The sequence below is a fragment of the Oryctolagus cuniculus genome, chromosome 7, assembly GCF_964237555.1.
Source record: "Oryctolagus cuniculus chromosome 7, mOryCun1.1, whole genome shotgun sequence".
Lineage (NCBI taxonomy): Eukaryota > Metazoa > Chordata > Mammalia > Lagomorpha > Leporidae > Oryctolagus > Oryctolagus cuniculus.
In genome coordinates this window covers 38,849,150-38,981,148 of record NC_091438.1, presented here as the reverse complement: position 1 = coordinate 38,981,148, position 131,999 = coordinate 38,849,150, and the positions used below count along the sequence as shown (strand labels likewise).

Here is a 131,999-nt window from a genome sequence, read left to right as displayed (position 1 = left end):
TGGGCTCTGCAGAACAGAAGAGGGGCTGCTGGGGTTTTGAATCCATTCTCCTGGGAGCTCTGAAGAGCAGGCTCAGGCACTGCTGCAGGGAGGCAGGTGGAAGACCAGGGAGCTTCACCTGACACCTTCTGCTTTAATCCCTTTCCAAACGGAGCTTCTGAAGCACAGCTTGTTTTAAGAGGATGCCATTGCTAAAAGGAAAAGAAAGTTTAGAATCTATACCAGTTATTTAAAAAAAAGATTTATTGATCTATTTGAGAGGTGGAGTTATAGACAGATGAGTGAGAGACAGAGTGAGAGGTCTTTCATCCACTGGTTCACTCCCCAAATGGCCACAACAACTAGAGCTGGGCCAGACCAAAGCCAGGAGCCAGGAGCTTCTTCCCACATGGGTGCAAGAGTTCAAGGGCTTGGGCGATCTTTCACTGCTTTCCTAGGCTGTAAGCAGAGAGCTGGATTGGAAGAGGAGCAGCCAGGACACAAACTGGCGCCCATATGGGATGCAGGCACTGCAGGCAGAGGCTTAGCCTACTACTCCATAGCACCAGCCTGGGAACCTACTGATTTTATTCAATCCCTTATTTTATAAGTTAAAAACAAAAGCAAAGAAAAAACCAGGTGATAGAAGGACTTCTTCAGAGCCTCAGAGTTTCATAGCAAATCTGAAGTCAAAACTCAAGGCTCCTAATGCCATGGTTAGATCCAGGTTTGTTCCCCTAAGGTCCTTGGGTCAGAGGCTGGGTTCTTAATGTGGCAGTGCTGAGAAGCGGTGGCAACTATAAGAGGTGGGGCCCTGTGGGCGGTCACTGGGGGCCCTGCCCAAGGAAGAGGTTAAGGTGGTCTTCCTGCAGCCCCCAGGAAGTTCTCAAAAGAGGTTTGTTGTGAGCACCTGAGCCTGGCCTCACACAGCTCTCCCTGGCTTCCTGTTTGGGATGTGATCCTTAGCTCCACACCTGCACCTGCACTGCCCTCTCTTCTGCTACAGTGTGACACTGTCAGGGCAGCCTTCCCCAGAGCTGAGCTGATGCCAGCACCATGCCCTCAAATCTCCACAAGTGTGGACTAAGTTAACTTGACAAAGTCAGCTTTCCAGGTGTCTTGTTTTTGTTCATTCTTTTTCCATCCTCACCTTTTTTTTCCTTAATTTTATTTAAGATATACAAATTTAATGCATTTCATATATACAGATTTAGGAACATAGTCATTCTTCCCACCGTACCCTCCCTCCTACCCACCCATGCTCCCACTCTCCTTACTCCTCTCTCTTCTATTCCCACTCTTAATTTTTACAAAAATCTACTTCCAGTTTTTAAATGTTTTTTTTTAACATTTATTCATTTATTCGAGAGATAGAGTTACAGACAGATAGAGGGAGAAACAGAAAGAGGGAGAGGGAGAGAGAGAGAGAGAGAGAGAGAGAGAGAGAGAGATCTTTCATCCACTGGGTCATTCTGCAAATAGCTGCAACGGCCAGAGCTGAGCTTCTGCTGGGTCTCCTGCACAGGTACAAGGCCCAAGCACTTGGGCCATTTTCCACTGCTTTCCCAGGCCATAACAGAGAGCTGGATTGGAAGAGGAGCAGCCGGGATAGAAATCGGTGTCCACATGGGATGCTGGCGCCACAGGCGGAGGCTTAGCCCACCATGCCATAGCGCTGGCCCCTTCAGTTTACTAATACTCATAAAATTAACCGTACACTAAGAGGCCATCTTGTTAAAGTGATGAAAAACTAACAGTACCAGTACACCTCGTAGCTTGATGGCAGGATTTTACTGATGAAACAAATCTGGGATATAATAGAATGGTATCTGGCAATGTCCTGGCACATAGAAAATGCTCAGGAGGTGTTGTGTGTGGTGTCATTACTAATATGTATTCGTATTTATTTCTTGTTATTAATTTGCATTTGAGACCAGAGACTCACAAAGCAATCATGAAAGAAATCGAGGGGCGTGGCCTGAGCAAAGCCAGCTGGCCACCCAGACAGGTCTGCACGTGATGAATGTTTTCTCAATGAATTTAGTGTTGTTCAGGGTTTGATTCTGCAGTATGGGCTCAAATACTATCTCCTCGATGTCTCAGCACTGATCAGAATCTAGGGTGCTGCCTCAGCATTATCAGAGCTGTCACCGCCAACTGACAGATAAAGTTAGCCATTAATCACATAAATAGTTACTAAGCTTCAGTTCAATGCCAGGCACTGTTCTAGGTGTGGAACACAGCGGTGAACATGAAAATATGGAGCTTACATTATCACTGGGATAGCTATGAGCAATATGCAACAAACATATATATAATATCAAGTAATAAAGTCCTGGGAAGAAAACCAAGCAGGACAAAGGAATGAAGAAGGGTGGATGCAAAGAGTCTCCTCTGGGTAGGGTGCTCAGATCCAATGGACCATTGCAACAGCATTGCCATGATATTTCTGCCCTGTACATAGTCCAAGTGGGGAGTTTTCAATGGCAGGCTGCCTGGGGAGCATGGTGTAGAGGCCAGGCAGTTGATTTAAGATCCAACAATGTATTGGCACTCGATTATGTTTATCTGCAGTGTGGCTCTTCTGCCAGGCCCCCGAACACTGCATCCTGCCTGACAGAGTTCCCAGACAGAACTTGCATGGGCACAGTCCTGTCATCACTTCGGTGACTCTCCTTTTGCAATGTGCCCACATCACTCCCATCCCATCTCACTTTTCTAATGGAGTGCGGACTTTTATCCTTTGTTGCTCTATGTGTGTGTGTATGTTTCCTTTTTTTTAAAGATTTATTTAGGGGCCAGCACTGTGGTGTAGTGGGTAAGGCAATGCCAGCATCCCATGTGGGTGCCGGTTGGAGTCCCAGCTGCTCCACATCTGATCCAGCTTTCTGCTATGGCCTGGGGGAGCAATGAAAGATGGCCCAAGTCATTGGGCCCCTGCACCCATGTGGGAGACCTGGAAGAAGCTCTTGGCTCCTGGCTTCGGATCAGCCCAGCTACAGCTGTTGCAGCCATTTGGGGAGTGAACCAGCAGATGGAAGACCTCTCTCTTTTTCTGCTTCTGCCTCTCTGTCACTCTGCCTTTCAAATCAATCAATCAATCAATCTACAGGAAGCCCAAAATTCCTGGGAAAGCAATGGAAGATGGTCCAAATGCTTGGGGCTTTGCATTCATGTGGGGGACTGGAAGAAGCTCTTGGCTCCTGGGCTTCAACTTGGCCCAGTTCTGGCCATTGTGGCCATTTAGGGAATGACCCAGCGGATGGAAGACCTGTGTGTATGTGTGTGTGTGTTTGTGTCTCCCTCTCTCTCTGTAACTCTGCCTTTCAAATAAATAAAATAAATCTTTTTCAAAAATTACCTTCCATTTCAATAATTTGCTAGAAATACAAAGCACACTGAAAGCTGTTATATACAGTTTATGATTGGGAAGCACTGTGGTTATGTTGGTCCAGGGAAGAAGCACCTAGGAGTCCAGAGAAGCAGCAAGCTTGTCCTCTCCCATGGAGTTGGGCAGTATTGCTCTGCTGCCATCCTTGTGTGGCAATACACAGAGGGCTGCCAACCAGGAAGATGGGATTTGGAAAGGATGAAGGTTTGAGGTGGTGGAGGATATGCCAGTTATCCTGGTTTGGTCATTGTATGATATATACATGTACCAAAGTGCCACACTGTACCCCATAAACATGTGCAATTATTGATTATGTGTCTATAAAAAAGAGTTCACCCAAGCCTTGAAGCTGTTATTGAGGCTGGATCACACACTGCCTGCATGGCTGAACTTTAGTAACCAGCTCTTCCAAAGGCTAGCCTGATACCTCTGTGTCCTGTCCCTCTGGAGGTAGAACTGATCATCATAAAGGATGACACATCTCCATCATAAATAATACTGTCGGGCTGTCTGGTGGCCAAGGCCACTGGGCAAACAACAACACTCTTATCTGTCAAGTTCAAGCCCCCCACCTCAGCCCTCTCCAGTCACCTCCCAATAGCTGTGGGCAAAGGCTAGACCTCTCCTTGGCAATGGTTAATTCTTCACCACACAGAATGTAAAGTCCATCTTTAAACAAGGTGAAAAGGAAGGAACAAATGACCCAGCCAAATAAAATCAGTGCAGGTATGACCAGACTCCTGACCACTGCCTTTCATTGGCTTATGCTGCTAGGGAGATAGGCTCCTGGAGGAGAAATCGAGACTGTGAGGCTCTACATTCCCATGGATGTGCAGCCCCTTTGTGAGCTGGTTGTACTGGAGTTGGTTGTATTGCTCGTGGTACCCAGGGTTGGAGGAGGGGAGCTGGATGAGAGCAGCAAAGGGAGGAGTGATCTCGCACTGCCCTCAGAGATTGTGGAGGGCTCTGAGATACAGATGCAGATGCAGATGGAGGCTGACTCAGGACCACTCTGTCCTCTCACTTTATTGGGAGAGAGCGTTCCAGGCATAGAGGCTTAGGACGGGCACCTGTGCGGTAGACGGTGGGAGTGCTGTGGTTTGGAAAGTCTGGTTGGGAAGGACGCTGAGTCAAGGCTCCAGAGGCTCAAAGCTACTCTCACGAGTTTTCAGGCAGCACCTGGGCAGAACAGATGTCATCCCTTCCCTGGCACTCTGAGGAGTCCTGGGACAGAGGACATCTGCAGTTCCTGAAATATCCCATTCGTGAGGCCATGGAGTCCCCTCTGGAGAAAGGCACACAGCCCTGTGTCAACGGTGCACCCAGCAACAAAGAGCAGGAACTGTAGCCAGCTCTGAGGAAAGGCTGAGGTCTCCCAAGCCCACCTGCACGAGGATTCCAATAACTTCTGCCTCTCTGCCCATGTCCTGTGCAGGTCACTGTCTCCCTGCCTCTACTGACATCCCCCAGGCCCCTCAGCCTAGCCTCAGGAGAGAAACTGCTCATGTCTCAGGTGTCTTGATGGCTCAGAGTTAAGCAAGATCTCAGGAAACTGGTTGTCTGGGAGGATCTAGAACTTTTGTGGTTATAAAGGAAGCATATCTTATTGCTTGGGCTCTGTTGCCCTTTCTTATTCACCTGAGACTTGAGATTCCTCTTCCTCTACATGTCTACCTCTTTCATGCTCCCCACACTCAGCAGGCTGGTGAGGGTACCAAGAAGATGAGCTCTTATCCCAGTCCCCTTGGCTCCTGGCCCAACTGGGGACAAGGTGCACCCTTCAGGGAGATCTTCCTGGGCTCACTCCTCTCTCTGGAAACACTGTTTCAGCCTCGCAGGAGGAGTTCCCAGTGTCCTGCTCTGACTTCACTGGGACGAGGAGGGAGGCAGCTCCACCATGAGGAGCTGAATGGTTCCCCAGGAGCTTCTATCAAGGTAGAAGGAGTACAGGATTGGAGCGGAGCCTCTCTGGACCTCACAGAAGAGCTCCACCAGGTCCCCCACGGCAGGGCTAATGATCCTGTGTGGCAGAGTGAGCAGAGGACGGGACACAGGAGCTGGGAAGACACATGGGTGGAAGGGTCAGCCTGGCCACCCGGGACTCAGGATCCCTCCTCCCCCAGAAACCTTGCCCCCCATTCCTAGGGGGTCCCGTTGCCTGGTGCCCAGACCCCCAGGGAGTATCTCCCCTCACTTGCCCACTCACCTTGTACCATGATCTCCAGCTGGGGGCTCCGTTTCTGGACTCTACCACCCTCAGGGGCTGCCTCACACCAGTAAAGCCCAGAGTCTCCTTCCTCCATGGCCAGGATGTGGAGTTCTGGGTGCTGGCCCCTGCCCTGCACGGTGCGGCCATCCTTGTAGAAGGAGAAGAGGAGCCTCAAGGCCGGCCTCTTGGGGTGCAGCCTCGTCTGGCATCTCAGAGTCAATGGGCTTCCCTCACAGAGCTTGGGAAAGGGGATGGCATTCAGCACAGGAGGTGAGAACAGCTCTGGGGAGATACGGGCCCAGGATCTAGGAAGGATGTCCTCGACAATGAAGCTCCAGGGGTCTGAGGACCAAGCTTCAACACATCCCAGGCTGCAGCCCCTGACCCAGACAGGATTTGTCCTCACCCATGAGCTTTGAAATGCCTCCCTTAGCAAGCCCCTCAAAACCAGAGGGGCTTTAGTTGTTATCTGGTCTACGAGCAGAAGGGCAATTGGCTGAGCTGGTCAAAGCCTCTTCCCAACCCCTTCCCCTCCAGACATCTCCCCTTTCCTTCTCCATGAGCCCCCTGGTTGGGGGGAGGTGACATTTGGACAACATCTTGGGAAACCTCAGGACCCTGTGCATTGACCCAACATCGATGCAGACAGAGTATGGTCCTGTCCAGAGAGCTACTGGCCTCCACAGTGTGCATCCCTTAGCAGCACCCTACTGCCCTGCCAACCTTCCTAGTGAATGACTCACCTTGGACCTGAACCGTGGTAGTCCCTGAGGTTTCTCTGCCTATGTGTGGCATAAACGTCACCAGTGACCACTGCTTTCCATTGTTGCTGTCCCTGTGAACAGAATCTTCTTGCCATCCGAGAAGCGGAGGAATGCTCCATCCTTGTAGACATACACCTGGGACTGTGCTACACTTTTCCATCCCTGGCACCTCAGCTTGAAACACAGTTTGGGCCAGGTTTGGAGGCACAGCCAGGGTGAAGTCTGAAGCTGCAGGCCCCATCAGTCCACTTTCCTCCATCTGTCCCCAGCCTAACAGACATGGAGGCTCCTGGATGGCCCATTGGCAATGGTCACTGCCTCAAGGCCTTCATGCCGGCCAGGACAGGGAAGGACCATTGCTTCTCTTTTACAACCACCCTTCCTCTTGCCTTCCTGTTCTCTACCCTTTTTCTTCTCCCTTTTCTCCCTCCCTGATCCTTCTAAACACTGGGTTTTCCCCATCATTACCATGTTTGGTTTCAGCTGGAATCATCTCATCCAGGTAGCCGTCTTATTCCTCCTGCAAAGATCACCATGATATTCTTTCTTCACATCCTACCCCAGCCCAGGCTGACCCATAGCTCCCACCTCCAGTGACCACTCAGGTTCAGACCTCATGAGCATCCCAAGATGGGGGTGCCTGGTCTGGTTCTCTCCTATCTTTCCCCAGAGGCCCTCCCAGGCCTGACTCCATCAATGCCCCCCAGCCAATGCTCATCCCTGCAAGGGCTTCTGTTTCCACCCCATCCATGCAGAGCCACGTTCTCTCTGTTCTCATCCTGAACCTGAGGCACTTGTCCTGTGAGGCAGGACAAGGGTCTCTCCCCAGCCCTTGAATCTCCCACAACTCAGATCCTGCAGGTCCCAGGTACCCTCAAGGGCCAAAGAGCAGCCGTTGTGGCCATTTGGAGAGTGAACCATCAGATGGAAGACATCTCTCTCTCTCTCTCTCTCTCTCTCTCTCTCTCTCTCTCTCTCCCTTTCTCTGTCTATAACTCTACCTGTCAAGTAAATAAGTACAATAAAACAATAAAAAAAGAGCCAAAGCCCATTGCTGGGCGTCAAGCTAAGGATTTTGATGAAGAACTGTGAAAATAGGATTCCTGGAGGAATTCCCATGTCACCTCTGTGAAGCACTTGATGAGCATAGGTATAATCAGCCTTTCTGGACCACAGGGCACCTGGCTTCACTGCCAGAACTCAGTAAACTCACAGGGTCACTCACCACAGGTCCCAGGTTCTCAAACCCAGTCCCTCTGTCAGCACTCACTCCTGAGCACTTGGGTTTCCAAGAATTGGTCTGAACTCCCTCCCTCAGCAGTAACACAGATAATCCCCCAGGAATCTAGATATCCATTTGTGTGTCAGAGTTTTCTTCTCTTGGACAAAAGCACTGATTTGATGAGAGGCAGAGAATAAGGACTCATTCAGCATTCACGCATTGAAGTATCCGTTCATCAAGCCCTTATTGAGCACCTTCTGCATGCCAGGCCCTCAGGGGTACCCTAGCTTGCAATCTAGTAGACAAGAAAAGAGACTATTACAGATGTTACAGAGGGGACCCAGAGAAGACTTGATCAGGGCTACCTGGAGAGGAGATCCACACAGATGAGGACACCTTGACCTCTTGAAAGTAACTACTCACTATAGGGGACATGTGGGGAAAGGTCACTGACGTAGCAACCTGAGTCAGGGCAGGGCCAGGGGGCTCTGGCAGAAGGTGGTACAGAGAGGTAGGCTCTAAGGAGAGTGCTCCCGAGGAGGAAGTCAGAGAGGTGAAACTCAGGGGAATTCACACTCCACCAGAGCGGTGGGAAAGGGTGGGGGATCTGAGATGGGAAGGAACACAATCCAATCTGCATTCAGGATCCTGTGGCTTTGGTGTGAAGAAGAATCAGAGGAGATAAGGGGGGAGATGCAGTTGCCTGGCAGGAGAGGAGGCTGAGCACTAAGACAACAGCAGTGAGGTGGGAAGGAGGGAGGGAACAGGAATGGGGCTGAGGCAGAAGCTATCAGGCTACTTGAAATCTGAGGTGAATGGAGAGCGTAGGAGGGGGAGAAGTCGAGGTTGATGGGCAATTGAAGAGGAGAGGAAGCGGATTTGCAAGAAATATATGATTTAAAATGTTTCCATCTTAAGGTGAGGTGCTCTTGGCTGGGTAGGTGGAGAGAGACATCAACTTAAGAGTCTGCATGTGACTTAAGGGTCTGTTCTGGGCTGCAGAGAGAGATTAGGGAGTCATTAGCAATTGGCATTCATGGAACACTCTGGAATTCAAGGAGTCAAAAGCATAGTGTGCATTGTGTGTGTATGTGTGTGTGTGCATGTGTGTGTGTGAGTTGTTTTAACTATTTGCTTACTGTACACAAACAATATCTAGATAATATAATATATCTAGTTTATAATAGCAAAAGTATAAAACCATCTGAAATATTTAAAATAAGGTATTAATTAATTAGATTATGATCCAGCCATAAAATGAAATATGATGTAGCTATAAGAATGAAAGACATAGATTCATAAATACTATATGAAATGAGACCCAAGACAAAGTGTTCATGAAAAAATTAAAAGCAACCCTGGTGGGCCAGCACTGTAGTGCAGTGGGTTAATGCCCTGACCTGAAGCTCTGGCATCCCATATGGGCACCAGTTCAAGACTCAGCTCTCTGCTATGGCCTGGAGAAACAGTAGAAGATGGCCCAAGTCCTTGGGCCCCTGCACTCATCTGGGAGACCCGGAAGAAGCTCCTGGATCCTGGCTTCAGATTGGTGCAGCTCTGGCAGTTGGTGGCCAATTGAGGAGTGAACCATCGGATGGAAGACCTCTCTCTTTCTCTTTCTCTCTCTCTCTCTCTCTCTCTCTCTCTGCCTCTCCTCTCTCTGTGTAACTCTGACTTTCAAATAAAATAAATAAGTCTTAAAGAAAACATAAAAAAAGCAACCCTGGGAACATGTGTATAGTGCTCCTCCATATATGTATGAACTTAAGTACATGGGTGGGTGAAGCTGACACCTGCAGTGCCGGCAGCCCATGTGGGTGCCAGTTTGAGTCCCGGCTGCTCCGCTTCCGATCCAGCACTCTGCTATAGCTTGGGAGAGCAGTGGAGGATGGCCCATGTCCTTGGGTCCCTGCACCTACATGGGAAGACCTGGAGGAAGCTCCTGGCTCCTGACTTCGGATCAGCCCAGCTCTGGCTGTTGCAGCCATTTGGGGGAGTGAACCAGTAGACGGAAGACTTCTCTCTCTCTCTCTCTCTCTCTCTCGATATATATACATATACATATACATATATATATATACACACACACACACACACACATACATACATACACATATACATATAGGGGCCGGTGCTGTGGCACAGCGGGTTAAAGCCCTGGCCTGAAGCACTGGCATTCCATATGGGTGCTGGTTCTAGTCCTGGCTGCTCTTCTTCCAATCCAGCTCTCTGCTGGGGCCTGGGATAGCAATAGAGGATGGCCCGAGTCCTTAGGCCCCTGCACCCACGTGGGAGACCCGGAGGAAGCTCCTGGCTCCTGGCTTTGGATCGGCATAGCTCCGATCTGCAGCCATCTGGGGAGTGAGCCAGCAGATGGAAGACCTCTCTGACTCTACATCTCTCTGTAACTCTGTCTTTCAAATAAATAAATCATAAAAAGTATACATATACCCTCATGCGCATGTGTGTTTGCATATGCATGTACACATTTTAGAATATAAGAGTATGGCCCAGGAGTGCAGTGGAGGATGGCCCAAGTCCTTGGGCCCTGCACCCACATGGGAGACCAAGAGAAGCACCTGGCTCCTGGCTTCGGATCAGCGCGATGCGCCTGCCGCAGCACACCGGCCGCGGCGGCCATTGGAGGGTGAACCAACGGCAAAGGAAGACCTTTCTCTCTGTCTCTCTCTCTCTCACTATCCACTCTGCCTGTCAAAAAAAAAAAAAAATATATATATATATATAAGAGTAGACAGGGTAACTAATTTACAGGCTTCGGTAGGGGGGTGATTTTCACAATTTCTTTATTTAAATGTTCACATTTTTTAAAAAAACTTTTAAAGCTAGATCAAATAAAATACTCTGCTCTTCTTCGATTCCCCGCGTACCATTCAGTAAACCTCCCCTACTTGAGTTAGCTGAGTGTGGAACTGAAGATCCTAGGGAACAGAGCTTCTCAAAGCACAGTGAGAGTTGTTGGGAGGAGGTAAAGAGCAGAAGACAGAATGGAGAATCCAGGAGGTGTAGCTTAAGCAGTTAGAAGACCAACAGAGTGACTACAAGCTGGCATTTTTGTTGATAGTAGAATGTAAGATGGGCAACAGGATGTGGCTGAGCCAATATCATTAGAGTTACAGGCCAAGGTCCCAAGTGGTATTAGAAGACACATCAAGTTAGTAGATAAAGTTTGCTTCTGGGGACTGGTGTCTCTCTCTCCGTCTCTCTCTATCTCTGTCTCCCTCCCCCGACCCCCCCCCCCCACACCTACCTACCTACTATAGGAAAGATGAGTCTGAGGTCCAGGCACAGAACCCTTGAACTATTGCTGGTAGGGCTAGTAGAACTTGGTGGAAAGGTCTGGTATAATTTGGAGAAAATGGCTGAGAAAGAAACACGAGATGCACTCAGGCCCAGATGTTTGTCACAGAGCACCAGTGAGGTAAGGGATGTTCAGGGCTACTCACAGGAGGGAAGAGACCTTGACACTCCCTGGCTTGGACCCAGAATACAGAGCTGTGCAGACAAGTGCCAAAGCCTGAGCTCAGCCAGAGCAGCCAGCCTTATCAATCGATCTAGAGTCAGCAATTGTAGCAACCTCACCCAGGCAGCTGTGCCCGCAGACACATTCAAACAGCCCATGTGGTCAGAGTGGACGTGAGCCCAGGCACACACACAGAGAGACACAGGAACAGAAATTAAAGGCTTCCCAAACTTCCCAAACTCCTCCAGCAGAGGACTTCCTGATGGAAAGAGTGCTTAAACATGAGAACAGTGCATGCAGGAGGGTCTGTGGGCTCCCTGACACAGAGCTCAGGAGTGCTAACCCCACCCAGCTCCTGGTAAGCTCCACAGGAAAGTCTCCATGAGGCACCTGGCCACTATGGTTGTAGGGGAGCCACAGTGCCAGCTCAGGGCATGCTCTTCCCTTCCTCTCTGCTCCAGCGGGAACAAGGCTTAATTAAGGCCAAATGGTACTTAAGTGATAAACACCATCCTCTAAGAAGCAGCAGGCAGGTCAGGGGGTGGTTCTGAAGGGTGGGACAAGGAATTTTGTAAAGGAGAACTTGACTTTGGTGTCAGTTCTAGGAGAAAGGTGAATCTGACAAGACAACAGATCTGATGAAGTGGGTCTCAGCTAAGAGGGAAGAATTCCCAAGCTCTTAGGTGTCCATGGCCCCAGTTGGAAGGAGGTAGCTGGACAATTATAGTCACCTGATGACAAATGCTAGGACGGCATCCAGATAGGCCAAGAACTAGGAGGCGGGGGGGGGGGGGGGGGGGCAGATGAAGACAAGATAAGCTAAGCAGCTGAAAAGACTGATAGGATTCTGGTTCCCCACCCCCTACTGCTTTCCCTCCTCTCTACTGAGACTTGACTAAAAGTTTCAGCCTATCTCAGCTGCATGTTAAAGGGGAAGCAGGGCTCCCCAAAGTTCAGCATGATGGACATCAGCAAGTGGTAATTAAGGCAGGATTCCAAGGAAGGTGAACTTCTAAAACAGAGAAGCTCAGGCCTAGGTGGTCCAGCTTCCCCATTCCACCCAACCTCATGAACTCTGGTTGGTAAAGAAGACAGTAGAGTTGGCTCTCTGTATCCACAGAGTCTGCATCAACAGATCCAGCCAATCATGGATGGAAGTATGCAGAAAGGAAAATTGCATCTGTACTAACAGGGACAGAATTTTTTTCCTAGTCATTTTTTTTCTAAACAATACAGTATAACAGCAATTTACATAGCATTTACATTGTATTGATATTATAACTAACCCAGAAATGATTTAAAGTATAGGGGAGGCTATGCATAGGTTATATGCAAATATTCCACCACTTTACATAAGGGACTAGAGCATCTGCAGATTTTGATGATGATGTACAGTGTTTCCTTGCAGGGATCTAGACTGAGGAGGAACCAGCTCTTTCCTCTTCAGAAACGGTGATCTCCCATTTCATACTATCTTTCCCCCAAGCTGACCCCAGAAATATCTGTGGGAAAAGACAGATTGTTTTTGGCTTGGGGGGAATAGGAGATCCTTATAAGTTTATTCATCATGAGGCACAACAGTAGCTTTGTAGGCAATTAAATGTATTTCATCAATGTGTCAATATTCTTGATCATATTCAGCTTTCTGAGTTTGTGGCTCACTTAGTGCAGCTATGAGTAGAAAATCTTGCAAAATTGGTATGGGTAGGGTGGGAGTTGTGAAACTGACTATAAGCCAAGAGGAGTAGAGGGCTTCCTAATTGGTGTGATTCTAGTTGCTCTAGAAAAGCTTCCTGCGTGCAAACCTCCCTAGGATCCACTCTCTCCATACATGAAATTCAACTGGTTTCTTTTTGGTTGTCACTACCTTCTCCAACTTCTTCTTCTGTTATGCAAATAATGCTAGGAAGATAGGAGGAAACCACATCATATCTGTGTTTAGAAACTGTTCCAAGATAAATGTTCAGAAAAATGTAAATCTCCTTGAGTAAGCAGGCTTAGATGAAGCTATGAGCTCATTTGGCAACTGTGCAAGCTTCAGCATTTAAAGCAAAGTGCTCTAAATAAATCTGGGCTTCAAAAGCCAAGAGTTAAGAGTGAAAGCCTGGTAGCCAAAAACAGTTTCTTGACTGAAATTGACCTTCATGGACCTCCTTACTGTGAGTGATCTAGGACGAATAGCATAAAGCAATCTCTTTTACTTCAATTCTACTCAACAAAGACTTACCCAATTCTTTCTACAGTATGTAAGGCACTGCACTAGGTAAAACCAGGAACAAAATGTTGCATAAAACAGTTCTGATCCCTAGAGAGCCTAACCATGCAGGACACAACACGCCTGAAGAACAAAGCAAAACATCAGAGCACTGTGAGAATCCAAAAGAGAGGTGGCTCATCCGAGTGGAGTTCTCAAGAATGGCAAGAAGAGATCTGCTTGAAGTACAGCAAGCTGTGCAGGAGGGCTGGTATGATCAAAGGCATAGAGATGCAAAATCACAGGATGTTGATCAGATGGCCAGGTCTGGGTGGAACAGGGTAGGAGCAACGAGGGAGTAGAAAACATGGGGGAGAGAAACGACTGGGCCATGGTGAACAAGACCAAGGCAGAGGAACTTTAGGGACAACCAACACCTTGTGTCTTCCATTCTTTTCCATGTTCTTCTGTTGAGAGCTCATCCCTAACCACCTGATAGCACAACGATTCTCAGGCACGCTCACAGGATGAGTCCCTGATGAGCTGGGTGCTGCAACCACTTGTATGAGGAAGTCTCACCTTCCACCCGGCTCAGCATTCTTCCTCCTCCCACCACTCTTGGCCTCTTTCCCTTTGCCCTATTTCCCTAATACCCACCAACAGCCATGGCACCTCTTAATTTTTTCCCCTTTTACCTCATATCCAACTCTGCTCTCTCTGAAAAGTGACTAGTGGCCAGCTCCATGGCTCAATAGGCTAATCCTCCATCTGCGGCACCGGCACCCTGGGTTCTAGTCAGGGTCCGGGCGCCGGATTCTGTTCTGGTTGCTCCTTTTCCAGTCCAGCTCTCTGCTGTGGCCCGGGAGTGCAGTGGAGGATGGCCCAAGTCCTTGGGCCCTGCACCCGCATGGGAGACCAGGAGAAGTACCTGGCTCCTGGCCTCGGATCAGCGCGGTGCGCCGGCTGCAGCGGCCGTTGCGGGGGTGAACCAATGGAAAAAAGGAAGACCTTTCTCTCTGTCTCTCTCTCTCACTGTCCACTCTGCCTGTCAAAAAAAAATCTTTACAAAAAAAAAGTGACTAGTGAGAGAAAGATACCAAATCTCCCTGCCCACTTCCTCCCATGATGGGCAACAAAGACTCCTAAGCAATAAGAGTGAAAAATGGGCTTGACTACATTATTGAAGAGCTCAGTCAAATTTAATATGTCTACTTCTCCCTCTGCAACTCTTTTCATGCCTTCCTCCATCACAGTCTCCATGTCTGTGTCTCTTGGACCCCTCTGATTTTCTTTTCCATGTCAGAAAAAGACCACAGGAAGGAGGACCACCATATAATCCAAAAATCGAGGGCCACTTGGTATGTGAGGAAGCTGTGGAGATAGGATAGGATGTACCTTCTGTTATGACTGAATTGTTTCTCAAAATTTGTCTTGAAGTCATAAACCCTAGTAGTTCATAACATGATTGTATTTGGAGATTGGGCCTTCAAATAAGTGATTAAGTTAAAACAAGGCTGTTGGGGTGGGTCTTAATCCATGCCGATCTGTGTCCTTACAAGCAGAGGAAATCAGGACATGGACATTCAGAGATGATTGTGTGTAGACACAGGTAGAAGGCAGCCAAGTGCAAGCCAAGGAAGGAGGTACAAAAGAAACCAATCCTGCCAGCATGTTGATCTCAGACTTACAGTCTGCACAACTAAATAAATAAGTAAATTCCTGTGTTTTAAGCCCTCCAATCTTTAGTGTTTCATATGGTGGTCCTAGCAAATGAATATAACTTCCCAAGACCATGCTAGAACAGGTAGACTGGAGAGAAGTTCTTGATATTCTAAGAGGCTGCCAAATCCCCAGTCCCCTTCAGAACAAGTCAGTTTTGTGTGGACACTGGCAAAACTGGATGTACCTTGAGTTTTGTGATCACATGACTGATTGGACCAAGGAACAGAGACTAGCTGGCCCAGTGGTTTCATAGAAGAGCTCCATTCCACGTAGGCTAGGTTTACCAATTAGATTTTCTCTTGAAAAACTCAGAGTATGAAACAGAACCAATGAGTTGGGAAGGCACATGGAGATGGCAGAAGCAAAGACAGAAGAGAGGTAAGAGAAGCAGAGAACAGAGAGGGAGCAGCTGACCAAGGGGAGCAGCTGGAACTAAAGCAGGCACCACTTCTGGAGGGACACAGCTGCCTGTGCAGCCAGCACTGCCCTTGTTTCCCAGCTCCAGGAGTGATGCCCACTCCTCCAACAGACATTGACTGTGGGGCTATTGAGAGCTCCCTTCTTTGTCCTTCTTTCCTGAACATAAACCCTCCACTCCTGAACTCTGCTGGGCCTCTCTCTTCCTTGTACTCTCCAAGAACTCACTGCACAAAATGCCACAGAACTAGGGGATTTCAACAACAGTTTTACTTTCCCACAGCTCTGGAAGCTGGAAGCCCAACACCAAGGTATCTGCAGGGCTGGTGCCTTCCAAGGGCCATGAGAGATGGACTCCAGGCCTCTCCCCTCAGCTTGTAGAGGGGCCCTTCCCCCTATGTCTTCACACAGTCTTCCCTCTATCTGTGTCCAACTCACCTCCTCTTATAAGGACACCAGTCAGGTGGGTTTAGTGCCCACTCTAATGACCTCATTCTAACTCAGTTACCTCTTAAAACATCCTCTCTCCCAATAAGGTCACATTCTGAGGCCAGGACTGCAATACACACATATGAGACGTGGGGACGAAATTTCACTTTAATCAATGGGGCCACATCTAAACCAAGACATTTTCCAGCCGGCTTTTCCCACCTGATGTTCCCCCAAATAAGCTGCCCTTCTATGCTGCTGGCCAGCGATTCATAGGCTGAGAGTTGAATATTCTTCCAGAAAAGAATACTGTTGATGGCTCCATCTCTGAGCCACTAGCACAAGCTAATCAGGGTACAGAAGGTCTGTTAACAATGATGGAAAATGATCTCAAGATTTTTTTAAAGATTTATTTACTTATAAGAGTGGGAATAAGAGAGGGAGGAGGAAGTTTGTAACTATAAACTGTATAGTTCTACATACATCCCTACAGACTTACTTCTAAGGGTACAGTTTAAAATCTTGTCATGGGACGCCAAATCCCATTAATCTAGGTGGTAAAAATGCCATCTTAAGTGTTAAAGTGATCATATTTAGTGTTAAAGTGAAAATAGAGGTAGGATTAAGCATTAAAGAATAATATAAATAGGATCAAGTACCTGGTAATGATAACAGAATTAAAAAAGGAGAGAATGTTCCAACATGGGAAGGAGTCCACATAGCAGACTCATAGAATGACAATAGATTTAAGTAACACTCTGACCTCAAAATCAGCACTTCAGGCTTCCTGGTCTGGCTGAAAAGCCTGTGAGAGCACTTCTGGCATGGAAAGCCAAGACACTGTGGCAAAAAATGTTCTACATGAAGGATCTCTGAGAAAGAGTCCCCAGTGGAAAGAAGGGGCCATCAAAGAAGGATGTACTTTTAAAGGGAGGAGAGAACTTCTATTTTTGCTTACGGCTTTGTCTAAATACTGACGGAGTTTGTAGACTCAAAAGGCTTTCATTGCCTAAGAACCTAATGTCAAGAGCCTCAGGTGACCACTGATGTCATACTTAAGAGTGTTAATTGCTAAATTAACAACAGGAGTCACTGTGCACTAACTCCCCATGCAGGACCTTTGTCCTCAATGAGTTGTTTTATGAGAGTTAACTGTAGAACTAGTTCTCAAACAGTTTTTGTGTGTGTGTGTGTGTGTGTGTGTGCAAATTGTTGAAATCTTTCCTTAGTATAGAGTTGGTCTCCTGTGTACAAAGTTAACTGAAAATGAATCTTAATGGAGAATGGGACTGGGAAGAGGAGGGAGAAGGAGGAAGGGTCGGAGGGCGGGTCTGATGGGAAGAATAACTATATTCCTAAAGTTGTACTTATGAAATTTGTATTCCTTAAAAAAATAAATAAACAGAAAAAGAGATTTATTTATTTGAAAAATGGGGAGAACAGGCTTCCATTCTCTGATTTACTTTAAATGACCTTGATAGCCAGATCTAGGTCAGGCTGAAGCCAGGAGCCAGGAAGTTCACCTTTGGTCTTCCACGGGGGTGGCAGGGGCTTGGGCCATCTTCTGCTGCCTTCCCAGGTGTATTAGAAGAAGCTGGATTGGAAGCAAAACATGTGGGACTCTAACCAGCACTCCAACGTGGGATGCCAGTGTTGCAAGCAGCGACATAACACTGGTTCCCAAAACACATTTTCTTTTCTTTTTCTTTTTAAAGATTGACTTATTTATTGGAAAGTTAGAGTTACAGAGAGAGGGAGATGGAGAGGCAGAGAGAGATCTTTAAATCCTCTGGTTTACTCCCAAGAGGGCCAGAATGGCCAGCGTTGGGTCAGATCAAAGCCAGGAATGTCACCCTGCTATCCCACATGGGTGGCAAAGACCCAAACACTTGGACCACCCTCCACTGCTTCTCCCATGAGACCATCAGGGAACTGGATAGGAAGTGAAGTGGCTGGAACACAAGCAGGCACCCATATGGGATATATGGGATGCAGGCAGTGGCTTTATCCTCTGCATCACAACACCAACTACAGAGAAAGCCTCTCAGTGATGGAGTAGCCCTGAACGCACTTGAAACAAGGTGGCGGTGGGAGGTGGCAGGGGGAGAAGCTGAAGAATTGATGGCACAGGACCCTCAGAGAAATAAAAAAGGGGTGGAATTAAAAGCAGAAGCTGATCAAGCAGTGGAAAAAAATAAAACCAGAAACTGAACATATACGAATGTCCTAGGGAAAAAGAGAGTGGAAAGCCTCTAGCGAAACCATCTCAGGCTCAGCACAGCAAGAAAGGAGATGGTTCACTGTGGAGGACTGAATCCCACGCCCCTACTCAAGCTCGTGAGTTGTAGTTGCAATCCCTGTACCCCAGAATGTGATGACATTTGGAGATAGGGTCTTTAAAGAGATCATTAAGGGGCCAGCGCTGTGGCGTAGTGGGCTGGACCTCTGCCTGCAGCGTTGGCATCCCATGTGGGCACAGGTTCAAGTCCTAGCTGCTCCTCCTCCAATCCAGCTCTGTGCTATGGCCTGGAAAGCAGTAGAAGATGGCCCAAGTGCTTGGGCTCCTGTACCTACATGGGAGACCTGGGGGAAGCTCCTGGCTCCTGGCTTCAGATCTGGCCAGTTCTGACCATTGTGACCATTTGGAGAGTAAGCCAGCAGATAGAAGACCTTTCTCTCTGTCGCTCCCCTCCCCAACTCTGCCTCTCAAATAAATAAATAAAATCTTTAAAAAGAAAGCGAGGCCAGCGCCGCGGCTCAATAGGCTAATCCTCCACCTAGCAGCGCCGGCACATCGGGTTCTAGTCCCGGTCGGGGCGCCGGATTCTGTCCCGGTTGCCCATCTTCCAGGCCAGCTCTCTGCTGTGGCCTGGGAAGGCAGTGGAGGATGGCCAAACTGCTTGGGCCCTGCACCCATGGGAGACCGGGAGAAGCACCTGGCTCCTGGCTTCGGATCAGCGTGGTGCGCCGGCCGCAGCGCGCCAGCCATGGTGGCCATTGGAGGGTGAACCAACGGCAAAAGGAAGACCTTTCTCTCTGTCTCTTTCTCTCACTGTCCACTCTGCCTGTCAAAAAAAAAAAAAAAAAAGAGAGAGAGAGAGATAATTATGTTAAAAATGAAGCCATTAAGGTGCTTCCCAAACCAATCTGACTGATGTCCTTCTAAGAGGAGGAAACGTGGACACAGAGACACCAGGGATGCACCTGCACAGAGGAGAGACCAACAGAGGACACAGGGAGGAGACAGCCATCTACAAGCAAAGTGAGAAGCCTCAGCAGAGCCCAAGCCTGCTGCCATCTGGATCTCGGACTCCACCCTCCAGAACCGTGGGAGAATGAGTCACCCAGTCTGTGCCACTTGTTACAGCAGCCTGGGCTGACTCATACATCTACCAAGCCTGTGTATGCTCAGAAAGACTGGGAGTTAGCGATGGGCAGACATGGAGTCCTCAAGTTGCCAAGAAAACTAAGGCATCTCCCCAAGGAAAGGTTTTCTGATCACACTTATTTTCTTAATTCAAATTGGTTTCTATTACTTACCAAAAAGACTTTGATGCATTAACTTGAAAGGTCGTCTCCAGGAAAGAAATTATTTGCTTGAGAAATCAAGCTTAGGGTTGACCAGAGAGTACTGCGGAGCACAGGTAATCCTGGTGACAGGGCAAGGGTGTGAGGGTGAAGCTAGGAGCCCTCTCAGGTCCCTTCAGAGAGGACAGAGGTGTCTCTTCTGGCCAGTGATTCCAGCCAGTCTCCTTCCTCCTTTCCCTCAAAATAAGAAGCAAAAATCAGGAAGAAGGACCTCTCAAAAGTCTATAGCTACCCCAGGCAAACAGACACATGTGAGTCCCAGCAGAGCCGTCTACAGCCACAGGGGACCAGAGCTGAGGAAAGACAAGACACACCAGAAGATGTCTCTTCTAAGAGCAGGTTGAGCAGAATTACACAGACAGGGTGAGGAAGAAGTTAAAAAACTGGCATGTCAGCTCAGAGCTTTTCTTACATGGTTGTGAAATAAAGCCATCTCCCATGTAGGCTGAGTAATGGCCCCCCTGAGATGTCTACATCCTAATCCCCAGACCTGTGTCTGTTATATTATACAGTAAAAGAGATTTTTGCAGATGTGATTAAGCTAAGGATCTTGTAGCAGGGAGATATCCTGGATTACCTGGGTGATCCCCATGGAATCACAAGAATCCTTCAATGATGGAGACAGAAGGCAGCCAGGAGGGGGCAGCAGCAGAGGCAAGCAGTTGAAGATAGCATGCTACCTCCCTGGCTCCTTACCGAGAGGAAGGCCCACAAGCCAAGGAGTACACTGGTACTCACTGGTAGATAACAGCTGCCTTGCAGTATTGCTGTGAGGATTAAATGATTTAATACACATAATCATAATCCTTCAATAAATCTCACTATTATAATCATCCCTAAAGCTCTTAGAGTTGCGTTGTCCAATATGGTAGCCACAAGCCACGTGTGACCCTTGAACACTTGAAGTGTGGCTTTTCTGAGCCGAGGCATGCTGTAAGCAGAAAATACACACTCAAAGACTTATCAAAAACAAGGGAAATAGCTCTACAATTTTTAATACTGGTTACATGTTAAGATGGTATTTTGGATACATCCAATTAAATAAAATATATTATTACGATTAAATTTACCCCATTCCCCTCTACCTGTTTCATGTGGCTACCAGAAAATGTGACATCTCTGTGTGTCTCAAACTGAATTCTCCAAGACAGTGCTGCGTGAACTTCTGGCCCTTGCTGAATGAAGCAACAGGGAGCAAGGCACCTGCACACTCAGAACAAGTGCAGCACCCGCTCACTTCTTCACAGTTGCCGTGGCTCTCCCCTGCTCCCTCTTCTCCATGTTTCCCTGATGCCATTTCTGGGAACTCCCTAAGTGTTGACTGACAGATACAACGAAATCAGGAGAATAAACTGTGGCATAGTGGGTAAAGCAGCCGCCTGTGGTGCCGGCATCCCACATGGGTGCCGGTTTGAGTCCCGGCTGCTCCACTTCTGATCCAGCTCTCTGCTATGGCCTGGGAAAGCAGTGGAGGATGGCCCAAGTCCTTGGCCCCTGCACTCAATGGGAGACCCAGAAGAAGCTCCTGCTCCTTGGCTTCAGATTGGCCCAGCTCTGGCTATTGTGGCCATCTGGGGAGTGAACCAGTGGATGGAAGATATCTCTCTCTCTTTCTCTCTCTCTCTCTGCCTCTGCCTTGGCTTCTGCCTCCCTGTAACTTTGCCTTTCTTTTTTTTCTTTTTCTTTTTTTTTTTACAGGCAAAGTTAGACAGTGAGAGAGAGAGACAGAGGAAAGGTCTTCCTTTTTTCCATTTGTTCACCCCCTAAATGGCCACTACGGCCGGTGCACTGCGCTGATCCAAAGCCAGGAGCCAGGTGATTCCTCCTGGTCTCCCATGCGGGTGCAGGGCCCAAGCACTTGGGCCATCCTCACTGCCTTCCCGGGCCACAGCAGAGAGCTGGACTGGAAGAGGAGCAGGGACAGAATCCGGTGCCCCAACCAGGACTAAAACCTGCGGTGCCGGCACTTCAGGAAAAGGATTAGCCAAGTGAGCCGTGGCGCCGGCCTGTAACTTTGCCTTTCAAATAAATAAATAACTTTAAAGAGAGAGAGAGAGAGACAGACAGACAGACAGACACAGACACAGAAACAGCCCCTGCACTGGGGCAGGAGAAGGTAATCTCCCCTTTCTCTCTCTCTCTCTCTCTCTCATTTAAAACTTATCTTTTCATTTCAATTTCCACATACTTTTTGTGGGTTCTTTTTTTAAGATTTCTTTATTTGAAAGGCAGTGCTTACAGAGACTGGGGAGAGACAGCAAGAAAGGTCTTCCATGCACTGGTTCACTCCCAATGGTTGCAATAGCCAGAGCTGGGCTGGTCCGAATCCAGGATCCAGGAGCTTCTTCCAGGGCTCTCACTTGGGTGCAGGGGCCCAAAGACTTGGATCATCTTCCACTGCTTTCCCAGGTGCATTAGCAGGGAGCTGAATCAGAAATGGAGCAGCTCGGTCTCCAACCGGCACACACATGGGATCACAGGCAGCCACCCAGCCCACTGTGCCACACGCCACCTCCTGCCCCCTTTCTCTTTTAAACATCCAGTGAGTGCAGAGCAGTGAGGCTCAGCAGGCACCTGTGCCCTCCACACCAGACTTTTCTTTTAATCCTTTCCCCTTGCTCCTAGGGGTTTCCTCAACATCCTGCCAGTGCTTGAAATTCCACCATTTGCGTGACTCTGGGATACGAAATTGAACTCTGGAAACTGGGCTTGGCTCTTACGGCTGTTCAGCCTCAGCAGCCATTAGGAACTCCCACTTGCTGTCCTTGCGTCTCTGGCCCTTCCCACCCTCTCCTCCTGAGAGTAGCCCTTGACCAGGAAAGGACCTCCGAGCTCTGGTCTCCTCGTTGTCCCTAAAGACCCTCTCAAGCAAGGCTCTTCTCCTGCCAGCCACTACAGTGGTGACAAAGGGCAGCACAAGTCACAAAGTCAGGCGGGCTTCAAGGGCTCCAGGGTCTTACTCAGCTTGCACAACTACAGGCCCTGGTAGATGAGCAGTGGCAGGTACTTGAGCTGTTGCTTTTATCCTTTTTTTTTTTTTTTCCAGGCAGAGTTAGACAGTGAGAGAGAGAGAGAGACAGAAAGAAAGGTCTTCCTTCCATTGGTTCACCTCCCCAAAATGGCCACTACAGCCGGCGCGCTGCACCAATCCGAAGCAAGGAGCCAGGTGCTTCCTCCTGGTCTCCCATGCGGGGCAGGGCCCAAGGACCTGGACCATCCTCTACTGCCCTCCTGGGCCACAGCAGAGAGCTGGACTGAAAAGGAGCAACTGGGACTAGAACCCGGCGCCCCGACCGGGACTAGAACCTGGAGTGCTGGCGCCACAGGTGGAGGATTAGCCTAGTGAGCCGTGGCACCAGCCTGCTTTTATCCTTGAGAGTGGAGCTCCCCACCTGCTATGGTTTGATAGGATTTGGCCCCCAGAATTCATGCAGGAGTTTAATCTCCCAAATATTATGCTGGTAGTGTTAAGAGGGTGGAAACTCAATCTGGCTTTGGTGTTTGTTTGGGTGAGAGGGCCTCTGGAAAGTGATGTTAGACTAGATCATTAGGGTGATTGGATGCTGGTGGATTCACACACACACACATACACACACACACATGCTCCATGTCTCGCTGTCTGAAGCTCTGTGCTGCCTAAGACTCCACCAGGAAAAAGGCCATTGTCAAGTGGAGCTCCTAGACCTTGTTCCTCCAGAACCCTCTCCTTTAAAGCTAGCCTGTCTCAGGTATTTTGCCACAGTAATGAAGAGCTGACTGATATACTACCCTATGCCTCCAGGTGAAGGGTACATGGGCTCCTTTCCCCCAGGAAGCCCAATCTGCACTTTGTAGATCTGAAGAAGCAGCAGGAGCAGAACAGATACCGCTCTCAGAGTCAAGTGGGCAAGCACTTGAGCCATCCTCCGCTGCTTTCCCAGACACACCATAGCAGAGGGCTGGATTGGAAGTGGAGCAGCTGGGACTCGAACTTGTGATCATATGGGATGCCGGCACCACAGGCCAGGGCTTTAACCTGCTGTGCCACAGCACCAGCCCCTATTTTTCAGCTCCTATTACTCTGACACATACTACAACATGGTCAGACTTTCGGGATATTATGCTAAGTGAAACAAGCCAGACACAAAAGGACAAATAGTATATGATTCTTTCCATAGGAGTCACAAAAAGCAGTAAAATTCATAGGGACAGAAAGTAGATTATAGGTTCTAGGGGGCTGGGTGAGGGGAGAATGTGGCCTTGTTGTTCATGGGGTATAGAGTTTAATGAACAAGAGGAAAGCGTTCTGGAAATAGATGGTGGTGATGGTTGCACAAATATGTGAATTTACAAAATGCCACTAAATTATACACTTAAAAATGATAAATTTGGGGACTAGCACTGTGGCATAGCAGGTAAAGCTGCCATCTGCAGTGCTGGCATCCCATAAGCGTGCCAGTTCAAGTCCCAGCTGCTCCACTTCTGATCCAGCTCCATGCTAATGCACGTAAGAAAGCAGTAGAAGATGGCCCAACTGCTTGGACCCCTGCACCCATGTGGGAAGCCTGGAAGAAGCTCCTGGCTCCTGGTTTCAACCTGGACCAGTCCTGGCCATTGTGGACATTTAGAGAATGTACCAACAGATGGGAGACCTTTCTCTCCTCTCTCTCTCTCCCTTTCTTTGCCTCTGCACCTCCATCTCTCAGTCTCCAGCTCTGTCCACTCCGTACTCCGAACACAATGCAAGCAGCTGTGTTCTGCGTAGGCTTGTTGGCTTCTTTTCTGCACTGGGTCAAAATGGTGGAGTTGCTCGAGGGCATCCATGGGCTGCATTGAGCTAATCCAGGCTTGTGGAAGGGTTGGGGATGTCCCTACTGGGGCACAAGGGTGTCTTTGATGGTTAGCTGTGGACTCGCCTTGCTCCCCACTGGTTTGGAGCTAGAAAAGGATTGACGTTCAGGTGGCAGATGGCTACATGTCAGGTCAGGAGGGGCTTGGTTTTATGAGTCCTGTTTGCTACCCTGTCTCACTTTCATACTGTTTTGTGATGCTGCCCCAAATCTGCAAAGCAGGATTCTCTGTGCTTGCCGTGGGGTTCTGTCAGGCCGGATGTTGGGGAGAGCTGGCAGGCAGCAGGACAGGAGGAACCTACTGCCCACTGGCTTGCTCCTCCTGGCAGGTACCCCGGCAGTGGCTCTTCAGCCCAGTGGCAGGGCCCAGTCCCAGCTTCCAACAGCCTCACAGACTTTCCCAGAATGAGCCTCAGGATGCTGTGGCACAGGCACCCTATCAGCCTTTCAGCACCCCCTTCCAGTGATCTGGGCTTTGCTGCCCACCACCATTGCCATGATCGGAATTATCAGAGATGGTCTGAACTCAGCAGTCAAGGACTTTTCCTAAGTTCATTTGTCTTGTTCCCTCAGCCATTTTAACATTTTCTGTTAACATGTTGGTTAATTTCTGGGCTTGGCCCTGACTACTCTGTGGGGGTCAAGGTCTGTGGTAGACAGACCCTTAGAGTCACCCTCATGACTCCAATCCCTGGTATACTTGCCCCCTTCAGTCCCTTCCTCTGGAGAGGGGGCAAGACCTGTAATTTACAGCTAAAGCATGGAACATAGCCAAGATGAGGGGACTTTGGGGACTTTGCAGATGCAATCAAGGTCAGTTGACTTGAAGTTCAAAATAAGGAAGATAGGGCAGGCTTTCGGCACCATGGTTGAAACGCCACCTGGTACACCTGCATTCTATACTGGGATACCTGGGTTTCAGTCATAGCTTTGATTCTGATTCTAGCTTCCTGCAAATTGCACACTGGGAAGCAGCGGTGATGGTTTTAGTAGCTGGGTCCCTGCCACCCAGGTGAGAGACCCAGACTGAGTTCCAGGCTCCTGACTTTGGACCAGCCCGACCCAGCCCTGATGGTGTGAACATTTGGGGAGTGAACCAGCGAAAGGATGATTCTCTCTCTCTCTCTCTCTCTCTCTCTCTCTCTCACACACACACACACACGCAGAGCTTCAAATAAATATATATGGAAGATGATCTGGGATGGGTTTGATGTTATCAGGCAAAAGCCCTTAAAGAGGAGCCGCTCAGGCCTTCTCTGAGAACAGATTCACTTTGCTGACTTCATGAAGTTGCAGGCATTTTGAGGAAGCCCTCCTGGCAGACCAGAGAACAGCCTCCAGCTGACACGAAGTGAACACCAGGGGCTGTCCACCGTGCAACCCTGAGGAGACGAACTTGGCAAGAACTTGAATGAGCTTGCAAGCCCATTTCCCCCAGTAGAGCATCCAGATGAAAATGAAGCCCTGGGAAACCTTGCCTGCGGTCTTGTGGGACCCTGAGCAGAGGACTCCACTAAACCATGCCGGGAGTCCTGGCCGCTGGCAGAAGCTGCAGGTTAATAAATTTGCGCATTGTTTTAGGCTGCTCAGCATGTGGTAATTTGTTACACAGGATCGAAAGCTAATACAACATCCAAAGGCTTTGCTTGAGGCACATTAAACATTGTGTTAAAATTACCGGTGAAAATCTCAGGGAAGCTGACACTGACAGTCCAACCCAGCCTGGCTTTCTCCTCTAGACTAAAACGTACAGTGCCATTTGAAGCAGGTGGCTTCCACAGAGACCAGGAAGTACAAACTACATATGTCTTTAAACATCAGAATCACACTTAGCATACATACCAAGAGATCACACCAGAAGACTGAGATTCATGAAAGTGGGAGTGTATTTGTGACTCCCTCTCACCCACGTCCTGTAGTTTGCACTCACTGAATGGAAGAGCAGGTGGAAATTTTCGTACCATTCAAATGTTCTCCCCCACTCAGTATACAGTTGGGTTTACTTATAGTAAACAAGTATATAATATCATTCTTATTTATTTGAGTTTTGTGTTTGCATTTTTAAACTAATGAGACATTTGTGATAAATTTTGGATAAGCTCCTTTCATACTTTAAGGCTAGTTTAAGCCTAAATTGGGCCTTTTGAAGGTCCATTGATAAGAGAAATGGAAATAGTCTCTCAGGAGGTAACTACAACAGAATATGAACACTTCTTTTGGTCCTCTGTGCAAAAGATAGCAACAGAACAACTAAGGACAAATCCTCTATCTCCATCCAGTCCACAAAGAATCATTTATAATATGTGCAAGCAACATACATGTGTACATCAAGGATCTGCAACTTGGAACTCAGTGAAAGAATCTCCAAGTGTTCCTTCAGTGAAGGGCTTGACTTGGTTTCTGTGGACCAGGTCATGCTATAATCCTGGAGGAACAGAAGTTAGCTGTGGCCTTTGTCCAAAAAGGTGTAAATAATTTCTGTCTAATGGAACAGTTTATTGCCCATGACAATGGCTTACAGTTTATTGTCTCTACCTCAGCAATCTTTTTTTTAAGACTTATTTATTTATTTGAAGGGCAGAGTTACAAAGAGACAGAGAGAATGAGATCTTCCATCCACTGGTTGATTCCCCAAATGGCCATATTGGCTGGAACTGGGCCAATCTGAAGCCAGGATCCAGGAGCTTCTCCTAGGTCTCCCACATGGGCACAGGGGCCCAAGCTCTTGGGCCATTATTCACTACTTTCCCAGGCCATTAGCTGGAAGCTGAATTGGAAGTGGAGAAGCTGGGACTTGAACCTGTGGCCATACTGGATGCCAGTACCACAGGCGGTGGCTTAACCCACTATGCCATGGTGCCAGTCCCTACGTCAGTGATCTTTTTTATTTATTTTATTTTATTTTATTTTATTGACAGGCAGAGTGGATAGAGAGAGAGACAGAGAGAAAGGTCTTCCTTTTGCTGTTGGTTCACTCTCCAATGGCCGCCACGGCCGGCGCACCGCGCTGATCCGATGGCAGGAGCCAGGTACTTATCCTGGTCTCCCACGGGGTGCAGGGCCCAAGGACTTGGGCCATCCTCCATTGCACTCCCTGGCCACAGGAGAGAGCTGGCCTGGAAGAGGGGCAACTGGGACAGAATCTGGCGCCCCGACCGGGACTAGAACCTGGTGTGCCGGCGCCGCAAGGCGAAGGATTAGCCTAGTGAGCCACGGCGCTGGCCGTTTATTTTATTTTTATTTATTTATTTATTTTACGTCAGTGATCTTAAATTAGAATTTCTTTATTAAATTGCATACCTATATCTACATAGTTTCAAATTCTCAAATATTCTTTGAACCAGTTTTAGCATCTTACCAGGTCCCACATTGGTTAAAGAGTTAATTGAACAGATTTTTTGACATAGTTTATTCTATATTTGCATGACAATCATGTCTTTTGCCATTTTGAAAATTACTCTTGAACCAATATCCAGAGAAGAGTGCCAACCACATACCACAAACATCAATGCAATTATACTAGAAAAAGTCCAGATGGGTATAGACTGAAGAAAGACTTCAGAGTGAAATTCACCTCCTTTCCTTAAAGAAGGATGACTTCCTGTCTTCCCCAAGCTGTGCAACAGTAGAAGAGAAAGTCTGAGACACCCCCAAGTCAAGAGGCAATGGCAGGAGGCTAAAGCAGGTCACAGGACAGTCTAGAAAGGGTCTGGATGGAATTCTTTCAGGCAGTGTAGCAGAGGAGGCTCCATGAGAAACCAGGCAGCCAGGCCCAGGGCAGGAGCGGCAGCAGCAATAAGGGGCCTGATTCCAAAGCAGCAGGAGTCACCTCTCATTTCTGTGTGGCTTCACCAACTACAAGGCTGGACTGCAACTGGCCTGCTCGAACTCGGCACTCTCAGTAGCAAATATTCTTTTTAAACATTAGCAAACAGAGACACAAACAACAATTCCCACCTTTCCCAAGTAGGTAGTTTCCCCACATCAACCACGTCCAAACCTCCTACATCAGTCAGGTGTCCTGTAATTCCATTTAATTCGGATCCTAATGACTCAGAATTAGTGGCAGGCTCCACAGTTCTAAGGACTCCACAGTTCTTCTATCTGAATTGGCTACAAAGCTGGGGGTTTCCACAGCCACCCCAACCTAAGGCTCGATAATGTGCTCACAGAACTCAGGAAGCCACTGGCATTACAAAGGACACAAAGAATAGCCAAGGACAAGGTGTGTGTCGGGTCCCATGGAGCTGGAGTGCACTGTGCAAGAATGTGTTCTCAATTGGGACGCTCCTAAAGGAACCCCACTGTTTATGGGTTTTTTGGAGGTTTCATTCCATGAGCCTGATTGAAGGAGCCACTGGCCATTGGTGATGGAGTTCGGTCTCCAGCCCCTCCTCCCTCTGAGGTGGTTAGGGGTGGCACTGTAAGTCCCAAACTTCCTATCAGGACATGGTCTTTCTGGTTAGCAGCTCCTGTAGAGATCTAGGGGCCCCTGTCAAGGTTACCTCATTAGCATAAGCTCAGGGATGGCTGAAAGGGGTGCATTGTGAATACCAAATTTCATTCCTATCACTCAGGGAATTTACGAGCTTTGTGCCAGGAATGGGAGGCAGGGAGGAAAAACAACTTATTATTATTATTATACCATGCCATTGGATTCAGTCCATCTAGAAAGCTTAACATAATAGTTACAACAATGTATCTACATATATGTTCCATATTAAATGACAAATAGTCTCATATTTGATCCAACTATCAAGTATAGTATCTACAAGAGGTACACCCTAAACAATGTGACTCAGTATGTTTAAAAATTACAAGATGGGGACTGGCCCTATGGCATAGTGGGTAAAGCCACTACCTGCAGTGCCGACAACCCGTATGAGCACCTATTCAAGTCCTGGCTGCTCCACTTCCAATCCAGCTCCCTGCTAATGCACCTAGGCAAGCAGCGGAGGATGGTCCAAGTCCTTGGGCCCCTGCACATACATGGGAGACCTGGAAGAAACTCCTGGCTCCTGGCTTTTTGGATTGGTCCAGCTCCAAACACTGCTGCCATTTGGGAAGTGAACCAGAGGATGGGAGATATTCTCTCACTCTCTCTCTCTCACTCTCTCTCTCTCTCCCTTTCTTTCTCTCTTGCCTCTGCATCTCTGTAACTCTACCCTTTCAAATAAATAAATAAATCTTTTTTAAAAAATCTTAAAAAAAAGATAAATTTGTCATCAACTTTTAGTTTCTGAATAACAAAGGAAGAATGAACAAAATTCAGTTGTGGAAACTGTCAGTTCTTAACAGATAGAGTTAACAAACACGAAAATGTAGAACGCAAGGGGAAAATTCACTGTTGGGATGCACTTAGCAAATATGAGAAAAAAAGAACATACCCTCTTTTTCAGTGTTCATGAAATAGTTTTAAAAACTGATTACATAGTCAATCACTAAATATTTTAAATGGGGGGCAGACACTGTGGCACAGCAGGTTAAAGCCCCAGCCTGCAGTCTGGCATGCTATATGGGTACTGGTTCAAGTCCTGGCTACTCCTCTTCCAATCCAGCTCTCTGCTATGGCCTGGGATAGCAGTAGAAGATGACCCAAGTCCTTGGGCCCCTGCACCCGCATGGGAGACCTGGAAGAAGTTCTTGGCTCCTGGCTTCGGATCAGCTCAGCTCTGGTTGCTACGGATATTTGTGGGGTGAACCAATGGAATGGAAGACCTCGCTCTCTCTGTCTCTACCTCTCTCTGTAACTCTTTCAAATAAGTAAAATAAATCTTTAAAAAAAAAACCTTAAATGGATTCCAGACCAGAAATTACAAATGACTGGTTTCTGTACCACAATACAGTAAAACCAGAAATTAAAAAAATATGTCAACAAAAAAATATCCAACTACTTGGTTTGAAAATACTCTTCCAAAAAAAATGCATAGAAACCAAAACTATAATTCACAGAACTTTTGGGCACTAATGATAAAATACCATATACAACATCAGCAGGAGATAGCGAAATCTGTAATTAAAGGCAACTTCACCATGTTCAATCAAAATAGCAATTAACATTTCTTGAGCACTTACTATGTGTGAGACACCTTGCTAAGTACTTTTACAAGTAGTTTCTCAGGTATTCCTTGTAAGCAACCTGAGCTGCTGTTACAGTATTATCAAACAAGAAGGAACAAATGTGTGAAGTCAGCATAAAACTCAAGAAGTTTAAAAAAGAGCAAGATTAAATTAAAGCTTTAAATGCAGAAGAAATAAATTAATAAAGCTAAGAGATGAAACTAATGAGAAATGTGTGCCGGCGCAGGACGGGTACAGCGGCCCCGGGGGAATGTGTGGGAGAGCTGTCTCGCCCCCTCATCCACCTGGAGCATCTTCACCTCCAGTCGGTCTTGTGATGTCAGCACCTGTCTTCCTTTGCACATCACGTTTGCTGAGGCTGCAGAAGGCCTCTCTGCCTGTCCCAAGACAGACTGTAAGTGCCAGGGAATCCACACCCGGACTCCCCTCACCCACGCCACCTCCCCACAGGGCACTCCCCCGCTGTGACTGTCTGGAGTTGTGTCCAATACCCCATTGCCACCCCTGGGGAGGACCCCCTCCAAGGCATGCTCTTACCCCTCAGCCATTCGCAGGCTCCCGCCCCCCCCCCCAACCGGATGAACAAGGCAAACCTTGTGTGGTCACCTTCCTCCTCCTATATCCCCTTCTGCTCCCCTCCAGCACTTCTTGCACGAATTCATTAAGGCACTTGAACTTACATCCTTGCCTCAGGGGAAACCCAAACTGCACACGGAACAAATATCAAAAGAAGAAAAATATCTATACCTGTAGAGGAGGAAAAAGAAAACAAAAAACTGCTCAGTTGGCAATGATACTTTATAGCCACGGATTAAAATGAGAAATTGGGGCTGTTGTTCGGCGTCGTGGTTAGGATGCTGCCTGGGACCTGTTCCAAATCCCATGTTGGAGTCACAGGTTCATTTCCAATTCCAACTTCCTGCTGATGCACATCCAGGGTGGCAGCAAATGATGACTCAAGTACTTGGGTCCCTGCCTTCCACATGGGAGATCTGGATTGAGTTCCAGGCTCCAGGCTTCTGCCTGCCCCAGCCCTAGCTGTTGTGGGCCTTTGAGGAGTAAACCAGTGGGTAGGAGATATCTCTCTCTCTGCATTTCAAATAAAAAATAAACTTTTTTAAAGATTATAAAATGCACATACAGAAATAGAATTATAAAAGTATTCCTATGTAAACTTTATTTGAAAAGCTTAATAAAATAGTAAATGTATGGGAAACTATAAATGACCAAAAATTGACTCAAGAAAATGTAGGGGGCCTGAAAAGACTAACATACATGGAATAAATTGGAAAAATTGCCAAAGAATCGCATCCTCCAAAGATGGTAGGTCTAGATAATGGTTCCTTAACATGACAAAAAGCATAATTTCAAACCAATAGCCAGTTGTTAATGCTAACAAAAAAGTAGACTCTACAATATTAACAGTAGAAGAAATAGATTTCAAGTCAGAAATATGACAAAAATAGCACCAAAAAGAGAAAATTACAGACCAACCTGACTTATGAATATAGATGCAAAAATCCTGAATAAAATATTAGCCAATTAAATGCAGCAGTGTGATAAAAGAATAATGCACTGTGATCAAGTAGGTTTATTTTTATAAGAACACAAGTAAGGATCAAAATTAGAATATCTATTAATATGATATTACCCACAAGGAGAAAAAGATTAACTCAATAGGCACTAAAAACATACTTTTATGAAGTTAAAATACTAAATAAACTGGAGATGAAAATATATACTTATTTAATAGAAGGAATGTCTGCCTCACACCAGTAGACAATAGTGTAACTAAAGAAAAACTTTAAAAATCTCTAATAAAGTAAAGATGCTACTGTCTATTGGATAACATATTGCGGTCATTTCAACTCTGCAGTAAGACAGAAATATCCAATGAACCAAAACTATAAGTGTACAGCTATCAGAGCAGAAAAACAGAAATGTACAGCTATCAGGAATGTGGTAGTTAAGTCACCACTCAGGGGCCGGCTCTGTGGTGCAGCAGGTTAAAGCCCCAGTCTGCAGCACATGCATCTCATATGGGCACCAGTTTGAGTCCTGGCTGCTCCACTTCCAATCCAGTTCCCTACTAATGCACCTGGGAAAGCAGCAGAGGATGGCCCAAGTCTCTGGGCCCCTGCACCCATGTGGGAGACCCAGAAGAAGCTCCTGGCTCCTGGTGTTGGATTGGCTCAGCTCTGGACGTTGGGGCGGCTTGGGGAGTGAACCAGCAGGTAGAAGACCTCTCTGTCTCTACCCTTCTCTGTAACTGTCTTTCAAACAAAGAAAATAAATCTTAAACAAACAAACAAAAAAAGACACCACTCAGCAAGTCCATATCGTCTATATTCCATATTCAAGTCATTGGGCTCAAATCCTGGCTCTGCTTCGGATGTCAGTTTCCTGCTAACGCACACCCTGAGAGAAAGCAGGTGATGGCATTTGCCACCCACATGGGAGACCTGGATGGAGTTCCAGGCTCCTGGCTTTGGCCTGGTCCAGCCCTGACCATTGCAGGCATTTGGAGAATAAACCAGCAGGTGAAACTTTCTGTCCATCTGCTTCTGTCTCTCTCTGCCTTTCAAATAAAATAAAAAATAAATAAGTAAATAAATTTCAAAGAGAAATTTATAGCTGTCAGGATAGAATTGTGACAAATATACAGTTATTAGAAAGGAGGACCATCTTGCAGCTAACATAATTGCCTATCTTTAAAACCCAAGAAACTGAAGGAGCAAGCAAAGACCACCCAAATGAAGATGTCTGAGCCTGCTATCGGTAGGATGGTCAGCTACCGACACTCACTTTTGACAGATTCAGAGGCAGGTGAGGAGTAGGGTGGGGGTGGGGGTAAGAATGCAATATGCTCTGTGAAGTGTGAAGTGTGAATGTTTGGGCCCCCTCATTCATATAGTGCAACTCTAAGTCCATTGCAATTGTATTTGGAGGTAGCATCTTTGGAACTCACCTTCAGGTCAAAATGACAGAGCCTTTATCAAAGGGATTCGTGCCTTTGTATGAGGAATCCTCTATCTGCCAAGTGAGAAAACCATAAGATGTCAGCAGCCTGCATCCTGGGAGAGGGTTCTCATGAGAACCCAACCATGCCGGCCTCCTGACCTCAGCCTTTCTGTCTCCAGAGCCACGAGAAAGAAACGCCCGCTGTCTGTAAGCCCCTGAGGACTGCGTTTGTCCCAGCAGCCTGAACTGAGACACTCTGGAGGTGGAGAGGCGTGGGTAACTAGAAGCATCCTATGTGATTGGCCTGGGAAGCATATTTTTCTTTCTCTGGATGGTCTTGGGTGGGAAGCGGGCGCAGCAATTTGAGGAGCTGACCATCACTAAGTTCTCTCTGCATCTCTGTCTCTGCCTCTGTTTTTCAAATATAATGAAAATAAATAAAAATTTACCAAGCCAAATAAAAAGGTAAATATTTCATAAAATGTTAAAAAATAAGTTACATGAAAGGCAGAGATAGAAAGAGAAAGAGAAGAGAGATAGAGACACAGATCTTCCAACTGCTGTTTTACTCCCCCAAATACCATAATATCCAGGCCTGGGCCAGACCAGAAGCCAGGAGCTGGAAACTCAGTTCCAGTCTCCCACACAGGTGGCAGGGACCATACTACTTGAGCCATCACCTGCTGCCTCCCCAGGTGCATGTTAGCAGGAAGCTGCATTGGAAGCAGAGTTGGGATTCAAACCAAGTGCTCTGGTACAGGATGTAGGTCCTGGGCAACATCTTAATCACTGTATCAGACACCCATCCCTCAAATAAAAATTTTTAATGGCTTAAATAAAATAGAATTGTAGAGGAGTAAAAATAACTTTCTATCTACCCTTCATAGCTCTTAACTAGGACCCTCATAACAAAAGGCAGATTAACAAGAGAAAAACAAATAAGAGCTTATTAGCTTGTATACTTCATGCGTACGTGGGAAAGGATTGAAACTTCAAGTCTAAATTCCATCTCTAAAACAAAGAAAAAAGGGTATATGGTCCGGTTGAGAGGTGGACGGGGAGCCACCATCACACAGGGTGAGGTTTGTCATGAAGATTAAGTTGGTGCTTTGTTGTCACAACATTGAATAAGATAACCTTATCCCCGTATTGCAGGGCCTGAGTTTGATGTTCAGCTCCACTCTTGACTCCAGCTTCCTGCTAATGCAGAGCCTGGGAGAGCAGGGAAGGCTCAAGTGATTGGGTTCCTGCCACCAGTGTGGGAGACCTGGATTGAGCTTGTAGGGCAAGGGGCATTGCAGACATTTGAGGAAACAAGCAGATAGACTTCTTTCCCCACCCCCACCCTTCACAGTCCAAGATGGCTGCCCCTCAAACGGAAATAATTTAAAAATAATAAAAGCAGCAGAGAAAGCTGTGTTATTCAACAAAGGGCACTGATATCATTGGATTAACTTTCAAATAAAAAATTAAGCTGGGGGCTGGTACTGTGGCACAGCGGGTTAATGCCCTGGCCTGAAGCACCAGCATCCCATATGGGTGCTGGTTCGAGATCCGGCTATTCCTCTTCCAATCCAGCTCTCTGCTGTGGCGTGGGAAAGCGGTAGAAGGTGGCCCAAGTTCTTGGGCCCCTGCACCAGCATGGGAGATCGGAAGAAGCTCCTGGCTTTGGATAGGTGCAGCTCCTGGCCTTTGCAGCTAATTGGGGCATGAACCATTGGATGGAAGATCTCTCTGTCTCTGCCTCTCCTCTCTCTGTGTAACTCTGACTTTCAAATAAATAAATCTTTTTAAAAAATTAAACTAAAATTCCACCACATTCCTTATATAAAAATAAATTCAAAATGGATTTAAGAGTTGAAAGTAAAAACTTATGAAATCATAAAAGAACTAGACAAAACCATAGATTCTTGGATTTGGAAAAGTATTTTAAACTATAAACCACATATAGGAAAATATAAAGGAAATTTTCCATAAAGGAAAATATAAAATATTTTATATAAAAATATAAAATATAAACAAATCGTACTGCTTAAAAATTTAAAACATTTCCAGGTCCCTCAATACTACAACTAAAATTAAAACCAAGTGACAAATTGAGAGTGGACATGGGAAGGAAATGCCTGCAATATTCTAACCAACAAAGAGTTAAAATTTTCATTATATGAGAGAATCAGAGAAATCAGCCAGGAAAAAATAAGCAACCCAACGGGAAAAATTGGCAAAGGACACACACAGATAATTCACAAAAGAACAATGCAGATGAGCAAAAATTATGCAACGTCAAAAGTAGTGATGAAGATGCAAAAAAAAAAAGCCATCTTCTATTTTTTAAACTAGAAACTGTGAAAAAAAAGATGAAGTAATGAAATTATCCAATCTTGGGAAAATATTTGGTTGAAGTAAAACTGATACAGCTTTTTAGGGAGACAATTTCTTGATAATGACAGACAAATACTCTGAATGCTTTACAAACACTTGTCGTTCCACATCCAGGATTTTAAAGGTAATAATTAGAGACTCCAGACAACACTGCAGGTTCAAGGACATTCACTGCTGTACTGTTTGTGTAACTGGAGCAGGCCTCCCTTCTATGCCACAAGGGTCTCTAGCTAGCCTCTGGGGGAGAGAAACTAGACACTATTTTACTGCATTAACAATTGTGCCATACTATAACGAGTACTCAAACAGTATATTTCACTTTGTGTTTCTATGGGGGTGCAAACGATTGAAATCTTTACTTAATGTACACTAAACTGATCTTCTGTAAAAAAAAAAAAAAAGAAATTATCAATTCCCAACTTGACTCTCACTGGGATTAAACATGACAATAGGTCTGATCTGATTTCATCATGATTTAAAAAAAAATCATCTATTATTTTTCACTTTATGTTTCTGTGTGGGAACAAACTGTTGAAATCCTTACTTAAGGTATACTAAGCTGATCTTCTGTATATTAAGATAATCGAAAATGAATCTTGATGTGAATGGAAGGGGAGAGGGAGTGGGAAAGGGGAGGGTTGTTGGTGGGAGGGACGGTATGGGGGGGAAAGCCATTGTAACCCATGAGTCGTACTTTGGAAATTTATATTCATTAAATAAAAGATAAAAAAAAATAAATAAAACCTAAAAAAAAAAAAAAACAATTGTGCCATAATTAATGCTGACTATTTAATGCTGTCTGGAGTGTTTTAACCCCTTCAGCTGTGCCACTGACACCTCCAGAATTTGAGAGTCCTGCAAACATAAGGCTGAATGCCACAGGAATGTGGAGGAGCACCTGATGACGCGAGGACCCGCTGTTGATATTTTTTTTGTTGTTAAATGAAAAAAAGGTGAATTACCCGCCATGGTATATTCTGGGTCTCCATGGAAGTATGCTCCTAGTCTCCGTCCTAGTTCTCAGAGAACTTCTCTGTTCTCTCTTTTCCTTACTAAACCAGACTTCCTTTTAACCAAAGCAACAGCACCCCAAGGTGTTGCTAATAGCAAACTCACTGAAGGGTTGAGTGGTGGGGTGTTAATTACAGCACCAGGCAGCAAGCCACTTCACACTGAACACCAGACTCTCCCTGCCACAGGGAGGGTCTCTCCCCTCGTCCATGTGGCCACAGTCTCCCTCCACCTTCCCTTTCACACTCACCTTCTCTCTACTTCCTGCTCCACTGTCTTCTCCCCGTGTCTCTTGAGCTGCAAATAACTCAAAATTCCCCCTTGTTTTCGTGGGGAATAATTTATTAGTCTTGGTTTCACTTCCTCTCCCCATGACCTGCAAAGGAGTGGAGATGACAGGTGTGCACCATTGATACAGGTTAGGAACATTAAGCATGTTCTAGTAAAAAATCGGCAACTTCTTTGAAATGAATTCTATCTTCCTCTCAGAGTCAGAAGCAGTTACCATTGTGTGAGTCTGTGTAAATAAATAGATTTCTTTTTTGCATAGCATGTTTACATGTGCATATGGTTAGAAAAAGACTGAACATGGGGCCAGTGCTGTGATGTAGCAGGTAAAGCTGCCATCTACAGTGCCGGCATCCCATATGGGTGCAGGTTCGAGTTCCACTTTTTTTTTTTTTTTTTTTTCTTTGACAGGCAGAGTGGACAGTGAGAGAGAGAGACAGAGAGAAAGGTCTTCCTTTTGCCGTTGGTTCACCCTCCAATGGCCGCCGCGGCCGGCGCACCGCGCCGATCCGATGGCAGGAGCCAGGTGCTTATCCTGGTCTCCCATGGGGTACAGGGCCCAAGCACTTGGGCCATCCTCCACTGCACTCCCTGGCCACAGCAGAGAGCTGGCCTGGAAGAGGGGCAACCGGGACAGAATCCGGCACCCCGACCGGGACTAGAACCCGGTGTGCCGGCGCCGCAAGGCGGAGGATTAGCCTAGTGAGCCACAACGCCAGCCCGAGTTCCACTTTTGATCCAGCTCTCTGCTATGGCCTGGGAAAGCAGTAGAAGATGGCCCAAGTCCTTGGGCCCCTGCATCCACATGGGAGACCCGGAAGAAACTTCCGGCTCCTGGCTTCAGATTGGCGCAGCTTCTGGCCATTGTGGCCATTTGGGAAGTGTAACAGCAGATGGAAGGCTCTCTCTCTTTGCTCTTCTCTCTGTGTGTAACTTTGACTTTTAAATAAATAAATAAATCTTTTAAAAAAATACAGAACAAGCCTGCTTCAAAATGTTAACAACAGTTATCTCTGGCTGTTGAAATGACAGGTGCATTTTCTCTTTGTACTGATGTTTCCCCCCAAATCTTCTGTGATGAATATACGTTGGCTTTCTATATTTCAAAGGTAGAGTTACAGAGAGAGAGAGAGGAAGAAGGAGAGACAGAAAGAAAGAGAGATCTTCTATCTGCTGTTTCACTCCCCAAATGGATACAACAGCCAGAGCTGGGCCAATCTGAAGCCAGGAGCCAGCAGCTTCTTCAGGGTCTCCCAAGTGGGTGGCAGATACCCAAGCATATGGGCCATCTTCTGCTACTTTACCAGGCACATTATTAGGGAGTTGGATTGGAGCTGGAGCAGCCAGGACTCGAACAAGTGTCCATATAGGCTGCCAGCACTGCAGACAGTGGCTTAACCCATTGTGCCACACAACCAGCCCCAAGATAGTGCTTTAAAGTAATCAAATGCAACAACAAATCATTCTTTTGTGCCAAAAATGTTGATTTTCAAATGTAAATACCTTTTACTTCATCTCAGCTTTCTTCACCCTCAGGGATCACTGATAAATAGATGTTAAGTGTAGCAGTTAAGATACCACTTGGGACACCTACGTCCACTGTAGAGCACGCAGGTTTGAGCCTGGCTCCCCTTCAGTTCCAGCTTCCTGCATTCTGGGAGGCAGTACATGAGGGCTCAAGTGCTTGGGTCCTTGCCACTCACATGAGAGACCCAGACTGAGTTCTAGGCTCCCGACTTTAACCTGGTCCAGCCCTGATTGTTATAGGCATCTGGGGAATGAACTAACAGATGGGAGACCTTGCTGTCTCTGTTTGTCTTTATCTCTTTCCTTGTCTTTCTGCCTTTCAAATAAAATGAAAAATAAATAATTCCTAAAGTATAAAAAAGTGTTTATAAAGAGTTACAACTAAAATCTAAAATACATTGTGTCAGCTTTTCATTACTGTAAGGAAATGCCCAAAGCAGACAACTTTATAAAGGAAAGGTGTTTGCCTTAGTTCATGATCCCAGAGTCCCAAGGTACAGGGGCCTCTTGCGATGGCCTTCTTGTTGAGAGAGCTCCAAGGAAGCACAGGGCAGGAAATGCTCAGAGTCAGGGAGCACGTCTGCCTGTGTCTCTCCTTATAAGGCCACCGGTATTCAACCAGGGGGCTCCACCCTAATAACCCAACCCAGTCCTATCACTTCCCAAAGGCCCTCACCATGTTTGGATTAAGCTTCCAATCTCAGGACCACTAACATAAGACTTTAGAGACCAAACTGAGTTAGGGGTACAGATAGTCAAGCAATTGCACATGTATTCCAAATATGTCAAAAGGCAAAGATGAAATAAAAACAGCTATTAACCAATGTGCAACACTGATTCTTGGGTTCCAAATATGGATGGAACCTGTCCTGGATTTATATCATGTATTTCCTGGATTTATACCATAGCTTACCTTTCCGTAGTATTCAATCAAACTGGTAGACATTTGGCCAGATTCATGGCCCATGAATTTTAACCAGAGATAAAATTTTATAAAATCTATCAATCTTGATGTTTAGTTTTCCAAAAATATTTATGCCAATCGTTTGTCTGTATAAAACATGTAAGGGACAATAGATTCTTAGGTTGAGATCAAATACATAGGATATGTACAAACTCTACGGGGAAAGTATGGTAGGTTGAATAGCACCCCTCCAAAATTCACATCAACCCAGAATCCCAGAACATGGCCTTATTTGGAAATAAGGTCTTTGTGTATGTAATTCAGTGTTCAATTTATGGTGAATTTAGAAGAGAACCTGTGTGAGATGAAACAGGAACTGTGGCTAATTGGCAGGAAAGACTACACTAAGTATCCACAACAGGGCAGGCGTTAGGTGCAGTTGTTAAGATGCTACTTGGAATGCCTGCATCCTGTATCAGAGTGCCTAGGTTCAAGTCCTGGCTCCACTCCCAATTCTAACATCCTGCTAGTGTGCACCCTGGGAGGCAGTGATGATGGCTCAAATACTTGAGTTGCTGCCACCCATGTGGGAGACCCAGGTTGTGTTCCAGGCTCCTACCATCAGCCTCGTCCAGCTCCAGCTATTGTAGACATTTGGGGTGTAAATCAGTGGATGGAAAATCTCTTTCTATCTCTGTCTCATTCCTTCTGCCTTTCAAATATAAACAAATAATTTTTAAAAAAAGATCCACACACAGCAGGAAATTCTCATTAGTGGGCGGACTCCTCATCGTTGAATAGCCTAGGGAGAGGGTATGGTGGGGAGGGAAGAGGATAAGAGCTAAATCAAGGTTACTATCATTGAGTTGGAGGAATTACCGGTTAGGCCTAGGTCTGGGAGCCATCTGGCCCAAATGGCTCAAAGAAGACCCAGCTGCACACCCTCAGCAGCCCTGGCCACCTGGATGGAAAGGAATCAGGACTGACAGGTGACCAGGACGAAAGCCCAAAAACAGAAACTAGATTGGAGGCGGTGTCAGTGATGGAAGAGGTGTGAGAGTATTTAATTGATCTGAGCATTGAACTCGCCAATTTCCAGGGCTAGCTAGAACATTAGCAGTGCGTGGCAAGCTGAAATACTAATCCAGGGGCACATGAACCTGACCCATCTATCTCACCACCGGCCTTGCCTGTCTCTGAGAAAAGATTGCAAATAACTCAGCCCACACTGTATGTATATTCAATACACACTGCCTAGACAGTATTCAGTTCATAAATGATGATGACGTGCAGTGGCCACAGGACCAGGCAGACAGAGGTAGGCCTAACTTTGTTGACAAAGTTCTGAATCCTGGAAGAAGTTTTTCCAACTGATAAATGTCTCAGTGAAGTTACCTGATTTAAGATTATTCCAATTAGTTCTAGTTAATCCCAATTGCTAAAGGGGATTAGTCCCTTTGTGGGTTATTCATAGCTTTTTTTTTTTAAAGATTTAATTATTTATTTGAAAGGCAGAGTTACAGAGAGGCAGAGGCAGAGAGAGAGAGAGAGATCTTTCATCTCCAGCCAACCCTCCAGCTCTGGGCTTGCTTGAGTCACTTGAGCCTTGTGGGTATAAAGGACACTGGGATGGAAACTTGCGATGGCCACCGATGATGTCAGAGAGGTGTGTGCTGGAGGAACAGGGATGGGGACAAATAAGCAGAGGGAGACTCTTCCTTCTTGCTTCCCTTTAATTCCTACGGACACAGGTGCTTTGTGGGGAAGGAAGGAAGAGCAGTCTCAGGGAGTTACTCAGGGGACTTAAAGGGTCCATTGGCCAGGGGTGACCTGTACCTTTTTGCAAAACCAATTCTGAAGCAGCTCAGGAGAGGATGCCTAACCAGCTTACTGCTCTACCCACCTTTATTTCCAGTTTCTTTAACCACGTTGTCCTTCTGACCACTGGAATTCGGGCAGCTTCAGTAAGCCAGAAGTAGCATCTGGGGCCAGAGCCTTGGGATCTCACTGCTGAGCATACTGGCAGAGCCTTGGGTGAGGAAACTGGATTTTCACAACTGCCCACACTACCTGCTCCCTGGGTGACTGGGGAATGAAGGCCTGGCCACCGCAGCCTGAATCTGCACTAAGTGGTGCCTGACATAGTGTGACGTGCCCAGGAGAGGAGCTACTAGCACCCCAGAGAAGACTAACTGTGGCCCAAGAGCTGTCTCCACAACTCAGTAGCAGAAACAGGTCCTCCAATCTCCCCTGCCCATCCACAGAAACAACCACCAAGCACAAGAAAAACCCCTAACTGTGACTGGCTTTCACAAACGTGAATGCATTTGTTCCTCACAGCTATTGAATAGGCCAGCAGTGGCAGAAAATGGAGGGAAGGAGAAACACAAGCCAGCATTCAATAAGCAGCGCGACGTGTCACACTTCATGGCTGGTGCTGGGAACATGCAACAGGAAACCCCACCCTGAATCCAGGCAGCTTTAGCCCCCACTGCTCCTCACCCTATACTCAGTCCATCACCAGGCCCTGCAACATTTTCCTCCAAATGTTGCTCAAATCCACCTGCTTCTCAGCAATGCAGCACCCAGTCCAACTAGCATCAGCCATCACCATGACGACAGAAAGAGACCGGACGTCAACTTGACTGTGCTAGTGGACACCCAGATGGCTGGTAAAACATGATTTCTGAGTTGGACTGTGAGGGTGTTTCCAGGGGAGGTCAGCGTTTGACTTAGTGGACTGAGTAAGGAAGATCCACCCGCACCACTGTAGTGGCACTGCCCAATTCACTGAGGGCCTGAATACAATGAACAGGTAGACAAAGGGAAAAGTCACTCACAAACACTCATGAACATATGTACACGCCCACATACATTCACACACACACACACACACGGGAGCTCCAAACCTCATGGGAAAGTGTGTATTGTATGTTTATTTTATTTATGTGAAAGCCTAAAAGACAGACTGACAGAGATCTCCCAACTACTGATTCACTCTCTCCAAAGCTGCAATAGTCGGGGCTGGGCCAAAAAGAAGCCAGGAGTCGGCCGGCGCTGCGGCTCACTAGGCTAATCCTCCACCTGTGGCACTGGCACCCCGGGTTCTAGTCCCGGTTGGGGCGCCGGATTCTGTCCCAGTTGCTCCTCTTCAGTCCAGCTCTCTGCTGTGGCCCAGGAAGGCAGTGGAGGATGGCCCAAGTGCTTGGGCCCTGCACCCGCATGGGAGACCAGGAGGAAGCACCTGGCTCCTGGCTTCGGATTGGCACAGAGCGCTGGCCGTAGCAGCCACTGGGGGACAAACCAACGGAAGGAAGACCTTTCTTTCTGTCTCTCTCTCTCTCACTGTCTAACTCTGCCTATCAAAAAAAAAAAAAAAAAAAAAAAAGCCAGGAGCCTAGAATTCAATCCAGGTCTCCCACATGGATGGCATGGACGCAAGTCCTTGAGCCATCAGTTGCTGCTTCTCAGGGTGTGCCCTGCGAGGAATCAGGAGCTGGAGGCTGGACTCAAACCCAGGTATTCTGATATGGGATGTGAGCATCCCAAGCTCCATCTCGACCACTGCACCAAATGGCCATCTGAGACACAAGCATGGGTTTCAAAATTTTTGTACCAATATGAGCTTAACTTGTAGTTCCATTTCCCACTAGCCTTTTGAAGTTCCTGCCTGTGTAAACAAATACACATATATGCACACACACACACACACACACATCCTGGTTCTGTCTCTGGAGAACTTTAATTCAGGTGCCTACTAGGAACTCTTGTAATGTTGTGTACCTCCTACCAGAGCTGGATTCTCAGATTGAAATCAACCATAGGTCCCTTGAGTGCATGGCCAGTGCCCTTATCGTTATATACCAAGTGCTGAGCTCTATCCGTGGCTTGCCAAGTAGGCTTGTGGTAAATGGGTATTTAATCTATAATGAATAAGGACAGACCTTATGCTCATGGAGCTCACTGTAGTGAGAAAAGATGACAAGTAATTAGGCAATTTTAATGCACTGTGACAAAGGCATTTACTGCACACACCAAGTGCCACAACAATGTGGCTCCTAATTCAAGGGACAGGTCACAGAACTCTCTGAAGAAGGTGACCCCTGAGCTGACCATGAGAGGCAGAGAAGGCAAAAGCGCTGGGGAAAAGCAATTGCATGTGTGAAGGTGAGGGGTGTGAGAGTGCCCAGGGCACATGGGAAACCCAAGGTCTGCAATGGGAAATTTTCCAATCCATGTTGTGAGGGCTTTGCATCTTATACTAGGAGTGAAAGGAACTGTTGCATTCAGGGTGATCAGTTCACTTTGCACTTGAGAAATATGGTGCAGAAAATGGATCACACTGGGGAGAGGCTGGAGTCTGGGAAGCTCCATAACCAAGCTGTGCCCCAGTCCAGAGGAGAAATCATCTGCATCCTTGGGATTGAAATAGCATTGAAAAGGTGGTGGTGCTAAAGCTGAGCCTGGGCTGATCTGAGAACTGGAAGAGATTGGACAGGACTAGGAACTGAGAGGATTCAAGGAAGGAGAGAATGACCCTGCTTTCTGGACTGGACAGGCATCCTACACCAATAAAGAGAGTGCAGGAGGAGGAGCGAGGCTGAAGTCCTGAGGGAGCTTGTACAGGGAAGTTGGGAAGTTGGGGATGCGTTGTGTTTGAAACTGGAGATGTCCAGAAGGGAATTAACGTTTCTTAGGCATCTGCTATGTCTCAGACTCCATGCTGCATATGTATGGCTTATATCCCAGGGAGTGCTCCTAACTGGCTATCCAGGAGTTGACTTGTGGTTTTGGAGCAAGGTCTCATTTTTATCTCACAACTGCACATAGGTCATATCTCCATTTCACAAAAGAAAAACCCCAAAAGGTTTTCCCCAAGGTCATGCATCTAGGATATGAAGAGTCAGCACTAGGACAGAGGTCTCCATCTCTCAGGAGAGTGCTCACCTCATCTGAGGAAGCTTGCCCCAACAGCTGACACTGCACTGCTGGTTCTGAGGTGTGCCCTTGCAGCAAGTGCAATGCCTGTGGGACAACCCAATCTACCCCTTTCACTCCACCCCACAGGGCAGCCTCCCTTGCTGCCCAGGGATCACTCCTCTACTTCCTAACCTCTTTTCAGCCTCAGCCCTCGGGGTTCTGGGGCAAAAGCCAATAGGAATATTCCTCTGAAGATCCATGATGACATCTGACACTCAGCTTACAGGGATCCCAAGGAATTGGAATCTTATCCTCTCTTTCTCTTTTTTGAGTTTTATGCATTTGAAAGGCAGAGTTACAGAAAGAGGGAGAGAAAGAGAGAGAGAGAGAGAGAGAGAGAGAGAGAGAGAGAGAGAATCTTCCATCTAATGATTCACTCTCCAAACGGCCACCATGGTTGGGGTAAGTCAGGCCAAAGCCAGAAGCCAGGACCTTCATCTGGGTCTCTCATGTGAGTGCATAAGCCCAAGCACTTGGGTCATCCTCCATTGCTTTCCCAGATACATTAGCAGGGAACTGGATCGGAAGTGGAGCAGCCAGGACTTTTGCTGGGATGCCAGCATCATAGGTGGCCTAACCTACACCACAATGCTAGCCCTGGAATCTTATTCTTTATTGAATGATTTCAGACAACATCTGCAGGAAGCAGTCAGGAAGATCCATTGGTTTGATCTTAGTTCATAGAAAAATGAAAAGAGAGGACGTTTCTCCTGGGGTAGTATTGAAAATCAACTGTCTTAGGGCTTTAACAGCTAACACCAGATATAATACTCCTTCATCTGCTCTTCTTAACCTCTGGATTCAAATTCCCAGAGCCCTGGTGGTATGAGGAAGAGCGGCCCCTTCTCCAAGGAAATTGCTTTCAGTGGTCTCAGCCTGGAATAGATAGGGGGAAGGAGAAATCTCTTGTGCATAGGAAAACCAAATAAGGAGTCAGTGGAAAAGGGGAGGTAGGGGAAGGAGCCTAAGGAATGAAGAACAGACACATCCTGAGAACACACCTGCTACTTCATAGAACACAGGTGTTTGTAGGAGCTGTAGGGTTCTGTGTTTTGCCCAACTCTCTCACTGTATAGAGAAGAAAGCAATTCCTAGAGAAGGGAAGGGACTTATCCAAGGCCACCCAACTGAGTACAAAGGCAGGATCAAGTCCCAACCTCCCAAGTCTAGGGTTCTGTTCACTAACTGAGATGGATCCTTTCCTTCCACCCAAAAGCTGCCCTGGCCCCCTCCTCTCTTGATCCTGCTTGCTTGAGATACCACCTGTGAGATCAGCACAGGGAAAGCACAGGTGTTCCTCTGGAGCCATCTGGGGTACAGTGGGCAACGGTGAAGTGCAGACCCAAGGGACCACAGTCCTCCCCGGGGACAGAGTCCTCTCTGGGCACCAGGTGGTGAGTGTGGTAATGGTCTCTGGCAAAACACCCAAGACTGGGCAATTTATAAAGAAAAAAGGCCTATTTAACTCACAACCCTGGAGGCTGGTCCAGGACCGGGCAGCCGCATCCTCTCAACTTCTGGCAAGGGCTTCATGCTGCTCCCTGCTCAGTGAAAAAACAGAAGGGCAAGTGGGCCCATGCAGGAGAGAAGGCAGGATGGGTAAACCTGTGTTATGACAGCCTGATCTCAATGCTGTCCTGTGAATTGAGAATGGTTGATTGATTGAGAGAGAGAGAGAGAGAGAGAGAGAGATGGAGGGAGGCAAATCCACTTGGGAGGGCTTCTCCCCTGTGATCCAAACGCCTCTCACTCGGATCCACATCCCAACACTGCCCCATGGAAGAATAAGCCTCAACACGAATTTTGGTGGGGACAAACCTAATGCAAAGTATAGCAGTAATTAAACCTCTAGCCAAACTGCAAACTGAATAAGGGGGCGCTCGGGCATTTGGGCGCCTCACTGCCCACTCGACCCAGGAGGGTTCGCATGGCTGCGTTCCATCACCCTGAGGTCTGCTGCTCTCTGCTGTCTTCGGCAGAATGTGCTGATGCCACCGGCTCCAGCCCCTCCTGGGTGCTTTTGTCCACCCGGCACTGGCTTAGTACAAGAGGCCTGCAAAGGGGCTCCCTAACCGCCATCCACCCGGCTCCACTTGACCTTCCAAGCCCACCTGGGGGGTGAGGGGTCAGTGATCACACTTTACTAAGGAGGAGCAGGAGCAATTTGAGGAGCAGCAATGGGTCCAAGAGCTTATGGGCCAAACTCCAGCAGTTGTGGGAAAATCACTCAGAACAGGAAGAGAAAGGTCTGCTGAGGGGGCGTCGATCCAGACTGGAGAGGAGAGGGAGCCCAGGGGTGGCTCAACCCAAGACACCAGCCGTTCTGAATTATGAGAGCCTTTTTTTTTTTTTTTTGACAGGTAGAGTTAGACAGTGAAAGAGACAGAGAGAAAGGTCTTCCTTCCATTGGTTCACTCCCCAAATGACCACCATGGCCGGTGCTGTGCCGATCCAAAGCCAGGAGCCTCTTCCGGGTCTCCCATGTGGGTGCAGGGGCCCAAGCACTTGGGCCATCCTTCACTGCCCTCCTGGGCCACAGCAGAGAGCTGGACTGGAAGAGGAGCAACCGGGACTAGAACCCGGCCTCATATGGGATGCTGGATTAACCAAGTGAGCCGCGGCTCTGGCCCCTATGAGAGCCTTTTAACCCTTCTGATGCACTGTGTCTTCTTATCCACAGACTCTACTTTGTGGGAATAAGGAGGGAGAGAGGAACAGAGTCTAAATGGGATTCGAATGTTTTTTTGTCCCTAACTGCCTTTAAAAAGGAGACAGAAGAAGTTCCATAAAACATGTTAAATGGGGGCTGGCACTGTGGCGTAGTGGGTAAAGCTGCCACCTGCAGTACCAGCATCCCATATGGGCACCAGTTCGAGTCCTGGGCTCCTGGCTTCGGATTGGCTCAGTACTGGTTGTTGCGGCCATTTGAGGAGTGAACCAAAGGATGCAAGACCTCTCTCTCTCTCTCTCTGCCTCTCTGTAACTCTGCCTTTCTCTGTTAAGTGAAAGATGCTGGGCCGGCGCCGCGGCTCACTAGGCTAATCCTCTGCCTTGCGGCGCCGGCACACTGGGTTCTAGTCTCGGTCGGGGCGCCGGATTCTGTCCCAGTTGCCCCACTTCCAGGCCAGCTCTCTGCTGTGGCCAGGGAGTGCAGTGGAGGATGGCCCAAGTGGTTGGGCCCTGCACCCCATGAGAGACCAGAAGCACCTAGCTCCTGCCATCGGATCAGCGCAGTGTGCCGGCCACAGCGGCCATTGGAGGGTGAACCAACGGCAAAGGAAGACCTTTCTCTCCGTCTCTCTCTCTCTCTCTCACTGTCCACTCTGCCTGTTCAAAAATAAATAAATTAATTAATTAAATAAATAAAACAAAAAAAAGATGCTGTGGTGTGGCTCACACATTCTCACCCATCCCTTAGGATTGCGCTCTCACCTTCCCACTGCGTCACTGTATTGCGGGCTCTCCTTGTCCCCACTGAAGCCTCAGGAGGGCTTACCTGAATACCTGACATCTGCGACATCAGACGAAGGCAAAGGCCTCAGCTCACGGCAGACAGGAAGTGAGTTAACTTGATGTGATTTAATTTAAATGGCCTTCAGCATCTTAGTTGGTGAGCCTGACCTTCTCTCTATTAATCTAAGGATCTTTCTACTCTGCCCTGGCTAAGAAACAGATGATGATGCTGAAGGTGAGCCCATGAGCTCTGCAAGGGGGAGGTGGCCCAGACACCACGCCCAGGGGCCTGGGAGCTAAAACACCCACCATCGCAGGCTGCCCTGAGCAGGGCTCTCGGTGCAGTGCAGGCTGAGGGCCAGCTGAGCAAGGGCTCCTGGTGTACTTGCTGAAAATGCAATCCCTGACCCAACTAAGTCAGAGCTCCTGTGGGGAGAGGCTGGGAATCAGTGCCTTAGAAGCACTGCTAAGTGATTCTGCTGTCCACTGCAATGAGAGGCGCATTGTCAGTCTCTGAGAGGCTGTCCAGCATTGACTGACACCGCTGTCATCTACAAAGACCGCCTTGCCTCTGACAAGCAGACTGATGGGGTTCCCAGATCCCCTCACAACGTCCACCCAGGCACTCAGGAGAAGCTCAAGACATGGTCTTGTGGGGTTGGAAAAGCAGGCCCATGCGGGAGCTGGCCCTATGATGACCCTCTCTGTAGGGTTCCCAGAGACACAGGCAGGAAGAGGATTGGAGGCAAGCAGGCCCCTGGCCTCTACTTCCCATTGAGTTTGGAGAATATGGCCAAATACCTGGGTGGCGCTAGAGGCCCGAGTGTAGTTAAGGGCTGTGTAGCACTCCACATACTCAGGGTCTGTTGGATTGAGACGGTCTGTGTGGCTCAGGTTGAGAGAAACAGGTTCCTCCTACAGCCTCCGCTGGCCTGAGGGACCCACTTCTCCTGACTACACAGCAGCTGCAGTGCAGAGCATTTAGAACTTGCCAAAGCAAACGGCACTGCAAGGGGAAAGTACCAATTTTTGCTCTCTCTGCTTCCCCAAAGCTGGGTCTTTCAGTAGATGAGACCAAGTCAACAGTCTCCCTACCCCTTCCACTGAGTGGTATTGAGACCACGGGAAGAACTTTAGGTCACTTCCAAGGCCAAATCGGCTTTGCCTACCAATTCTGTGCTTCTCTTGTGCAAGAGGTCCCTGGGTTAGGGCAGCACTGGAGCCACACCTCTTTCTACAGCCTACCCTAAGTTGCTCTAACATCATCCTCTCACATTGTTCCTTGAGTTTATGAGCCGTGCTGGCCCCCTGAACACTCAGCTCCACCTCCAAGAGCCCAACAGGGACTGCATCCAGTGCACTCACCTGCTTGGGTCTGGAAGGGCAAGAAAAGGAAGATGGGAGGAGGGGGTGGAGGTGCACGACTCACCACGTTGCCAGGAGCATTGAGCCCATCCACTGCCCGGACTGAGGCCAGGGTGACTTGGGGGCACAGACAGAGATCTCCGTATCTGTGGTCTCAGGTTCTTAGCATATCCCATTGAATTCACTTCTAACAGAGCTCCTTGCCTCCAGCCCCCAACCACCTCCTTCCTTCCAGACTCAGTCTCTGTGTAATTCAGATCTGGTTGTGTGTCTCCCTTGAGGAAATCTTACAACTCCCAGCCCTGTCACGGGAAAAGCCTGGCTCTGGGCACAACCTGCAGCTCTACGTCTCTCCACTCTGACTTCTTTCCCCTCAGGTGCCCGGCATCTCTGCTTTTTCAGACCCCAGACATCCTGAACTCTCTATTTTATGGCACCAGAGCCCTTCCCTGGCCTCCCGACTGACAGACCTTGGACTGACCTTCCTGTACAGCCTGCCCTGCCCCAGCCTCCTGGGCACACTGCTGGCACACCCCTTGTCACCATGCCAATGGTCTGTTTGCTTTTTGTCTCTCCCACCAGACTTTGAGCTCCTTGAACTCAAGGACCATGAATTACTCATCTCTGTGTCCCCAGACAAGGCTCTGTCAAGGCTGAAAGATGAAACAATAAGAGAGCACAGGAACAATGCCCACCAGAATCAACCTAGTGGGGACCCACCCCCGAGGCCAGAGAGGAAGAGTGGCCATGGTACCCCAGGGCTCAAGGCACCCCAGTGACTTAATGAGCAAAGCCAGCACCAGCATTGTGGGGTAGCAGGTAAAGCTGCTGCCTGCAGTGCCAGGCTTCTATATGGGTGCTGATTCGTATCCCCGCTGCTCCACTTCTGATCCAGCTCCCTGCTGGTGGCCTGGGAAAGGCAGTGGAAGATGGCCCAAGTGATTGGGCCCCTGCCACCCACATGGGAGACCCAGATGGAGTAACCAGCTTAGGCCTGGCTCAGCCCTGGTCATTGTGGCCATCTGAGGAATGCACCAGCTGATGGCAGATTTCTCTCTAGCTCCCACTCTCACTCTTGCTCTGACTTTCAAAAAATAAATTCATTTTAAAACAACATCAAAGGCATCCTCAACACATGGCGGATGGAGCCTGTCCCCTGAGAAGTGTGAGGAGCTCTTCACTGTCCTCTCGGTGCACAGACACCCATCCACTCCTCTGCAGGCTCTCCAGCCCAGGCTTGTGGTTGGCCCCAGCTCTCAGGAGTGGCCCTTAGACTGCTAGACCCTCCCCACAGGCAGCCAGGCAGTAGGGCCTGGGGGAGTAAGAGTGGACAGTGAGAGAGAGAGAGACAGAGAGAAAGGTCTTCCTTTGCCGTTGGTTCACCCTCCAATGGCCACCACGGCCGGCGCGCTGCTGCCGGCACACCGCGCTGATCCGATGGCAGAAGCCAGGTGCTTCTCCTGGTCTCCCATGCGGGTGCAGGACCCAAGGACTTGGGCCATCCTCCATTGCACTCCCTGGCCACAGCAGAGAGCTGGCCTGGAAGAGGGGCAACAGGGACAGAATCCAGCGCCCCGACCGGGACTAGAACCCGGTGTGCCAGCGCTGCTAGGCAGAGGATTAACCTATTGAGCCGTGGTGCCGGCGTGCCGGCTGTAACTCTACCTTTCAAATAAATAAATAAATAATTTTTTTTTAAAAAGAAAGGTAAAAAATTTACATTACAAATGAGGATAAACTCACAACACTTGAATCATTCTGTCAACTAATAATTTATCAAAGCAACCAACATCATAAGCCAACATCCATGAACTCCCAGCCTCCCCTCAGCAGCCTACACAGCTATGTAGCAGCTGTGGACAGCCCCGTGCAAAGTAGTTTCCCAATCAATGAATCAATGAAAACACAAGCTCAATTATGTGGCTACAAAGTTATAAACACATTCATATCTACCTGTTAAGCGGTATCTTAACTGCACCAGCTGAATCACTGCTGAAGTGCATCATTGGTCAGATTTTACAAGCCTATACTAGAGGCAGGCACTGTGGCATGGTGGGTAAAGGTGCCGTCTACAGTACCGGTACCTCATATGGGTGCTGGTTCAAATCCTGGCTGCCCAGTTCTGATCTACCTCTCTGCTATGGCCTGGGAAAGCAGTGGAGGATGGGTCAAGTCCTTGGGACCCTGCACCAGCGTGGGAGACCAAGAGGAAGCTCTTGGTTCCTGGCTTCAGATCAGCAACGGATGGAAGACCTTTCTCTCTCTCTCTCTCTCTCTCTGTCTCTGTAACTCTGCCTTTCAAATAAATAAATAAATCTTAAAAAAAAAAAAAACATATTCTGAATTGTTTTTGTAAAGCAGTTAAAATTTAAATTTAAAATAAACTGAATTATTTGGTATGTTAAATTATAAAGTGAGGGATAGTTTTGTATTTCATCACCTTTATAAATTCAAAGAGGGATATATCATGTTTCCCCAAGTGGGGAGGGATACACCTGTAGAAGATTAGAATGGGCATGTCTTGTTTTACACAAATCATTGTATGGTATTATGAAATTGTGAAACTTAATCAGAGAACCAAATCAGTTGGCCTCTTAAATCTCAATTCTCACATTTTTAAAATAAAATTTGAACTAGTCTAGGATTTGAAAGTTTTTAGCTATAAAAATACATTTAAAAAAAGATTTATTTATCTGAAACGCAGAATGACAGAGAAAGACTCGCATATAGAAAAAAAAGATTTTCCATCCACTAGTGCATGCCCAAATGCCTGCTAAGGCTAGCACTGGGCTAGGCTGCAGCCAGCATCTGGGGGCTTCATCAGGGTCTCCTGCATGGGTGGCAGGCGCCCAGGCACTGGTTCTGACTTCGGCTGCTTTCCCAGGTGATTAGCAGGGAGCAGCTGGCACCTGCGTATGTGATGATGGCAACACAGCAGCAGTTTCACTCACTTTGCCACAACACTGTCCCCTATAAAAATATTTTTATCAAGTGAAATAATCACAGTTAACAATGACAGTTAGTCTTTGTGTTTGCACACATTGCCTTGTTTCATCCTCACCCCACCAGACGGTCAGAGTCATCCTGTTACAGTTGAGAGACATACTCAAGACCAAGTCCACACAACCAACAAGTGAGCCAGAACTCAAGCCCCGCTCTGCTGGACTTCAAATCTCACATTTTTCGGTCCCACAGAGTCCTCTCTGTGAAGCCCTGAGGGAGGCCTTGCTGACTGAAAAGAAGATGGGGGCTCCCAAAGTCATGTTGACCCCACTTTTTATCCAGGGAACTCAGTATGAGAAACATCCATTTTTTTAATTAAAAATGAATTGTATACAGTCATTTGCAACAAAATGGATGAATCTGGAAAACATCATACTCAGTAAAATAAGCCAGTCCCAAAGGGACAATACCATATGTTCTCCCTGATCTGTGATAACCAATAGAGCACCTAAAAGAAAATCTGCAGAAATGAAACTGACACTTTGAGAAGCAATGATTTGAACAGCCCTTGTCCTGACTATCAAGGAACAGTTTGTTTTTTTTCTTAGTTGGGAATGGGAGAGGGAGGAGGAGGTGGGGTGGAAGGGTATGATGAGAAGAATCACTATATTTCTTAAATTGTACTTACAAAATTTGTATTCATTAAATAAAAAAGTTCTTTGGGGAAAAATTTAAATTAAATTTTTAAAAAATGAATTTTAACTAAGAGCTTTACCTTCACAACTAGAAATAAGTATTTAAAATATTCATCAATATTTAAACATGATTTAAAAGCTCCCATAGTTCTCTTGGATCTGACAGATAGATCCAGGGATTCCCCCAACTAAGTCTACAAAACTCAGCTAGGAAAATCATTTGCACGATAATGCGGCATATAGCGACATCTACTGGCAGTTTGTGATATTGCACCCAACTTCAAGTCCCGGGAAATAAAAGGAGCTAAATTCCACACTAGCCTTGGGTCCAAGTCAAAATAAACAAAATTCCTTTCCCGTAACAGAAGGAAGATCTTGGAATCTCCCAGAACAGTTAAAGGCCTGTGCCCTGGTCCTGACCGCACCATAACTAGCTGTGTAGACGTGGTCGAGTCACCCGGTTCGAGAGCCACGTCTCTTAGGGGTTCACGCCAAGGCAGAAGGCAGGGCCGGTGAGGGAGCCAGGGCCGTGTGGCTGGGCATGTCTCCTTTGATCCTCTCAGTGACGAATTTCGCGAATCATATTCTGTTTTTGAAAGAACCAACTGCTCTTTTTTAAAGGTTACAAAAAAAAAAAAAAAAAAAAAAAAACACTGTTTGCGTTGAGCAGACCTGGCCGGCCCGGGTCCGCGTTCGCGGCTCCTTCCTGGCGCGGAGGTCCTCTCCTAAGTCTGCGACCCGCAGAAAGAGGCGGCCTCGCCCGTTCCCTTTGGCTGGAACAAAGCAAGCCCCGCCGTCGTCGTCGTCGGCTCGTTCCTTAAATAAGCATTTTTGTCAAATCAATTGGGAGATTTCTTTCCATGAGATCATATCTCTGATTTTATTATACAAGTCAATAGGAGAAAGAGTTCCTTTTATAGTCGCTCTTGCTGGGAGGCGTCTTTGCTATAAAACCAGTATTTCAGGGGTCTCTTGGGAAGAACTGGTGATGGAGCCAAGATCCACTGCCACAGCGCGGAGTAGCAGCGCTGCTTCTCGTGGGAATCGGCTGAGATTAAGAGCCTTTCTGAGTAGCATCCACCGTACGTAAAGTATAGGAGGCCCTGGGTGTGCCAGCCAAGAAAACAGGTACCATGTGTAAGACACCTGCGAATTGTCTGCTCCAGGCTCCTCTCGGGGCAGGCGCTTAGCCTGGCCATTGAGACACCTGCGCCCCGTGTTGGAGAGCTAGCTTGCCCGGCTCCTGACCCCGGAGGAGGGCGGCGGTACTGGTTTAAGTAACTGGATTCCTGACACCCACTGGGGAGACCTGGATTGAGTTCTAGGTCCCTCTTTGGCCTGGCCGGGTCCCAGCCATTGTGGGCACCTTGGGAGTGCACCAGCACATGCCAACGCCTTTTCTCTGCCTCTCGAGGAAATAAACATCGGGAATTTCCTTAAAGTTCATTTTCAGTGAGAAATCAAGTTGTTTGGTTTTTTAAACATTTCTATAAAGAATAGGGAGAAATAATAATAATAATAATAATAATATGAATGATTAGTATCAATCAAGCACTTTCTGGGCCTGACACTGTCCTGACCACTTTAGCTCATTTACTGCTAATAATATCTTTAGGAAGTACATTCTAAAGCTACCTTACAGAGAGAACACTGAGACATGGTTAGTGGCTAAGATTATGCTGGCTGAGTTGGCCTATCCAGGCTTCCTGGATAGGAAGCTATAAAAAGGAGTCAAACCAGCTCCCTCCTGGCCACACCAGCTCTCCCCTGCCCCACAGGCCCCGGCAGTCCTCAGGGCTTTGCCTCAGGGACGGCTGAACAATGCTGCCGTGTGCACACAGCCAGCGTGGCATGGGCAGTGTCTGATCCAGGCCTAGGCGTGCAGGCAACGAGGAAGAGGACGTGGAAGTCAAGTTCTCTTGACTCATCTGCGTCTCACTGTGATCAGAAGGTTTGACAAAGAACGTCGGTTGGACATTATCCGATCAGACACATCCTCCTCAGGCTGGCACCCATGGGTGGCGTTGGGAGCAAAGGGATGAGTGTGACAAGATTCCACCAGGCTCAAAAGAGCCGAAGAGTTTTTTTGCTGTCCCCTTTTTCCTCTAAACAGCAAAGTCCAAGAAACGCTTGACTGTAATTTGTGCACTTTCTCCATCTTGGCTGAAGATACAGTTTTCAAGTGAGTGAGGAATCTGAGACCACCTTTCCTGCCGTACCCTGTCCCAAGCAAGGCAGAAGACACGCCGGCCACAACCAGGCCCCAAAGGCACAACCAGCAAACTCTCAAAGGGAAAGTGCTGATCCTTGGCTTTCTCCCAGTAATGGGGACGATGAGCTCGAAATTCCTGATCAGAACTCACTGACACCGAGACTCACCGAGAAGACAGGTCTGCCTGGAGAGATGCATTGTGCAGCCAGCGAAGAACAAAAAGACCCGTCTCAGAGGGATTTCAAAATCACTGTCTTTGCTTCCCTTCTTGGAATATGCATAATTTATCTTCTTTTGGAAAGGTGCCTGTACATTTTAATACAATTTATTTAAGAACAATAAGCAAAGTCACAATTTGCTAATCCCACTTGTTTCTCAGAGGAGAAAGGGGGGGGGGGCATCTTCCCTGCATGCTGAGTATTTAGGGCGCTTCGCACCCCGAGAGGGGAATTAACCACAGATCTTGTTAAAGGGACGGCAGCCCTGATTCGTTAGGCCCTCGAGACAATAAAAAAGTATGCGTGCCATCAAAAGACAGCCCCATCCTTCAAACACTGATGAAAAGCTCAGGGTGATATTGAACACGTAGGCACAGGGCTCAGGACTCCAGAGCTAGAGAGACAGACGCTCCTTAACATCAAAAGAAATTTCCGGAAGGGAAGGGTATTGAGGACACTGTCCAACCTCCGATTCAACTTATTTCCCCCTTTACATGGCCGGCCTTGCTTTCTGGTGTCCAAAGGCTAAGAGGGAAAGGCTGTCTTACTTGACATTAGAAACAAATGCCTGTCCCCAGGTGACTATCAATCCCAGGTGGCACTCTTGCAGTCTCTCTTGTAACCTGCTGAATAGCCGGGGATTTTCTCAAGCTAGGGACTGGAAAATAGCAGCTGCCTCTCAACTCTGTCCATCTCTGCTCTCCTCACCCGGCTCTGGGACACATCACTAATGCGCAAAAGGCCAGCTTTGCAATCTGAGAGTCACTACGGGTCAAAGAGGCAGCATTTCCAGTCCACAATGATGACCTGAGCTGATGCATTTCACACGTGCTCCCCGAGGTTCCCCGGCTGCAATGAGCCACGGAACAGAAGAGGACAAACAACTCCAACCTCAGTGTGACAGGGACCAGAGCCAAGTAAGACTGTCTGTCACCATGGGAAGGGCGGGGCCAAACTCAGACACCAGCACTGCTATGAGAAGGGGACAGGCCGTGTCTGCTCCAGGCTTGTTGGTGGCACAGAGCTACTGCTGAGGACGGAAGGGTGCTGCTGCCGCTGCGGGCTTCAGCTGAGGGTGAGGCCAGATACTCAGAGGGGTCACCCCTCTTCTCAGCCCTCATGTGCCAGACTTCTAAGGGGGGTAAGGTCAAGAAAACGCAAGTTTGCTTCCCGTGCAGAGACGGAACGACTTCCAGAGGGACTGGGTCTCTGTGACAACACCCACCCGTTCCTCGGCTGGCCCGCCACAGCCCTTCCCTGCTAAGGATGAGAACGTGGAGAAAAATGACCAGGTACAGAAATAAAGGGGCCGCTAGGAGGCAAATTTAATAAAATCTGATCCATCCGGATTTGTTCTAGCAAACATTGAATGTCAAAGATAAGGATAAAAGGCCCATAACTATCCAGGTGGAAAACAAAATAAAACAGGCTATTTGCACTGAGGAAAAGCAGATTTCTCCTCTGCAACCTTAAATGCAAAAGTGCCACTCAATAACAGAACAGATGATAAATTTGTGTAATGGGAAACGATACAACCATGAAAGCGAGTGTACCCCAGCTACCGGTGTCAACCTGGGTGAATAACACTCATAACCACAGGCAAAAGAAGTATCACAAAAATACAGACATGTGTGATTCTCCGTGCATACCTAAAGATCAAAAGCAAGCCATTCAAGGATACACAGCCATGAGGAAATGCTATAAGCAAAAAGCGAGAGCTTATTAACACAAAGTTCAGGATGGTGGTTTCTCTTGGAGATGAAGGAGAGGGATGCATTTGGAAACAGCTCCAAGTTACTGGTGATTTTCTATGTCTTAATCTGGGTGGTGACTTTGTGGGTGTTGGTTTTATTATTATCCTTGAAACTGTACAAATGCATGTTACACATTGTGTGTGTGTATGTTTCACATAAAACTATTTTACAGTTCAAATATAAAATAAATAGTGTGTATTAGTCATGGTTCTCCAGAGACATGGAGCCAATAGCGTATAGAGAGATCTACAGGAAGAGGTTTATTAGAGGGATTGGCTTACAGCATCACAGAGCTTCTGCAGGCTGAGGGTCCAAGGAGGCCAGTGGTGTGGTTCCAGTCTTAGCCCAAAGGCCTGAGAAGCAGGGTAGCCAGGCCATAATCCCTGACTCACTTCACATGCCAGCGAAGCAAGAGCTGAGGACCAAGGGCAGGAGAAGATGAGTGCCCCAGACATAGAGGAGATGCAAGGCCACCCTTTCTCCACCTTTTTGTTCTATTAGGACCCTCAGTAGATTGGATAGTGACTTCCCACATTGCCAGGAGAACTTTGCTCAGTCCACTGATGAAGTTCTAATTGCCTCTAGAAACACCCTCACAGACTTGCTTGGAAATAATGTGTTGCCAGACACCTGGGCTAAGCCAACTTAGCCCATTCAGGTTGATTCATACACACACACACACACACACACACACGTACACACGGACACAATTAATAATTTATTTATTTGAAAGATAGGGTAACAGAGAGATCTTCCAACTGCTGGTTCACTCCCCAAATGCCCACAATATCCAGGGTTGAGCCAGGCCTAAACCAGGAGACAGGAATTCCTTGCTGATGTCTGACATGAGTGTCAGGGACCCAAGTGTCTGGGCCATATTCTACTACCTCCCAGGTGCATTAGCAGGAAGCTGGACTGGAAGCAGAGCAGCCAGGACTCAAACTGGCCCTCCAATAGGGTATGCCAGCATCACAAGTGGTGGCTTAACCTGCTCCAACACAGTGCCAGCACCAGATGCATGAAATTAACCATCAAAATATATAAATTACAACAAACTTTTTAAAGAACTAAAGAATATAACAGTTAACACATTGAGCAGCAATAAGAATTTTAGTTTAAGTACATCTTAAGAAAAAAAGGGACAAAAACTAAAGGAGAGAGGAAACTTAAATCATTTATGAAAATGGATGCAAGTTTTGTAGCTGTTATTTGAAAGGCAAATTAGATTAAGAAGAATATCATTTGGTATTGTTAGGATTTATATAAAAATATATACATGGTTCAACATTAGAAAAAAATGCTTAACATTTAGACAAAAATCATAATATCAATAGATATTGAAAAGTCATTTGATGGGGCCGACGTGGTGGCTCACTAGGTTAATCCTCCGCCTGCGGGGCCAGCATCCCATATGGGCACTGGGTTCCAGTCCCTGTTGCTCCTCTTCCAGTCCAGCTCTCTGCTGTGGCCCAGGAAGACAGTAGAGGATGGCCCAAGTTCTCGGGCTCCTGCACCCGTGTGGGAGACCAGGAGGAAGTACCTGGCTCCTGGCTTTGGATCGGCGTAGCTCCAGCTGTGGCGGCCATTTGCGGAGTGAACCAACGGAAGGAAGACCTTTCTCTCTCTCTCTCATTGTCTGTAACTCTACCTGTCAAATAAACAAAAATCTTTAAAAAAAAAAGTCATTTGATTTTAATCAAATTCAGTACATATTACTGGTATTAATAAAAAGTCAAAATATCAGTGACCTATAAAGATACATTTCTTTGGCAATAAATAATGTATATTTAATAATTAAATGTTAAACATGACAGTGCATTCCCATTAAAGTCAAGTATAGTGTAAAGATTCCTGCCATTTTTTAATTATTTATTTATTCATCTTAAAAGTCATAGTTACAGAAAGAGAGGCACAGACAGAAAGAGAGATCTTCCATTCCAGATGCCTGCAATGGCCAGCGCTGGGCAAGGCCAAACCCAGGAGCCAGGAGTGTCCTCCAAGTCTCCCATGTGGGTGGCAGGGGCCCAAACACCTGGGCCATCTTCCACTGCTTTCCCAGGCCATTAGCAGGGAGCAAGATTGGAAGTGGAGCGGCCAGAACATGAGCCAGCACCATGTGGGATGCCAGCTTTACACACACCGCCATAATGCCAGCCCCAGTGTCTGCCACTGTGAAGATGCCTGCCATCATGATCGTTACTCAAAATGATTAGCAGGTGTTTTCCAAGTGTAATAAGGCAAGAAAAAGGAATTAGAAAGAAGACATATTGGACAAGACAATATTACAACTTTTTACATGATGACATAATTACTTGAAAACCCAAAAAAATTAACTACTAAATACTTAATACTAATTAGAGAGTTCTCATAATGTGTCCAACTGCAAAATAAATGCGCAGAACTTAACAGCGGTAGTGAAAATTCAGTGCCCCCAGGGACTGGGCAAACACCAAAGGGAAGCATACAGTGGGGACGGCCCCTCGTTATCAGAAGCCACTTCTGCTTAAGTTGCTTCCAGCTGTGGCGTGTTGTCAGCAAGCAGGACTGTGAACCCAGAGCTGCCAGATAGCCTGAAATGTCAAGAGAATTTGTAAAACCAGATTTGTGTATAAAACTTCCTGATTTTTATATGCAAATACCAATTCAAAAATTATTTGAATAGCACAACATACTCATAGGCCAGATATGGCTATGGGCCTCCAGTGTGCAACTTGTGATCCACACTTTCCTATGTGACTGATCTGCAAATACAATTGGGGAAATTTAAAAGAGTAAAAGAGATTGACTTTTGAAGAGCAAGCCATTTGTAATAAGTAAAATTAAATCCATCCTTTTTGTATCACACTAAATAAAATCCGTAAAGATTTAAATGTAAAAGAAAACCTAAACAATAGAAAAATACACAGGTGATTTTTTATCATCTTGAGGTGGAGAATGCTTTCTAAAAGCATTTAAATCATAAAAACATATAAATCAAAATAAATATATAAATCATAAAAAGAAAAACTAAGCTTGATTACATATGATTTTTCACCTCTTCGGGTCAAAAAATAGAAGGCCAGTGTAGAGTAGGAACAATATTTCAGACACACAGGATCAGTGTCCTATATATAAAGAGACTGATCTTAAGATCCATGACAAGAACCTCCAGAGAAAATTGAAGATAGGATGTGGGAAAGCATGTCATAAAATAAGAAATGAAATGGTCACTGACAATAGGACAATAGACAACCTCACTAGCAATCACAGAAATCAAATTAAGCCATTGGCAAGGTGGCATTTTCACTACTGACTTGACAAGGATTTTTAAAAAATATTTTTGTTATTGTTTTTATTGTGCTTGTTTATGGGTTACTGTGTGATAATGTGACACATGTATTCAAGGCGTGATAACCAAATCAGCTTAGTTAGCATTTCCATCTCCTTAAATATTTTTAAAAGGTTTTCAAATTTATTTACTTATTTAAAATCCAAACAGAGCTCCTATTCTATTTATTCATATATTTGCAGAACACAAAAATAAAACAAAAAACAGAAACAATGAAAACACTGAAAGACAAATAAAAAACTTAGTGCATTCATATTGTGAAATTCTTGGAAGAAAGTGCTGGAGAATAGTTATTATTGAACTGTATTCATAAAGTATTGCCAAGGTTTTTAAAGTTTATTTTAAATTAAATGAACAGTGTGGTTCCAAATGACACAGTCTGTATAGAATGATCTGGAAGGATATTCTCTATAAAGTATTAACAGTGGTGATCTCTGGACTGTGGAGTTAGGATTGTTGTGTTCCAAAGTTCCTTTTTAAAAAATTTGTTTCTGTTTTTCTATAATAAGCATATTGTTTGGGTTAACAAAAGAGAAAAATTTGTTTTTACTCAAAAAATAAAGTTAGAATTCTCAGGGGGACTAACAGATCATTACAGCTACTTAGCTATATTAGAAGGAGCTGTACTGGGCCCGCCTTGTGGCGTAGCTGCTTAAGCCTCAGCCTGTGACACCAGCTTCCCATATGGACGCTGATTTGAGTAACGGCTGCTCCACTTCCGGCCTAGCTCCCTGCTAATGTCCCTGGGAAAGCAGCAGAGGGCAGTCCAAAAGCTTGGGCCCCTTCACCCATGTGGGAGACCCAGAGGAAGCTCCTGGCTCCTGGCTTAGGCCTGGCCCAGCCCCGGCCATTGTGAATATCTGGGGAGTGAACCAGCAGATAGAAGATCTCTCTCTCTCTCTCTCTCTCTCTCTCTCTCTCTCATAACTCTGCCTTTCAAATAAATAAAAATAAATCTTTAAAAAATAAATTTAAAAATTCATATGCTAAATGCTAATTTAAAAAGCCATCCTTGAAATATGCAAAATGCCAAAACAGAGCTTGGACAGGTTTTAATTTAACATTATCCAAAATTAAAATTTTATTTCAAATAATCCACAAAGTGGATTCACTGCATGTGGTTGATTAGGGTTGCCTATAAGCACCTGGTCTATCCATAGCCACTTAATACAGTTAACAAACCTTACATAAATATTTACAGGCCCAAAGAGAGACTTATTGGCAGACTTGGCCTTCCTTCCAGACCCAGTTAGCAGTGAATTCCTGCCAGCCCTTCAAATACACAGAAAGAGAAGCCAAAAATGTTTTTGCCAAGGATTTAAGCAAGGAAAAGTCTGGAACTGCAAAAGGTGTGATATTTACTAGTTGAACCTGAGAGGATATTCATGAACAAGATGTAGATGTCCAAAATAAATATCAGATATGGAAATCACATATTTCTGTATGCCAAGAACTATGAAATAAGAGCCCACAATTTAAAAAAGTAAGATGGCATTTCTTTGACCTAACTGCACAGTACCCAGTCTTCCTGGTCATGGAGGGCCAGCTGGATTTCCTCATGTTGGGGTGCCCAGAGCTCAGTCTTAGGTGCCTTCCCAAGCAAACTGACCCAGGCCTTTGGTTTTAAGCAGCGACATCTGTAATCTGATGGCTCCCAGATTTGCACCCATTGCACTTCCACACCAAGACCTCTACCATCTCAAACTTGACAGACTGCTTCCAAGCTGTCTTCCTCCCCAACTCTCTTCCTTCCCTCCGTCTTTGCAGTTCCATGAAGGACATTATCTTACATCTAGGAGTCCCTTCGGATTCCCCTTTTCTCCTCCCTCACACCAAATCCAGTTGTCTGCAAACTACAAAAACGCGTGCTGAATCCACCCACTTCCCAGCAATCTGATTCAAGCCACCATCCTGTCATCTCCATCTGGAGGGTCATTGCAATAACCTCCTGATCCGTGCTCCACTGAGCGGCTGCAGTGTGTTTTGAAAATGTAATTTCTATCTGCTTAAATCTCCACAGTGGATTTGTAATGCAAGTAGAAAAACAAAGCAACCGAACCCAAAACCCCGGCACTTCCCACAGTGGTCCTGGGGTCATGTGGGGTGAGCAAGCCAGTGTGATGCTGTTCCACTACCACCTGCTCTTGCAGATCACTCTCTAACCTCAAGGGAGAGGAATCCCAGCCCTCTGTTTCCAGGATGCCCAGTTCCTACCACCTGAGGGCCACCACGCTTTTTGTTCCCTTTGCCTCAAAGGTCCTCCTCTCCTCTCCACTTCAACCTTGCTTATCAGGGTTTCTTTTTTCTTTTTCTACTTATTAGTTTTTATTTATTTGAAAGGCAGAGAGAGAGAGAGAGAGTGACCCAGACAGAGATTCTGCATCTACTGGTTCACCCACCAGTTGCTGCAACAGGTGAAGCCAGGAGCCCAGAACTAAATCCAGGTCTCCAAGGAGGGTGGCAGGGACCCAAACACTTGAGCCATCATCTGCTGCCCTCCCGGGTGTGCATTAGCAGGAAGCTGGCAACAAGAGCAGAGCGAAGGCTCAGACCCAGGCACTCCAATATGGGATGCAGGCATCTCAAGCAGCATTTTAAAAACCTGTGTCAAAAGCCTGCCCCTGTTTGGTTGTTTTTAAAATAGTAAGAAATTAAGAATTTGAGTTGAGAGCATGCAGTGCTCTCAGGCAATCCAAAGTCTTGGGTACTGGCCTTCCACTGTTTTCAAGACGGGGACTCCTACTCTACACTGATGTGTTGTCCCTCCATACGGCCAGGGCACTGGCCACACAAAGCCCAGGCACATCCTCCCACATACTGGAAATCATCACTAAATCCCTCACCATACCTAACGCAATCCAGATGCTATTGTTACAACATCTTGTTCAGGAAATGATGACGGGAAGCAAGCCTGCACGTGTTCAGGGCAGAGGCAGCTCTTCCTAGAATACTTCTGATCCGCCGGTGGTTGAATGTGTGATGCAGATCCCGCGGCTACGGAGGACTGACTGTGATGACAATGACTTATGTCACCAGCACCTCAGGGGTTGGCTCATGATTTCCTCTTCTCTGGGGCCAACAGTTGCCTTCTGTCTTGGAAACTGAGAGTCTAAACATGGAAATGCAGCCATCGGAGGTCACTGGCGCTGGTCAGCCACCGCGGAAGTCCCCACACTGCCAATTTCTTGCTTCCCCAGGATTCTCCGTTCAGCTCCTCCTTTGGAATGTATGTGCTCCCCAGTTTTCCTGAAATAAGTCCTTTAACTAGAGTTAATTTCTGTAATGTGCAACAGAAAAGCACCTAAAAAGGATCCCATCTGGATTGCCTGGTTGCTGCCCTAGACGTCAGTCTCCCAGAATCAATTCGTTAGTGGTGACTATCAGCTAACCTGGGGCATCCATGGAATCTAAACTTCAGGACTGATGTTGATGTATGTGGAACAATGCAATATGCACACATGCACACACACACACCACACAACCACACAGCACACACCATGTACATACCACATACACACACCACACGCACAATCACACAATCGACCCCATACACACCACATATAACACATCACACACCACATACACATTGTCACACACCACACACTCAAACCCCCTACACACAACACATAGACACCACACATACACAATCACACAATCAACCACACACCACATACAACACATCACACACCACACACTCAAACCCCCTACACAAAACACATAGACACCACACACACACATACAAACACACACACACGTCTGCCTGCATTCTCCTAAGTCCTCTTACCACACTTTCTGCTTTGTTCCAGCCTCCCTCAGGATAGATTTCTGTTCTGCCTTGACATCTGCTCACAGCTCATCTTTCCACTGCAAGCCGTGCCCCCAATTTTCGTGAGAAAATCCACATGCATAAAGGAGCCGTGTGTGTGCTTAGCCACTATCTCTGGGCTCTGCAAAGAAACCCCATCTCTCCTCACTTCCCCTGCCTGTCCTCAGTGCTCTTGTTCTATTTCATTCCCCAGTAACTGTGTCCAAACACCAGAGCCAGGGCCTTCATTTTTTTGTACATCAAGGACCCCTTTGATAAATGCTACAGCCATTTTTCCACAGAGAAAAAAAATTCACACACACACACACATGCACATACACGCACACATACGGGCTGCCAGGTTCCTGGGCTCCTGATTAAGAATCGCTTTACCAAAGACAGTGCCTCTGTGAGTATTCGCTGCCCCCCCTGCCACCACCAGTAATCCCCACCCTTCTATAGCTAAGACACTCATCTGTGCTCCTCTTACCAGAGACACCAATAAAACAAACCAGTTCCTTCCTCCTAGGGTTTATTATGCTGAAACAGAAACACAAAGCATCCCTGATAATCACAGGCAGTTACACTTAGGAGTCATTAAAAGCTTCCCCCATTAGAACACTTCCCCAGGACAACAGTTTATAATTTGCTAGATTACAGTTTGTCTCGCACAAATTGCATTTTAAATGCTTTCCTTCGCGGGAAGGCATTCTTGGACCCTGACTGGGAAAACAGCTAAGTCTATCAGCAGCGCACTTAGCCAGAATTCCTTAGGTGGGTTACTTCCTGAGAGATTTTCACAATGATCAATCTCGCCCATTTCTTGTTGTCAGTTTCAGAGGGTGACATTTTTGGCCTAGATCCCAGATTCTAGAGATGTTGTCAATTTAAAACCTGTAGCGTCTTACATACTGACTCTGCCTTCTAATTAGAGCAGAGGGTTGAAAATGTTGAAGCTTTCTGGGCTTCCTCCTTCAAGCTAAATTAGAGATGACTGAGGAAAAGAAAGATGGAAAGAAGAAAGACTGAGTGGATGCAGCAGAGAAAGAAGCAAAACTGGAGGTTAAGTCAGGAACTGGGACAGTTTTTTTCCCCAACCAATGCTGAAGACTCATGAGTGGCTTCAAGCCCCTAAGCTTCTTTTCAGCCCAGTCTGACTCCCCCTGGGGTGATGCAAGCATTTATTTTGTTTGCTTGCTTGCTTTTCATTAGAGTCTACTTGATATGAAACAGGGTTTCACAAGGCAATAGATTGAATGTGTTCTCGCCAAATTCCTATGTTGGACTCTAACTCTGAGGTAGAAGGTGAGGCCTTTGGGGAGTCATGAAGGTGGAGCCCTCATGAAGAGCATTAGTGCCTTTATGAAAGACACTCTTGGGGCCAATGTTGTGGAACAACAGTTAAACTACCACCTGCAATGTCAGCATCCCATATGGGCATTGGTTCAAGTCCCAGCTGTTCCACTTCCAATCCAGGTGCCTGGGAAAGCAGTGGAAGATAGCCCAAGTCCTTGGGCCTCTGCACCCAAGTGGGAGACCCGGAAGAATCCCTGGCTCCTGGCTTCTGCCTGGCCAACTCCCAGCCATTGTAGCCATTTGGGAAGTGAACCAGCAGATGGAAGACCTCTCTCTCTCTCTCTCTCTCTCTCTCCCTCTCCCTATCACTTTGTCTCTGTAACTCTGCCTTTCAAATAAATAAAAATAAATCTTAAAAAAATAAATAAATAAATAAAAGAGAGTCCGGAGACCTCCCTTACCTTCAAAAGGTGAAGACACAATGAGAAGATGGCTGCCTGTGACAGGAAGTGAGCCTTCAGCAGGTACCCTGAATCTGCTGGCACCTTGATCTTGAACCTCCCAGCCTCCAAAACTGTGAGAAATAAATTTCTATATAGTATGAAGTCTATGGTACTGTATTACAGCAGCCTGAAGAGATTAAAACATTCAACCTCAGTACTGTTGGCATATTGGGTGCAATCATTCTTTGTTTTGAGCTTTTCTGTGCACTGTAGGATATCTGGAAGCATATATCTAACCTGTACTCACTGGATGCCAGCAACACCCCACAGGTGAGACAACCAAAAGCATTTCCAGATTTTGCCAAATGGGCCCACAGAGGGCGACAAAATTGCCTCTGAGAATCACTCAAAAGAGGAAAGCTTTGGAGCAGACAGCTCCAGATTTTAACTCTAGCTCCATCCCATACAAGTCCCTACCCTGAAGGGGGAAAAAAGCATTTACTCTCCCTAAGCCCATTTCTTTTTAGCAAATAATACCTCAAAAAATTGTTTGGAGGATAAAATCAAATGAGATGATGTGTGTAAAACATATAGGATCAAAATGGGTGCTCAATAAACATTTGTTCCTCCTCATTCTCATTTCATTTATTTAAAACTGGTTGATCACATATGCTATATGATAAGGATGTAAGCACAAAACACAAGCCTTGTCCTCCAGGAGCTAACCAACCCAAGAGAAAGAGGTAAATAGACAAATAACTAAATTATACTATAACAAGGGCAGTGTTAGAGATTGTTTACCAAATCTTATAACTCTGACCCTATTTTATTCTCTTTCCTTAAGAGTCAACCTTCTGTCTCCATAAGCTCACCTTGCATGTACCTTGACAGAGGAAGAAGCCGATGAGCAGGGTCTTGAGAAAGGAATGGCAGTTCATCTGAAGGTCGGAAGAGAAGAAGCACACCAGGCAGAGAGACTTTCTGGGCAAAGGCTTGCTCATGTGGTGATTTCAGGAACCCCTGTGTTATCCACTGGGCTGGAGTGCGGCTGAGCAAGGGAAACTGGCACAAGATGGAGAATGCGAAGGAATTTGGGTTTCTTCTTGCAGGTCATGGGGTGCCCTAGAATGCTTTCATCAGGATGGTGACACAATGAGACCTGCCTTGGAAAGCACACAGGGACAGCAGCTGGGAGGATAAATGAGAGAGAATGAAGGTCAAAAGAGATGGGAAGCCAGAAGACCAGTCAAGTGCTATTGATTCCAGATGAGAGATAATGAGGGCCCACACTATAGAATTGGCAATGGCAAGGTGCCAGCAGGCTCCAGGGACATTAAAGGTAGAACTGACAGGGTTTAGTGACTGATTAGATGGGAGCGGGTAGCAAGTGAAGGAGAAGAAGGAATAAGAAGTGAGTATAAGATTCTAGCTTAGAAAATTAGGTAGATACTGATGGCATTTAGAAATGACAGGCTCCAGGAAACTGCTTTCTTTTCTTTTTCACAGCTGCCACCATTGACACTGTACAAAGGAGCTCACTGTCCCCAGATCCCACTTGACAAATTTGTTTACAACTCAATTCAACAAAGCTGGCTAAATGTGTGGCACACGCTGTCACTCAGTGATGTTTGGGTACTCCTGTCTGTCTTTGCTTGGATCCAGGAAAACCCCGAGGAAAATATCAAGAAAGAAACAATCTCTATCCCTAAGGAGCTCACAGTCTATGTGGCGCAGTCATACTATGGGAAATGATAGTACAACATGACCTGCCCTGTCAAACAGAGCTATCACAGGAAAGAACGTTTCACAGAGGTCATCCTTGAACTGAATAGTTGCTGGGGGGGGGTGGGATCTTTTAGTCAAAGATGCAAAAGCATGAAAGTGTGGTATAGTTTGGCTGCCTGGAGAAGTGGGGTGAGGTGGGAGATGAAACTGGGGATGTAGGCAAGAGCCAATCATAAAAGTCCCGTGAACTAAGCAAGGTAAGATTAATCACTGAGTTATTTTCTTTTTTTAATTAATTAATTTTATGATGGACATAATACACATAGTTATTTATGAAGTACAATGTAATTTTTTGATGCATGTATACATTATTAAATTATCACATTAGAGTAATTATCATATCCATCACTCCAAATATTTATGATTTCTTTATGGTGAAAACATTAAAAAAAAAAACTCTTTCCTTGCTATTTGAAAATATAATACCTTACTGTTAACTATATCCACCCTACTGTGCAATAGAACAGCAGAACTCATCCCTGCTATCTGCCAGTAATTCTGTATTAGTTGGTTCTCCTCCCTGCCACCATCCTTTCCCCACATCCCCCTCTAACCACTGTTCTACTCTCCACTTCTATAAGACCAACTTTTTTAAAGTCTACATTTGAGTAAGATCATGTTATATTTGTATTTCTGTCCCTTCCATGCTGTTTTGAGAATGATAGGACTTCAACGTTTTTATGGCTGAATAGTATTCTATTATACACACACACCACATCATCTTTCTGCAGTCATCTTTTAGGTTAATTTCATATCTTGGCTATTGTGATTAGTGCTGAAATAAACATGGATTTGTAGATATTTCTTTGAAATACTGATTTCATTTCCCATAGTAGAACTGCCTATCATAAGGTAACTCTGTTTTTAAGTTGTTTAAGGATGCTAAACAATTTTATGTCAAAAACATTTTGGCAACTCATATGAAAAACACATATTTCTTCAAAATCACAAATTCAGGAAACTGACGTGGAAAGAAAAAACTTTGAATTAGCCTCATGTGTATTTAAGAAATCAAACTCATTTTTTAAATTTTCCCCACGAGATACATAAAGGTCCAAATAGTTTCACTGATGAATTCTACTAAACATTTAAGGAAGAAATAACAACAAAATATGTTCTATCAGCAAATAGAAAAGAATAAAATATTTACCAACTCATCTTAAAAGAGAGCCACATAACCCTGTGCAAGGAAGAGAAAGAATGTACAGAATTGTAAGGAAGTGAAAAAATTGTACAGAATCGCAGTCTTAATTAAAATAAGTGAAAAAAATCTATAAATGCATTGCAAATCAAAACTAGAAAAAAAGTAAAATAAAATGCCACTCCTTGGATTTTTTTCTACTCTCTCTTTTGTGTATCTGCTGTAATGCTAATATTTGTCCTTTCACATGTTTTCATGATGGTAATTATAATTTCATTTCTAATGTAGGACTCCCTTAAGCATTTCTTGTAGGCTCAGCCTGGTGGTGATGAATTCCTTTCAGTTCTGGCTTGTCATGGAAAGTATTTCTCTATCACTTCTGAAGAGTAGCTTTGCTGTGTATATTATCCTTTGCTGACAATTTTTTTTCTTATGGAACTTTGAATATTTCACCCCCTTCTCTCCTGGAGATGTGAGGATCTGTTGTGGGCTAGCTTGGGTCTAAATTCCCATTCCAGGCTCTAGCCTCTTACTTAGAGAAGCACTCTAAGTACAAGCACAAATACAACACACAAAGTGATAAGGTTTGTTTAAAAGGTGAGGAAAACTCACACATATGATGTGGGCATTGTTCAGGAAGAGTGGACCAAGAAGGGAAAGGATGAGAGAGATTTAAGCACCCTGCTTGCTCTGAGTTCAAGTGAAGAGAGAGCACACCCTTCCCGGTTGCTGAGCTTCTTATTAGCTTGGAAAGGGGAGTGGTTACATGGTACCACCCACAGGCCCCAGTGAGGGGCAGTATATCCTGGGGAAGGGGTCATTTGATTAACAGGTGGGTGGACAGGATTACATGGGATAAAGGAGTTGTGGCTTCCAGCTCATAGCCCAAATCTAGCTACCTGCCTTATATCAGTTTCAGCTGAAAAGTCTACCACTAATCTAATGGGATTCCCTTGTAAGTGACTTGACACTTTTCTCTTGCTGTTTTAAGAATTATCTGTCTTATTTTGTTTTACCAGTTTGAATCTAAGACATCATGAAGAAGACCTTTTTTCATTGAATGTATTAGGGGTCATTTATGTTTCCTGGACTCAGAATTTTCCATCTTTCCCATGATTTGGGAAGTTCTCAGCAAATATTTCATTGAATAGGCTTTTCTTTTCTTCTTTATTTTTCTTTTTTTTTTTTTCAAGAAACCTTTCATTTAATGAGTACAAATTTCATAAGTACAACTTTAGGAATATAGTGGTTCTTTCCCCCATACCTGCCCTCCCATCCACACCCCCATCTCCTCCCATCTCCTCCTCCCTCTCCCATCTTATTCTTAAGATTCATTTTTAGTTAACTTTATACACAGAATGCCAACTGTATACTAAGTAAAAATTTCAAAAATTTTCACCCCCCCCCCACACAAATATAGAAAACTATTTGAGAACAGGTTTTACAGTTAATTCTCATAATACAACTCATTAAAGACAGACATCTTGCATGGGAAGTAAATGCACAGTGACTCCTGTTAATTTAACAATTAACACTTTTATGTCTGATGTCAGTGATCACCTGAGGCTCTTGACATGAGCTGCCAAAGCTATTGAAGCCTTTTCAGTCCACAATCTCCATCAGTATTTAGACAGGGCCATAAGCAAAGTGGAAGTTCTCTCCTCCCTTCAGAGAAAAGTGTATCCTTCTTTGATGGCCCTTCCTTTCCCCTGGGGTCTCACTCACAGAATTCCTTTGTGTAGGACTTTTTTTGTTTTTGCCTCAGTGTCTTGGCTCTCCATTCCCGAAATGCTCTTATGGGCTTTTCAGCTAGACAAGAATGCTTAAGGGCTGATCCTGAGGTCAGAGTGATATTTAGAGCATTTGTCATTCTATGAGTCTACTCTGTGGACTTCTTCCCATGTTGGAACATTCTCTCCTTTTAAATGTTATCTTTTGTAGTTATCAGACACTTGATCTTATTTATTTAATCCCTTTATCATTTAATCCTATCTATATGATCAATTAAACGAATAGGCTTTTCTATGTCTTTTCCCTTCTGTTCTACTTTTGGTGCACCATAATGCCAATGTTTGCTTGCTTAATGGTATTCCATAAGTCTCATAAACTTTCTTCAATACCTATTCTTTCTTTTTTTTTCTGAATGAGTTATTTTAAAAGACCTGTCTTCAAACTCAGAAATTCTTTCTTCTGCCTGTTCAACTCTGCTGCTCAGGCTCTCAACTGCAATTTTATTTGTTGAGTTATTTATCCCTAAGATTTCAGATTGGTTATTTTCTATAATCTTTATCTCTTTCTGAATTTCTCACTCAAATCATGAATTGTCTTCCTTAATGTTATTGAAGTGACTGTATTCTCTTGCACCTCATTGTTTTCTTAAAATCATTGTTTTGAATTCTTTGGTAACTACTCAATTTCCATTTTTTTTGTGGTCTGTAGCTAGAAAGCTATTATTTCCTTTCAAGATATTTTACCTTGCCTCTTCATGGGTCCATATGGTGGTGTTTGTGCACCAACTCAGGGATCAGTTGCTTCTAACAATTTTATAGAGTGTTCTTCATAGTAAAAAAATTTCTGCTGGCAATGTGTCCTGTGGTGTTAGTTAGATGTGCTGCATTGGATATGGTTACAGGTGAGTGCATTGGTGTAGGGACCATGTAGCTTCTTCAGTTGTGATCAATTATGGTGATGTCTAGGCTGCAGGGGTTATGGGACTGCATCACCAGTTAGGATGCAGCTCCCTTAGGTAGTACAGGTTCACTGACAATCCTGAGTGCAGTGCCCCTGACTACAAGACTGGGGCTTCCATCAATTTCTGTGGATTGTGTGAATGTAGCACCATCCCTGTGGACACAGACAAATGCAGTGCAAAACTGGGTAATTCTCAGTGTCTGAAGGATGCATAGGGGCCAAGCCACAATAATGTGCCCAGATGGACACCTGTCAAAATCCAGAGGCTGCACAGGGAATTTCACAGGGTCTTCAGGGGGCCAACCTGCTCAGTGGGTTGCTTAACTGCTTCCCAGGGCAAAGGATATGTGGGTGAAGATGAGTATCTACTTCTTAGGGGCTCAGTGGGCCAACCTTCTGAGAACAAGCAGCCCAACTGCTTCTTGGCACAGGAGGATAAATAGGGCCTCCCAGTTGTTTCCTGGGGTCCCTGACATGCCAAGTCCCTCAGGAAAAGCTGCTTGACTCCCTCCTTAGGCAAGTGAGTGGATAGGCAAAGCTGCTTTGTCTGCTTCTCTGGGCTTCTATGGGCTGAGCTACTCAGGGATGGTTGTCCAGAAAATGCCTCAGGTATCTGAAGTGTGAAGGCACTTCTCGGGGCCTCCTTTTCCCACTGAACAGAATCCTTCTTGGCTCAGAGTTGATCTTGAGACAGAACGACAGATTTTGTGTACATATGTACCTTCTTTATAAGGCTGTATCTTCTGGTTGTGCAATGTCTAGTCCTGTGGTTGCCCTCCTGCCCTGCTCCCTGGTGGGTAGAGTCTTCCCCCATGCCATGCCTTACAAAGTTGGGGGGAAGGTCCTAGGGGCAGTCTTTTGGTTGCATAAGGCTGTCCCATTGGCTCAGTCTGCAGGTACTAGCTTGAAACAGTGCAAGGTTTTGCCTTGCACTGGGTTTCACTGTGGCAGGCCTGGTAGTGGGTCTGGCCCTATGTTTTAGACTTAATTTCCTTCCCTCCTCCCTCTCCCAAGAGGCTGGTGTCTCATTCCACACTGCGCTGCTTGGAGCTGGGGGAGAAGTGATACAGGCAACAACTTCCTGCCTCCTTCAATTCATCTTTTTTTATTATATTAAAACCAGGTACTATGGTCTCTCTTCTGGCTTCGCCAGCCCTTGCAAAGGTAGCTTGGTGCAGGAGTAGATGTTTGAATGGATGTTTCTGTGGGAAGACAATCAGGAGGGTCTTACTCAGACACCATCTTGCTCCACTCCCTGCCCCACTTTCTCTATCACTGAGTGACTTTAACCAGAGAAGATTCTGAGAAAGCCCCCAAACACCTACCTAATATGCCCAGTATTAAAGGAAAACAGGTAAGATAACAAAAATCTCATTACCCAGTGTGTACCAGGTTCTGTGCTAATTTCGTTCAGTTGATGGATTAGTGAGGGACTTTATACATTACTTTAGGAGTTATAATTTCCTTTCCATCAATCTCCTAAATCACACATTGTGAGTTCTTTGAAGTCAGGACTATTGCCTTAAAAAAAAAGTATGTATTTGAAAGTCAGAGTTACAGAGAGAGTGAGAGGGAAAAACAGAGAGAAAGAGATCTTCCATCCACTTGTTCACTCCCCAGATGGCCACACCTTAGCCATGCTAGGCCAAGCAGAAGCCAGGAGCCAGAAGCCAGGAGCTTCATTCAGGTCTCTCATGTTGGTGGCTGGATCCCAAACACTTCAGCCATCTTCTGCCTGCAGCTTTTCCCAGGCCATTAGCAGGGAGCTGGATCAGAATTGAAGCAGCTGGAACACTAACCAGCGCCCCCATGTGGGATGCCATCATCACAGGCTGCAGCTTTACCCACTACCCCATAATGCAGCCCCAGGACTTTTGTCTTAACCATCTTGATACCCCCAGCCTAGCGCAAAGTAGGCTCCTAGTAAGTATTTGCCAGATGAATGAATGATCTATTGGACAACTTTTTCTTGTCTTTCCTGCCTTCTAGAGGTTAGTGTGTCATCTTCTATTCAGCTTAGATAAAAGATAAGGGAAGTACAGAGAAAATAGTAGTAAATTTGGCTGTAGACCTAGGATCTAGCTCTGCCTCATTTACGAACTCTAACCTTAGGCAAAGTACACCTATGCTGAGCCTCAGGGTTCGCACCTGTGAAAATGGGATTTTTCAAAACTCCACGTCACACAAAATAATTTGAAAGTATTTTATAGCACCACTCAAATGTAAATTGCAAACATACATATTTCACCTCCCTTAAAAATTAAGAAGTTAGAGGGAAAATAGGTTGGGCCCAAAGTTACTATTTACAGGACAATAAAAATACTAACATCAGTTACATTTTTCAGCGGGTGGTCATGTTATTCTGATGGGTAACATGAATTAGATTCTGGTTGCTCCTTGCTTACACTAATCAGTTACACTTGTCTTCTTACTGTTTTTAAAAAAGCCAAGCTTCATTCTATTTCAGGATCCTCCCACGGCTTCCCATTCAGCTCTTCCCCCAGAAGGCTGCATGAATGCTGTCTTCACTGCCCAGGTCTCTGCTCAAGCGCCACCTCATCATTTATTTTAGATAAAACCATTTTATCTAAAATAGCCTCCACTCCCCTCTCCTCACTGCCATCACCCTCTGCTTCCTTAGCTGGCCTTATTTTTCTTTCTGGTAATTACTGCAAAGCCTATCTTTGCCTCCCCTGGGACATCCTAGAAAGTGAGGGTCTCTGCTTCAGTCACAGCCACATCTATGATGCTTCAACAATGCCTGGCACATACAAGATACCCAGGGCCTTTTGCTAAATAGTTTGCCAAATGAGTGACATTTGCTAAATAGGTGAATATTTTCACAATAATCATCCATCACCCTATAGTAGTGTATAATACTTATAAAATTAAGAAGAATTAGAAGATGTAGGGAACAGCCCTGGTCTTGCTGTTTGACTTGGGGGGTCACATGTTTCTGAGCTCAGTCTTCCTATCTGTAAAATAGGAGTAGCAGTGTCCTCTATCCACTGCTACCCCTACCCCCATTTTATACATCATTGTAAAATGAAACAAACAGGGCCTCCTATAACATGTGACCAGTAGAGTATGCTTCTGCTCTTACTGTTAACCCTTCAAATGTACAGACTTTGACACATCTATTACAGAAATTGGCACAGGGCCTGGATCTATAAATAACTACTAAAAGAATGAAAAGTAAAGATTTAAAATGTCCTTTGTGAAATGAACTGGGCTTCAAATATTCATGCTCCAAATTACTTTTAAACAGTCACTATAAGAGTCATTTCATTTTATGTAGCAAACATAGCAATTAGCAGCGTGCCTGGGCAGCCAGAAATGTTCCCATTTAGCCTAGTTTTTGTTCAGCATAATGAACATGAATGCTTGTTTTCACTAAATAAATGGTTCTCCTAAATCAGTGCTGAATAAATGCTTGTGCTATTGTGACACTTCTGACCCAGGCAAAAGACATGTGCTTTCATCTACAGAATACCAACCTTTGAATGACCTCCCAATACAGTGGAGAAAAGAAGTGCTGTGTAACTCAGCAGCATAAACCGAATCTCCAACTGCTTAGACTCCGTGAAGGCACAACAAGAATACACAAGTATGAAACTGTCAATCCTGCACCAGCCTCTAAAGAATCTATCCATACAATTTCACAGGCAAGTATTTACCATCCTTTCAAAGAACCAGATTAAAAAGAATAAAGTTTATGGTATCAGGTAGTTTAAACAATTATTTTGCATAAATCCAGTTTTCTTGTCTATATCTATTAGATTGGTGGGGGGAAGGTGCAGATCTAACGTTCCAAATGAGCACCCTCTTTATTTATTTATTTATTTATTTAAGATTTATTTGTTTATTTGAAAGACTGAGTTCCAGAGAGGCAGAGACAGAGAGATAGATAGTTTTCCATCTGCTGGTTCAGCCCCCAAACGGCCCCAACGTCTGGGGCTGGGCCAAGCGGAAGCCAGGAGCCTCCTCCAGGTCTTCCACATGGGTGCAGGTGCCCAGGTACTTGAGCCATCTTCCACTGCTTTCCCAGGCCATAGCAGGAAGCTGGATTGGAAGTGGAGCAGCCAGGACTCTACCTGGCGCCCATATGGGATGCCAGCACTGCAGGCGGTGACTTTACCAGCTACACCGTAGTGCTGGCCCCAGGAGCACCCTCTTTAAAGGTCTTTAAACACACTGTGGCTTATTCTGTGTGAGTAGGAGCATGATGGGTATATTATCTCATTTAATCCTTACAAACAATTCTGGGAGGATTAGCTGGGTATTATCATTCCCTTTTCACAGAAAGAAAATTAACACTATCTAGCTATGAGAATCTCACTCAAGATCACACACTGAGATTTGAGCCTACACTGTCCAAGTCCATTCTGTTTTACACCACACTACAGTCTAGGGAAATTTTTAACTGAATGAACACATCCTGCACAATGTGCATGAATATTTCAAAATGTTGCGGAGGGGGCAGGCATTTAGTGTAGCTTTAAGACACCCACATCTCACATCAGAGTATCTGAGTTTGATTCCCAGCCCCAGTGGCTGACTCCTGTGTCTTGTTAATGCAGACTCGAGGAGGCAGCAGTGATGGCTCAAGGAATTGGGTCTCTGCCACTCATGTGGGAGACTTGGATTGCATTCTGGCTCCTAGTTTCAACCTGGACCCGTCTTGCTGTTCTGGGCACTTTGGTAGTGAACAGAGGAAGGGAGATCTCTCCCTTTCTTGTTCTCTCTGACCCTCTCTGTCAAAAAGCAAAGAGAATTTTTCTAAAAAGAAAAAAGTTCATAGAAAAAATAGAATTAATACACATTTATTTTGGTGCAGAACATTTTTGAAATTTATGTGGGCCGGCGCCGCAGCTCAATAGGCTAATCCTCCGCCTGCAGCGCTGGCACACCGGGTTCTAGTCCCGGTCGGGGCGCCGGATTCTGTCCCGGTTGGCCCTCTTCCAGTCCAGCTCTACTGTGGCCCGGGAGTGCAGTGAAGGATAGCCCAAGTCCTTGGGCCCTGCACCCCATGGGAGACAGGGATAAGCACCTGGCTCCTGGCTTCAGATCAGCGCGGTATGCCAGCCACAGTGTGCTGACCGCAGCAGCCATTAGTGGGTGAACCAATGGAAAAAGGAAGACCTTTCTCTCTGTCTCTCTCTCTCACTGTCCACTCCGCCTGTCAAAAAAAAAAAAAATTATTACAAAAAAGAAATTTATGTGGTTTTTTATAACATACGTTTTCCATAAACATTTTGAAGACCCTCTCATATGCTGCAGAGCAAGAGAGATTTAATGATGAATTTTGGAAATAATGGCCATAGCTTGATTTATTTACCACAATTAGCTGGTTAAGATGTGACCCAGGAAACTGATTTCTTAGCCTACGGAAGGAAAGGGCATGACGAAGTTAGCAATAACAAAGAACTCCCATAATTCGGTGAGAGAAGGTTTGGATGTGAGAGGGGATTATGAAAGGTCTGGAATCATTAAAAGGTTGATAATGACAGAAACGTGGTACAGCTGAGAAAGAGCTGCCCACACAAGTAAATATGTGAAAGACTAGGAATAACAGGTTGACTGGCAAAACCTGTGTCAGTTAGTGTTGTGTTCCATTTACTTTGCAGCAGTCTATTTGCTAGGTGTGAGGACTCTGGAAAAATCTAAAGCATAATATAGTAGAAAAAGCATTTTAATCAGAAAAACTCACTTCAAGGGTGGGCATTTGGGCAGTGGTTAAAATGCAGCTTGGGACATCTGGGAGTGCCTGTGTTTTGAGTCCCAGCTCCAGTGGTTCCTGATTCCAACTTGCTGCTAATTCACACCCTGAAAGTCAGCAAGTGATGGCTCAAGAACTTGGGTTCCAGCCACCCACCCAGGAAACCTAGGTTGCGTTCTGGGCCCCTGGCTTCAGCCTGGCCCAGCCCCAGCTCTTGCCAGCATTTAGGGAGTAAACCAGTGGATGAAAAGATCTCTGCCTGTATGTATCTTTCCCTTTCTGTGTTTCTGCCTTTCAAATAAAAATACTTAAAAGAAAAACTCACTTCAAATTCCTGCTCTGTCACTATTAGCAACCCACTTACTGTGTCTCTTTGTTCATGGATTAAAAACTTAGAGTACAAATGCCACCTTTGAAGTGTTGCCATAAAAATTAAATTAAGCCATATATGGCAGAACAGGTACCCTCAATCAGTTAATCATTAATATCTTACTATTATTATGATATAAAACCAGTTAATCTGTTGTTGTTGGGAGGTGAGAAGACTGGATATTAAGATTCCAAACATTTTATCTGGAAGATTTATCAAACAAAACAATTATTTTCTTAGAGAGAGATCAAAGAATAGTATACAGGAACAATCACTTGTTCAACTTCAACGAAAGTAAATTCCCTTAGTGTTCACACTGTTTTAAAGACTAGGAAAAGATTCAAACCTCTTAATCCTGGATTATCTATCACGATATTTCTTTCAAGGAATCTTTGAGATCCAACAATGTTTGTCCTTTAAGATTAAATACAAAACAGCTGGAGAAATTTGAAAACAGAATGCTAAAATTTATTAGGTAACAGCATTATGGTTTGTAAGAAAAGACTAACTTTAGCAGATGAATGCTGATGATGTATTTAGTGAAGTTTAGAAATGTTTACAACTTTCATGATTCAGAATTATATTTAAAATAAGTAATTAAGCTAATGTGGTAAAATGTTATATAACGTTATATGGGTCATGTTTAAAATAATGCATATTAAAGCACTAGAGGAGGGGAGGTTGCATTTAGGGACCATCCCAAGTAAAATGCTCCATCTTCTTCCTTTTCCACTCGTGGTACAGATGGTTAATGGCAGAGTTGGTTAAGCAGAAAACAATTGATGTTGGATAAATAACATATTCAGCCATAGGTCAGCCAACTACAGAGCAACTTCTGAAACAATGTTAATATCACTTATAGAATCCAGCTGGTGAAAAGTCAGTACTAAAACCTGAAGTTTTAAGACAATTCTTTTGCTGGGGTAGGGTTTTGGAGGAAAAATATTAGCCTTTCCAGTTCTAATCACAAAACAGAAATAGGGGCCAACGCCGCGGCTCACTTGGCTAATCCTCCACCTGCAGCACTGGCACCTCGGGTTCTAGTCCCAGTTGGGGCACCAGATTCTGTCCCAGTTGCTCCTCTTCCAGTCCAGCTCTCTGCTCTGGCCCGGAAGGCAGTGGAGGATGGCCCAAGTGCTTGGGCCCTGCACCTGCATGGGAGACCAGGCGGAAACACCTGGCTCCTGGCTTCGGATCGGCGCAGCGCGATCGGCGCTGCAACACAACAGCCATAGCGGCCATTTGGGGGGTGAACCAACAGAAAAAGGAGGACCTTTCTCTCTCTCTCACTAATTCTGCCTGTCAAAAAAAATTAATTTAAAAATAAAAAAAACAGAAATAGGGATCTATAAGGATATTTTGAAATGGTTAAAAATGTAATTACAAAAGAAAAAAAGTCTGTAGTCCCCTCTGTTTAGCATACAGGCTATTTTGAGACTCATTCCTCTTAATTTAATAATTAATACTTATCACTAATTGAATATATTGCTTTTGTAGAGTGGTATAAGAACAAAAAGAATTGTGGAGGCCAGCGCTGTAGTGCAGCAGGTTAAAGCCCCAGCCTGCAGCACTGGCATCCCATATGGGCACCAGTTTGAGTCTCAGCTGCTCCACTTCCTATCCAGCTCCCTGCTAATGGGCCTGGGAAATCAGTGGAGGATGGCACAAGTCCTTGAGCCCCCTGCACCCACGTGGAAGACCCAGAAGAAGCTCCTGGATCCTGGCTTCAAATCAATCAGCTCAGCTCTGGCCATTTCAGCCATATGGTCAGTGAACCAGTAGATGGAAAATCTCTCTTTCTCTCTCTCTCTCTGCCTCTACCTTTCTGTAACTCTGCCTTACAAATAAATAAATAAATAAATAAATCTTTTAAAAAATTTTTTATTTAATAAGTATAAATTTCGAAATACAACTTTTGGATTATAGCGGATTTCCCCCTCCATAACCTCCCTCCCACCCGCAACCATCCCATCACCCTCTCCCTCTCCCATCCCATTCTTTAAAATATATATATATTAAAAAAGAGAATTATGTAAGAAGTAAGCCAAAGTACTATTTAATTTTAAGGTGTAAAGAATAAGGACTACAAGTGAAAAGAAGCCAAAAAAAGATTTACACAACCGGAAAGCAAAAATAAATGAAAAATTTTAAATCCCCAAAAGACAAAATTAAATCATTTCTTGGGTTAACTAAATAAGTTTGCAGCACATAAACTGCAAAACACCCTCTGTAAAAACATCTACATATCCTTGGTTAAAAAAAAAAAAAACTTCTGGCAGGGCAGAATATGGAGTTAACATTCCACCCAAAGACCCAAGCAGAAATTTGCTGACTTCTAAGAATGTCCTAGGAGAATGACTAAAATCATGGAAAATCTCATTGAGAATATTAAAAACTGGAAGTCACCTTAAAGGTTTAACAGTGAAAGAATAATGTAGTTATTGCACAAATACCCATATTATCACATTATTACTCAGAAATTAATAAGACCCCAAAAAAAGTTAAAGTAAAAATAAAGAAATTAGTAAGTATAATTATAAAAAATTGAAATACCAAAAAATTACATTGGAATGAGGAAATTCTGTTCCTTTTTCTCACTGATTACCTCCTCCACTAGCACTATCAAATTTTTTAAAATTATTATAAAAAGAATGAAAAATAAAAGAATGCCATGGCTAGAAGGCCACTAGTGAACTCTCACATACCAAGAACCCTCAAGATAAAAGCCAATATAGAGTATGAGACTAGATGTTCTAAGAAAGGTCATTGTCCTCAATATCTGACTGCTAATTTCACTCAAACAGCCGCAAAACCACTCATTCTTTCCTTCTTTCTAATGGCAGATCCCAAAAGGCATCTAGCACACAAATGCTGCCAGACATATAATTCTTAATTATGACCAGCCTATAAACACTTTATTCTCAAAGGCTCTTTTAGCCCCGAATTGACATGAAATATATTACTTCTCTAGAGCTTTCTATTCGTTTTTGTTTTCCAGCTGCAAAAAAAAAGCCAATTTGTTAAATTACCCATCTTGAAAAACTACAATCAGGGATGGGCATTTGGCCAAGTAGTTAAGATGCCCACTGCTATACTGGAGTCCCTGGGTTCAACATCCAGTTCCACTCCTGTCTTCAGCGGCCTACTAACACAAACCCTGGGAGGCAGGGATTATGGCTGAAGTAATTAGGTTTCTCCAATACCCAGGTGGGAGACCTGGACTGGGTTCCCAGTTCCCTGCTTCAGCTTTCCCCAGCCTTAGCTGTAATAGGCATTTGGGGAGTGAACCAGCAGATGGGAGCCTCTCTTTATCTGTCTATATCTCTGCCAATCAAATAAATGAATAAATAAAATCTACAATCACAAAATCATACTCACATATTGCTACTGCTTTTTTTGCCCTAACCTAGATGGGCTGTTTAAAAGAAAATTAGGATGACTGTTTAAACAATTCAGAAAGCATCTGTCCCATAAATACTATAGTGATAAGGGATACAGATCTTGTCATCAAAGTCTCATTTCCACAACCCCCCAGATCCTCGTCCCACTTTCCTGATCCAGAAAACCAATGGCTCCTTAGGATGCTGCTTATGCTTTCCAGGAATCTCCTTCAAAGGTCTCCATTTCATTGTGTAGTTTTCCTAAGTGCAATTCGTTTAAGCCAAGAAATTACTAGCAATTTAGGTGGTAAAACTTCATATCACCTAAATTCTACTCATACTCATTTTTACAACATAGACAGTAGTTGATTAAATTCTAAATGAAAAATCTTGTCAATTAGAAAGTTATAAAGAGGTAAGAGGCACACCAAAATGTTCTAATAATTTATGTGTTTAATTCAAGACTGCTTGAAAGTAACTAAGGTTACAATTTGTTATTTAAGAATTTTTGTATTAATTTGGAGCTTTTAAAATGATTATTTCAGATGTAAATAAATAAAAAGAATCTGTGGGCAAGTTGCAGAAATTTTAGAGGACAGTGTGTAAGGCCACCACAAAACACACCAAACACCAGAGTAAGGGAAAGAGTTTATTGGGGGAAACCCGACAGTCTGGAGGGAAGGGGCGAAGAAGGAAAAGAAGCAGAAGAGTGTAAGAGAGACAGACAGAGACAGAGGTCAGGAGAAGGAGAGGAAGAGAGAGAGAGAAAGGAAGACAGCGAGTGAGCGAGAGAGGAGAGAGCCTGTTCAGGAACAGGTCCTTTTAAAACTTTGCCAGGGGGCGGACAGGGAAGTAGGAGCAGTGAATCCCATTAGGATGGGGGTGGAGCTTGACACCGCCACCTGGCTTCCAGCAATGGCAGCGGGGGCTAGAGCCTATGGTGGTGTCAGGGTGTAGATCATGCCATAGATAAGACTGTGCCATTTTCCTAACACAGTGTGTTCATCTTAAAAAAGGGTAAAAAAAAAAAAAAAAAAAAAAAAAAAAGAACTCTTTGCATAAAGAAAAGACATTGCTTTTAAAAATTATTTTGTCTTAAAGTAAAATGTCTAGATTGGACTGGAAACATAAAGATAGCACAAAATACCTAAAGGCTTAATTAAGTAAGTTGAAGAATGTGGGAGCAGGTTACAGAAGGTTTGAGTGGCTCAAACATGGAAAGCAAGATGATATTTTAAAAGATCTAACAAGTCTAAATATGGATGGATTTAAATTCAATCCTTGGGGTGCCACTGTGGTGCAGCAGGTTAAACCACAGATTACAACACTTGCATCTCATATCAGAGTGCTGGTTTGAATCCCAGCCATGGTGCTTCTGGTCCAGCTTCCTGCTAATACATCCTGGGTGGCAGCAGATGACGGCTTAAGTGCTTGGGCCATGGCCACACCAAAGTGACCCAGGTTGAGTTCTGTATTCCTGGCTTCAGCCTGGGCCAATCCTGTCTGTTAAGGGAATTTGGGGAGTGAAGCAGTCGATAGATAGAGCTCTCTTTCTCTCTCTGTTGCCCCACCTTTCATGTATATGAAAATAAACATTTATGAAAAATAAATTTAATCTTTTTTGTATAAAACTAAAGTCTAATACCCCTGAAACCAAGCATCAAAAAACTACGTTATAAAACAAATATGAGGGGCTGGCGCTATGGCGCAGCAGGTTAAAGCCCCAGCCTGCAGCGCTGGCATCCCAGCGCTGGTGCTGGTTCTAGTCCTGGCTGCTCTGCTTCTGAGCCAGCTTCCCGCTAATGCACCTGGGAAAACAGAAGATAGCCCAAGTCCTTGGGCCTCTGCACCCACGTGGGAGACCTGAAGGAAGCTCCTGGCTCCTGGCTTCAGATTGGCTCAGCCCTGGCCATTGCAGCCACTTGGGGAGTGAATCAGCAGACAGAAGACTTCTCTCTGTCTCTACCTCTCTCTGTAACTCCGTTTTTCAAATAAATAAAATACATGTTAAAAAAAAATATATATATATATGTGATATGTGATTTCGATATAAACTCTTTGGATTATTTCTAAGTCCCCACTTTTTAATACAGAATTTTAAAGCTTTCCCAACTAAGCATGGTAGTATTATTTAATACTTTTTAATTTAAAAAGTTGTAACTTTAAGAATACTTTGTGAATTTTCACAGCTGTCAGGAAACGTTTAGAAAGGAAAAGGGGGTGGTGAAAGATTTAAAAAACGTAATATGGTAGCATAACTGGAACAAATAATAGATACTGGCTTAAATCTTATGTTTCTATCTATATTCCCCCTATTTTTCTACAAGAATGTTTTAGTAAGCATCTGATAGTTTCATCAGCCTTTCCATTTTCAAACAAGTTAACTTTCACTTCTCATCAGGTAACAACTAAGCCCTAAGATTTCCCAGAGCATGGACCTCAATTATTGAGTCCCTGTTATACACATAAGGCAAATGTTGGTTTTAATTTGTGTTGGAACAAGGCAGTTTTCACTGGAGTGCTAAAAATGTTCAGCAAAAAATTTCCAAAGCTCTCTTTTGATCCATACAGATCAAAATGTAATAGACAAAAAGTGGTGGAAGATCTAGAACATACGTTAGTCATATTTGATTCTGGCTGTCAGGGATCCTTCTTTGTAATGGGAAATAATCTGAATCAGGATGGAACAATTGATAAGAAGGAAGAACAAACCGGCTAACCAAATAAACAAAAAAGTGTTCTTTCCTTGAAACTCAAGAAGGTAAGCAGGAGCCAGCCATAAGGCCTGCCCTAGAAACCATAACATTAGGAGGACCACAGATCTTTTCCAAGGCATTTGCACTAGTGGCATCACAAGGGGCAGAAGGCAGAGGTACCACAGAAAGTACTGGGAGGTGCAGACTTTGTTAAAAGTCACAAAAATGAACGTATGGAGAAAACAACAAAAGGCAAGGTCCCTGTAGTAGGCGAAAGACACCGCTGAAAGCAAAATGCACTGTGGCAGGAATGCTGCAAATCCCAGCGGGAGGCTCCACCTGCTCTCGGCAGTCAAATACAGCATGTAGAAGTACGGAGAAAAGTTGTGCCGGATATCCCGCCGGGTCAGGTGATAAAGGTAGGTGTGCTCCAGAAATTCCCAGCCGTATTTACAGTAAAAACCAAAGCTCAGAGTAAAAAACGTGAGTCCGGACACCGCCACGAAGAGCAGCACAGCGCGATTACACAGCCTCTCCAGGAACTCCCACAACCGAGCCGGGAAGGAACACCGGGCTGGGCGGAGGGCTTTGTCAGGTTCACGCTCAGGAAGCAAGTGGAGAGCAATGGGCAGGATGTAGGTCACCGGATAGATCTTCATATGCACCGCGAGCCCGTAGGAAACGGCGGCACACGCGACCAGTCCTTTCTCCAGTGCGTACAGGGCCATCAGCACCAGGGAGGCGACGATAGAGTCCGCGTTGCCTCGGCTGGACACCGTCATAGGCAGGGGGTTGAGAAGCCAAAAGGCACAGTAGCCGCAAGCCTGGCGGGGCCCCAGCCCCTTCAGAAGCAGCAGGCGGTATAGGAGGAGAGCGGTGAGCAGGTCGCAGCTGATGAAGAGAAACTTCCCAAAGAGTTCGCTGAGGTAGATGTTGGGGGTGAGGAACCAAGCCAGCAACGGAGTGTAACGGTAGGTCGCCCTCAGATACGGGGAGCGCCCTTCCGTGACGAAGCGCGCCGCGTCCGTGAAGACCTGATAGTCGATGTCTGTATACCTCACGAGCAGGGTCCGGTCCTGGACGACCCCATAGAAAACCAGGGCGACCCGGGCAAGGAAAGCCACACCAAACACGCCGGCAGGGGACACCCGCACGTTCCGGAGCCACTCTCCCCAGTGCTTGGTCGAGTCCATGATCTGACTGCAAGACAGCCGCTCCGCCCGCCTCCCAACTGCATTCGCACGTCTAACCTTCGATTCCACTTCCCGCCGCGAGTGGCCGGCGCATCTCCTACCTCTTAGGGAGCCTGCGGGAACCACCAGGGAACGATCACTTCCGGCATGAGCCCCGCCTCCGCGCTGCTTCCGTTTACCAGCCCCGCGCGGGATTCTCGGAGGCGCCGGCCCTAGAATTCCTCCCTCGGCATTGGCTGTCTAGCTTCTGCTCCTCCCCCTTCGGAGGCGGGACTTCCGATTCCTGGCTAAGACAACATCCGCTTGCCCGACAGCCCTCACTGGCCAAAAATTTTGAAGAACGGACCGAATGTGTTTTCAGGAATGGGCCGCTCGTCTCCTTCCCCAATTCCAGTCATCAGGAGGCGGACCCCCGACACAACAAGCTGCGAGCTATATCCCGTAGGCCTTGGCTGGAGACCAGAGAGTGAAAAATTAGGATTGAAAGGAAAAGAAGCCTGAGATAGGGTCCCATACTTTACTACACCAGCTCTCCGGTATTCGCGAGGAGTTTGTGAGTCTCCTGAGACCGGCTGGGATCATTTGAAGCAGAGGCAGAATGTGTATGTTGCTTGCAATGTTAGGGGCATTCTTATATTTCCAAAACTATCAGTTGTTTACCAGAAATTCAGATTTCAGTGAGCGCCCTGAATTTTATCGGGCAACCCCAGGTGGAGAGGATGGGGGAGACAAGCTGCCGTGCCAGACTCTGTGTTTATTATTCCTTCTGCCAAAGTTGTCCTCCCTGGCAAACACCCACTCCGCCCGCAGGCCTCAGCTCAAGTGTTAACTCCTAGAAGCCTATTCTGGCGCTCAGCCTGCTGGCTCATCAGGCACAGTGTTCACCTGCCAGTCCTCTCCACTGTCCAGGGGTAGGCAGGCTGGGGCAGAGGGGCCCCATGCTCCAGACAAGTGAGTAGACGATCCTGCCTGGCAACATACAAGAGTGGCCCAGGGCCTGCCATCCAGATCACCCTTTATTGTTTGTCATGCTGCTCTGTAGTAACTTGTTGTTTTGTTTTCTCCTAGTTTTTGATCAGGACTCTTTAAGTTTCGTAAGAACTGAGTCTGTCTAGTTCTTTTCTGTACGGACTTAGACTAGCCAGTCAGTAAAAGTTGGATTATTTTTGAATGCTCCTCCTACCAGAATACTTCTAAGGTGACATCCTTGGAGTGCTCCAACATGAAGCTTTTTCCCCCTTGGAATATGTTTTACCCGTGTCAAGGTCTGCCCCTTCACACACCTCACTCCAGCGCATTAACTCTGTCCTTGCTGTGGTCACTTACTGCACTTACAGTCTGCATTGCAGAATTTGATTTCTTCAGATTTGCAGGGTTCTTGAGGGTAGGAGTTGGATCTTATCTCTAAACTTTTTTCAATCCCTTATAATTTCCTGCAGTTTTAACCACGTGGTAAACCTTTGGGAAGTACTGACTGACTTGGTTTCACAGATTGAGTCTGCTGCCTGGGGGATGTCTTCTCCTCACATAAGGAAAGGTCACTCCATCCCTTCTGAGCATGCCGCTCTCAGGATTACCCTCTACTCATCCATCCTACACTTCACATTTATCCTCTGGATGAAGCATGTCAACCTTATTCTCCATTCATGTTCTGATATCTCTTGTCCTTTTATATGCCTTGAGATAATTATATGCCTTATATTGTTAATTATTTCTATCAATTTCTAAGGTATATTGGCCATATAGTCACCATTCAACTGGTAATTATGATGATGATTTATAATAGCAAGATTTGAAGATTTATTTGCAGTGTGCCAAGCAGTGTGCTAAATAATTTTCATATAAGGTAGATATTCCCATCTTTACAAATGAGGAAAATTAAGATTGATGGAGCTCAAGTAGTTTTTCTAAATCATAATAGCCAGCTAGTGGCAGAGCAGAAACTCAAAACCAGATCCTTCTGACTTAGGGTATGTTAGTCAATATCTGACAGACTTCTAAGTAAAATGTTGACTATAAATTTAAGTTCCCTCTCTGTTTCCTCTCATTGATCTGTTGTGTGAATCTTTCTGATACTCTCTCTCACTATGATTCTTTCTGCCTCTGATTTATTCTTTTCCTCTTTGAGTAATAGATAAGTGAAACTTAGTCCCAGAAGGCAGAGATTATTGGAGGTAAATCTCTAAGAATTAACATGGCAAAAGTTCTTCTGACTGGAATAGCTTAGGTAGTATGGCAGAAAGACTTCAGTCAATATATCCCTTTATGGCTGACCTAGGGGAGAAGTGAGAGTCACAAAATTTGGACGGATAAGGAAACAAAAACTAATCAAAAGAAACTAAACATGTCACTGAAACCAAAGGAGTGAGATGTAAATACTAATTGTGGGAATAAAGAAAGGGCTGGAGCTGTCTAAAATATTCTGGACAAAGAGATTCAACTTCAGTTTCTGTTTCCATGTGGAACAGAAGCATCACAGGATTTGTGGACCCTATACTGATCATTTTGCATTAGGCTAAGGGATTCTATTTGTACATCTCCCTGAAAAAGCATATGTTTTTTCAAATATGATCATGGCTGCTTAATGATAGTAGTACATTCTTAGAAATGTATGAGCATCATAAAGTGGACTTAAACTAAAACTGCTTTAATGTCACCAGACAATATAATCTTATGGAGCTAGCATCTTGTATGCAGTCCATCATTGACCAAAACATTTATTAGCATGCATAACTGCACTCAACTCTTCATTGCTTCTTAGACTACTGTAATGCTTTCTAATTCACCCATTTACTACTAGCTCCTAGATTTCCATACTTTTAGAACAAGTGGCTAGGGAAGGCACATATTCATAGCTTGCCCCTAATATCTTTAACCAGAACCAATTGTTCATTGTAACGCATTTGCTCTCATTACTCTTCCATATCTACTCTCCAGCTCTTTTGCTGTGTTCTGTGCTCCAAGAAAATAACCTCTGAGGGCAGAATCACTCAGTCTTCCCATCAGAATAGGCTAGTGGGAGGCACCAGCTGATCTTTGGCAAGGTCTGAATAGCTCTACATATGGCCATGGTTCCTGTTGGAACTATAACCTTGTGCCTTGGGTACAACCCTCACCAGATTCCAGTAACTGTTCCTCAGATTTAAGACTGGCAAAGGCTTCCTACTTTTGTGAGTTCCAGGGTGCTTCACCATCTCTTGTTTATGTATTAAACCTGCATACACCTTTGTAAATAATTCCTTCATTAAAACCTGTCCAATTAGCATTTTGAATGTACCATCTCTTTCCTGCTGGAAGCCTAATTCAGTCACTTTCATTTTTGCTACATCTTGTTCCTCTGTCCTGCATTATAGTGTCTTTTGACTACATCCCTAATTATTTCCATGCTCAGAATCCTGTACCTTGGTCTAGACCTTCAACAATGCAATTAAATAATATGCATCAACACCTAGACAGTACTATACTAGGAACTGTGGCAATCTTTCCCTCAACCTCTTTCTTTAAAAGAAAAAATTATTTTATTTATTTTAAAGACAGAGAAAGAGACAGAGAGCGAAAGGTCTTTCATCCGCTGGTTCACTCCCCAAATGGCTGCAAAGGCCAGAGCTGAGCCAAACCAAAGCCAGGATCCAGCAGCCTCTTCCCAGTCTCCCATATGAGTGCAGGGGCCCAAGGACCTGGGCCATCTTCCACTGCTTTCCCAGGTGCATTAGCAGGGAGCTGTATCGGAAGCAGAGCAGCCAGGACTTGAACCAGCACCCATAAGGGATCCAGCACTGCAGGCTGAGGCTTTAACACACTGGACCACAGTGCTGGTCCCTCCCCCAACCTCTTAAAGGTCTCTTAAGTAGTTTATGTCTCCTGCCTCAATTCTACTGTAAGATTGATATTCATAAAAAATATTTTACTTAGATTCTTTCCCTTGCTTATTTCCCATAGCTCCCAACTACCTAAAGAAAAAATAATAATAAACTCCCCCTTTTCTTTCCTTCCTTCCTGCTACATTTATTGGGCATCATACTTGCCTGGCATTGTGCGAGGTGCTGAATTGTACTATTGATCAAACACTTGACATGAATTCAAGTCACATAACACTTAAAAGTCTAGTGAGTAAGATATATTGATCAAATAAATTCATAAGTAATGTAAAATTACAGAAAGTGTTATAGTTTTTAATGGTATTTATTTTTTTATTCTTTTTATTTTTTTTGACAGGCAGAGTGGACAGTGAGAGAGAGAGAGAAAGGTCTTCCTTTTGCCGTTGGTTCACCCTCCAGTGGCCGCCGTGGCTGGTGCGCTGCGGCCGGCACATCACGCTGATCCGAAGCCAGGAGCCAGGTGCTTCTCCTGGTCTCCCATGCGGGCGCAGGACCCAAGGACTTGGGCCATCCTCCACTGCCTTCCCTGGCCACAGCAGAGAGCTGGCCTGGAAGAGGGGCAACCGGGACAGAATCCGGCGCCCTGACCGGGACTAGAACCTGGTGTGCCTGCACCGCAGGCAGAGGATTAGCCTATTGAGCCACGGGGCCGGCCCTAATGGTATTTATTTTTATCTAAAATGGGAATAGTGAGAGTTAAGAAAGTTGGGGTTGGCAGGCAGTGGGGAGAGTTCCACAGAAGGGATATCAAGTGTACATCCCTTGATGGAATGTATCGTGTCTCACATTTCTTCATTAAGTAAACAGTACCTTCCATATAATAGGAACTTAGTAAATGTTTGCTGTGCTGACTTTTCATGCATTTAATGTCAGATGTTTTCTAACTGATGATCCCTTGCCTAGTACTTGTTCCTGTGATGTTTTCCACAATGACCCCACTATTTTTGGAACATGTTATTAATGCTTTATCTGGCATCAGTATGTGGGGCTTGTTATTACCATGAGGTATATTTGTTCCATGCCTTTTACCTGCCCTTAGTACATGCTACCTGTTATTTTCTCACAAATTTCTAAGTTTCTTCTTCTAACTTTTAGGAACTATACATTATATCTTATATATACATTACATACATTATATATATGTATATATATGCATTATATACATTATATCTTATTTTTCTCATATGTGTCATGATCCAGTCTTAGTGCTTCCTAAATGTTACAGTTAAGTATTTATTATTGGTTATAAGAGACCAAATTTTTTTCCCTTCTTTTTCCCTCTGTTCTTCCATTTTGGGGTGGGGGGAAGAATAGTTACTATAGGATCTGTTGTTTTTTGTCAGAATTCAGGATTGGATATTGACACCCTTTCTCAGGCTATTATAGATAAGGGTAGAAGGCAAATCCATTTCTTTGAGACTTGAGGAGACTTGATTTTTCTTGAGGAAAATCAGCAATGAGTCTACACAGAAGCATGGAAGGGAAACTGGGCTTGTAATCACTGGTTAAAGGGGACAATGCCCAGTTACAAAACAACTTAGACTTCTTGGATTAAGATGAGCTAATTTTCAGATGTTTTTTGAATCTTGGCCTTTAAAAACTGAATTTTAGAGGCTGACACTGTGGCACAGCTGGTTAAGCCCTCATCTGTAGCACTGGCATCCCATATGGACGCTGTAACTCTACCTTTCAAGTAAATAAATAAATCTTTTTAAAAATTCTTTTAAAAATTTATTTATTTATTTGAAAGGCAGAGTTATAGAGAGGCAGAGGCAGAGGCAGAGAGAGAGAGAGAGAAAGGTCTTCCATCTGCTGATTCATTCCCCAAATGACGACAACAATTGGAGCTTGGCCAATCCAAAGCCAGGAACCAGGAGCTTCTTTTGGGTCTTACGTGAGTACAGGGGCCCAAGCACTTGGACCGTCTTTCACTGCTTTCGCAGGCCATCAGCAGTGAGCTGGATCAGAAGAGGAGCAGCTGGGACTCCAACTGGCACATATGGGATGCTGCAGCTGCAGGCAAAGGTTTAACATACTACACCATAGCACTGGCCCCCATTGTAGCCATTTGGAGAGTGAGCCAGCAGATGGAAAATCTCTCTCTCCCTCCCTCCCCCATCCCATGTGTTCCTCTCTCTGTAATTTTGACTTTCAAATAAGTAAATAATCTTTTTTTAAAGATTTACTTATTTTTATTTGAAAGAGTTACACAGAGAGAGGAGATGCAGAGAGAGAAGTCTTCCATCCAGTGGTTCACTCCCCAATTGGTCGCAACAGCCAGAGCTGCGCCGATGCGAAGCCAGGAGCCAGGAGCTTCCTCTGGGTCTCCCACGCAGGTGCAGGGCCCAAGGACTTGGGCTACCTTCTGCTATCCCAGGCCATAGCAGAGAGCGGGATCGGAAGTGGAGCAGCCGGGTCTCAAACCAGCGCTCATACGGGATTCCTGCACTTCAGGCCAGGGTGTTAACCCGCTGTGCCACAGTGCCAACCCCTAAAGAAATCTTTTTAAAAAATAAATAGAACTGATTTTTAAAAGTATGTTCTGGGGCCTGTGCTGTGGTATAACAGGTTAAGTCATTGCCTGCAGTGTGGGCATCCCATTTAAATGCCAATTTGAGTCCAGACTGCTCCACTTCTAATGGAGCTGCCTGGGAGAGCAGTGGAAGATGGTCCAAGTGCTTGGGCCCCTGCACTCACATGAGAGACTTGGAAGAAGCTCCTGGCTTTGACCTGGCACAGGTCCAGCCATTGTGGCCATTTGAGGAGTGAACCAGTGGAGAGAAGACCTCTTTCCCTCTTTCTCTCTTTCCTCGTTCTGTAACTCTGCCTTTCAAAATAAATAAAATTGAATTTAATTTTAAAAAAAGCATGTGCTAAAGAATCCTATCGTTAATAAGGGGCAATATAGGAAAGAAGTGGAAGGAATGGGTAATATTATTAATGAGAAAAATCAAAGGGAAAAATTCTAGCAACGCAGTCAGCAGCTCTCCTAGCACAGCCTAACTCAGTCCTCCCCCTGTGAGTTCAGGCTATGATAATAGTATTGGCTTAGATTTCTCAAAGAAGTTAAAGTGAAGATGAGAGACTCATCTATTTTATTTAGTAGTTTGTTCTGAGTGGATAAAAATAAAATAAGCAAAGAAAAAAACACCTTTTTTCCCTAGGTAAAATTGACCTGACTTAATCTTTAATGCAATGAATGGAAAAACCATCACTAGATGCTTCTCCTTCAGTAGAGTTGGACATTACTGAACCTGGAGGCCTGTACTAACTGTACAGCAAAGGTAATGTGTTATTTCACACATAAACTAGGTTGGCTAACATGGGTAATGGACCAGGAATAGGAGCGTTGGGGGTGGTACAGTGTACATGGCTTGTATCAATGGTATAACTGGCTTCTTCTCTCTGCTCAGACATCATAGGAAAATCCCTGGATGATTTACAGACTGATGCGGGTCTAGGGAGATAATAAGGCAGAGCGTAGTGTGGGAATTTCAGAAGCTCTCAAGGTACCTCAGACCCACTCCCTGCTTTCATACAGAAGCATCAAAGCCAAAACATCACCCTGTATGCCCAAATGCCAGGATTAGGACTCTTCTGGCATAAATGGCCTTCTTTCAGGGCTACTTGCAGCCTTTGAGGGGCTGAGCCTCTGCCTTAGGAATATCTTGTCCCAACAGTTTTCAGTCTTGCCATTTGGATTCAGGGTTGAGGTTTCCCTTTAGTGCCTCTCATACACCAATGTGCTTAGTTTCTCAGTTTCATTCCAGGGGCTGGAGCTGCAGTTGCTCCCACCCCTGTGGAAGGAGGGGAAATATATCGTACTTCAATAGAGGGAAACAGAGGGTGCTTTATTTATATGCTTTATTTAAAAAAAAAAAAAAAAACAGGTACTACAGTGAGAGGATGCTATTTGGGATGGGGGCACATAGCGTAAGTAGTAGATTTTTCCTAGCTTTCCATGGATAGGGTATCTCCCCTCCCCATTTTCCTTCTAACACCTCTCTTCCTGATCTTATCAATAGCACAAGGTTCATCATAAGCTTCGATGGATAGCTCTTTATCTCTGAAAGGCAGCTTCTACCCCTCCCTTCCCCATCATCAAACATGAAATCCCTCATCAGCTGTATCACTTCCATGTTGAAACCAAGATCACTGGTTGTAAGTTGGAAAATCTGGGTTTTCTACCCCACAACCAGGACAGGATACCTACCCACTACACTAAATTCTCTGAATACTTCCTTTCTGTACATTCAATATATTGGGACATATATACATCTATATACATCTCTCTATATGTATATATTATCTCTGTTTCTTTCTTCTTAAATAAACCTTTCATCTGTATCATATCCTAACTCCCTAAGCCTCCACTCACCTCTCTTTGCTAACCCAAGTAAGACTCAAGTGTTTCATTGATTTCACTGGGTCCCTCAGCATCAACATTTCTCATCTTCACATCCTCCCCCCAACAGTTGTTTTGCCCATGTCCTGAAATCTGCCCCCTTTTTAACACCTGAGCCTGAAAGTACCCTGCCAACATTCCAACTCTGTGGTTGGTGTGGACAAGGCGCCCATTTCTCACCTGACCTGGCCACTTCTAAACTTGACCTGTAGAAAGAGGGCTCCAGGACAGATGAGACAGGCTGTTGTCTAAAGAACCATTTAGGGTTGTATAGGGGGGAGTTGTTCCCTGGGGAGTGGGAAGGCTTGTGGGTGAAGTTGCCAGATTACGTTCATAGGGCAGTATGATTTAAAGTGCAACGTAGAGCAGAGCCTGGGGTAGGGGAGGAGGTCAGGAAGGATTAAGTCAGAAAACGTTCTCAGTGTTATCCAGGAATCAGGAGTGTGGGTCTTAGAATGAACAGCAGGGCTCTGAGAAGAGAATAATTCCTTCAGAGGGGAAGCAGCAGTGTGCAGAAGAAACCAGCCGGAGCATAACTTGCCAATGGAGAAGAAATACACACGGTGGTACATTTTGTCCTTACACCTTGAAAGACATCAGGTAAGTCTAATGTTGAATAAAGTTTCGAGCACTGAAACTGGCCCTTTGCCTTCTGTTCTTTGTTTCCGATTTTCAGGTTTTTCTGGTTCTTGTTTTCATGAGAGAGACAGAAATGCTGGTTTTTACAGTGAGTAGAGACTGAATGGTCTTCATTTTCAGCAGTTAACTGAGTTCAAGGAAAGATGAATATAATAGGACTTTATGCAATTAGAGCAGATGATGACCATGGGTCCAGTCATGAAATGCTGTGAGTTTCTCTGTAAGGATCTGCACGCAGATGCCTGTGTGTGTTCTGCATGAGCGCATGGCTCATAACCATTAGTTCAGTTCACTTTAAAAAATAAAACTGCCTTTTGATCCCTACAGGATCTCTATGCCAAGCCAGTTTTGGGGAGTTCTATGGTACCTAAATGAGACCAGAAAGCACTCTTGGGATCTGGGGCTTTAGAGAAAGTTCTGGTGCCTATATGCCCTACCCTGCGCTTTATCACAGCCCAAACCAAAGAAAAGGGAATGCAAAGTATACTTTTTAGCATGCGTGAGGAGAGTAGAGATGACACTGATTTTCATCATTTTATACCAAGTCTCAGGAATGGCTGCGAGAGACAATGGTTATTTGATGAGGAGGTATCATTTCCTTCCCTCCCGGCACTGCCTACTGAAATAACTGGCACTTTTCAGATGGGCACAGAGAGGCACATCAGGCACAATAGTGGCTACAGGCCACAGAGTTCTGCTACTGTCCAATCCTTCACAAAGATCGCCAGTTCCCAGAGGCTCTGTACAGCAGTTTGGAAATCTGAGAATTCACTTGTGAGGTTGATTTTACTTTCCTAGGGAATCCGTGTTTTCAGGGGAGCACCGGTGTTAAGACAGGGTGGCCCTTGGCATGTCCCCTCCTTTCCCCCAAAGGATTGGGGTTAAATGAAAGAGGGACCTGAGCTAGGCAGGAAAGAAGAAAAACCAGACACAGTGTAACATGGAATATCATTTTCAGGCTTTTCCATGGAGCCTGGGCACTGGGCTTTTCTCAAATATTGGCTTAGTCATAGGAGAAGCAATCTTCCCAAGGTTTTATGGAAGGTAAGTTCAATGTTTGGCCAACACTCTGCATTAATCATTCCAACTTAAAGAGTTCAGAATCCAGAATGTGTGCAGGTGTGCAGGTTGGTTGTTTATGGTTCTTGAATCAACCCCAGTTCTCTTGGAGCTGAGGCTATCAGAGGACTAGTTATTTTGAAGGAGTCCACTTAAGAAACTAGAAAGGGAAAGATAGTGGTGATTGAGATTCTAGGCAATAGTCAGGAGTTACCAGCAGAAGCTAGACAAACCCTGAGTTCTTTCAACAGGGATTGGTAGAGGCTCTAGGATAAACTGATTTCAGATTCCTCTATTTCTGAGGGCACCAAAGAGACCACTCAAGAGAGTCTTGCTGTGAAGGAACTTTCTATATGTAAAAGTAGAGACAGAGGGGATGGGGCTAGCCTCAAGTCACCAGACTTTATGGTGATGGTGGTGCGGGGTGCATCCATCCAACCACATGGTCCTCCTAACGTGAGTCTCCAAGCACGGCTGAGGCCTTCTCAGCCACTTCAGCCCCATGTTCCCTCTCCTTCCCCCATCCTGGCTTAAGGCAGTTGTGTGTATTGGGGTAGAAGCAGGGGAAAGTGAAAGGAGATGGTGGGAGGAAAATTTGGACAGCAGTTGGCCTTGACTGACAGGCCACCGGGTTAAAGAGGAGGGAGAGGAAGATGGATGCTTCTAGGGCTCTCCAGTAAACCCAGGAAGCTCCCCTGACCCAGGGCGTGAAGAAGAGGAAGGGAGACCTGCGGGATGGGGATGTGGGAACAGGCCATCAGACGTTGCTAATGCGCACACTAAGAGCACTGCTCTCCTTCTCAGCTTGCTCCCTCAAGGACTCCTCCAATTTGAGTTTTTCTGGGTCTCCGTACCGAACGGTGCTGTCACGGAGGCCACTAGGGGGAGCCACTTTCACAACTTGGTCGAACAGGCTGAAATCAGCTATGTATTTGCCACTGGCGGACAGTGAGATAGCAGGTGTGAACTCATAGCCCCAAAGGATTTCCTCTGGCAGGTAAGAAGTGCGCACCTGGCAGGTAGCACTGGTGGACTCCACTGTCCCACTTAGGATCAGCACCAGCTCAAAGTCACCCTCACCACTGCGAAGAGGGAGGTCTTTCAATGGACTGGTCTCATCTACCACATGGTAGAAGGTAAGGGGTAGAATGAGGAAGGGACTGTCAGAGGCCGTGTCTACTTGGAAAGTCACATTGACCTGGTTGAGTCGGATGTTCTCACCCTCCTTGGTCTGGTGGGTCTGAAGCAGTTTGCCTGTCACCTGGCAGCCAATGAGGAGGCTTTTACGCATATTGGCAACTCGGATCATAAGGCAGGGCTTCCCATTGTGGGAAGCCACAACTGCATGCTGACTGAAACGGATGGTCTCGGCCCGCTTCTTGGGCCGTGCAATCTTCGCCAGGAAGGTACCGGTGATAAAGATTTCCAGGATGGTGGTGAGTACCAGCTGGGCGATAAGAAGCACGATGGCCAGGGGGCACTCCTCACTGATGTAGCGGAAGCCATAGCCAATGGTGGTCTGGGATTCAAGGGAGAAGAGGAAAGCTCCGGTGAGCGTGTGCACCTGTACCACACAGGGGGTGTGGTTGGCCGGGGGTCCCAACTCCAGCAGGTCCCCATGTGCCACAGCTACCAGATACCACACCACACCAAAGAGGAACCAGGTTCCTGCAAAGGTGGCAGAGAAGAGCAGAAGCTTGTAGCGCCACTGCATGTCAATGAAGGTTGTCCATAGGTCCTTGAGGTAGAGGAAGCGCTTGTCAGCAATATGCTCCATTCTCACATTGCTGCGACCATCTTTTGTCAGGACTCTCCGCCGTCGTATCCCTGGGCCCATCAGGGGCCGGCTTTCTGTCTGAGTGGTCTGACTGTAATATACCTTGGCAGCTGATGTCATCTGAAAGGAGCAAGACAGCATAATAGAAGTTATTTTAGAAACAAAGCCAACTCCTAGACACCACCCAATAGGAAGGGGGAATAATTTACATTCACTTTGGTATCATTTCTTTCTTTTGTTCTTAGCAACTATTTATTGAATTCTTACTATAGGCCAGTCATTGTGCAAGGTGCTGGTAAGTCAGAGATGAAAATAACATCATCTTTGCTCTAAGAACTCATAAACTAATAAGAAAGACACTGTTTACTAAGTGCATAATTGTAATACAATCTAATATTAGATTGCATTACAGGAAAGGCAAAGAAGAAATAGTAATAAGTACAGAGTTCCTTGAAGATGGGGTTGAGACTGAGAGTTCTACTGATCTCCAGTCACCACAAAACCAGGTCTGTGATGATCTCTAGTTTTGAAATAGGATCCCTTTCCACTCTTATGAATGGCTACCATGAGACAAGAAAGGCTATTCCATTGAAACCCTTCTAAGCCAATCTCCCTTAACACACACAAATACCCTTAATTTTTCCTTTCTCTCCATTAATCCCAAATCAATACCCATTGGTGATACTAAGATACTCATCTGGAACATAAAATAGCAGAAACTTCCCATTATTCTACCCTTTAAGATGCTCTCCAAGCACCAAACTCATTTCATTTTCTAATCATCATCATCATCATCATTTGGGGAAATTGGCATGGATTAAATCTCAGAGTGATGTAAAGAAGAGTACATACAGGACTTGAATGAAAAGAAAGAAGTAGAAGTGGAAGAGAAGCAACATGCTGACGCTTCCTGGGAGCACTGGAATGTTTCCCCAAGGATCATAAGAAATGCCAGGTTATAGGTGGCAAAGTTGCTTTGATCGAATAAAGTACAAGAGTTAGGATTGTCTAGTGGCTATGTTTCTGCAGGCTCAAATTCGGGATTGCTTTTTGTCCTGATAGTAGAAAATGGGACAAGTCACTGCAATATGAGACAGTTCACTTAACACAAGGTGCCTGGTACCCTGTCCAAGGAGTAACTTGTACTTTTCCAGAAGACAGAATTTTAATCACTTGAGTCTTGGCACCCTGGATCTGATAGCCAGATCTTCTGGGGAGGAGCAAGGTGATCTGTCAGGAGTTTTCCCTTTTGGGGGGAACAGAGAGGTCCTTTACATTCTCATTCCAAAAAGTCTGCATCACTGTATTTTATTCTTTATACTGCCCCCATCCTATTTTTCCCATGCCCTTGCCCCCGTAAAACACTAAAATATTGGAGTCCTTTCATTTTCCCATCCAGGTAGGCACTGAATTATTATTTTTTAAAGATTTATTTATTTATTTGAAAGAGTTACACAGAGAGAGAAAGAGAGGGAGACAAAGAAAGAGAGAGAGAGAGAGAGGTCTTCAATCCACTGGTTCACTCTCCAATTGGCCACAATGGGTGGAACTGTGCCCATCTGAAGCCAGGAGCCAGGAGTTTCCTCCGTGTCTTCCCATATGGGTACAGGGGCCCAAAGACTTGGGCCATCTTCTACTGCTTTCCCAGGCCATAGCAGAGAGCTGGATCGGAAGTGGAGCAGCTGGGACTCGAACCAGCGCCCACATGGGATGCCGGCACTGCAGGCGGCAGCTTTACCTGCTACACCACAGAGCCAGCCCCAGGCACTGAATTAGAGATCATCAATGGATGAGAATCCCAAGAATGTTCAGAGGCAACTAAAATGGCCATATTACCAGCCCCCATTCCTTTTGGGATTTTTATCCATGCGAGGCTACTTAGCCAGACTTGGATGCCATTCACTGACCAGTTACTTTAGGGCAAAAAGGAAGCTCTGAAACTCTGAAGTTGAGAGAATTCTTATTTGGAGTCCAAATAAAGCCCTCTTTCATTCTCAGTAGTACCAAACCACCAGCACAATGCCTGCATGTATATACCATTTTAGAGTTCATGCATTAGCATGCCTCCTCATTTGATCCTTAAACTCATGAAAAGAAGATATAAAGCCTCTATAGGATATTTTGAGTAATATTAGAGAACAGAGGAATTACTGCAGAGTTGGGAATGATTGAAGATGATTTTTTTTAATTTTCAGAAGGCAAACTAAGGTACATCTCATAAACTATAGGCAAACATGATTGTGAGTACTTGGGCAGAATGGGGGACAGAAAGTTATCAACAGACTCAGTATGTGTTATTAACAAAAAGTCAGAACAAAAGAACTTAATTTCCTTCTGTGATGAGGTTACTAAATCAACAAATCAGAAAGACAATAAAGTATACCTAAATTATATCATCAAGGTTTTTGACAAGATCTCTGTGTCCTTGAGAATGAGATAGAGAAAAATAAACAGCATCTTAATGTATTATGTGACCTAAATTAATTTTCTAATGATGTACCCTAGAGCTTTATCTTTGGCCTTGTCCTATTCAAGGTTTTTTTTTTTTTTTTTTTTTTTTTTTACAGGCAGAGTGGACAGTGAGAGAGAGAGACAGAGAGAAAGGTCTTCCTTTTGCCGTTGGTTCACCCTCCAATGGCCGCCGCAGCCGGCGCACTGTGGCCGGCACATCGCATTAATCCAATGGCAGGAGCCAGGTACTTATCCTGGTCTCCCATGGGGTGCAGGGCCCAAGCACTTGGGCCATCCTCCACTGCACTCCCTGGCCACAGCAGAGAGCTGGCCTGGAAGAGGGGCAACCGGGACAGAATCAGAATCCGACACCCTGACCGGGACTAGAACCCGGTGTGCCGGCACTGCAAGGCGGAGGATTAGCCTAGTGAGCCGCGGCGCCGGCCCTATTAAAGGTTCTTAACACTGATTCCATCAAAACTATCAGACAATATGATGTTAAATGGATGGCACAAAACTGGAGTGGATTGAAAATGCAAGGGCTGGGGCAACATTAGGGTTCAAAAGGAGCAAAAAAGTAGACTGAATCTAATAAAAAGGATAAGAGCTAGATTATGAACTTAGGTTCAAAAATTACGTGAGCAAGTTCTGGTTTTCAGAGATGTGATTTAGCAAGAAATAACATGAGAAAAAAATAAACACTTTAGCAGAAAATCCAATATGAATTATTCATGTATCTTAGTTGCCAGATAAAGTGATGCAATCTTAGGCTACTTAAAGCCTTTACAGTAAGGACGTAGTTGATTCTACTCTGCTCTGTTCATCCCAGTCCTGCAGGCAGTTTCCATTATCAAGGGACAATGAGGATATGTGAGGATTCAGAGCAAGATCACATGAGAAATGGTTGAAGGAAATGGGGAGGTTTAGTCAGAAGAATATAATAGATGTGTGCAAATGCTTGGTTTGAAGGACTGTCACATGAATGCTTTGGACTAGTTCTTTGAGTTCCAAGAAGAGCAACCAAAACCAGCAAGTTCAAGCTACAGGGAAAATGATTCCAGACTGATAGCACCAGCTGAACTGCAATAAACAGGATAGTTCAAATGTGAAAAGAGCAGGGCCGTCGCCGTGGCTCACTTGGTTAATCCTCCACCTGTGGCACCAGCATCCCGTATGGGCACCAGGTTCTAGTCCCAGTTGCTCCTCTTCCAGTCCAGCTCTCTGCTGTGGCCCAGGAAGGCAGTGGAGGATGGCCCAAGTGCTTGGTCGCTAGCTCCAGCCGTAGCGGCCACTTGGGGGGCCAAGGCTCTGGACTCGTGAGCATGGGGGATTTTGTCTACTGCTGCATTGCCTCTGGCTGTTGTGATTGCCGCCTCCTCCGGCTGTTAGGCACACTATTGCCAGCCTTTACATCTGCCACCTCCAGCTGTGATCTGCGGCTCCCAGCTGTTGTGCCACCTCCCACAGCCAGGCAGTTTTGTCTTCCACAGCAGCCAGAATCAGAAGCAAGTAAACAATCAGCTACGTGCCAAGGGCAAGCTGACCTGCCCCCTGGGGAAAGGAAACAGGCCGGCCCACGTTCTGAAAATGGTGTGTTGCCGCCCCTCCCAAAGCCCAAACCCGCTTTCCTCCAGAGGGTGCTGTTCTCCCAAATTCCATCTCACACAGGCACAGAATTCTGAAGACTAGCCTCTGAGTAGCGAAAGGAACAGAGGCAGGGACATCCATCTTTTTTCTCCTCCAAGAACTGAACAAATGATTCTTCAAACAAAGGCCAGTCATACCCCTACAGTGAGGTCTAGCATGTTCCTTCAGCAAATACCACTCCCCCTACTGCTTCAGGCCCATCAGATCTTGCTACAGGTGTCTTCTACCTGAGAGCTCATATATTTCACTTGAGAATCATTCATTCTCCAGAATGAAAGTATTTATCAGAACCTTGCACATATGTATATATATGCATATATTTATGTTTTAAATGTTTATTTTTTTCTTTATTGAGAGAGAGAGAGAGAGAGTTCAATCTTCCATCTATTAATTCATTCCCCAAATGCCCACAATAACCAGGGCTGGGCCAGGTCAAAGCCAGGAGTCTGGAACTCTACCTGGGTCTCCCATGGGGTTGGCAGGGGCCCAAGTGCTTGAGCCATCAGCTGCTGTCTCCCAGGTGGATTTTCAGGAAGCTGAATCATAAGTGGAGGACTCAGAAGCCGAACTGTCTCTCTGATAAGGGATGCAGGCAACCCAGGGGGTGCTTCAACCTGTTGCACTACAACACCTGCCCCTCAGACCCCTTCTTGAATACAGGATTGTTCTCAAGTAAGGATACTGTTCGTGTGAGTGTCATAATTAAAATTGATCCATAACCCCCATTGCTTTCCAAATAAACTGCAACTCTCTTAGCATTTAGGGTCTTGTGCGATTTGGTCTCTGTCTGCTTCTTAGATTTAATCCTCACAATCTTTCACACGTTCCCTAGACTCCAGTGCTTTAAAGAACCTTATTATCTGATCCTTTCCACCTTTGACCTGCTTTCACACTGTGCCTACCTAATGACCTGCTTATCTTTCAAAACCTGACTCAGGTGTTAATTGTACCCTTTGAAGCCTTCCCTGACGCTCACAGAAATAGCTCATTTTCTCTGTCCCCCACTCCTGGCCCTACCCCAACACAGTCAGTAAGCATGGTCTTGGACATATTGCCATTTTGAAACATCAGAGTGCTTTGAAATATTTGTTTACTGTTGTTTACCATCTGTGAAGCTCCTAATTTAAGGCCTTGGATTATGCCTTTCATCTGTTCCCCCAGAACCTAACACAGTTTGTTAGGAAAGACTGAGAAAAGCAATGATTGAAAGCTGGGCCTGCACAGGCCAAACCTGAGTAAGGGCTACAGCCTTGATCTGCCTCCCAGGAGACTCCGAGTCTCTGGAGACCTGCAGGGAACGTGGAGATCCACATTCACATGGACTTCACTAATGCTGCAAAGCTTACACGTCCTGTTTTCAAAAGGTGGGAGAAAGAAAGCCCCAAGACCTCAGTCCCAGCTCTCCTCAGCTCAGCTGTTCCTTTTTGCAGGAGGATGGAGAGAGGATGAGCCTTGTAATTGCTGTGGTATGGGGCTGGCATTGTGGCCTAAGAGGTTAAGCAGTCACCTGGAGTCCTGGCATCCCATATGGACAGTGGCTCAAGTCCCTGCTAATGCGCCTGAGAAAGCAGTGGAAGATGACCCAATTGGTTGGGCTCTTGCACCCACACAGGAGACCCAAAGAAGCTCCTGGCTCCTGTGTTTGGCTCTCTTCCTCTGTCTCTGCCTCTCTCTTTCTCTGTAACTCTGCTTTTCAAATAAAATAAAATAAATCTTTGAAAAACAAATAAATAAAAGAAAAATTGCTGTGGTGCACTGGAGTTGGTTGTGCTAAATTTGATGACTAGAAAAGATGCTTCAACCCTCCCCACTGGGAGGCCAGCACATGGAGGGGCAAGGAAAACCGTGCACCTTCTCCCAGAATCTGTTGAATTGGAGGGTAAGGAAAGAGTTTTATCTGTTTTCTTTGTGGCAAGAGCAACTTGACTAAAAGAGCTTTGGGATGTGAACACTAAATACATTCATTTCCAAACGTGAATGAGTCTTCTCCCACCTGTGGCTCCTCTTTGGTTCTCTAAATAGTTAAGGCGCCATACTCTTCCCAGTTACCTGTGTTCAAAATCTTGGGGTCTTCTCAAAGTCTCCTCCCTCCTCAGCTCAACATTCCTCTAATGCCACATGCTTAGATGTATCATGTGTGCTTCCTCCCCTTCATTCATTTGTCTTACTCCAGGTCCTAATGCCTTGTGGCTGAATCACAGCATCCACCTCCTACTCCATCCCCCATTCTCTTATCTCTAGTCTCTCTCTAGTCCATCTTACTTTGCCACTGGGTTACTCTTCCCTTAATTAACACCCGTGACCACAAATAGATGTGTGTTGATCCGGTACTTATCAGAGTACTTTCATATTTTGTTCTCGTGGCATTCCCATGCAGGGTTAAGAGTATAATCTTTATTTTATGGATGAGGAAACTGAGGGTAAAGAGATGCTGTGACTCAGGAAATGATAAAACTGGACTTGGACCCAAGTCTTCTTTCTCCCAAACTCACTCACTTTTCATGGGTACTTTTTATATACATTATATGTCTCCATTTCTTCCCCAAGGTCAAAACCTCTTACTGTCTCCTCATTGTCTATCAAAGTGAGTCCAGACTCAGCCTGGCATGTAGGGCCTCCCATGATCTGCTTGTAAAACTCCTTTCCAAGCCTTGTTCCCCACCTCTTCTCTCTTTTGGAGGTGCACTGATGACCCCTGCTCCCTGGTGTTCCAGCACATGCTTTCCAGCCTTAACATGTCACTTGTGTTTTCCTGTCTTCCTGACCACACCTTTCTTTCAATCTCTATGTATCCAAGTCCTATCTTTCAGAGCCCAGTTCAAGTGACTCCTTTTCCATGAAGCCTTGTTTGATTCCCACAACCTTACATAATAATTTCCTTTTTTTGAGTTTCCATCTATATGTGTATATCTATATAATTTTTATAGCCCAGCTCTTGGCATATCATTGGTCTTCTATTACAAATACACTTATTTGAAAGAAGGATCCAGGCATAATACATCTTGGTTACCCAAATGATTAGCACAATATGTAACACATAGTAAGTGATCAACAAGTGATTTATGAGTGAACTGAGTAGAAGAGGGTTCTTTGCCCTTCCCAGTCGCAGTGGTCAATCTAAGAGAATTGGAAAAGACTCCGCCCTCATAGCAGGGCTGAGGTGTAGAAGCTCTGGTCCTTGACAGGATGGAAGGACAGAACTTCACCCTGGTCTAGAGCCTTTGGGGCCTTTGCATTTCCCCTTTTGTTTGTGTCTTCTCTTGATATTTCTAATGTTTTCTCTTTTTTCTCGTACTCATGGACACTCTAGACAGCTAATTATCAATATTAATAGGTAAGCAAGCAGATATTTTCATCTGTAATGAGGTTGCCCACCATGTACAGCATCTATGGAGTGAGTGCCAGATTGTAAACCAGGCGCTGGGATTATGGAAATGGATCTCTAATAAGGTTAGACAACCATAAAACAGCAGGAAATGACAAGCGCTATGGAGGATGTATCAATGGAGCATAGGGAGAATTCATCAGGGAATGGTGATATCTAGCTTGGGGGATCAGGATAGAAAAAGTAACTAATACGAATTAGCTGAGTAAGTATCTAATATGTGCTAGCCACTGGACTCCTTGTTTTTAATGTTAACTCATAGAACGTCACAAAACACTCTGTAAGACTGTTACTACACCATATAGAGCAGGAAACATACATGAGGTCTTCAAAAAGCTCATGGAAAATACATATTACAGAAAAGCTACACATGGATTTCAAAATTTTTCATTCTGAAATAAACTTTTCTTTTAATTCCATTTTACACAAACTTTTTGAAGCACCCTTGTGTTAACAACAAGGAGTTGAGCTTTTTCCTCCACACTGGCCTCATTTAGGGATGATGCCTTACAGAAATGTGGACACTTGGACCCTTGGAGACTATGTATTGGAGAGTCCAAGAAAGGGCTCATCCAGAGAAAGGATCAAATGAGGAAAAGGGACAACACTGAGGATGTCCAGGGCCAGCCAGCAAATAAGGCACCATTGATTTTGATTGAAATGTTAGGGGCACATGAAAGACCCTAATAGGACAATTCAGAAAAATGATGACGTCCTGTGACCACTCAACACCCTCATTCTTTGTGCCTGGCTTCGGGTGTTTGAGATTAAGTGGCTAGAATGCGAAGCAGGAGCCACTGAGTGGGTGTGGAGCCTTTGGCTCTGGCAGGGATCAGATGCAGAACCTCGACCTCTTCCCCATTGTGCTGTGGCCTGCTGGACATCCTTTCACAGAGCCACTAAGTGACTTTAGCTTTTTTTTTCCCCAGGTTCAGGGTAATGGAGGGGCAGGGAAGGAGGGGACCTGCATTTATTGAATGCCTGCTTTAGACCAGCACTTTATATGTCATTTTTGCAACCGCTCTGTAAAACAGGTCTTATTATTTTCATAATTGGTGATGAGAAAATTGAGGTTCAGAGAGCCTGGATGATACAAGTTGTAAGTAGCAAGTCTGGGATTTCTACCTAATTGTAACTGGATTCCAAAGTCCTGTCCATTGCAGCCTCAGGGTAATACTTCAATGAATGTGCTTTAGCTGAGCAAATTCAGCACTCAGCAACCAGAGCAGATGACACCTGGAGCAGGCTAGCTGTTATCAGGATCTAGATGGGTGCAAAACTCACCAGGAATGATGCCCAGGGTGAACCTGCCGGCTGGAGGCAAGACCCTTCCCCTGTGATTGCTGTATCCCCTCGTTTTTTCTCCTCACTTTGGTGGCATGTCTTTATTCTCCCCATTCCCTGCTCCGGGACTCTCATCCCAACTCGCTTCTCATCACTCCAATGCTCTGTGCTTCCCTGCCTGCCCTCGTTCATGTTTTGTCCTCACTGCCACTGAAAAGTTTCTCCTTCCTCTGTCTTCCTTTGCACCTTCCTCCTCTTTGTCCCTTTTTACTCCTTATGCATCTCTCTGGATTGTACCTTCTCCTCCTTGTAGGGTCTCCAGCCTTCTGTAGGTCACCCTGGAGATCTGATTTTTTTATTTTATTTTATTGTGGAATAGAATGTTATCCATCTAATGACAGCACTTGCCTTCAAATTCTCTCACTTTTTTTTTTTTTGGATCTTCTTTACTCATTCAATAAATTTCTATTGAATGACTGCTCAGTGTGCATAGATTGGGGGACCCAGATAAGCAGGTTGACATTTTGCCTAGACTGAGAGGGCCTGGTAATAATGATGGCACAATTCTGGGAAAAGAAGGAGCTGATCACCATTGCCCCTCTCCTCTCCACAAATGAAAAAGCTCTTCTACTGCATTGAAACCTTTATATAAGTGCCTGAGACCTTCAGCCTTCTGATTTTTTTTTTTTTTTTTTTTTTTTTTGGACTGGCAGAGTGGACAGTGAGAGAGAGAGAGAGACCTTTTTCCATTGGTTCACCCCCTAATGGCTGCCGTGGCCAGTGCACCATGCTGATCTGAAGCCAGGAGCCAGTTGCTTCTCCTGGTCTCCCATGCAGGTGCAGGGCCCAAGGACTTGGGCCATCCTCCACTGCACTCCCTGGCCACAGCAGAGAGCTGGACAGGAAGAGGAGCGACCGGGACAGAATCCAGCACCCCAACCGGGACTAGAACCCGGGGTGCCAGTGCCGCAGGTGGAGGATTAGCCTATTGAGCCGTGGCGCCGGCCAGCCTTCTGATTCTTTATCACACTTTTTCCTCCTATAATCCTATAGCCCAAGACCTGGTTGTCCACATTTGCAAGGAGCATTACAAGCTCTAAAGTCTCTTGAGCATTCTCCCTACTTCCCTCTAGAAAAGAGACTCTTAAATTAGAAATGGGATAAGGAGTGAAAATGTTCCCAGGAGGAGAGGAGTACCCACTATAACTATTAACTAATCCAATTAGTTTCAGTTGGAACGTATGTCTGACCCAATCACTGGTGGGTGTAAATAAATGAATAGGTGGGTACAAATAGGAAGTTCTACTACCAGCTCATTCTCTGTCCCTGTATCTGTGCAACACACCCAAGTGCTAAGTGTTGGGAAAGCCCCATACGTGGCCAGTGGCTTTGAGCACTGTCTCAGACCCTGAGGTGTCTCAGCTGAGCACAGGATTTTGGAGATGGAGTGAAGGAATCAGACACAAGGATGTGGGGGACCTTGCCTGGAACTAAGAGGCAACACTGCCTCCAGGGAAGTACACTGGACTGAAAGGCAAGAGATATAGGTGCCAGACTCAGTTCTGCCACCAGCCAGCTGTGTCTTGGGCAAGTCTAAACCTCTTGGCCTTTATTTTCTTCACTGTGGAATGAAGAGATTTTATTAGTTCTACATTTCTCAAGTCAAAGCAAGCACTTGTGTACCAGGAGGGACTCCAATCCTGCAATGTCAATTTTACTCAAAGGATTTTGAAAATATTATTTTCATATTATAAAAACAATATACGATGGAGCAGAAATGAAAAAAATGTGCAATTCTTACGACAAAAATATTTCAAGGACGTATAATGCATGGCAGTTTCTGGCTTATCTTGTTGCTTCTGGGGTCTGGATTCACAGAGGATGTTGTCAGGTCAGTCTGGAGACGCTGTGTGAGGTGATTAAGGTCACTGTCCCCTTTAAGACTCTCTGTCCAGTCTGAGTTCCTGCCACTGGGGTCTGGTCCCATTCCTTCCCCTGGCCTTGGTGGAGAGAGGAAGCAGTTACTTAGCTTCTCTCACCAACCACATTATCTCTTTTGTGGAGACCAATTCTGACTTGAATAGTGATCCTGGAGTCCTCCAGAGGGAGAGCAGCTGCACCGGAGACTGAAAAGCAGCACTTCTGGGCTTCCAAGTGCTCTTAATGAGAGGGGAGGTGAAGAGAGGAGAAAGGAGACGGGTCTAAGAGGAAGGGCAGTAAGAAAAGCATGGCAGGATTATGTAAGCCCTCAAGGTTGGGAGAAGAATGGAGTCGGGTTTGGGGTTCTTTTCCAACTTAATGTCTTCATTCATTAATCTCCCTACTGTCCTGCCCCAAGGAAAACAAACAAACAGAAATGGATCCAGATGCACACAAATCTTGAGGTGGGGAGAAAGAGGGCAGTGTGTGTGTGTCCAGGGGCCTGACTTACCAGCTGAGTCACCGTCGCCACCCTCCGGACTCCTTCTCCCTCTCCCTCCCACCCTGCAGCCCCAGCTTGACACTGAGGCCCTGGCCCAGGGAAGAATAGGCTTTTCTTCCCTTGTGTCAACGTTTGGAAAGTCCTCATAGTCTGATCAAAAGAAAGGATAGAAAGCCTTCAAAGCATTTCCTGGGAGCCTGTGACCTCCGTCTGGCCCTTTTGACCCCCCTGTGTATTTTCCGGTCAAGAGAGGGAGGGACAAAAAGATGGGGCCATGTCAGATGTTCCCCTCTGGGTTGCCACCACTCCTGCCTGTCTGTGTGGGCTGATTGAGGCCACTGCCCCTTCCTCCACCCCAGGCCCCAGGCCAGGCCTTTTGCCCGCTCTAAGAACTGCCCAGAGGGTGACATCTTAGGGACCCCATCTTTCCCTGGCAGGAGAGGGGGGGTAACTTCCTGCTGCCTGCAGCAAATGGACTCTGCCTCTTTGGTGCACCTGCCCTTCCAATCCTCCACACTGCCCCCAGTGCACTTCCTCCCTGAGTCATCACCCAGTCATGGTATCTGCTCCCAACTATAGTCTAGGGCAGCAGGACTGCACATCTTGGGCCCTGCAGGGAGATGGTCCTTTGTGAGCAGCTTGGCAGTATGCAGAGTTCAACTGAGGACACAGGCCGTACCACTTCCTCCTCAGCCCCAGCTCCAGAAACCCAGAGAACCTCCTAGCCTGAACACTTCTGGGTGCTCACCTCAAAAGAACAGCCACTTAGAGTTAACCCATCCTCCTTACCTTAACTGAAGAAATGAATAGATCTGAGTACTGAGATTCAACTGGAAGCAATGGCATATATAGGGTACTTCAAAAAATTTGTGGGAAAATGGAATTAAAAGATAATGTTCATTTCCATGAACTTTCTGATCATCCCTTTGATTGTTATTCTATCATTTTCCTGTTGTTGTCAGTAAGATGTGAGATACCGAGAAAATATGATTTAGGGGTTGCATTAGGGAGAAGCAGGGTGAGGGGTCTCTCCTTCATGTGGCAGTTCTGCCTGGGTCTCCAGTCAGTCATTGCCTGACCTAGACCCTGAGCTTGACTTACTTCCAAAGGTACTGGTTGAGGAGATCAACCTAGCTTAGATACCAGAAGTATTCTTCCGGCCATACCCCCCTCAAGAGGGTAAGCCTACACCCCAGTCTCTGCTGAGTTTCCAGCATAGGGGCCTGGCAAGACGACCTATTGGGGTCTGGGAGAGTGGAGGGGAGAGGGACTCACAAGTACTGAGCTCCACCAGCTAGGTGCCACTCTCCACCCTGTGCTGAAGGGTTACCTCCCCACCACCAGGGGGCAGGGCTCTCCAGTTCTGGAGCAGACATCTTTCATAGATGCTCACTATCTCACCCCCACCCTCCAGAACCATCTGAAATTACCAATTAAAAACATTTTAAAAATGGGTCCTAATATGGGCAATATCGAAGGATTCAATCTAATAATACCTAATAACAATTAAAATGATGGAAACAGCCACGTTCAGAATGCGGGGCTTCACGGTCTGCAAAGCACTTATACAAAATCACAACAATTCCATTTGATCCACACAGCCACCCTGGGCGGCAGTTAAAGCAACAGAAAGCTCCTTCCTAGGTCACAGCTGAGCTTCTGATCAGTAAATCCAAGGTCATATTCTGAGTCCTCAGCCCCGGCAGTCTCTCCAGAGCATCTGAGACAGATGACCAGCCTCTCCTCTCCCTCTCAGCCTTGATTACAGTCCTCAGTGAAAATCTGCTGCTTTTGTAGACCTTGATCAGCTGTTCAGTGACTCTGCCACATCCAGGCTTTGTGATGTGGGCAGATCACTTACACGCTGGATTTTCATTTCCACTACAGAGATACTGGAAGAATTAAACAAGATCATAGATGTAAGACTGTTCCCTAGTCGTGAGGCATTAGGTATGGGCAGTGTCTCACTGTCACTCTAATATGCTGTCCCGGGTTCTCTCTCCACCTCCCTCATTACTTTCTCTCTCTCTCTCTCTCTCTCTCTAACTCTGCCTCTCAAATAAATAAATATATCTTTAAAAATAAAATAAGATAAAATAAAATGCGCTCTCCCTTTCCCTCAATGCCCCCTCTCTGTCCTTTAAAATTCTTTGCATTTCTTAAGGCCTTCTTCCAATGCTCTCTGGGCTGTGGGACCTCCCTGGTGAAATATTTAGTCTACTTCTATGTTCCTGGGACATTTTGCCACACTGTCCCTTTCCTACTCAAGAGATTGGGAGCTTTTCAAAGACAGAGATCTCAGTCATCTATTTAAGCTGCTACCTTTGAATGCAGCCTAATGGGTAGTACAGAGGAAAGATGTGAACTTGAAATCACTGGGTGATTCTGAGCTGGGATATACACTATACAGCATGTGAGCTGTCACTCACTGTCCACCCCCTGCCCCCAGCAGGTATCACTGATTCATCAGAGTACTTTTTTCCTACTAAGCCTCAGAATCTTTCTTAACATGGTGTTAAGAGAATCATTTTCAATCTAATGGGCTAGGCCTAATAAAATCATTTGTTATCCTGGCACATCTGGGTCACGGCCAAAGGACCCTGCCTATTCTCCTTTCCCACTGTTTGCCATCCTAGTCTATGTCACTTACCAGCTATGGGAACTTTCCATCTCCTAATCTCTCTGGGCCTCATTTTCCCACCTGCCATTGCGGGGTCAGGATTACAAGAGATAAAGTATGTGAAATCTCTAAGGCCTTTATGCAAATAAGGATATTATGATTACCCTGCTTTGCGGATGAAGGAAAAATGTCTCCTGAATCAGAGAACCAAGGCTTAGAGAGGTGGAGCAACCGACTGATGTTTATTTAATGGCAAACCACAGCCTCTGGGCTGTGAAAGTCCCGTGGACTTCCCACTCATACTGCTGCCCTGCATCCCAGCGGGCCTGGGGATGTTGACACTGAACCTGCCTTGTCGCTGCTTCCTCTGGGACTAACAGGGAAATGGGGGCTGGGGTTAACTGTGGCTGAACAGAACTGGAGGGGGCTTCCTACCCACTCTTCTACCCACCTCCCTATTCCCAAGATGAGGCTTCCTTCCAGCCTCGTTCTCAACCAACAGGTGGAGGAGGTGTGAAGTAAGGAATGCTGCACAGAGCTAAGCTCCTCACGCTGCCCTTTGGCCCCTCCCTCTCCCACTCTCCTGCAACCCCAAGGACTCCAGGCAGTCGGTGGGCTTCTCAAGGCCCGAGTTGGCCAGGCCCTGGGAGATAAGGACCTATCACCTGTCCTGCCACTAGAATCTGGGAAACTAGAGAGGGTCCAAGTGGATAGGACCTGCTGCTGGGTGCCCCAGGGCCCAGGTACGGATGCCTGCCTGAGAGAGGAGAGAGAGAAGACCGGACTAGATCCCAGCTGAAGGCCCCTCTGGCTAAGCCTTTCTGCCTGTGATCTCAGAAGCTGTCCTGGCAATGATCAGGGATGTCTACCTAGGAGAGGACTCAAAAGGCCAGAAAAGGCTAAGGGGAGGCAGAAGCATCGCTCCTCCATGTGGGAGCACCCCCTGGGACAGCTGCTATTGGGGCCACTCTTTCAGCCCCACCCCTTCAGGAAGAACCATCCCCCGCTTTCCCAAACAAGAGACTCTTTTCTAAACTGATTCTTAACCTGGGTTTTGTTCATCTCCATGTCCTCCCTTGGTGCTTGGTACTCCTTTGATTTAAAAGAGCCTGTCAGGGGCCGGTGCAGTGGCACAGCGGGTTAACGCCCTGGCCTGCAGCGCCAGCATCCCATATGGGCGCCGGTTCTAGTATCAGCTGCTCCTCTTCCAATCCAACTCTCTGCTGTGGCTTGGGAAAGCAGTAGAAGATGGCCCAAGTGCTTGGGCCCCTGCACCCACATGGGAGACTGGGAAGAAGCTCCTGGCTCCTAGCTTCGGATCGGCGCAGCTCCGGCCATTGACGCCACTTGGGGAGTGAACCAACGGACAGAAGACCTTTCTTTCTGTCTCTCCCTCTCACTGCCTGTAACTCTACCTCTCAAATAAATAAATAAAATCTTTTAAAAAAAAATGGTCTGTCTACACTTTCCTCTTTTCAGAGTGTGCATCATGCTTCTTCCTTGGGAAGTCATTCCTCTAAGCCTCCCTCTGAAGTTTCAGCTTTTGGGCACTTGGGGGCACTGGCCCAGTCACCCTCCCCACGAGCTGTTACTCTAGGCTGACAGCCATCTTTAGATTCCCTAGGTCCCCACTCCAAGCTGCCTGCAGCCCCATACCCTCAATGCTTTCTCTGCTCTCTGGGCAAAACTGAAGTCCACAGAGGGACCCAATGCTTAGCAGAGTGCTCAAGGCCAAAACTCCAGTCTTCCCTGGAGGTGGACCCTTCTTTCCTAGTGGGAAAACAGGGAGGCAGAGAACTGCAGGCCTGGCCCAAAACCTGCTCCAGAGTCAGACAAGCCTCTCCCTGGACCTGCCAAGTTCCCCCAGGGGAGCCCATGGCTTCCTGGTGGCTGTGTGACCAAGGATAAAAGGACTGAGTCTTGGGAGAAAGGGAGGAATGAACGGAGGGTGGAGAAGCAGAGGATCCATCTCTAAAGCCACGAGGATGGCAGGTGGGGCAGGGTCTGTTACAGGCTGGCCCCCACCACCCTCCCAGCATCGCTGCTCTCTATCCTGTCCCCACCACACACACCTGCACCCTGTCTGCCACCCACACTTCCCTCTCAGTTCCAGAATGGACCACTCTTTCTCTCACCAGCAGTTCTTTGCCAATAATGGGACCTCTTCCATGGAATACACTTCCTCTCCAACTGTGCTTGATTAGCTTCTCTTCCTTCTTGCCTCTGGCCCTTCAGCCTCCTGCCTCTGGGCTCCTGTGGAACCATGAACTTCCCCATCTCAGCCCCTACCCTGTGTCAGGTGTTGTGCTGAGTGTCACACGCATCATCCCATCCGCCCTGAGGGGTTGATCACAGCATTGTCCTCTTATTAATGATGTGGAAGCCAGACTGACAGAGTTTAGCTGACTTGCCCAGGGAGACTGCTAGGAAGGGCAGGCACGACAGGTGAATCAGACCTGCTTAAAGCAAAGGCTCTGCTTTTCCTCTTGCTACCGTCGTGTCTCAGAGAATGAGCATGTTGAGGGCCCTCCATCAGCATCCCATTCAACCCCTTTGTCTTATCAAAGAGGAAGCCGAGGCCCAGAAACAGTGAGTACCTTCCCCAAGATCACCCAGCTAGCTTGGAGGACATGTTGATTTAGATCAGAATCAGAGCAATAACCCTGGTCTTCTCCTACAAGATCCTTGTCTTCGCTCTGGGTTCCTGCAAGTGCTGGCTGGTGTGGCACCAACCCTGAGATGCTGCCCATGGAGTTCTTCCCTTATCCAGGTCCAGCCACAGCCCAGGATGTGTGAAGTTTGGACTTCCCACCTAGCAGGGGGCCCAAAAATATGCCAACAGGAAGAGTTTGAAGACAGAGCACATAGTGAGGTCCATGGGAAGGCGACAGATTCAGTGATACTTTGGCTGGGGGCTGTGGAAATAGGCAAAGGAGTTCCTTTGAGATGTTTGGAAATCCCACAGCCCACAGCACTCTGAAAGTCACTGGGCCGCCAGCCTGTGTTCCATAAGTGACTGATGGGAGACTTCTCCTTCTCATGAGATAGAGTGTTCCACCTCTTCTCATTCTTCCTCTTTGCCTTCCAATACCTTATGCCCAGGAAATTCTTCCTGCCAAGTCACAATGTATACCTGCTGCTGCCTAAGCAATTTATTTTTAGTGGCAGTTTTGGTGAAGACAGAGACCCAGGGGTACCCTGTACTTATAATTCACATTCAGGGAATTGAGCCCCACAGGTATCCTCAGCTCATCTCCTTCTTAGGACAGCTGTTCCCATAAGGAGAGCAGCCTCTGACCCTCCCACAGGAAGTCTAAGGGGGTGCACCATTGCCGTGGAAGACAATCTCTATCCACTCCCCAATTTTCACAGACTCCTTACCCACGTTCCTTCCTCGGGGTGACAGGAAGACACCGACTTGATTCAGAGGTGGGCCCCACTGTCCTCCACCCTGCAGTGACTAGCTGCCTGAGCACAGCGGGAAGGGTGGGGCTTATACCTTGGGCAGGCCTCTTTCTCCAACAGAAGACAACTGGGGGGACACTAGGAGGCAGAGAGCCCCTCTGTAGGTAAGGGTTGGGGGAGGTAGGTTCCAGCGTGAAGGCAGCTCAAGCAGAATCCAGTAGCTAGAGAGGGAGCATTCTAGATAAAGGGTGGGGCAATGGAGTACAAGGGTCCCACGGCTCTTCTATGCAATTCTCAAACCAGGGAACCATCATGGAGATCAGCATTCAGTAATACTTGCAGATGAGCAAACTGATACCATCTTAGCTGTCTGTCTAATAATGGAGCTCCTGCAGCTGGGACCCATCGCCCCTCCCATGACCCAACACACCACTGTGCAGTCAGCTGTCAAACCCCTGGGGTTCCAGTTGGCCTTCCTCTCTTCCTTCTTAATACCTCTTGTCTAGGCTGCTAGGAGATGCCCCCAGACCATCGTAGAAAAGGCACAAACACTCTACATATCATTGTGTGGGCAGAGGGTGTTACCTGGGATGGCCAGAGTTCTGTGACAAGGTCACAAGGACTTGTACTCAGTAAAGACCTCCTCCTATAAACCCTAGCTAAGGGTTATTCTATCCAGTGATCCAGCATGGGCAACAGGAATGGGGCTGGTGTGAAATGGGAAGTGAAAGGAAGTAGACTCACCCTGCCTGGAGGCAGTGAAAGGGTCAAGGTTACCTTCTGAGGTTCTTTCTGGACCCACAACCTACTTAAGGTGTCTGTACCTGGTTTCTTTTTTCCTTTTCTTCTCCCACTGCCAATCCCCAGCAGGCTCCCACTCCTTCCCAAGGAAGGTGGGTAAAAAGATAGGATGGGGGGAGTCGCCTAGGTGGAACCAAGAGAGAGGTAGGAGAGAAGTATATACACATAAAGAGAAAGGCAGGAGCTCTCCATTTCGGTCCCAACCTCATAACCAGCTGCCTGCACACATCATCTCACCTCTCAGAACCGTCCTACCCACCTCACCAGGCTGTGGCTATGGGGCCATGTTCAAGTGCATGGGGCCAGCTGGGAAGTTAGATCTTCCTGTATCCTCTGGGGCCTACCAAACGCACCCCTATGGTGGAAGTGGTGCAGGGGGAGCCGTGCTCAGAGTTCAGCAGAGGCTGTGCTCGTGGTTAACGTATAAGCAGGTGCGGTCTGGGGCGGCAGGACATTCTCCGCCCCAGGGCCACATTCTTGAGGTCACAACAAGTGCAAACTTGTTATAACCTGTGTCAAAGCAGCTGAGGGCAGCCAGGGCATGGGGGGCGGGTGGAGGAACGGTGTTGAAGTGCCTGTGGCAGCCAGAGGGAATGCTTACAGAAAGTGGTGCGTGTGGGGGAGGGTGTGTCAGGTGCACAGGAGCTTATGCCATCGGGTGGGGGTGTGGGCATGCGGGTCTGTGTGCCTGGCCAGGCATGTTGTGTCTGGGCACATCCACCCCGGCATGCATCTGAGAGCCGCGTGTGGGGCCGCATAGATGAGTGTGTGCCTGTGTGTCTCTGCATATATGAGCCCAAGTGTGCCCTTGTGGTGGGAGGGGAAGGGGGTGGGCAGCCATAGGCCCAGGCTGGGCATATGGAACGAGGAGTGGGCAGGCTGTGAGGGCCCCTTCCCTTCTCCAGCCCCACAGAGCCCGCATTCCATCTCCCTCCACAGATGACCCGCCCCTGAGAGCCAGGCTGCTCCCTCCTGTGCCCTCCACAGCCTGGCCTGTCAAATGCCCATCTTCCCAGCCAGTCCAGGGCAGCGGTGGCGGGGGGGGGGGGGGGGTCGTCTCCTGCCCATCCCCCCTGGCCCTGGGCCCACTCCCCCGTGCTCTCTGGGCCCTCCGGCCACTGGGGCGGGTGGAGGGTGGTGGGGGGTTGGCTCTGAAAGCAGGTGACTGTTTGGGGCAACTCGGGGACAGAGCCCCCATTGTGGCTGCCCCAGAGCCGCCTCAATGGAGCTCTCTGGCACAAAGGGGCTTTGACAATGGGCAGAACATTAGTATGCAGAGCCAGCCCCTCAGCCCTCTCCCTGTCCCACAGCCCAGGGGTGGGAGGTGGGGGGCTGCTGGCAGCAGGAGAGGCGGGGGTGGGGCAGGGCTGAGACTGAGGAGATCTTAGCCCACCGGAGCTCCCCTGGGGGCACTGCCCAGGAGCCAGGGGCAGGAGACTAGGCCAGGGCCCCCAAACCTACCACTCAGTCAGAAGGGACCTTCCTAGTGGAGAAAGACTCAGGGGCTACAGGGATTGAGGGGGGAGGGGCCCCTGGGTCCTGGGCTGGGGTCTAGAAGGAGGTGGGTGGGTAGTTTGAGCCCACCCACTTTTTGCTTCAGTTTTACCATCTACTCAAAGGAATTGTGAGGGTAGGAGAGGAAAAATGGAGCGAGAGTTAGCAAGATCTCCTGTGTGTCTGAGTTGTCAGGCTTTGCGGGGTGCGGGAAATCAGGGCCTCCAGAATTCGGACAGGGTCTCCTCAGCACCTGGAGGCCTTAGGATTTCTGCCTCCTTGAGGGCTCCCACCCCCACCCCCATGTTATGAGACCTCCATGGCTGTGATTTTGGAGACTAGAGGAACCACCACAGGGGTAGCGATTAGGAACAAGGGTTTCCTGCCTATCTGGGCTCCTCCAGGGAGCTGGGCCTGGACTGAGTAAGGTGCAGCAGGCAGCCCAGCTCAGGAGAATTTGGCTGGAGAGGCTGGGAGCCAGGGCTAGCTCTTCCCCAGTGTGTGCACCTGCTTCTCCCATCTGCCTTCCGCCTTCCCACCGAGGGAGGAGGTTTCTTCTCTCACTTTGGGATCTCCAGCACGGCCAGATGCTGTTCCCTGGGCATCTTGTCCTGCCCTGTGCAGCGCACACAAAGGGCAGGGTGGGACCCAGGATCTCGAGAGTGAGCTCCAGGGCCCGGAGTCAGCGGAGGGCTGAGAGGAGGGTGAGGCTCAGTGATGGATGGGGAGGGGGTTGTGGGCAGGGGCCGGGCACGCCCCTGGGGTGCAGTGTTGCCCCAACACAGATTTCCTCAAGGCCAGACAGAACCCCCCCTCCAGCTCTTCAACTGCTGGGGATGTCTCCCAGCTCTCTGCCCTCAAGGCCTCCTGCTGATGGCTGTGGGCCCTGGGTGTCTCAAGGGTAAGGGGGTGGGGGATGGGGGCATCTGCTTCCTTCTCCCCCTCAAGACCTCCCTGGCCCCCTGCACAACTCAGACAGGAAGAGCACAGGGCTGTGAGATATCGACTCAAGGGTTTAGTTTCCCTGGGACACTGCCCAGGTGAAGTTTCCCCGTGTGAGCCAAGAAGCGCCACTGTAGCATGTCAGTGTCACCGCCCAGCCCCAGGGGCGAAGCTCTGCAATGTAACCAGGGCTCACATTATTGACACTCTGCTAAGCGCCTTTCTAGTTTATGTCATTTACTTCTCAACAACTCTAAAAAGTCAGAGTTTTTTTTAAAGATGAGAAAACTGAAGCAGAGATGTCAGTAGTTCACCTCCCCGCCACACAGCTAGCGAGTGGCAGTACTAAGATGTGAGCTTAAGCAGGTGGTTTCTCTGCAGAGCCCAATGATTAATCACTGCCCCAAGCTTCCTCCCTAGTGAAAACATTCAAAAGACCACGGGCAGCTGAGGGGAGTCAGCCAGGGCACTCAGATTGGCCTGGGTTTTTTGGAAAATGCTTTCTGAGGTTCCTCTAGACTATCAGTTCGAAGCACAGTTATGGGACCCCTGGGGGTTCCTTAGGCTCTTACAGAGGCTTGATGGGCTCAAATCCACCTTCATAACGATGCTAACTGCACATTAGTCACCCTTTTCATATTCACTGTTTCATGAATGTTCCGTGGAGTTTTCCAGAAGAAATATGACAGATGCAGTAGCAACGTACTGAATGCAAAAGCAGATCTCAGAAACCAACTGTCTTTTTCGAAGCCAGATATTAAAAAGAGATGTGAAAATGTCACTCTTCTTAAACATTTTGTTTGCTTCCTTGTTTGCTTATTGGGGGGGGGGACATAGTTATTTCTCATTTCTAATATGTCAGAGTAATATGCAATGGGCTTGTTAATCAGTGAATTCATAATTATTTTAAGTTTTCCCCGTGTTCCTTTCTCACACAGCAAATGTCGATAGACATAACCCATGCAAACATAAGCTCGTTGGAGTCTGAGGTGAGTTTTAAAAGTATAAAGAGGTTCTGCATCAGAAAGTTCAGGAACTACTGATCCAGCCTGGCTCTCCCCTCTCTTCCCACCAGCCACCCCATTACCTCTTTTATCAGAGGGTCCACTGGGCAGGTTTAGACATGGGGAGGGGACTTGTGTCTAGGTCCAGCAGTTGAGGCTGGGATCTGAGGTCTTGCTGAGGGATAACACTAAGAGGGCAGGCCTACTCCCCACTTGGAGGGCATCCCCACTTCTCACCCAGCTTGAAAACTCCTGTTCAGAGGTCTGCTCAAGACCACAGGGCTGCCCAAAACCAGACTCTGACCTTCGCCCCCTTCTTCCTCTCCAGACTCCAGACGGCTGCTGACAAGCTGACGTGTGGGGCGGGAGTCAGACCTCCCTGTGAAGGGAGACAGCCCCCTGGGGCCTGGACAGCCATGAGGCTTTTTGTGTCTGGTCACCAGAGTTTAGAGGACTGGAAGTGGGAGGATCTAGTGCAATCTCAGGGTGAGGCCATCTGCACAGAATGAGAGCGCTGATAGGAGAGGAGTGGCTCTTGAGGTTTTCCCAGAGATGGGTCACAGGGTTTTACCTTCCCCTAAAGATAGAGTCTTACACAGCCCTGCAGCAGGATGCTCACCCTCCCCTCAGACTGAGCAAGCGAAATGGTTTTCTACTCAGAGTCCAGTTGGAAAGAAGCCACTCTGAGCCCAGGAGCCAAGCTCTTTGCTGGGTGCCCAGAGGTCCAGGGAGAAAAGAGACGTCTTTGCTCCAGGCAAAGTCCCCAGCCTGACAGGAGCATGGATGGGTCCTACCCTACAGGAGCCCACAGGCTAATGAAGGAGACAGGATGTCCCCAGCAACATCACCATGCCCGGAGCACCCTGGGCAAAGTCATCAACAGGGGACACAAGCCAGAGGGCAGAGAGGCCAACAGGAGGCTGGGGGTGTGCAGGCAGGCTGGGAGTTGGACTAGCCCTGCATTTGCTGCTCCATCCCCCAAGCCTGAAGAATGCAGTCCCAAAAGATGGGGGTGCTGGAGGGGAGGGGAGAAAGGCCGTGACTGGGAAACTCTCACTGATGCCAATGGGGCGACTGGGTGGGGGAGAGACAGGGTAAGACAGGTGCTTCACAAAGACAACCCCAGGGCTAATTCCACGGTGGAGTAAGGGGGAGGGATCGAAAAGATGGAGAGAAAGGCAAGGACATTAAGGAGGTTGCTGTGGACACCCAGGCCGATGGGATGGATGGGCTGAGCTGGGGGTGGGAGAGGAGGATCAGACCTGGCAGGAGCAAGGAAGGCAGGGCCATGCAGGAAGCAGAGGGGAGTGGGGTAGAGAGAAGCTGGTGTCTTTGGCTGAAGCAGAGGGGTAGCTGAGAATGGGGGGAAGGTTATTTGGGGGACACTTGCTGAGTCTGAATTGAAGTCAGAACACTCATTTGGTAAAAACCCATGGGAAGAACAGGCTACAGGTGTGGAGCAGCAACCTCAGGTGACGGCCAGCCTGTTAAAGACAGACACCTCACCTGACTACCTGACCTTCCCTTCACCTGGCCCAACTGCAGACGGAACCTCAGAAAAACCACAGTGGGGCTGGAGGGGGCAGGGGGCGGGTCCAAGGCTTGGGAGCCAGGAAAGATGATGCAGGAGTGTCAGAAGGTGGGAGAAGCTCAGTTGCACTCAACCGCATTTTTCCACGCCAGCCACCATGCCAGGCCCTTTCCAAATATTGACTCTTTTAATCCTCGTGGCCATTGTTGGCCCCATTGTAAGGAAGAGCAGACCTGTGGTAGCTGCAGAGTGGCAAAACGAGGGCCGTGCCCACTGTCTCAGAAAGGAGGGAGGCCTGAGGATTGCAATGCACCATTGTTACACCAGCAGAGACCCTGACAGGTGTCGCAAAGTCCCAAGTCTTGGAGCTTCAAGGCTCCTCTTGGAAGCCTTGTTGGGGGGGGGGGGGGGTTTCGGGGAGAATTTTGATTTCATTTCTCAGTTTGGTTGTTGTATGTGTGCTTGTTTGTTTTGTCCAGAAGGTCATCTCCCAATCACCGTTTCAAATGCCTTCCCTTTTTTGGGGAGATGTTTCCTGGACTCTAACCTGCATCCTTCCTGCTCAGCTCCAACCCTTTGCCCAAGACTCAAGGGCCACACACATCCCTTCCACGTGACACCATTCTGGAGGTCTCCATGGCTAGTCTGGCCCTCCCAAGCCCCTGCTCCTCCAACCTCTGGCTCCAGGCCACACAGTTCAGTTCTTACTTCTCTCCCACATTCCAAAGACAGCCCCTCCCTTCCCCCCACCACCTCAAATCCAGGCTCCCAGCTGGCTGACACCCACGGGAGGGTTTTTCCCACAATCCCTTTTTCTCTGCCCTTTCAAGGTTCTGGTGGGGGAGGGGATGAAGAGGGGCCACTCAGAGGCACTCTCCCCTGGAGAACAGCGACAACATGGAGATGAACCCAGGTGAAGGAAGGGGGCAGACAGAGGAGGCACAGCTCACTCTGAAAGGTTTCCTTCCCAGGACCTGCCCCCCAACCACGCTTCACCGGGAGCTGCAACACTGGGATTCCAAACCTCCCCCTTTCCTCCAGGCTTCCTGCGGTTCCCTCTCAATGGTGGGCCTTGGAGTCTCCTTCTTTCCGCCCCCTTTCCCGGGCCTCACTGCTGTCCTGGACAGCTTGGCCTCAGCTAGGCAGTAGCACGGACCAGTCAGGCAAGAGGAGAATCTAGGCCGGGGAGCGGAGGGAGGGTGAAGAGTTTTTCTTCTGTCCTAAATAACCTTTGGCAGGAAAGTTTAGGGGTTCCATTGCCCAATATCTCTTTCCCTCTCACCCAGTGCTAGGGGCCTCTGTCTAACTTTTTATCTTGTGTAGAAACCAAGCATTTTCCTAGGAGGCCCAGGAACCTCCTTTGAGGAAATGGCTCTTTCTGCATAACCCTCCCTCTAGACCCCGGAAACCTGTCATCCCACCAACCCCAGGCTGACTCCAGAGGACTTTTCTGGAGCCCACCCAGGTCCTAGCATTCTGACCTTTCTGGTCCCAAAGGAGGGAGAAGGGAAGGAAGGCCCCTGGGTCTTCTGCCAGTCACTCCGCTTCTGGCCCAAGCCAACAGAGCTGGAGCTGTAAATGAGCTCATGCACAGTGGAGCAGGTGGGGAATGCCAGGGAGCAGACAAGTAATCCACCCACCCAAACACATGCACCCAGAGACGGGATGTGGGGGAGACACAACTTTTCTTCAGGGTAGAGGGCAGCAGCGAGAGTGTGCATTACAGCCACAGAAGGAATGGGACCATACCCCTACCCCCCACCCCCCCAATCACTGGAGTCATTGCTATTTGATATCCGCTGAGACAACTTGGCTGCTCTGGGCACTGGGTAGGGGGTGGGGGGATGGCTCAGAAAACAGCAGTTCCTTTCAGGACCCAGGTTGGCAAGGGCTTTGGGAGGCTGGACTGGCCCAGATCACCCCCAGCTCCCCCTCCCTCCCTCTCTCCCTCCCTCACCACTACCAAAGAACTGATTGGGTGGGGGGATGCGGGCAAAAGGAGTTGGCACTGCGTGGGCCATGCCCATTGCCTCTGCAGTCCAGCCCTGGACCTCTCCCTGGCCTGATGCCTTCCCTCCCCCTCCCCCCTATTCCCTCCTCCCTGAAGAGCCAGCTAGGAGTCAGAACACCTGGTTCCTTCTAGACTCGGTCCCCCCTACCCAGTCTAAGCCCCGAGGAATTAATGAGCCCTACCCCTTGGCACAGGATGGAACTGGGAACATGTTCAAAACTCCTGGGACATTAGGAAGATGGTTTCAGGATGGAACTAAATTGTAGGTCATGGTAGCTGTTGGCAGGTTTCTCAATAACCAACCACTCTCAGCACTCTTGAACAAGGCTATCCCCATCCCACCCCCCAGGAGAGCACCAGATCTGCCATCATCATCTCCCTCCTATCCAAACTGTCTAAAGCAGTCCCCATGGGGAGAAATAAAATTCAAACTCCAAAGCAACAGCAGCCTGGACAGAGCTCTCTAGTCAGAATTTGCATTGATAAGCAAAGTAATTGGAATTTAAAGGTCCAGATTTATGCCGGCTTCACCACTCCCACTTCCCCTGTCTGCCTCTGCCTGCTTGGGGCACTTCATTTACTGCAAGAAAATAAGAAACCAGCTGCCCCAGCCCCACATTCTACTAGTTTTGCCCTTCTACCCATCCTGGGGCTCAGTTCTCCTTCCCCGAAACAGGAAGTTCCAACCTTCGTCTCTTTCCTAGCACAAGTGCCCTTGGTTAGTTCCTGGTACGAGGGAGGGATAGAAAGGGAAGGGGCATCCAGTCTGAGGGTGAATTTGCAGATCCCAGCCTACCACCCTAAGCCTGCAGGGGTGGCTCAGCTCCTCCCCTCCTGGGAATCTCAGAATGCAAGAGCTGAGGTGGGGTAGGCTGATAGGGAGGGGTCTCTTGAAGTGGGACCCAAGTCAGAATGGAAGAAAGAAAATGAGTGAGTGGGTTCCAAGGCACATCATATCCTACGGCAGCTCCCTAAGCTAAGCTAGTAGTACGTGCCCTCCCCCACCATGTGTGAATTGACAATTAGCAGGTGCATTATGTGTGTCACTGTATTGGGGAGGAGGGAGGGGCTGGGCATGGGAGCAACCTGTCCATCCTGGACGAGGGGGCAGTCCCGTGTGCCTGTGTGAGGGATGCATGGCTGCGTGTGGTCTCACTTGCACTAACTGGAGGAGCAGTGATACACCCGCAAGTCTGGGCTGGGGAGGGGAGGGAAGCCACTTCCTTAGATTAAGAGGGCTGACATGACTTGCCTGGGTAGAGTTCCCATCGTGGGGTGACCTTCCCAGGACGGTCCGTTTGGGGTTGCTCAAAGCATGAGGCCAGAGGGCAGGCCCTTCTGCTGACACTAGCCAGGGTAGGGGCCAAGGGGCTGGGGCCTCACGGTGTCTGGAGAGTTAAGTGGACAGGGCTACAGCCGGAGAGGCAGCACTCCAGCATCAGGGTCGGGTCTTACCTTGGGTCCAAGGCGGAGGGGCTCCTCAGATGAGCCGTGGGGCAGCGGGACGGATGGACGGATAGGGGGTGAAGAGCGGAGCCGTGCGACGGGCAGGGCCAAGAGTCTTAAACCCGGAGCTGGGATCAGATAAGTGCTTGTCCGGGGGCCGGGGCCGGGGTCGGGCCGGCCGGGGGCAGAGCTGGGCCGGGCCGGGCCGCCCCCTCCCTCCGCAGCGCCGGAGCCAAACTTTGTTGAATGGAGGGGCCCGCGGTGGGGGGCCGGGCGGGCGTGGGCGGGGGGCTCCGGCAGACCAATGGGAGAGTGGAGCGCCAGGCCCGAGCGGCCAGGATTGGCGGCGCTGGGGCGGGGGGCGGGGCGTAGGGGGCGAGGAAGCGGAGACCCAGACAGATGGAGGCGCAGAAAGAGTGGAAGACAGAGACCCAGACAGAGTCCGGGAGAACGCGAAATGAAGAGGCGATACGCGAGCGATAGGAGCCGAGCTGGCACGACGACAGGGCGGGAGAGGAAAGCAGAGTCAGAGACTGGGGCGGGGCTGGGGCCGTCTCCATGGGGTAGAAATGAATTCAGGGAGCGCCCGGGGGGCGCTGCGGGCTGCGCGCGAGGCGGCGCCCGGGAGTGGGACGGGGGCTGCAGCTCTGCACCAATCAGCGCTCCTCGCGCGTAGTTTGTTCACCGTTTTCTGAGTAGTACCGGGTCCAAGTAGGTGCCAAGGCCACGCCTGCAGCAGCTGGTGGCGATGGAAAAATGAGCCCCGGCGGGCGGCTAAGGGCGGGAGCCGCTCCACGGCTGCAGAGAGGGAAAGGGCGCTCTAGTTAGGGGGCGCCGGGCAGACGCAGGTGACAGCCGCAAGGGCGCCAACGGATGCAGAGACTCCAGCTATTGAAAGCAGAGGGAATAGCAAGAGCAAAGTCCCTGGGAGCAGCAAGAAATCATCCCTTGGACCCGCGTCCAGCTCGATGGTTCTCCACCTTTTCGTCGCCAGGGGCTTCCCTCATTCCCTGCACCATGTTTCGAGAGGCTTTTATCCATAATCTTCTCCCTCCACTGAGCATCTACTAAGGAAGAAAGTAATGATTTTCTCATTCCTCATCACAAACATTTAAGTACTAATCAATAACCAGTGTTAACCATATTGAGTTGATGTAAAACCAGGTACAAAAGCAAAGAAACTAGAACATTTAGATTAGTTTAACCTCCAAAAGCCATCAAATGGGCCAGTGTACCGTTCAAAGAGGGGAGGACTAGAATGCAGCCAGGGGAGTTTGGGGCAGGGGGGTGGAAAGCCAGATACAGTCATGCTCCAAGGTCAGGCCAGAGTTTCCACAGGCACTGGAGAGCAACTGAAGGTTCCTAGGCAGTAGGGAGACAAAGCCATAGCAGAATCTTAGGAAAAATCAGCTACATGTGAGTAAGATGGTTTGGAAAACATAGCACAAAGAGATAAGTGCCCAAGTAACTGTGGTCACAGCAAAAAGGGGCAGAGAAAGTGGATTCAAGTACAGAAAAGCCAAAATTAAAAGACTTTGAGATTAACTTGATGTGATGAGCAAAGGAAGAAACCTTCTGAGATCACACCAGGGTCTCAAGCCTAGGGATAGTTCTACATGGTTATTAAGGAGCACAGGGAGTCCAGGGGAGCAGCCAGCCTGCTGAGACCGAGTTGTGGTAGAGGAGGTGATGAGGTCAGAGGGGGACACTGGCTGCCAGGGCAGGGTGAGTTGAAGCCATGGGAGCAGGGAGGCTCCCAACACAGACTCTGCACAGAGAAAGGAGAGCCTGGCCAGGAGGGCAAAGAACACCTGCATTTGGAGGATGGGGAGAAGAAAGACCCCCACCCCCCAAACACACACACACATACACATTACAAAGAGTGACAGAGAATCTACCTGTCAGGCAGCAAGGAGACAAAGAGTAGGATGTCACAAGAGCCAAGGAAGAAGAGCCTGTCGATGATCTAACAGTATCAGCAGGCGCAGTGAGAAAAGGCATTGAACTTGGCAATGAAAAAAGTCACTAGTGACATTTGAAAGCCATTTCAGAAGAATGGTCAAGGTGGGAACCATTAGAAAGTGAGAAAATGCTCTGCTGTGGCCCGGGAAGGCAGTGGAGGATGGCCCAAGTCCTTGGGCCCTGCACCCACATGGGAGACCAGGAGGAAGCACCTGGCTCTTGGCTTTGGATCGGCGCAGCACGCCGGCCGCAGCACGCCAACCGTGGCAGCCATTTGGGGGGTGAACCAACTGAAAAGGAAGACCTTTCTCTCTGTCTCTGTCTCCCTCTCACTGTCTAAATCTGTCTGTTAAAAAAAAAAAAAAAGTGAGGGCCGGCGCCGCAGCTCAATAGGCTAATCCTCCACCTTGCGGCACCAGCACACCGGGTTCTAGTCCCGGTCGGGGCGCCGGATTCTGTCCCGGTTGCCCCTCTTCCAGGCCAGCCCTCTGCTATGGCCCGGGAAGGCAGTGGAGGATGGCCCAAGTCCTTGGGCCCTGCACCCCATGGGAGACCAGGAGAAGCACCTGGCTCCTGCCTTCGGATCAGCGCGATGCGCCGGCCACTGTGCGCCAGCCATGGCAGCCATTGGAGGGTGAACCAACGGCAAAAGGAAGACCTTTCTGTCTCTCTCTCACTATCCACTCTGCCTGTCAAAAAAAAAAAAAAAAAGGTGAGAAAAATGTTAAAGAGAGTGATAGCATATAAGGGATAACAAAAACTTGATATAAAATATGTATTATAAAAGCAATGAATGGATTTCATAGGTTTTGCATAAGATAAACTTGTGATTCCATTTTCCACAAACTTTAAAGCACCTTGTATAGATTATTCTTTTGATAACTTTACTCAGAAAGGAAAGAAATACTATGGAAGTAGAACAATGTCCTAGAAACTATGACCCAACTGATCTTCAAGCCCCCAGTATCCCTGCTCCTATGTCAATACAGATGAGAGGTTGTGGTCAGATGGTCTCAGGGTCACCCTGCAAGGCTGGTGTAAGACCTGGAAGGTAATGGGAAAAGGCTGTCTAAAGGATTCCTAAGAACAGTCTTGACATTCACAGCCAAAAAGAATATAGAGACTCTGATCAAATTCCAAAATAAGGGGCTGGCATTGTGGTGTAGTGGATAAAGCTGCCATTTGTGACCTTGGCATTCCTTACGGGTGTCAGTTCATGTCCCAGCTGCTCCACTCCTGATCCAGTTCCCTGCTAATAGCCTGGGAAAAACAGAGGAAGATGGCCCAAGTCTTTGGGCCCCTGTACCTATATGGGAGACCCGGAAGAAGCTCCTGGTTCCTGGCTTCAGATCAGCACAGCTCTGGTAGTTGTGGCCATTTGGGGAATGAACCAGTAGATGGAAGAAACCTCTCTTTCTCCATCTCTCTCTCCCTCTCTCTCTGCCTCTCTCTCTCTCTCCCTCTCTGTAACTCTGCTTTATATTGTGTGTCTCCTTGTTTATTTTCAGATTTGTCCCACAATCATTTAGGATGTTGGTACTTTCTTTAAAAAAAAATTTATTTGTAAGGCAGAGTTACAGAGAGGCAGAGGGGAAGAGAGAGAGAGAGAATCTTCCATCGGCTGGTGCACTCCCCAAATGGCTACAATATCTGGAGCTGGGCTAATCCAAAGCCAGGAGCCAAGAGCTTCTTTTGGGTTTCCATGTGGATGCAGGGGCCCAAGGACCTGGGCCATCTTTCACTGCTTTCCCAGACAATAGCAGAGAGATAGATCGGAAGTGGAGCAGCCAGGTCTCGAACTGGCGCCCATATGGGATGCCAGCACTGCAGGTGGTGGCTTTACCCACTACACCACAGTACCAGCCCCACTCTACCTTGCGAATAAATAAATCAATCTTTTTTTAAAAATTCCAAAATGAACATGAAGGACACCAGAGAAGAATAGCCAAAGAGCAGCACTGACTTATGGAATTGCTAACAGACATTTATTGTGTGCTACTTTTCCAAAAACATTATCCAAGCATCAGCTTCGACTTCCACGCATGTGTCAACATCTCCAGTGTACCTGGATGTCCATTTCAAACTCAACATATTTAAGGTAGAACATGTCATCCTGCCCACAGGAGTGCTGCTCTTTGTTTACTCTCTACCACAGTGGGTGCACTACTGCCACCCAACCAGAAACATGGAGACCACCCTAGATTCATCATTCTTCTTCATCTCAGCTCCCTTACCTAATCAATGCATCTGTTTCCCAAATCACTGAACGACCACCCCACCTTTCTCTCTATCCCATGACCACTGCTGGAGTCTGGGACATCATCACCTGTCACCAGGGCTGCTGCAGCAGGCTTCTCACTCCTCTTCCAGTCTTTCTCCACTCTGATAATTCTCCATATCATGAATTGCTTGTGTAAAAATAAACACAGAGCCAATGCTGTGGCATAGCAGGTAAAGTTGCCATCTTCTGTGCTAGTATTCCATATGGGAGCCAGTTCGAGTCCTGGCTGCTTCACTTCCAATCCAGCTCTCTGCTATGGCCTGGAAAAGCAGTGAAAGATTGCCCAAGTTCGTGGGCCCCTGTGCCCACATGGGAGACATGGAAGAAGCTCCTGCTCCTGGCATCAGATCAGCCCAGCTCCAGCCATTGCGGCCATTTGGGGAGTGAACCAGTGGATGGAAGACCTCTTGTCTGTCTGTCTGTCTGTCTCTCTCTCTCTCTCTCTCTCTCTCTGCCTCTGCCTCTGCCTCTCTGTAACCCTGCCTTTTTTTTTTTTCTTTTTTTTTCTTTTTTTTTTTTTGGACAGGCAGAGTGGACAGTGAGAGAGAGAGACAGAGAGAAAGGTCTTCCTTTTGCCATTGGTTCACCCTCCAATGGCCACCACGGCTGGCGCGCTGTGGCCGGCGCATCGCGCTGATCCAAAGGCAGGAGCCAGGTGCTTCTCCTGGTCTCCCATGGGGTGCAGGGCCCAAGTGCTTGGGCCATCCTCCACTGCCTTCCCAGGCCACAGCAGAGAGCTGGCCTGGAAGAGGGGCAACCGGGACAGAATCCGGCGCCCCGACCGGGACTAGAACCCGGTGTGCCAGCGCCACAGGCAGAGGATTAGCCTATTGAGCCGCGGCACCAGCCTCTGCCTTTCAAATAAATAAATAAACCTTTAAAAAAAATAGTTACACACAATAGCATGTATCTCTCTGAAATACAGATCTGCCCACTTCGCTTCCCAGTTTAGAACCTCTGATCACTGCCAGTTGTCTGTAAGTCAACTCCAAGTTCCTTCACACGGAACAGAAGGCCCATTATAACCTGGACCTGATGCCTTTGCAAGCCATCTTCATCCACTGTGTACACATCCACACCTGTCGCCACTTCCTCTTCCAATATCCAGGTTCAGTCTCATTTTCTCTTTCTCTGTCTCTTGCTCCCTGACCCTTTGTCACTCACACAGCTCCAACTGTCATTTCCAAGTGATGCCCAAGTCTCCATCCTCAGCACTACATTCTCTTTAGAGCTCCAACTCCATGGTTCAGTCACCTTCAGGGGATTTCCACTCCTACTTGCAAAGTCCACACAGAATTCATCGTCTTCCTCCCCCAAGCTGGGAGAGCTCGTGACTTCCTAATGTTTGTGTTACTCCTGGGCAGTCAAACTAGAGAACTAAAAATGCTATTTCTCCTTCACTGTTGCCCTGTGCCCCATCCCTTGACATGTTGATTGAGCCAACAAATTCTGTTGCATCTCCCTTTGTTACATCTCCCTTGGATGTCTTTTCTCATTGCCATTGCATGACCTGTACTGGGATCAGGAAGGTCATTACCAGCCCAGGACCTCCCCCATCCTTCCCCTTTCTCTCCAGTCTCAAGTAAAGAGGCAACCTGTTTCATCATGCCAGTCCCTGTGCCCTTGAATCACAACAGATCTCCCTTGCATACAGATTACAGCCCAAACTCCTTTGCTCAACACTTAGGGCACATCTCTGGAGAGGAAGGATAAGACAACAAAAGGGCAGGAACAGAAAGAAATAGCTTGTGGTGCAGAGGAAAGTCCCTGGAGAAGTTCCTTCCAAATGGTCCTTCTGTGTAGAGTGCAAGACTCAGAGTGGGGGTGGGGTGGGATGCAACTAAGCAATTTGGGTTTAGACACCACCCCCAACTTTTTTTTTTTTTTTTTGACAGGCAGAGTGGACAGTGAGAGAGAGAGACAGAGAGAAAGGTCTTCCTTTGCCGTTGGTTCACTCTCCAATGGCCGCCACGGCCGGCACGCTGCGGCTGGCACATCATGCTGATCTGATGGCAGGAGCCAGGTCCTTCTCCTGGTCTCCCATGTGGTGCAGGGCCCAAGGACTTGAGCCATCCTCCACTGCCTTCCCGGTCCACAGCAGAGAGCTGGCCTGGAAGAGGGGCAACCAAGACAGAATCCGGCGCCCCAACCGGGACTAGAACCCAGTGTGCTGGCACCGCAAGGCGGAGGATTAGCCTAGTGAGCTGCGACGCTGGCCCCCCACCCCCAACTTTTTAAAAAGGACTTATTTGTTTGAAAGGCAGGGTTACAGAGAGAGAAGGATAGACAGAATGAGGTCTTCCATCCTCTGGTTCATTCCCAGGGGCTGCGCCAGGCCAAAGCGGGGAAACAGGAACTCCAGCCAGGTCTCTCACATGAGTGCAGGGGTCCAGGCACTTGGGCCATCTTCTGCTGCTTTCTCAGGCCATTAGCAGGGAGTTGGATGGGACAAGAGCAACCAGAACTTGAACTGATGCTCATAATGGTTGCCAGTGTCACAGGTAGCAGCTTAATCTGTTGCACCACAATACCAGCCCCAGGTTTAGACATTCTGGAACAAGAAGGGTACAAGAGTGTGGAAAAGTACACAAACAGCTTGAATAGCACCATAAAGGACCAATTTAAAAGTTACTTAAATTGAGTTTTTCTGGCCGGCGCTGCGGCTCAGTAGGCTAATCCTCCACCTAGCGGCGCCGGCACACTGGGTTCTAGTCCCAGTCGGGGTGCCGGATTCTTTCCCGGTTGTCTCTCTTCCAGGCCAGCTCTCTGCTGTGGCCAGGGAGTGCAGTGGAGGATGGCCCAAGCACTTGGGCCCTGCACCCCATGGGAGACCAGAAGAAGCACCTGGCTCCTGGCTCCTACCATCGGATCAGCGCGGTGCGCAGGCCACAGCGCGCCAGCCGTGGTGGCCATTGGAGGGTGAACCAACGGCAAAAGGAAGACCTTTCTCTCTGTCTCTCTCTCTCTCACTATCCACTCTGCCTGTCAAAAAAAAATTGAGTTTTTCTACCCTTAAATTACATTTTAAAAGATATATACATCTATACATCATCTATACATTGTATGTATTGAATGTCTTGAATGTCACATTTTTCTTGCTTTCTTTTTTTTTCTATTTATTTATTTATTTATTTATTTATTTATTTATTTTTTGCTAAAGGAAAGTCCTACATCAGTCAATACAATCCTAGTATGGAATCACTGAAAACAGACATAGGAAATTAATGTTATGAGTGTTTACTCTGCAACATAGATCTCCAGATGGAAACTTGAATTTCAGAGAGGTTAATGTGGCTTGCATGCGGTAACTTAGCTAGAAAGTGTTCGGTTTGAGATTTGAATCCACATGTTTGATGCCAAATCTTGTCTCAGGAGAATGTTAGGGGTAATCGGCATGGCTTTAGCACAATCTCACTTACCAGACGCAGGCTCTGACCCCTGAGCGCATGCTGGAATGGGAAATTGTCCATGGTTATTATGTACAATGTTCACCATACACGGGTACCCTCTTTCTTTGGGAAACCTTTCTTCCCACAGTTTAGAAATTCTGTCAGGGCTGGTGCTGTGGTGTAGCAGGTAAAGCCGCCACCTGCAGTGCCAGCATCCTGCATGAGCACCGGTTTGAGTCCCAGCTGCTCCACTTCCGATCCAGCTCTCTGCTATGGCCTGGGAAAGCAGTAGAAGATGGCCCAAGTCCTTGGGCACCTGTACCTGCGTGGCTTCAGATAAACACAGCTTGGGCCATTGTGGACAATTGGGGAGTGAACCAGTGGATGGAGGATCTCTCTCTCTCTCTCTCTCTCTCTCTCTCTCTCTCTCTCTCTGCCTCTCCTTCTCTCTCTGTGTAACTCTGACTTTCAAATAAATAAATCTTTCTAAAAAAAAGAAATTCTGTCTTCCCATCTTCCTTCCTTGTTCTTTTTGGACTCAGTCCTTCCAGCTTTGGCCTATTCTCTTTTACCTTGTTCACAATGGGGCTGGAGCTTCCTCAGCATGGAGGAGGAAAGTAGGGGTGAGCAACTGTTCTAGAAGGGTCCACCGGTGGGCAGCAGTTTGAGGGGCTGTGCTGGGAAGAGCAGGAGTAAACAGAGGGAACAAGGTGATATGGAGACACGTGGAAGGCATGGCGGAGACCCAAAAAAGCAACACGGCACCCGGTCAGGGGAGTGAGCTGGAAAGGACAGACACTAACATGGCTCACCACGGATTCCAAGTGACAGCTCTGTGCCAAGTCTACACAATGCTGAGCAAATTTAATTAGCACTGGGCAGCTGGTTGGACATCCCTATTACAAATATCCAAAATCCAAAATGCCCCAAAACCTGAAATTGTTGGAGAAAAAAAAAAAAAAGAAAGAAAGAAAGAAAGAAAGGTACAGGGGCCGGCACTGTGGCGTAGTGGATAAAGCTGCCGCCTGAAGTGCCAGCACCCTGTATGGGCATTGGCGCAAGTCCTGACTGCTCCACTTCCCATCCAGATCTTTGCTATGGCCTGGGAAAGCAGTAGAAGATGGCCCAAGCCCTTGGGCCCCTGCACTGGTGTGGGAGGCCTGGAGGAAGCTCCTGGCTCCTGGCTTAGGATTGGTGCAGGTCCGACCTTTGTGGCCATCTGGGGAGTGAACCAGTGGATGGAAGATCTCTGTCTCTCTGCCTCTCCTTCTCTTCTCTTCTCTCTCTCTCTCTGACTTTCAAATAAATAAGTAAGTCAAA

General features: G+C 46.8%; 2 protein-coding genes, 1 long non-coding RNA gene and 1 pseudogene across 4 annotated transcripts; all 4 read right to left on the bottom strand.

Annotated features, from left to right (window-relative positions):
* Positions 1–1,435: 1,435 nt before the first annotated feature.
* LOC100345772 (Fc receptor-like protein 6) lies at positions 1,436–6,814 on the bottom strand (annotated as a pseudogene).
* Positions 6,815–36,910: 30,096 nt separating this feature from the next.
* Positions 36,911–85,011, bottom strand: LOC127493732 (uncharacterized). Its single transcript, XR_011390344.1, has 5 exons — positions 84,948–85,011; positions 63,176–63,436; positions 59,672–59,740; positions 59,465–59,569; positions 36,911–37,036 (listed from the first exon to the last, which is right to left on the bottom strand). It is a non-coding gene; the product is annotated as an uncharacterized lncRNA (long non-coding RNA).
* Positions 81,393–88,802, bottom strand: PIGM (phosphatidylinositol glycan anchor biosynthesis class M). The gene has a single exon (XM_008264242.4). The coding sequence runs from the start codon at positions 84,844–84,846 to the stop codon at positions 83,575–83,577; it is 1,272 nt and encodes a 423-aa protein (XP_008262464.2). The 5' UTR covers positions 84,847–88,802; the 3' UTR covers positions 81,393–83,574.
* A 3,769-nt stretch (positions 88,803–92,571) lies between these two features.
* On the bottom strand, positions 92,572–123,304 carry KCNJ10 (potassium inwardly rectifying channel subfamily J member 10). 2 transcript variants are annotated; one of them, XM_008263942.4, is made up of 2 exons: positions 123,057–123,304; positions 92,572–96,724 (listed from the first exon to the last, which is right to left on the bottom strand). In XM_008263942.4, exon 2 carries the CDS (start codon positions 96,722–96,724, stop codon positions 95,585–95,587), a length of 1,140 nt encoding a protein of 379 aa, XP_008262164.2. In that variant the 5' UTR covers positions 123,057–123,304; the 3' UTR covers positions 92,572–95,584.
* Positions 123,305–131,999: the final 8,695 nt, after the last annotated feature.

Coding starts and splice junctions, on each gene's coding strand:
- PIGM (XM_008264242.4), bottom strand. CDS start 84,846: ATGGACTCGACCAAGCACTGGGGAGAGTGGCTCCGGAACGTGCGGGTG.
- KCNJ10 (XM_008263942.4), bottom strand. CDS start 96,724: ATGACATCAGCTGCCAAGGTATATTACAGTCAGACCACTCAGACAGAA.